General features: G+C 42.5%; 9 protein-coding genes across 15 annotated transcripts in view; 6 read left to right on the forward strand and 3 right to left on the reverse strand.

Moving 5' to 3' along the window:
• Nucleotides 1-8365: 8365 nt before the first annotated feature.
• noto (notochord homeobox) lies at nt 8366-9568 on the forward strand. The gene is given in 5 exon segments (XM_035167532.2): nt 8366-8402; nt 8405-8456; nt 8502-8962; nt 9069-9256; nt 9368-9568. Coding segments are annotated over 5 exon segments (939 nt in total).
• A 9170-nt stretch (nt 9569-18738) lies between these two features.
• On the forward strand, nt 18739-25231 carry emx1 (empty spiracles homeobox 1). The gene is made up of 3 exons (XM_035167530.2): nt 18739-19279; nt 21249-21433; nt 24442-25231. The coding sequence occupies exons 1-3, from the start codon at nt 18925-18927 to the stop codon at nt 24607-24609; spliced, it is 708 nt and encodes a 235-aa protein (XP_035023421.1). The 5' UTR covers nt 18739-18924; the 3' UTR covers nt 24610-25231.
• Nucleotides 25232-28970: 3739 nt separating this feature from the next.
• On the reverse strand, nt 28971-45543 carry sfxn5a (sideroflexin 5a). 3 transcript variants are annotated; one of them, XM_047341691.1, is made up of 14 exons: nt 44605-45543; nt 42236-42304; nt 41442-41519; nt 41220-41246; nt 40279-40333; nt 39763-39788; nt 39531-39584; nt 38538-38594; nt 38375-38440; nt 36920-37010; nt 34171-34286; nt 33927-34012; nt 30423-30540; nt 28971-29129 (listed from the first exon to the last, which is right to left on the reverse strand). In XM_047341691.1, exons 1-14 carry the CDS (start codon nt 44683-44685, stop codon nt 29052-29054), a joined length of 1002 nt encoding a protein of 333 aa, XP_047197647.1. In that variant the 5' UTR covers nt 44686-45543; the 3' UTR covers nt 28971-29051. The 3 variants fall into 3 exon arrangements, with proteins under 3 accessions (XP_047197647.1, XP_035023417.2, XP_035023419.2); XM_035167526.2 differs by lacking the exon at nt 44605-45543 and adding an exon at nt 43977-44162; XM_035167528.2 differs by lacking the exon at nt 42236-42304 and having other exon boundaries at nt 44605-45541.
• A 2613-nt stretch (nt 45544-48156) lies between these two features.
• rab11fip5a (RAB11 family interacting protein 5a (class I)) lies at nt 48157-72628 on the reverse strand. Of its 3 annotated transcripts, none has more exons than XM_035167523.2 (6): nt 71882-72628; nt 59731-60236; nt 57923-58451; nt 53188-55503; nt 51584-51740; nt 48157-50685 (listed from the first exon to the last, which is right to left on the reverse strand). In XM_035167523.2, the coding sequence occupies exons 1-6, from the start codon at nt 72256-72258 to the stop codon at nt 50428-50430; spliced, it is 4143 nt and encodes a 1380-aa protein (XP_035023414.2). In that variant the 5' UTR covers nt 72259-72628; the 3' UTR covers nt 48157-50427. The 3 variants fall into 3 exon arrangements, with proteins under 3 accessions (XP_035023414.2, XP_035023415.2, XP_035023416.2); XM_035167524.2 differs by having other exon boundaries at nt 53188-55242; nt 71882-72627; XM_035167525.2 differs by lacking the exon at nt 71882-72628 and adding an exon at nt 69885-70031.
• A 23605-nt stretch (nt 72629-96233) lies between these two features.
• On the forward strand, nt 96234-98103 carry LOC124852615 (G-protein coupled receptor 151). The gene has a single exon (XM_047341730.1). The coding sequence runs from the start codon at nt 96617-96619 to the stop codon at nt 97751-97753; it is 1137 nt and encodes a 378-aa protein (XP_047197686.1). The 5' UTR covers nt 96234-96616; the 3' UTR covers nt 97754-98103.
• Nucleotides 98104-106480: 8377 nt separating this feature from the next.
• Nucleotides 106481-114129, forward strand: mavs (mitochondrial antiviral signaling protein). The gene is made up of 5 exons (XM_035168285.2): nt 106481-106579; nt 108851-108973; nt 109502-109676; nt 110086-111014; nt 111969-114129. Exons 2-5 carry the CDS (start codon nt 108851-108853, stop codon nt 112680-112682), a joined length of 1941 nt encoding a protein of 646 aa, XP_035024176.1. The 5' UTR covers nt 106481-106579; the 3' UTR covers nt 112683-114129.
• Nucleotides 114130-114619: 490 nt separating this feature from the next.
• Nucleotides 114620-120480, forward strand: pank2 (pantothenate kinase 2). Of its 2 annotated transcripts, none has more exons than XM_035168333.2 (7): nt 114620-115000; nt 115477-115829; nt 116287-116540; nt 117728-117871; nt 118112-118235; nt 118767-118892; nt 118996-120480. In XM_035168333.2, exons 1-7 carry the CDS (start codon nt 114787-114789, stop codon nt 119044-119046), a joined length of 1266 nt encoding a protein of 421 aa, XP_035024224.1. In that variant the 5' UTR covers nt 114620-114786; the 3' UTR covers nt 119047-120480. The 2 variants fall into 2 exon arrangements, with proteins under 2 accessions (XP_035024224.1, XP_035024223.1); XM_035168332.2 differs by having other exon boundaries at nt 114621-115000; nt 117728-117904.
• Nucleotides 120481-121272: 792 nt separating this feature from the next.
• Nucleotides 121273-140677, forward strand: loxl3b (lysyl oxidase-like 3b). 2 transcript variants are annotated; one of them, XM_035168192.2, is made up of 16 exons: nt 121273-121523; nt 125391-125738; nt 126408-126571; nt 127712-127929; nt 129387-129452; nt 131208-131264; nt 132169-132376; nt 132541-132721; nt 134857-135011; nt 135630-135800; nt 137097-137256; nt 137784-138027; nt 138129-138244; nt 138448-138584; nt 139243-139354; nt 139441-140677. In XM_035168192.2, exons 2-16 carry the CDS (start codon nt 125399-125401, stop codon nt 139512-139514), a joined length of 2403 nt encoding a protein of 800 aa, XP_035024083.1. In that variant the 5' UTR covers nt 121273-121523; nt 125391-125398; the 3' UTR covers nt 139515-140677. The 2 variants fall into 2 exon arrangements, with proteins under 2 accessions (XP_035024083.1, XP_035024084.1); XM_035168193.2 differs by lacking the exons at nt 129387-129452; nt 131208-131264 and having other exon boundaries at nt 121274-121523.
• A 1706-nt stretch (nt 140678-142383) lies between these two features.
• mrps26 (mitochondrial ribosomal protein S26) overlaps nt 142384-143339 on the reverse strand; it is a 2116-nt gene continuing 1160 nt past the window's right edge. Inside the window, exons 2-4 of the mRNA XM_035168857.2 lie at nt 143281-143339; nt 143056-143179; nt 142384-142969 (exon numbers count right to left, since the gene is read on the reverse strand). The exon at nt 143281-143339 is cut by the window's right edge and continues 88 nt beyond it. Coding sequence (XP_035024748.2) covers nt 142838-142969; nt 143056-143179; nt 143281-143339 — 315 coding nt within the window. The 3' untranslated portion in view covers nt 142384-142837. The remainder of the gene's footprint in view (nt 142970-143055; nt 143180-143280) is intronic.

The following is a 143339-nucleotide window of genomic DNA, read 5'->3' on the forward strand; positions in this document are numbered from 1 at the left end:
CAGGACAGAATGAAGTAGTCTTCGTCCTTCTAAACCTGAGTGAAACATGTGTAAATATCATTGACAGTGATTCACAGACATTTACATTTACAATATTTAATGAGAGAAATTATAAACTATTCCACTACTACTCTGGCATCAGCAGTGGGAATCGTCAGTGGTGCTACTGTTGTCATAATAATGGAAGCTAATCAGGCCCACGTGTCACTGTTTAAACCACAATCCAATTTATAGTCAGTCATTCATTTTCTATTTTTAATGAGCATTTTGTTAAAACACACATCTCATAATAATAATAATTATACATTTTCAAATCAAAGTTGTAAATGGACTATGGTTAAAGTTGATTTTCGAGATTAAAGTAGGATTTAGGTTTTAGGTCTTCTTATTAATAACAACAATAATAATAACCCAAGTTGAATACAGGAAGCAACGAGTCTCAGATCTTTACTTTTATTTGTGTCAACCCTAAATAATAATTGTTATAATAGAATATATTTCTGTTATAATATAATTATAGTGATTTGAATCAACTGAAAAGTACAGTGTCTCTGGAACGAGATGTAAGAGCCTGTTCAGAGTGTCTCTACTTCTCTCCTCCACCAGATGTCACCAGATGTTCAGCAGATGTGGCCTGTACCTGTCCGTGTGTGTGTGGTCCTGTTTGAAGTGCTCATTCTGCTCCTGTAAAAACACTAAATTAGCCGCTGTGTCCTTCACTCTTTGCATAAGTTAAAAGCCGGGGAAGTGAAGTGTAATGGGCTGTCTGCTCCAATAATTGTTCCCGACACTCTGAGTCCATCGCCAGCTCACAAAGTCAGCTCATCTGTCTTTGTTTGGCTTTTCTCCACGGAGACAGACGCTTTGATCTGCTGTCCTCTGCTCTGATTGTCCCCTGCTCATCTCTGAAGTTGCACGGACACACACCGATGGACGACAGCCGAGGTGGGGCGGCTGCGGACCTCATCACTGCAGACAGACGGGGGGGACGCTGAGAAGCAGGCCTCGAAAACAACTGACGGAAAAATCACACTTAAAGAAAAGTGTCTGATGAAACGTGGCAAAGAAATTCAAAACACATTCATACAACCTCTTTCTGCATTGACGTCAAATTCAAAGGTGTCGGAGAAATATGTCATAAATGGGTCTAATGCCAAATCAGAGTGGTGAGACAGAAATCATGGGATTAGTTGACAATTATATATTAAATATATAAGATCTTTTTACAGTGAGTCACTGGTGAAAGGCTCAAACAGAAAAACAGCCTCAGACACAAGAGAGTAACAGGATCCAACATGAAGTCTCATATCCACATGTGACCACAACAAGGGCAGCACATCCTCGCCCCCTCTATTTAATCTCTGTGAAAAGACAGGAACGTATGTGCAATTTATTGTTAATGTCACTGTAGGTGACGACCTGCACCGCAGCCAGCACACGATCACTTTGACGTCTTCTTTGCACCACAATTCTTAATGCTGTTCAAATATATAATAAGTTAGTATTATTGTGTACTTCTCATTGCTTTTGATGCCTATCTGCCCGCAGCACCGTTCAAAAAGATTTAAAGTAGATGTTGAACATACGTACTTTTTATAACAATTAATTTTGAGTGATTTTGATTTGTTGTGGGATGAGGCGTTGACTGCAGGTCCGTCATCACTTTCCTATGAAAGGCCTGTGGAGGTGAGGGGAGGGGGGGGAGTGTGGCAGTAATATAAGCAAACAGAGAATGTGAAGAGAGGAAATGGCCTGTGCTCATAATGACGGCCCGGGAGCAGCGGTGCATTCAGCTCGCAGCGCCGGGGTGCTCGGACGCTTTCTGTGTCTCCTTTCAATGCAGCTCGGCCCCTGCTAGTGGCGCTTTATAGACAAGCCCTGACACCCACAGGAAGTGTAAACAGAGGTCAAGTGTTAAAGTCCAACCCGCCAATTCTCACCTCCATTAAACAGAGGGGGGGGTCTCCACCATAAGAGCCCTCAGAGCACCTGGGAAGTGGCTCCTCTAAAGCACTGGAGTGATTGGTTTCATGAAGCAGCTTCACAGATCAGCGGAGGTGTGAAAAGTCCACATGTAATTTGCATTTTATACAAATATCCCCAAAAAATCTATAAAATAAAGAAGAAAATGTCAAATTTTAAGAACTTGATATCGACCTTAGGAGAAAGAATAAACTTTCAGTAAAGTCTGAAACAAGTGATGTGAAATCCCTCCGAAGGTTCCAGTTGACCTTTGACTCCTTTGTGGGAACTGTCGGGTTTCTCTATGAATTTTAACGTCTTGACCTTCTTATGTTTGGATTTGGCCCCTCAAAACTGAACTGAGCTGAAAACCTGTTATTATAACACAATACAATAATTCAGGTGGGGAAGTTGACTCGTGTAAACCACCAGACTAACCCATGTGTGGATGTAACAGGCACCACAGTTGTATTAGACTTGGCAAGGTTTCCACACTGTCCAACTGTCCAACTGTCCAACAGGGGACATCTTTACGCCACATGGGTCTTCAACCGTCTGGGAGCTATCGTCCTCTTGTCTTTTCTATCCTTATATTTTTGCTTTCCAGAACCTGACCTACTTATTGATATAGAACCCTTCCTTGGGTTATGAACACTTCAAAACCATTTGCCTGAGAGAAATCATCCAAATGAAAAATGAAACAAGCGTGTGTTCAGATAAATACATCAGTGTCTCTGCAAACTGCAAAAAGGTCAGCATACGTAATTATTAACCTGGGCAAAGACACGACTACTCCTCTACACCAGTTTAAAAATAATGCATCCAATATAATATAATATATATAATCCTCCTTTGATTGCAAAAACGACTCAGGTGTCCGGAGAGGTGATGGTTGTAAGTCAGCACGAGAGGAGGAGTTGTACGAGCACATTGTGGAGTGAAAAACACAAATGAGCCGTTATTACAAATCTAATTACTGACGCCTTTCGACACCAACTGCCCCCCCGCCCCCCCGCCCCCCCATTACTCCATTAACTGTTTAATGTATAACACGTTTGCCAATATCACACTATCACTACGCACAGTCAAACTCCAGATACCCCAAAAAATATTTAGCTTTCAGTGACAAAAACATTATTATTCTGTTGATCGACTATGATCCAGTTAAAGTGGTGAATCAGGTTTAAACTCTGCACAGCCCAATCATGTGAAGGCCTGTGTGTGTGTGTGTGTGTGTGTAGTGTCAGACAGGCCCAATACACACACGCTCCGTTCCCAGGACAGGACGGTCATGTCCGTCAGCAGATACTGTTCAGGGGGAAAGTTAATCCCTCATTAAGTTGTTAATGACACGGACGCTCAGTTCTGAGTGGAAGGAGTTTCCTCCGGGCCCGAGGGCCGAGCAGCTCGTACAGTAGCACTTCACAGCACTGGTGTCGATGCTAATGGGGGCGAAGCTGGAGGCTCCTCCGTCCTGCCACACATGCAAATGAAAAACACACAGAATCTGCATAGTGACTTCGCGGAAAGAAGCAGTTTCCAAAGCTGGAGTTGGTCCGTTCATTTCACATTTCAGATGTTGAGCTGATGAGATTCGTTGAGCTGCACTAAAGGGTTGAAGTCCTGGAGCCGGTGACAGGATAGAAAGCTGATAGAAGTCTTTGTCCTGCAAACACATTCAGTCACAGTCGATCATTCATAAAGTGTTGAATATGAATTCAGAGGGATGTTAAGAGAGCTGTAGACTGAAGGCCTGAACTCTGTGTCAATCACATGTGACCGAATATCAATAATATTAACTTGAATTTATAATGTCCCTTTCCAGGCCACATTATAAAGTCAGGAAGACAAAGACTGTGCTAAATAAATGTAAAGTAAAACTAACTAAAAACATGAACAATGATACTTACACACAGTATATAGAAGAAATCAATCTTACTTTTCTTTCTGCAAGTTCAGTTTTGTCCAAGGGTCCAAAGGTCTTTGTTTTAAAACGCTTTGAACACATTCACAACCTCCTCAGCTTCAGTCAGATCTAAGGACTTCATTTATTTCAATTTAAGACTTTGTTCTTTTTGGGCCTAATGAGACCCACACTTGGTCTCAGCTATGTAAAAAAACACAATTAGACCTCAAAACACCAGATGACATTATCATTACAATGATGAGCAGTGAAAGACTTGAAGGACTTAACTATAAAGACATGTCCCTTAACTCAGACATGTCCACATAAGGACTAGAGAATTGGTTTGTTTTGACAAGTCCATGTCTTGTCCTTGGACTTGAAAGTATAATACATGACAGCAATGAGTTTTATAAATGATTTGATATCACTCATTTAACTCTGGGGTGTTTTAATTAAATTATCCCATTTTGTGTTTCCGAGGTAAAATAAACGTGAGAAATACAATGAGTTTTATTATTGTCTCAGTGGTAACATCTAAATCTACATTATTCTGATATAAACAGGCAAAAGTAGACTTTCAAAAACAATTTTTAATGATTTGTTGAAATTAATAATATATACTGTATATATATATGTATTTCGTACACAATTAGAAATTGTACATTTCATGGTAATGCATAATGTAGCAGCAAAGCTAAGGACACAAACAAAATGTGTTTTGATTCAACATCTCCAATGAAAACTTTGTCCTTGCTGATAGATTTTCAGAAGCTTAATTGTCAGGTCTCAATATCAGCCGGTTCCTCCAGACTCACATGTTTTAAGAAGTTTGTCCCTGAGATTTATCGACATCTGACTCAGACTCTCTGGCAAGTTGCAGCAGATTTTACAGACGTGAAAACATCTTAAGAGAAACAATATTCTGATACAGTCTGAGAACTCTACGGGGGGCTGAATTTAACTTTCCTTTATTTTAATGTCAACGAGAAAGAAGGAAAAGCTCATTCAAATCTGTGAGCGTTCTCTTTCTAACTTTGTCTAATTCAGCGCCGGATCCGGTCGGATGAGAATCCTCACGATGCCGAGCAGAGACCCAACCACACGACTATCATCCTGCGGCAGAGCCCGGATGTGTATTAGAGCCAGACGGAGCGTACCTGCCCGTTCACTGGACTCCCATTCATAGTCAAGGTGAGGGCCAAGGCCCCACAGGTCCTGGTAATGACCCCTCAGTCCCAGCAGCCGGGTGGTGGAGGCAGGCCGTCCTGGATTGTTCTGTGAATAGCTTCATAAAGTCATTAGCGATGGATGTGCGTGGACAGGAAAGGCCTGAGATTACAGTGGCTGTTAAATGTGTCGGGCAGGTGAGAAAACGATCCCCTTTCACCTCAGTAATAATAATGATGACGGTGTTTCTTCATGCTTTTGTTTCATTCAATCACGTGTGAACTGAAGGTGAGAGGGAGCTGAGGGTCCCTCCGTCTCCTGGTGAACAGAAATAACAGGAATATTTACAGCATCTGTTGATTTTCAACCTTTTTTTTTTGTACCCTGTTACGATTGGCTTCTTTTTAAAGACGGAGTAAAGCCAACAAGGCTTTTCTACCTGTAATATTTTGGAATATAATATATTGCCTGGGAAATAAATTGCTATAAATTCAACAAAAATGTTTATAAATTGCTCTGAAACACCCGTTTATGTCCGGGGACAGATGTCAACTTTGTGTTTGTCTCCTCAGATGTTCACAGATGCTGAATTGGTCAGAGAGAAATAGACGTTTAGATTATTTTCCAACTTGTGGAATGAGACAAACTTATCTGCTCATATGAGGCAAAGATACATTTGAGCAAAAGTGGACAAAGTTTGTCCTCTTCAATTGCACCAATGTGCTTACAAGCCTGTATTTGGATCTTTAGAATTAAGACACTGGTAATTTGTGGAAGATTGTAACTCATTTGAAGTTTGAGGACAATTTTTATATATACACTTTATAAATTATATATTCAGAAAGAAATATCGTTGTGGTTGTCGTGTAAATGTTCATTCAACTCAGCAATATATGAAGTATTTTTTCAATTCATCAATATGATCCGCTGATAAAATATGGAACACAGGCAACTAAATTCAGGAGCCGTCCTGCATTACAAGTATTTTAAGTGTTAAATGCACTTTGCTGATTAAGATTTTTGGACTTTCGTGGAAGTCGAATCCTAAAAAACAGGACGGGCGACAGAGTTTTTTCCACATTTCAGTCGTTCTACTTCTCCAAATGACTTTATCACAAGAGTGAAACTTCAGACATGTAATTAAATCTGTTAAATGTAAAGATATTGGATCATAAGAGGTGTGGTCCTGGACAGTTTAGTTCAATGAAGAAGCTGTTTTAGACGCAAACCTATTGTTTTATATACATGCCAGAGAAAGAGCAACCATCTTGGTGTGAGCATGCCACCGACCCACAGATACTGAATGAATGACTAAAGTGCTGATGGGGAGTTTCAAACCTTTGGTGAGAGCCTCATTTGGGAACGATGGCCCATAGAGCTAATAGAGCTCAGCCCTTCTGTCCTCTCGGGCCATGACTATGAATGTGAAGAGGACTCTACTGGGGACAATGGGCAGTGTATTCCTTGTCTGGCTTCAATACACATGGGGGACACATGCTGCAGCAGCTCGGTCATTAGAGGACACAGAGTTTCCATCCCGGTATAAAGTCAGTGGATTTCACCTGCGCAGGCAGAAGAACGGAGGAGAAATCAGATGAAAACACCAATAAGTGCCCCCCTCACTTGGAGTGAAGATTAAAGTTAAAACTAATGATGAATTTCAGTATTGAGTCATGGTTTAGTCTGTAAAATGCCCCAAAAAGTGGGGAAATGAGCAACACACAACAAAATGCTAAGTTTACCGCAATAAAACGAGAAAAATAAAGAAATACTCAGCAAACAGGACCCTGGGTCTGAAGCTGGTTATCATCAAGTTCTTAATCCACTTTCTTTCAATTGATCAATTGCAGAATCTCACCACTGGATTATTATCATATTTAATCTCAAAGGCCTGGAGGTACAAATCAAATCTCCCCTGTTTTCATCACTTATTTCAACCTGTTGCTGCACTTTAATGATCGGACCTGTAGATGCCCCAGTAACTCGATGATGGTGAGGAGTTCGTGAGTGAACGTGAATTAAACGACTTGTCAGGACAGAGGTTTTCTGCGGTGCTCGCTAGTAAACACCGGGGCCTGGGGTGGGTGGTCCGGGGGGTGGAGGCATCAGAAGGAGCCTCCTCATTGTGGAGAGAGAGTCTGTGTTTGCCTCCTTCATTAGACATTCTAGTGTCAGCGAGGGAGAATAAATAAAGCGCACGGAGGTCAAAGGCAGCGAGCGTTTCGCCTCGGTGTTTAAATGTGTTTTAACAGTTACTTAAGGCGCTGGCGACGCTCTCGGGCCACTTCCAAATGATGGAAATGAGCCTGGAAAGTTTGCAGAGCTGGCAATAATCCGAGTTGAAAGAGGGAATGTCTTTGTCCTCGGGTAGTGTAAGAAAGCAAATCACCTCCTTCAAAGACGCCGCACTGCGCTTCATCCTCAGACCTCTGAGGAAGAGTAGTGGGATCTAATCGGGACTGTGCGTAAAAGCGCAGTGGGCCCGTGGACTTTGAGCCAAACGAGGCAGCATTCGGATATTTTGTGTCGAAACACAATAAATAAATCCACTCTCTAGGTTTAAAGCTTTAGGGCAACTTGGATTGTTTTAGGGATCAAGCCTTTCCCAGTCAGAGTGGCCTCCATCAAAGGCCGGGGTGGATCAACATGTGGATTAACGCAGTGAGTGAGATTAGTGGAGTTGCAGTTTGCTAAAAAAAAAAAACCCAGCTGCACCACTCTGTCACCACACCCGAGTCGCCGAATTTGACGCCTCCATTACGCGGGGCCACTTACTCAATTCTAAGAGCGACACCACTGCTGTTAAAAGGCACACTTTGGAAATAGAGCACATTCATTTTATACAGGAGAAAGATTATGGACTGTTTACATAGGGGGGATTCTTGATTTGCAGCTACTTGAGACAAATCCTCGAATCACCTAAAGCTGAAAGAGAACTGAGTTTAAAAAATGCGTCAAAGGGTTTGGAGCAAAAAAAAGAAAAGAAGGATGAGTAAATCAAATCAATTAAATCAACACAGTGGGTTCTCTGTAGATTGTACAACTTTAAGTCGGTTTCCAATTGTGCAGCGACTTGCTACGCTGCTTAAAGCATCTGTCGGGCAGCCAGGACTTAAAAGGCTCCAAATAAGATGATTTGGAAACATCAAGGCTTTCCCAGCGGTAATGATTACATTTGGACTTAAGATCCATGCAAGAATTTGTAGCCCAGTAAATCTCTCTGACTTTCCTGCCCCCACCACTCTTCAAAAGCCTTGTCATTCAAAGGGTTAGGATGTTTGACAATCCCAGCTTGTATTACTCCACCAATTAATTGGATACGTTGTCGGGATGTTCGTTTCTCTCATCTGCTACTTAGAAAGACAAAGGCTCGATGGGGGGCTGTTGACACCTCTGTGTCCGGGTGGAGTATAAATCTCGGGTCTCTGGGGAGGAGCAGCATTCACTCTCTCGCTGGACCTTGGAGCAACAACACGTTTTTCTTCAAAGATCTTCGAGATCTTCTTTTTCCACTTTGAAAACTACCTTCAGGCAGAATGCAGGTGCCGAACAGACCAGTCGGAGTTTATGGATACCCTCTGCGTAATTACGCACCAGCTTCGCTGTATCCGCAGTACCAGGAGAGCCAGCGCGGGTACTCAACGAAGCCTCCCAGTGGAAAATCTTTCACCATCGAGGCTTTGCTCGCCAAACCAGTGGACAAGACCAGCGACCGGGCGAGTCCTACTCAATGCGGAGTGAAATATCAGCCAGCGACTCCAGTCCTGCCTCTCACAGGACACGTAGGCTTACCCATAGCACCGGCACCTTACGTCTACTCGCCAAACATGTTGCACTCCGCTGTTCACACGCAGCCTGGATATTCAATCTACTGCTGCCCTCCTTTCACCTACCAGTCAACGTGTCGTGGAGCCTTTTACGCACAAGGTAAGTTGAGTGATTGTGAATCATTGGAACCAAAAAAAGTAAATTTGGCCCCAAGTTTGAACTTTGCGTGACAGTTTGATTCTAACGTGTCACCTCTGCTCCACAGCTTCAATGTCCAAAGTCAACGGCGGGCTGCACTCCTTCAAAACCAAAGGTGGGAAATCGAAGAGGATGCGCACCAGCTTCACCAGCGAGCAGCTGTCCCGGCTGGAGAAGGAGTTCGCACGGCAGCAGTACATGGTGGGATCCGAGAGGTTCCTCCTGGCCTCCGCTCTGCAGCTCACAGAAGCTCAGGTAAGAAAACATACCAACTAGAAAAACCTGGCTGAATCAAACCCTGCAACACTTTGACATCTTAAAGAAAACCCAGTGTTTCTAACGTGCGCCGTTATCCTCTGTCTCCAGGTCAAAGTCTGGTTCCAGAACCGACGCATCAAGTGGCGCAAACAGAGTCTGGAGCAGCAGCAGGCCAAGCTCGCCAAGCTGGGCCTGGCTGCCCCGCCGAAGAGCCCCGGGTCTCAGGGACACGGGGACGAAGGAGACGAGGAGTTCTCCGACTCAGACGTGGACATTGACGTGTCTGATGACTCCACTGATCATTGTTAACCTACTGGACCGAAGAAAAAGACTCTGTATATACTGAGAGAGGAGGCCCCATGTCCCAACGTGATTATTTAATAGATGTATAGCTATATATTTAATTGTTTTCTTACATTAATTGCTCTTGGACGAGTCTGATGTTTGTACATTTGAATGAAATACTCAGAAATATATTTTATGACACTACTGGCAACTTTGTCCTGTTCTTTGCTTCTCACATGCAGCCACAAGGAGAAATCTGCTCTCATTGTTTTAACACACGAAACATAACACAATTTTAAAAAGCTCTTCTTTTAAAAATTCAGCGAAGAGATAAACTCACCAGATTGATCTGAAGTGCAGGATTCAGGAGCAGGAGCAAAATCTGATAAAAGAAAACTGTGTCACGAATCAGATTAGCTCAGTTTTTGAGTGTTAGAAGCTCGATAAATCAAAACTAAAGACATTAATCGTAAAGTCTCACCCACTTAGTTGTGTTATATATTTTATATATTTTCCGAAGCTGTATTTTCAGCACTGATTGTGGCTTATTTTGAAATTTTTTGACAAAACATGGGGATTTTAAATGTAATTTTGATGGATGTTATTAAAGAGAGACAGTAAAATATTAGAGGCATATTTTCTCATGTTTTGTCCACTTGGCAGAATTCACAGATCAAGTTAGCCGACACCATCTTAATTCAATCAAGACGTTGGCAATTTGAACAGTTGGATCAGTTAAATTATCGACTTATAATGACAGAATGTTTTTGTGTTTGTCAATCTGCACTATAAAGTTCCCGGAAACCAGTTTATATAAAAAGAAACTCTGCCCCCGTCTCTAAAACATCCCCATAAAAGTCATCATCGTGCCCCTTTGACCTTTTCTTATTGCTCCTCAGTCCGCGCCCAGTTTAAAGAAGATGGAGACATTTCCTCCCAGGTTTGATGTGACGTTAAGTCAGGGACAAACCCGGGTTCCCCTCGGATTCAAGCAAAGCAAATAAATAACCAGCTCGGGGATTAGCTGGGATATCTGTGACCCGGGGGCGGTGGGGGTCAGTCCGTCGCTGGGGCCGCAGAGCTGGCTCCCAGTGCTCTAATCTGTTTAAACGGTTCATACGCCCGTTCTCACTGCATCTCCACGGACAGGTCTCCCACATGCCGTCCCCCTGTCGGCAGGTGTCCTGTCCCTGCCCTATTCAGACGGGACTCATGCTGTCAGCTGAAGCTCGGCTGGCAGACACGAGGGATAAAACAGGACAGAGGACGGGGATGTCATCCGTCAGAGCAGCTAATTGGGGGGGGGGGACACAGGCTTCCGTTGCTTTAATCCTAAAATCTTTTAGCACCAGGTTTTTACAATAAAAATTGTATTAGTAAATATACGGTCGCGTACTTTTATCTCCCAGCAAATTAAAAGAAAAATGTATGGAATAATCAAGAGGGAAGTGAAGATGTATCGCAGGATTTCCAAAGATTTTCAAGCAAAAGAGAAACTTTAGATTTCTAATATGTAGATTTATATCTCGTGTCAATTTTCTTTTGACGATTCACGACCATTATCTGAAATTAGCCGACCCACAGGTTGACTTCTCCTTGTGTTAACTCATCAAACCACATCACAAGCTTCCTTTAAAACCGACCACAGACTGTAAATACGACGACGTGTTTCCACTTCCTTCTACAATCCAGAAATGAAGCCAACACAAACGGCCAATCACGAGTCAGTCTCAGCTGTCAATCATGACGTTTCATTCTGTTTCATCACATCAAATGACAAATTACAAACCAAACTTATCAGATATCAGAAAATACATGAATCAGCACCTAAAACTGCTCAGCCTCCATCCAGCAAACCAAAAAGAAGAAGAAGCTCAGCCGAGAGCCGTCAGACGGAGACGACGCTGGTCAGAGAATCAAAGAGAGAAGTTTAATAAACAGTAACAGAGTGGATCTGTGTCTCCTGTCCCCCCGCCTGCCTGCTCTCCTCTGGTGCCCCTGCTCCGCCTGATTGGGGCTGAAGCGCCACTGAAGGAGCAGAATTTGTGTAAAAACCCCGGAGAGCCGTTTCTGATGTGATCAGCCGGGAATCAGGGCTCCCCCCCCTTCTTCTCCTCTCTCCACAGCCCAACGTAATCCCATTGAGGGGCAGAAAGAAGCAGCCAGAGGCCTGGGAAAGAGTCCCGCTGAGGGAGGAGGTGGGGGTCACAGGGCTCATCATCCCAATTAGCACAGGGCACCTTAACGGCTGGAAACAAGACGACGCTGGCCGGGTTTCTAAAGACTCCGAACTGAAGCTTCTGATGAAACTGTTACATGTTCATCCGTCTCCTGGCTCATCTCGTTTTTGCTTTTTTGCACTTTACACATTTTCGTCTTGGTGACAGAAATGAGGCCTATTTTCTGTCGTGCATTGTTTAGTTAGATAACTGTGTCTCTCCCTTCCCGTCTTGTTCTGTGTTTTCTGAAGGTGAAACTATTCGTTAATTAGTCAAAAAATCATTCAGCAGCAATTATCATGAATCAATTTGTCGTTCAGGTTATTTTCTAAAGTGAAAAAGGTGAAATAATAACTGTTTTTTTAAGCTTCTATGAAATGAGGATTCTCACCTTTGTTTGCCTTTTATGAAAGTAAACCTGATCATTTGGGGATTAGAAGACAAAATAAACAATCGGTCATTTGGGATTCTGTAAAGTTTACATTTTTTTTTTCAATTTACTAACATTTTATAAACCAAAGTATGAAAATCATTAACTGCCATGAACATTTTTGCTGCAGCCCTGATGTGTATTTGTCGTCTCCAGCATTTTGTACCCTGATCTGCAGAGTCAACAGAAACCGTCAAATGGCTTTTGTTTTGATGTGAAGTGAGACTTAACAATCACAGTAAATGCTCACATATGTTATTAGGACACAAAACCTGACGATGTCTTGACTTTAAACAACGTAGATATCAATATTCAACGTGAGACAACTTCTCTCATTGACTGGATTCTGGAGAAAAGAACCAAACGTCCACCTCTGTCATTCCAGAGCGGCTTAAAGTGAAATATGAATGTAAAGTGTTGGGTCTGTTGATGTTTATTTTCATACGGGGACAAATAAATGATCAATATATCGTCAATGTTTGCTTTAAAAATGATTTAAGCTGTGGAACACTCATTTAAATGCTTCGGTTTGATGAGGATTTGACGATAAATCCCCGTTAACAAGCAAAACTTTGTCTTGATATTCCAATAATTACTTTGAGACTACATTTAAATATCTACAACTCATTACCACTGCATGGTCGAGTTTATTTGTATTTCTCTGGATTTCACAGCCTGTGGTCACATGACTCAGCTCAGGGTCAGATTGTGATGCAGCTCTGTGAAGGTGTGAAAGTTCTCATGGAGCAATAACCTGCAGCTCCAATGGCGACAGTGCACTTCATTTGATCAACGTGCATTTTAGGGTGGGCGATTGTAAAATTAGCATTTTATTTGTAGAGGCCGAGGCCACTCGACTCCATCTAATAGTCATTAGCTTTCATTACAAGCGTTTGAAGTGGGAGCTGCTCTTTGTCTCGCGGTGAAAGGAGCGCGTTGGAGACGCACAATGACTTCAGACACGGTCCATGCCGACCAGAGGAGCCGTCGTGAAGCTGGAGAACAGACCTCACCCAGGAAGTAGGAGTTCCTGTTCACATTAGAGGCAGAGGGAGAACAACGCGGAGGATCTCGGAGCCACATTGAACGGAGACAGGACGCCAGGAACCCGCTGGTGGCCAAATTACGCGCAATTTATCCACCGTGCGTATTTTACGCGCTAAACATCCCATGGATGAAACGGAAAATGGTGGAACACATTATCATCATTTCTATCTAGGGATCATTCTCAGTTGTAAATACATTTAACTATGATTTTTTTTATCAAACTAAATCTTCTTTTTGTCAAACATATGAACGTATATCGCTAAAATGTGGGTCACACATCGTTCACATCTCTGTGAACTCTTCTACTATTCTCTATCTGAGGACTACAGTTGTAAATACACTTATAAATGATTTTATATCTCAATCATACATCTCTCTATATCGCCTAAATGTTCTCATGCCACTTACATGGAACATGATTTATGTCATTTGGCTGTGATAGTTTTGGAATATGTATCACAGAGGCTCAGGTTTACTCCATGAGTGTTAAAAAAATCAACTCTGGATCTATAGAACAGTGGATAATGTTAATAATAATAATATTAAAATATGTTTTCCTTGGGCTGATTTTTTTGTGTTAATCCAGGTTTTATAAAGTGTGGGGTGTTTGTTTATGCTGACGAGGCAGGCCGCTGGAGGAGCGGGGTCCGTGCAGGTGGCTAAACGACACCACTTCTCACGCAGGTGGCACAAACTCAGCGACGTGCTACTCTTCCCATCTCGTTATAATGGGGTGAAATTTGAAGTGGCACAGATTAGCTTGAACACACAAAGCTAATGCGAAACAAAACGGCCAATTAGTTTATTAATGAAGGTGGAAGGTGCGAGGGAAACGTCTGAGATGGTCTGTGAGTCTGAGTTTAATCCACATCATGGAGTCAGGACACAGAGACACTGCTGAGTTGGACCTGGGAGGAAGTACATTTAAAGAACCAGCATTTAAGTCTCATTTTCAATGGATCATTGCCCAATAATGTATCATATACTGTGTAAACTGTGGTAAATAATAACCATGTTCCATAAATATCTCATTGAGCTATTTGAAATCCAGAAATGTCTTCTGTTGCAATGAGAAATGATTTTTTGGGAAGTTTTGTTATTAACCAAATAAAATACAAATGCTGAGATGCTTTCAGGTAATTTAGAGGAAGATCTGCTTTTTCATTTCTGCAGCGCTTCATTTGAATTTACAGCTGGGTTGTAGTATTTTGATGAGTTTGACTGTGGGGTCGATGCCCGACTGGAGAAGATTCTGCCTGAACATGAGTGAATATATATATATTTATTTCTTTATTTATGCAGAAACGTTCTCGTTATTAATGTGCTGTAATGGCCATTGAGCAAAACTTTTAATCATATTGGTTTTTATTAAATTTAACATTGGGTTTTGGGATTTGTTATTTTAGTATTTTTTAAGAGCTCAGAATTAATTATGGTCGTCTGGGTGAAGGCGTCCGATGTTAATAATAAAACAATAATAACCTGAACTTATAAAGCGACTTTCAGGGACCGGGTTCATCACCATCGATGTTCCAGTATCATAGAACAAGTGGATATGACAGTGAAAGATGAAAGTTTCTTAATGTTCCATTGTACAAAAGGACAGTTTTTTTTTTTTTTTTTTTAAGGTTTCAGGGTTTAAGGTTGTGTTTGGACTCTGGAAGTTTGTTGTAAATTTTTCTAACAATATCTAATCAGTGAAATAATAAAGTCTGAATCTCTCTCCTCCCTCATCGCATCCACAGAGGGCAAAGTTTCCCATTGACCTCCACAGCAAAAAAGCCTCTGAACACGTTCCAGCTCAGTGCAGCCGCTAGGTGGCAGCATTGGCATAGACACAGCACGAGTGTGATGTATGATTCTGTGGGGTTTTGTCTCTTTTACAGGAGGAAACCACAGAAATGATTTCTTTCACTTTCTAACACCTTGACTCTACTGTTGCACACAGTTTGATCCCGGTTCAGTGTTTGCACAGCAGGTGTTGAAAGAGTTTCTTGCACAGTCACATGCAGGGAACAATATTCACATCATCTGCATCTCATCTCAAACCTGTAACACTTTGCTCAGACAACAACTCCTGATCTCAGCAAAATATTAACGCCCACCACGTCTGTTAGAGGAGATTTAACGTGTCACAGAGGACGTTAAGGTCATATCGTCCATTGAGTCTAAAATATAAGAGCCTGTGTTGTTGTTAAATTAGAGCAATTAGGGCTTCGACTGTATTTGTGTTCATCAGTCAACGTGCCACCACAGGGACACACCGAGTCCACTAGAGGGCAGCACACTGGTCCCTCTGTCGAACACGGAGTCTGTGGAGGTTTGACGTTTTTTTTTAAACAAAACATCTGTTGGAATATTTTCTTTGGATTTGAGTTATTTTAAAGCAGCTGTTCAAAACAAACAGAGACCTGCTCATATATGTATTTGTACATATATATAGTTTTGTATTATATCTGGACCCTGTGTCTGAAATATAAATGTAATTATGATATATTTACTAGAGTAATGTCTGGATATATTTTCACTGTGGCTGAACAGTTTGGCCAAAGTTGACTTTATTCACGTTTGTCAGGAAGTTTGGTTAAAACTTGCATGTGCATGAGCTCAGTTCACGTTGTTTTTTTAAAAAGAGACCCATGTGCTGACTGAGTTTTAAACTTCTCTAAATCTATTTATACATTACTTTTCTTGACAAAGTTACACAGTGTTAGAAAGATGGGAAACTTGGACTCGCCGGAAGGTCAAATAAAGTAAATAAACATCTTATATAAGTGAAAAGTTAACATGTTCAGTTTGTTGCTCCTGCTTCATTCGTCAAGTTTAATGACTGGTTTGGCTTTCTGACATATTGCAAATCCTCAGCAGTTTGCTGGAGTTACTGGTTTGAAACGAGTTAAAACTACAAGCTTTTAAAATATATTCGTCACATAGAAAGATCAGCTCTCTACTGCTATTGTGAAACTACTCTGAAGTTTTCCCTCTGCTGCACCTTAAGCCTCATTCCTGTTAAATATTGAATATTCTCTCCTTCAGTTGACTTGATTGGACAATGTGTAACCCGCGTGACCAGTGAACCCAGAATCCCTGATTGAAGCAAAGCTACAATTATAAAATCTGATTACATCTATGATGTGAACATACAGGAAATAAAATCAGCAGAAACCACATTCAAACAACGTCTATTTTACTTCTGTGTCACATCTGTAATTGTCCAACACGAGCAGGACGAAGGTCACAGCTCCAGCTCCGCGTCCCAGTGTAATTAAAATAATAGTTTCACAATAAAAGTGATTTCCTCCGCAGACTATGACGCACGGTTGAGTTCCTCTGCGCTCAGACTCTCCTCTGCAGCCGCGGGGGTAAAAAAAAACCAACAGTCGGTTCAGCGGAACAGCGACAAAGCGACTGTGTCCTGCTTTGTTTGTGTTAATGCGCAGCGGTTGGATCATCTATTAACCAGCAGCGATCAGGGTCAGCGCGCACAGGCCCGCACGGTTTCATCATTAAACCCAAAGCAGCAGCACAGTTCCTCTCAGAGTTCCTCTCTGCTGCTGCTGAACTGAGAGGGGGCGTCAGGAACATAATATGAAACAAGGTTTAGACATGAAATCACAAAATAAAGAAGTGTGTGACAAGAGTCCAGGAAGAGGCGGCCGGGTTAATCCTGGTTTTACGCACGAAAATGTTAGTTGGTTATTCCCCCGATTTCATGTCTAAACTTCGTAACTGTTGTTCGTAAATGGTCTTTATTTCAGTTAAAACATCTTCATTTCAAACTGAATGTGTAGTTTAAATAAAGAGACGTGCGAAATACAGTCAAAGAGCCATATTCAAACCTTCGTGGTTCCACTCGACACAAACAAGGATTCAATAGGAGTGAAATTATTTATTGGCCTGTTACACTCAACGTGTTGCGTTTTTATGAGCCAAACAGAAGCAAAAAGAAATATTTCCAGGTAAACAGTGTTGAGGAATTCAGTTCTCAGGTCCACCCAGAAAACAAATGTAGATATGTATCTGCTCACACACACACACACACACACGGTCCATGATGTTGAAAGAGATTCAACTGGATAAGAAATAAATCTGTATAAATGCTCTTTTTGGGGATATAAAGCTACTCACAGGAAGCCACCGCCGTCTTTAGGAGCCTTTAGCTCTAAACGACTAATCAACAACTTGTTTTACCTCATAATTTCCATCGGTAATGATTTTCTAATGCAACCGGCGAGCAAACGAGGGTATTAGGAGGTAAATGATTCACCGGCTGCAGCCGCAGAGGGACGAAGTCAACGTGCACGTTCACACCAGGAGGTTTCCTGCTGCAACGGGCAGATTAAACTCAACTAACTTTATTAGAAACATTATCTTTGTTTTGCTCAATTCGTGGGGAAAATAAAACACATTTTGAATAAATAAACTTGACTAAATGATAAGTAAACATGGAAACTGACACCAAAAAGACAGATTTTTATTCAAATTAATTAGATTATATGGGATTCGTTGCAGAATGTATTTTAAATTGCAACGTTAAATAATTAGGGCATATTTATCATTATTATTATTATTATCAGTAGTATTAGTAGTATGCTAATATTGGTATTATTATTAGTAGCCTGTTATTATTATGATGATAACATATTCATTCTTATTTGAGGGGCAGGTTACAGACTCCTAAATTAAACACCAAGACAAATTATTGAAAAAAAAATTTTTTTCTACGTTTCCCTTTAAACCAAACTATCACTGTATAAAAGTGTGAGAAATATAAAAAATCAAAAATAAGAATTCTACTGTTCTAAAGGCCCCAAATAGGTCCTGCTGCAGTTCTAGATCTGATTCAGCAGAAATAAGGAGGTTGCTCAGATATGTCTGAAACATCTACAAAGACATAAATAACACCAAACACTGTATTTTGGCTGAAATACAAACAAATGGATAGAAAAACTAATCAAGTTTCAGGTCAAATCCATCTGTATCTTTCCTCCATTTCAAGTTTCAATGCACGATTCAAGTAAATAAAGGCTTTATTCATTATTGGCGAAAAGAAGCAGCTGTATACTTGTATAATGGGGGGGGGGCCTAAGTGCTACACGGCCACTACAGGGTGAACAAGAAGAATCCCATTTCTCTCCACGAGTCATTTTCTTGCGCAAGATTCATTTGTTGTGGCTCCAAACATCGACACCGCAGCAGAAAACGCCTCCGACACAATAAGTGGAACTTTCTCACCCCCAGCGGCGGATTGTTCCCCCTCAGAAACCCAGACATTAGGGCCGAGCGCGGACTCGCAATGAGCCATTAATTGGAGCACACATGTTTTCCCAGCGTGCCCCAGTAACTAAGCTGCCCTTTCTGCGTGTGATCCGAGGAGCGCGCACTTGCGGAGACCTATTGGCAGCTGCTCTGCTCCAATCAGCTCTCCGCCTGCGCTGCGTCAGGATCCATGGAAGCTCCCGGGCGCGTTTCCTCGGTGCGCACTTGTGCACAGAAACGCTCCGAGTGCGCACAGCCTCCATGGATCAGGGCAATTTGCAGCACTGTTGAGTTCTGCAGCAGCTTCTCCACCGGAGCAGCACCTCCACACACCGGCCGTGCGCATCATGCATCACTGACACCGGAGCCACAAGAGGAAGGAGCACCGATTATCTCTCTTTTCTAGTTTCCATTTCTCTCGAGACATGATGTTTTCTTCTGCGGGGAAGCGCTGCTTCACGATAGAGTCTCTGGTGGCCAAGGAGCATCCTCTCGCGGCCGAGGAGCCCATCCGTCCCACGGCTTTGAGTTACTCCAACCCGGCGACAGACGCCTTAATGAACGGGTACCAGGCTCCTCCACCGGCGGCCAGGTCCCTGTACCACAGCCCGGACCTGGTGTTCCCGGATGCGGTGAACCACCCCTCCCTCACCGTGTCCCCCCACCAGCTCGGGGGCCCCCACCTCCAGCATCCGCACTTCTTCGGGACGCAACACCGGGACCCGCTCAACTTCTACCCCTGGGTCCTACGGAACAGGTTCTTCGGACACAGGTTTCAGGGTAAGCGTGGTGGACATTTAAATATAATTCACTAAAAGACGAGACTCCTGGAAAACTGAATTTATCCCTGAAAGGTCACCTTAAAAACTGTAAGTGTGTGGATTCATAATAATAATACAACTCTATTTACAGAAGTGCTTCACAAACATAGATATCTAGTTAAAAGCCATATTAACTTTTCATAATTCATAAAGTAAGCCCAAGTCTTTGTATTTTCAAAATAAGAACTTTTAGATAACGTTTAAAATATTTCTTGGTTGAACAGTAAATTGCAGCCACAGATAATATAGAATAGGTGGTTTATATATATGTAAATGATAAGTAAATATAAAGGCTAAGTATACATATACATATATATATATACAGTATAAATAAAGGATATAAGGTCTGGCTGCAGGATGCTCTCACATTCCCACTCTCAGCTCCTCAGGAAACCTCAGCAGCGCCAGATAAGCGCGGATGTTGATTTTCTTTTTTTCGTCCCTCACACATGAAAACTCGCCTCAGGTCAAACCACAGTTTCTTTGCCGTGTTATCGCAGAACAACATCCACACAGATAAAACCCCACGAGGATCGTTTCAACAGAACGAGAATAAGAAAGGATGGAGAGAAACTAATATCAGGAATCGAATCTGCAGTGATTAACACCAGAACAACCTCAGCGCCATTATTAACCAGTAGAAACATCTCATACAAACTGCACTTTATTTCCAGAAAATGCATTTTTTTATAATAAAGACGATGCCAACGATGTAAATCTATAACGTGTCCGTAAATTATCAGAATAAACCATTAGACTATATTTACAAATTTGAAGTTGGATGTAATTACAATATTAGTTTACTGATTAACATCCCAAGATGATTCGCAATAATTATAAATTATATTTAAAAAAATATATTTTAATAATATAATAAACGTGGCGTTCTCGAATCTTCACCTTCTCTCTAATATAAAAAGGTTTTAAATGGTATTAAATTCCATTTAATATGAAATGTGTTTGATAGATTTTCAAATTAATTACAGAGAATATTTGAGATGATTTGTTAAATATTTTCACTAAAACATTTTCCTCCTAAACTAAACTCAATGTCTCCGAATGCGTTAAAACGTGCGGGTCAGCTCGTTGTGCGTGAAAGGCTTTGAAATACGCGGGTTTACATGAAAAGATGAACGCTGGAAAATATTTCAGTATTTTTCAGACATTTTCACCATTTCTATATCTTTTCATAATCGGTGTGAAATGGGAAGTTAATTATTAATTTTGGTAATTTCGGTAGAGATATTTCGCTGCTGCACGTTGTTTAATATAGGAGACATTTTAGGAACATATCAAAATACCTATTTTAATATTCATGTACATATTATTATGATTATTATTAATAATGTAAATTATGATGAATGTTATTATTACCTGGTTTATCTTTAATATTGTGCACATAACTGCATGTCAAGTTTCCCACCTGCAGGATAATAAACGTCTGAACAGTACAAATATTTTATGTCTGATAAAGGGCATCATTATGTACTACAATACCATGTCATTTTACTTGTACAAATATAATATTATAACCATACTATTAATACAACTAATTTGTTTAATTTGCCTTGGAATTAGAAACAGAACAGAACAAATATAAATGGCATCATTATTTACAACTATACCAGGTCATTTTACTAATGCTACTTATAATAATAATAATAATAATAACAATTATTATAATTACTATTATGACCTTTTCTTTCCATTATCCTGGTATAATAACAGCTTCACTCATTTATTAGTTTTTAAACTCAGAGTAGAACTATTAAAAGTCTGATTAAGTCCATAAGAGACAAAGTGCACAGTGTCCACTCTGATTCATGTTTGATTAATGTTTGATTCATGTTTGATTCATGTCTGATTCATGCTGTTGTTGGTGCTGTGTTGTCACCTCCTCCCCCTGATGTGGCTGTTCTGTCCTCCAGGTAACGAGGTGTCCCAGGACAGTCTCCTGCTCCACGGTCCCTTCGCCCGGAAGCCCAAACGCATCCGCACGGCCTTCTCCCCGTCCCAGCTGCTGCGGCTGGAAAGAGCCTTCGAGAAGAACCACTATGTGGTGGGAGCCGAGAGGAAGCAGCTGGCCAACAGCCTGAGTCTGTCTGAAACACAGGTGAGTCTCTGGACATGTTGTTCTTTAACTCAACAGACCATCGCAGGCTCGTGACGTCCCAGTTCACTCCTGGTGACTGGTGAGGGTCTTACTTGGTTTTATTGATGGTTTTACAAGCTCTAGGTTTTCTGTTATGTGATGTATTCCTGTTATTTAAAGTTTGTAGCTTTTTTCTTCTTCTTTCTTTTTGCGAGGCTGCAAAACAAATCTCCCCCTCAGGGACAACAAAGGTGAAGTTGAAGGCTAGTTAGCATCTTCTCACTTCAACGTCAAATCTCACTGGCTCTTACTAACTGTTAAGAGTTTAAAAGTTGTCTCGCGGCTCCATTACTGACAAGTTCTGTCTTTAACTCAGTTATTTCAGAGAGTTTGTTCACGGTAGTCTCAAATGTCGCAATAACACAACAACTAAAAGCGTAAACTATTAGTCTGATAAAAACAAAAGTGGCGGGAATATTAACGCTTTGAGAAAAATTAGCTTAATATTTCAACAATTTACTCATCGTCAAAGGACCATAAGAGTTATGCTGAAAGTAAATAAGGGGTGGAAATGGAAATAATAGATAGTTCATAATTTCAACTATCTATAATATTTTGAGTTTAAATAGTTTCTGTTGATGTTCATCAAGCAAAATGGAAACATCCTTAAAATAATGAAGCTAAAATCTTCTGTAAAAGGATAATAATCATAAAAAATAAAATTATGGTAACTGTGATCATCAAATTACTTCAAAATATAGAAAGCTGATTATTAGTACTGATAACATATGTGTGACCGGTTTTCAATTCTTACTTAAACGAGAGCGATTTAAATTTATAATATTAAAACAATCATTAATTACAAATAAGGAATCAACTGAATACTTTTGCTCTAATATTAATATTCAGTCTGTTACAATGATAATAAAAGAACATTTTTAAATTACCTGTAGAGGTACCTGCATATCTTGCAGTGTTATTTATCAGACCCACAGTTTGCAGCACAGTACTTTAAAGATACATTAAATATTCTCTTCCTCTCCCCAAACACAGCTCAGTGAGTGAAGTGTCTTGAAGGTGTTCAATCCCTGCTATAGGACGAAGTGTAAATATTATTGATGCTCAAGTTTAATGAGGCCACATTATCTGGGTATCAATTAGGCCTAATGGGCAATAAAACGAGAGGTTTCCCCGACTCAGCAACATGGAGCAATGCAGCTTCAGGTTCTGTGTCAGTCAGTGACGCACAAGCTCAACTGGATATTAACTCGCACAAAGTTATCGCAACAAAACTGCAATGAGTAAAAGAGACCACACAAATATAGATGACCGTGTAGGTGTGACCTGGTCAGTTGTGAGACGATCCCCGTCACACACACAGTCTCCATCAGCTGGTAAAGAAACGGTGAAGAATGCAGCCACGTCAACACAGAGGAGGATCAGTTCAATTCCAAACGGGGATCAAACTCCGCTCCACCTCTGCGGAGGATCGGTTATTAGCCCTCAGGCACTTGGGAAAGTAACTATCAATTTATTTCCCATAACAAAAAGAACAGCTCCTGGCGTCTGTACATCAGGGCTCTTCAGGAGTAAACATGCTTCTGGCCGGGTGAAGCTTCCCCGAGGCCTGAGAGAGAGAGCGGCACCAGCGTGGAAGAAGCTGATCGGACGAAGCCCGGTGCTCGTTGCTATTTAAAAAAAAAAAAATCTATCCTGACAAATATAAGTTACTCAGCCGGGGCTCGTGTTCCAAGGTCACAGCGGCAACATGAGCCCGTCAGGACGCTGCTCAGCTCGGTGACCTTTTACCGTAACGCAATTTTCACTCGTGAATTCCACGAGAGGTTAACACTTAAGATTTAAATAGCAGTTTATGAGCTTTTTGCATCCTGCAGGGGAACACGATGAAGAAGGAGAAAATGATAAAAGGCATAAATGAGGGAAGGAGCAGCGAGGGAGGAAAAAGGTTGTGTGGAATTGTTTAAAAGAAAAAGGTCAAGTTTAATGGGGGTAAATGTTATCAAATGTTCGAGCAAATGATAATTATATACATTCTTAAAATATTTTTGTACAAATGACATTATCATTTTGTTTAGATTTTAAAGAGTCTGCCATGTACCGACAGATATTGTTTAATTTGTCCGAGAAGGAAAATCACAGATAGTTGAAAAAAATAAGATACTTTATTGATTAGGTGAAAGAAAGAAATGTAGTCGGCAGCTGTTTTGATAAAAGATTCATCGTTAATCGTTTTTCAAGAAAAAAATACCAAAGATTTTCTTGTTCCAGGTTCTCGAATATGATGATTTGCTGTTTTTCTCTATGTTTAATAACATTGTTTAGAATATTGATCAGAGGGAAAACCTCCCTTCTACATTTGGAGACAACAGGTTTTTAGTTTTGTGCTGTTCTGCAATTCTCTTACATTTAGTCAAAGAAATTAAATCAGTTCATTGTCAGACTTTAATAAATTCAATTTAAACTCAATATGCACAGCACCGAATCACAACATGCATCATCTCAAGGCACTTTACATTCTAAAGTCCGGACCTTTAAACCCTGAATGGCATTAGAGTGCATAGCATCATTAAATTCAAATCAAGCTGCACACGCTCACAGATGTCACGACAAATATGATTGATCTCTTTCACCAATCAATCCCTGGGAAAACAGTGATAATGTCAAACAATGCTAAAAAGCTCCTGGATCCTCCCCCTGACCCGGATTTGCACCAACAATCAAATGGGGTTCGTCCCTGACCCGTACGACATCGCTCCGTCGGTTTTGGGGTAATCCGTCAAGTAGTTTTTGCTTACACACAAACAAACAAACCAACAAACAAACAAACAAGCAAACAAACAAACAGGGGTGTAAACACAACCTTCTTGGCGGAGGTCCGAGGCCCTGGAACCAAAACACAGTTTATGCTACACCCGTGTGAGAAGTCAAAATGTCCCCCTTGTCGGATGATTTTTTTTTTGAGTTGCATCTGGTGAATTAACAGCGTGCGTCGCTCTTCCTCCGTCCAGGTGAAGGTGTGGTTCCAGAACAGACGGACCAAGTACAAGCGACAGAAGCTGGAGGAGGAGGGACCAGACAGCCAGCAGAAGAAGAAGGGAAACCACCACATCAACAGATGGCGCATCGCCACCAAGCAGGCCAGCTCCGAGGACATTGACGTGACCTCAGAGGACTAAAACCCTCTGTCCAACGACGCTGCCCCGAACCCTGCGTCCCCTTCTGACGCACCAGAGGACCAACACTATTTATTATGTAATATTATTAAGTATAATTAGACACATTAGAGAACGACACACCCGCACACACACGGACTAAACATCTCTTCTGTGAGATGCTGTAATCTGTGACACTGGGAAAAGCATCATATTTAAAGACTGGACGAGGAGAGATTCTTCCATCGTTTCGAGAAACAACGTCAACCTCTATCATAGTGTTTTGTTTTGTTTTTTTTTAAATTGTACATAGGCCACGTTTAAAAAGGTTGTTTCTGAAAGAGGCTATTTGTTTCATTAAAGCTGTTTCTACCACCTGCTTAGGTCATTAACACCTCATTGCTCACGCCACCTGTGCACCATGTTCATTCAAACATGTTCCCCAAGTGACAAATAACGTGTTGTCGCACACTTCTACTCCACGAGTCGGAGGACAGGCCACGGGAACAAGGACAGGAAATGAAGCATGTGTCAAAAGAAAAGCACCAACTCTGTCTCTGCGTGATTTGTTTTTGTGACTTGAGAGTCATTCCAGCGATTCGCGGCCAGCTGTGCATGACTCTGGGACAGATGAGAAGCCTCTGGAGTCAGGGGGCGAGTCGTGCCATATAATAAAAGCAAGTTCACAGCCATGTGCTTCGTCTGCCGTGCCACATTTGTCACCGACGGATGACATCTCCACGAGTTGAATGTCTGAAGGTTTCATTACTTTTCAAGCAGAAAGTGCAACTACAAAAATTATGCTTTAGAAATAAAAAAACATTTCTCTGATGGGAACAAAGGTCTGCAGGTTTTCATTCCAACCAGCTGCAGGTTCCACTCATGAGTTGCTCCTCGCTGGCTGAAGTTGCATGTGCAAATCAGTGTGAAACATGCTGCTGTAGTGTTTGATTGGAAGGACAAACCTGCAGATGCTCCGGGCTACGAGCTCCAAGAGGAGGTCAATGAGGGATTTTCCATGTTCAGGGAGTTCGGTGACGCAAAACTAGAGCTGAACAATCCCTCCATCCAAGAAAATGTGAAAACCAAAAGAGACGTAGGAACAATTTGAAGAGTACGACCCCTCAGGAGGGTTTCTCCTTGTGTTGGGAACCAGTGATTGAGGCTGAGGTGTCAGGAATGCTGCAGGACGGTTGCACAGGTGTCAGGTGTTTTACTTATCAGCCGGTATTTCCTCTGAATTCCTGCAGAAGGGAGGAGGGGGGGGGAATTCATGTCCATCCAAAGGGCCCAACTTCGGAAAAAAAAGAGGAGAAGTAGTTGTTGTTGTGTGGCGGCCCTTTCACTAACTGCCTCAGTAATAATCACCTGTCAGGAGGAACGGAAGGAATCTCCTCCTAATGACCCCGAGTCTTTAGAGCTGAGCCCTGACCCTGATGTTTTGAAAGTTAAGAGGCAGAGAGACGATGCTGCAGTGGTCTCACCTGAAGCCGCACACAATACGTCAGACATCTGCAGTTGCAAGAGGGGCCACAGGCCTTGTTTTGAGTTTCCAGGACATCCTATACTCACTGCAGGTGCAAATACACAGCGGAGGGACATTCAGCATTCCTTATTGTGCAAATAAACATCACTAGCAGCTCATTGTGACCCCAAAAGGCCTGAAACCGTCTCCTTGACTTGACGAACACGTGAGGCCAATCGCATCTCGGGCAGTTTAGGTAAAAGGTCCGCACGACTAACGAGAGCTGCGCCCCCTCGGTCGTCTGTTAGGAAAACAGTTAATTGGAAAAATCCTGCCCGTCTCCCTAAACACCGTGTCTCCCGTCGCCTGAGTCAGCAGAGAGGAGGATTCAGGACGAGAGCGGGAATCCGCCGTGAACAACAAGAGTCTCTGTGGAGGGAGCGGCGCGGCGTGAAGGTGGGGGAAGGAGCCGACAGATCCCCGCTGCTGCTGCAGAGGTGTCGGGGAAGTCACGTGAAACACAAAGACTGGTTTCATCTCTGTTGTTTGGTTTGGTTGTTTTTCTGTAAGAAGACAGAAGCCTTTCGGTTTCCTCAAATAACAGGACAAGTGCGTTTCAGGGCTGGTTATAAAAAAAATAAGCTTGTTGAGTGATAAATCATGCAGTGAGGTCACAGTTGTCACACACACACGTTGCTTCAGTTACTGTAAGGAGGAGTAAACACTCTGAATTACAAATGACAGACTAATTACTGACTGACAGACTCGTTTATAATCATTCTGGAAATGACAAAACACGGCTCATTGCTAAAATTAACTAGTTTGAGATATTTACACACAATTCACAGCAATTAAAGTAGTTTCCTGCAGATCAGGGGAGATTTATTATGCCAAAAAAAAATTAAGTTATACAGAATTAAAAAATGTCTCTAGTGTTGTTTTGTTCAAAGGTTGCAACAAAAAGACACAAACGAGACAAACGTAACTTAAAACATGCACAAATCACCTTTTTCAGCTTATGTCGGAAAAATGGTTTGTTATTCCTGAGCCCACTTTTATTTGTGTGTGTGTGTGTGTGTGTGTGTGTGTGTGTGTGTGTGTGTGTGATGGTTTCTCTCTGTTTTCTTTTGTCTTACTTTTTATGTTATCGGTGGGAAATGCACTTTGATTACAAACATGGCACAAAAGCATTATTGGGAAGGGGGCTCTGTTTGAGGGGGGGGGGGGCATCATCTCCGTTCAACTGTTTAATACTTTTTTGACCTTGAATTAAATTATTCAATAACATGTCTATTACTATTTCAAAACTTATCATTGTAAAATTACCATTCTTTGCACAAAAAAAAACCCTGAGCTAGTTTGAATTATTATTGGAATATGTGAGACTAAACGTTGAAACATAGCGAGGGAACATTTTAAGTTTAAAACTGCTCATAACTGATACCACAGAAAAATATAAAAAAATATTTTTATTGATAATAATGCATCAATAATCACCGGTTTGCTTTGTGAACAGTGTTTAGTTGTTATTTGTCTCACCTGAGTCACGCGCCAGCAGCTTCCAGCCTACATGTGCTTTCTTGTTGAGATCGCAGCCTAGCGTGCTGCGTTCCCCCGGCAACTGTGCAAACATACTAATCACACAGATCCCGACAACAGATACTCCAGGACAAGAACGTTTATATAGACAAAAGTACAGACACACAAAAGGCAGAGCAGCGGGGTTTTTTTTTTAAAGACAACGATTTCAAACATTTCTAAAGCAAATCTTCTTTTTGACTTTACGACATCCTCATGATGCATTTGTGTGCACACAGTATTCAAAGGGCAAAGTACTGACCTCTTCAGAACTGCTTTCCATGTGCGACAATAATAACGTTTTAATCTTTAGTGTCTTTTAGTCGTTATTTCAATAAAGTGTCTTTGAGTTCCTCAAAAAGCGCCAGACAAATACAATTTATCATCATAATTATCAAGATAAAAATGTGTGTAAGTGCACTTTAACACGTTTTACTGCACAAGAGCAACAGAGCCACGTGATTTCAGTTAGAAGAAGCTAAAGCAAATACTGGGATTTGAAGTCACCTAAAAAAAGTCACATTATAATTGGAGGATTTAATACAGTTCCTAAGTTCACAATTTGCTGTATAAACTTTTTTTTTTGAAATCATAGAACAGTGACAACTACATTGTTACCTGACATCTGACAAAACTAGTTAAACCATTAAAACCGTTTTCCAGCATTTGATTCAGGATCAGTCCTGGAAGTTAAGTTTCTATTGCTGACTTTGCTTTAAGTTTACTTCTTCCTGATGCAACAGTTTTACTTCGCTCAGGCGTCTCAAAATGTTTCCTGTGAAACAATCTGAGAGGTGAAAATCATTCTCTGACATGTTACATGTAGTCTGACACATATGAGGTCACAAGGAGACCGAGTTTCTTCACGTTAACAGGTCCGGAGCCAAAAAACTGATAAGAAGCCCTGAATTCTAAAGAGTTCACAAAAATACATTCATGTCATTTACCCTTATTTCAGTCACACTGTTTATACACAACCCAAACCACAATTACAATAAATTAGACTTTTCCCATCTCCCGTTTTAATCCACCTACTTCCCGTGTTTGTTCAAATGAATCTGTACTTAGTAACGAGAAAGAGAGAAAGACAAAACAGAGCCAGTTCACTGAACTATCCAGCTTCCCTCCAGCTGATCAAACAACACGATGAGCACACGTCGTCCATAAACATGTTCAGAGCCTCACTTCTATTATTTTCTTTGGCAAGTGTCCATGTTGGAACTTTCTGAGGTGTCATGACTTTCAATAATCACAATTCGTCATCACGTTACTTCTCGGTTAACAAACACTATCTTGCCGTAAATAACACGGGTGAACTTCTGCTCCCGTGGAAACGTGTTTTTTACCGTCCTCCGTTCACCGGCAGCTTGAACAATGCTGAGCAGCGGCGGGTTGTCGTGATGTGTCGGGCCGCAGAGATCACTCACAGGCCTTTATTGTATGTCACCATCGGACCATCTGTTGCCATGGCGATCTCCGGCTCTAACCGAGTCACGCTGATCTGCGGGAATCAAGCCGAACAAAAAGGTCAACGGCGCAAGAGGAAATGTTTGGCACACGACTGTCAGATATGACAAGTTCACGGTTACGATACGTCCACAGTCGTCTATATGAGCGGCGGCGTAAAGATCTGAAACAGTTTCATTCGTAACTAAAGACTTGAAATGTTCTGTGTTTACTGCTAATGTGCAAAGAGAGACAATTTGGCAGATTACAGTCTAATTTGAGGTTTTGAAGCTCCTAATATTTGAACCAGAGACAGATGGCTGTTGGAGTTGTCGGCAGAATCCTAATCAGACATCTTGGTAGGTGTGAAATGGGGAAGTGGGACAAATTGAGTAGGCAGGGGGTCCAGGGGAGCGGGGCATTCATGTTGCTTTTTGGGGAGTTCATTTTTTTCTATCCTCGCGAAAGTGCAAAAAAAGGGACTTGAGAGAAAAACAGGCCCCTCCGTGTTGGTGGCACATATGTCTGAAGTTTTTTGCCATATGGCTGTCTGAGCTATTTCCAGCGGTAATTAAATCCTAAACATTTTAAAGCCAGAGCTGCTTGGCTTGTGTCGGCAAGTGATTTGGCAGAGGGGAGACAAAGAGAGAGAGAGAGAGACGGAGGAGAAAAACAATATCGTGCCGCAGCCAGTTAATGAGAAGAGCGACGCAGCCGAGCGAGGCTAAAGTCAGAGCTCAGCCTGGGAGCCTGGACGGCATCGGAAGGCAGGAGAGACGGAGGGCAGATCACAACAGAGCAGGTTACGTCTCAGAGGGCTACGCCTCATTAGGAGGGAGCCGCCGTAAGGCTCGATGGGAAACGTTTAAGAGGTCAGGAGAGTCAATCAGTCACTGAAACCAGAGTCGTGGCAGATCTGAGGCCAAGAATCATCATTTAAAGAGGTAAAGAGAAGAATGAAGAAAAGGAGCGCGGCATATGAGAAGATAAGACGTTAAATAATGATTTAATCTGACTGTTTTTACTCTGAGCATCAGGGAGGTAAAACACACAGGCTCTAAATGTGGTGGAAATACAAGACATCTGATATCAGGCCTGTTGTGTTGGTCATGAAACTTGCTGATTGTAAAAGTATCACAGAACAAACTAATTATTTAATATCAGCAGGAACAGAGACTTTATCAAAATAAATGATGAACAATAAATAGAATCCAGACATTTGATTGTTGCCCCGCAGAAGCTCCAAAGGTCCCTTAACACCAAAATATGAATAATAACAATCTCTCCTTATTAAATAATGTTGTGTTGGACCGAAGAGGACAGATGTTTTTCTTAAAGGACGACGTACCTGGGACATCTGCGGGAAGAGGCTGATGGCGAGCGGCAGAGCCAGGCCAAAGGCGGCGAGACACACCAGACTGTGGACGGGCAGGACGAGCCTCCGCTGCCTCTGCAGGAGAGGAAGCCTGGTGGGACACAGACGACGGAGACACACGTTCACGTCACCCACTTTACAGATACACACACATTTCAATACACTGTCCACTCAAACGTCACAGGACCTACAGCGTTAGCAGTTAGCATAGCGCCAGTCATCAGGGAAAATAACCATCTGCAGAGAAAACAACCAATTCAAACAATAATAAAAGAGTGACCGCGGGCAACTCAACCAATTAGGTAGGAATAACAAATATGTGCAAATAAGTTCAGACCAAATGGATGAATATCAAACCTTCACGACAAATAAAAGTCACGAATGTTTGCAGCTAAAGGTCTTAAACCCACAGTCTGAAATGAGGTAGATAATCGTTTAATAATAAAGATGCAGAGGGACTGATGCAGTCCTTGTACATCTGTAAGTTCTCAAAATTTGAAAATGATATAAAACACAAAATGGCTATAACACGACAGATTTAACAGCATCTCTTTATGAACTTTAAGCTCTTTAAGCTCGCAGCTTACGATCTGCAGGTCTGATATTTTTCCTAAAGATCTCTCAGCGTTATTTCTTGAGAAATTCACAAAAATATCAAAAAACAATGTTAAAGAAAGTGGGGGAAAAAAATCCTTGCATCTGACCCCTTCATGAAATCTACATAAAAGTGTATCGGTTTCTTCCTTTGCTCGCATCCCATCCTTCCACCAGGTTTCAAGAACACTGGTTCAGTAGTTTTTGCATTATCCCTTTTAACAGACGATTAAAACAACCACACACTGAACTGTTCCCTAAATAACACTGGATGTGTTCCCAGGAAAGACTTTAGAGAATTTTCACCAATTTTCATTTGGTAAAATAACCCTTTTATCTGTATGGTGCTTCAATCACAAACTCCCTTTCCAAATTGCAAGAAATGTGTTTCCTCTGTTAAGCGACGGGGTTTTAAGTGCGTTTTTACGTTTTGCCCGACATCTCCAGAAATACATTTTCTGTTCTCAGCCCGTGTTCCTCCTCCCTCCTCGCTGCCCTTCGTAGGATAATCCCCTCTTCAGTGTGTGGGACAGCGAACGCAGCAGGAGCTTGAGAACGAGCCGCTCCGTCTCTCCTCCACCAGCGACGCCTCTCCCCCTAACGAGGAGAGCTACTGCCTAATGAGGGAGCTCATTAACACATATGGCTGCCATGGTTTAATTAGGCTACACACACACACATTTACACACACACACACACACACACACACACACACACACACACACACACACACACACACACACACACACACACACACACACACACACACACACACACACACACACACACACACACACACACACACACTTTAGGGAACTGGATTAGAGAGAGAAGAGGCAGGTTGTGAGATATGTGAGAAGGTTTGGGCACAAGTGCGAGTTTGAAAAGCTTCAAATCAGGTGAAAATTTTGAGTTGATCTCAAATTAATGATAATTTCATGCAATACTGACTGAATTCACGTGATCTGAATAACATGGGCTGAGGTCTTACTCAGGTTTAACTGTTTACATGCACCAGGAAGAAGCCTGGAGCTTCACCGGTGACGGGTGTTGTCTCAAAGATGGAAACAACAACGTGCCAGTGAATAAAAACCACCATCATGACCTGATAACAGCAGCAGTTGCAGTTCTACTTGCAGAAGTTTGTTTTTTCTGACCAAAACATCTACGAGAAAAACAGAATAGCACCTGTGCCAAGGCCCAAATCAAGAAACCATCTCAGATATCAGTCGCCTGCATATGATCAATGAATTACTTCTTGGGAAATTGGTGAAAATGTAAAAAAACACACCCTATATCGCAATGTAAGTAAATCCTTTGTCTGGATCTGGAAAACAGGGGGAAAAAAGGTGTATTGTGTACATGTGAATTATTTTTAAGAGTCAAGAAACTACACATCCCATAAACCATTGCGGATGATCCATTTCTGACAACTTCCAGCGCTTCTTCTTGAATTTAACCTTTTCCACCGCATCACTAAAAGGTAAGAAATCCTGGGCGCTCTGTGGTAAACGTAACGAAACGCTGAACCATCCGATCGTAGCTGGCGTGATTTCCGCGATCGTGGCAAACATTTCCATGGAAAACAGCGAGCCTCACCGATCAGAGACGTTACGTGATATCACGCCGACTGTGGAGCAAATATCACTGTTTGGTAGTTTGTGGTGAGTCTACCTCGGATGGTTATAATATTATGGCTGGTAATCAAAATGTCTGTTCAGAAAACGAATGGGATTTCCACTTGTGGAACCAGGCTGTTGAGCTAAATGCTTGTTAATCCACTTGTGGGCCTGCAGCCTCTCACAGCTGCTGAAGCACATAAAGGACAGAACCTGCTCTCAGCGGTGTCATCGATCATTGGGGGGCCGCCCGGGGACCCGGCGCTCTCCCCTTGTTCTCGCTCTATTGAGAGCCAGTGAAGGCGAGCTGACATGGAGGATAACTCAGCACTACTCACCTGCAACCAAAGTCAACCTCACACCCCCATGCCTCCCTCCCTCCCCAGCCAGGAATCCCAAACACACCTGGGCAGCTGGCCGGAGCCGCCGGAGCCCGCGTACTCGAGCAGTCGGGACAAGTGCAGTGGGGGGTTCACAAAGATGGCCGCATTCCTCGGCACGCTGCAGGCACGGCGAGGCCCTCGATCCCAGGGCGTCCACGTGAACACATGGCATCATTAAGAGATCATTACAGTCGCATCGCACAGCGCTGAATCTCGGTGGTGGAGAGGGATCAGCGAGCGCGTGGGTCAATCAAACCGCAGCAGCTCTGAGGACAAAGCGATCTGCGAAGCTGAGATACTTTTTCCATTGTCAATTGTCGTTCAGGACTCATGTGCATGTGGGAATTCATCTGATTATTATATGAGAACGCCACTTTAATTATGCCATTAAAGCCATTATTAACCTTTTAAAATAAAAAAGCGACTTTATAAAGTTGATAACAGACTTCTTGCTGACAAGAAACTGTGGATTAAAGCAAATTTTGCAACACAGGATGGGAAAAGAAATTCATCAGCGCACAGACAACTGCCAAGGCCCAACAGCCCCACAGCAATTAAACAGAACAGCTCAATCAAGCCACATCAAATTACACACGTTCATAGAGATCAGTCCCTTAAATATCAAGATCCATGAATTATTCTCTGGCAATGTTAAAGAAATGTTTCTGTCGACGATTGATGGCCGTGTTCCGGCATGAAATCAAGTTTGCCTGCACAACAACAGGAAAATGTCCTGAAGGTTCAACCGAGAGACCTGACGTTCAAATTCATCTGCAGAAAGCTCAGAGTTTTTCTGAGGCCCCTTATCGTCAAAAACCCTCGAATCTCGAAACTCTTCCAACGTTTGAATGATAAATATCAAGTGATGAAGCGTTTCTTACTTTTCCAGCATTGACATGATCAGTGGAGGGAGCAGCAGGATGGGCATGGGCAGCACCACTCGGGTCAGGGCCGTCTCCATAAGGGCCTGTTGTAAAAAAAAAAATCATAAAGCAACATGTTTAAACAAGTCCTACTTAGGTGTGAACTTCATACCTTGTCATTTACACTGTTGTATTTACCAACATGAGAGTGTTAATCACAGGATAATTTTACACCAGATATTTAGAGAGTAAATCAACCCACATGCTTGGCAGCTACTCGGGATGTTCCCACCACGTTCCCCTCGTCGTCGAGCACGCTGATGCCCTCCGACAGCTCCGAGTGCCTCATGAGCACCACGTTACAGACGTTTGCACTCGCTGCAGAGACGTGAGAACGTTTTTTAAAAAAGGAGCAAAGTGAAACGCACGTATTCAGTAGTTTCACCAATGAGCATATTGTCTTTTCACCCTCCAGGTCGGGTGCAAGACAAGCAGGCAACTGGAGATGCGTACTGTGGAGGGTATTTAAAGATTCACCAGACTGACTGAACTGGAGTTTTATGGAAGGATAGAGGATGTATCATTAAATAACTATACAAAGATCACAACGATATTTTCAGTTGACAAAATAATCATTTCATAACCATGAGATAATGGGTTTGACGGCTTATATGAAGAATGTGTGTCGCACGTGACAGAACCCATTCAGTTTTTGCCCTGGATCCAAACAAGGGAGCGGATCCAGAAACCTTTCATCACACTGAGGAAATATTTTATAACATATTTTCACCAATGTCACAGGAAACAACTCATGGATCTTGATGAAGGGATTCAGGGATATTTCGGGGGACTGGTAAATAAAAATCTGGATCTATCTGATGATTTTCAGCTGCTGTCTGGAAATAAATTTTGTTCTGGGTCCCGCAATTGTTTTATCACTTTCTTTAACATTGTGTCTGCAAAACACTGAACCTGTTTTTCCTCTACTCACAGAAAATGTCTAAATATTGTACATCACAGTCATTTTGTGTCGTTCTTCACAAACCAACCAAGCGTCACGTCGGCTGAGACTCAAATCAGCGACGGACAACGTAACCAAGGTGACTGACGGAGCAACAAACAGCAGCGCCGCTCCCCTGGGATTTATTCACGGGAGCCAAAATGAACACAAATGTATGTTAATATAGATGATCCTTTCTCCTTGACTCTAATAGGAATAAGAAAAACTCATTTTAGAGTTTAATGTTGGCGCCGCGAGCCTTTTTAATTTAAGACAACAGCGTTCAGACTTATCTTGACTAAGAGCTGCAGGCTGCAGGTCGCTTTGTGAAGCGAATTCAATTGACTGAGCAAATCGCTCTTTTTACCTACAAGGGTTTTTTTTTGTACAATTAATAGAGGGACAGATAGTAGAATTATGGAAAGGAAAAACAAATACCACAATAAAACAGGTGAAAAATGTAAAAACCTGTTTGTAATTTAATTATTAAAGGCATCAAAGTAATTATAAAACTGAAGTGATTAAGTCTGTGCAGCTAAATGCTGAAATATGTGGATTTAATTTGTAATTATTTGAAATAATTACATTTCTGTATATTCCAACTGTCACCTAATACCTGGTTGTACACTCACGGAAATCCAAGAACTTTTCACATAATTACTTCCTAAATATCACAAATAATGACGAATAATTTCAGAAGACAAGCAATTAATTGTCCCCATAAATTTATGGCAGCGCGGCTTTTCCTCCCGTTAAGGTCTTCATCATCTAATTGAATGACAGGCCGCTGCTTGATTAGGTTATTACAAATAAATCTAGCCTTAAGTAAGCAAACATAATCAAGCGGGTGAAAATTCAAACAGCACTTTGCTTTCACTCGCTTCAATTAGCCGTTTTAATTACCTTTTATATGGGGCTACCACAACAACGGCAGCAACAACAATGAACAAACAGAAATCAGGTAAATGAGGCCTTGACATAGACGCCACTTTAGGGGTAATTATCCAATTTGTTTGCGGCAGCAGAGTTCTAACAAGCAGCCAATTACCAGGCAAAGGCTGCACTGTAGAAACCTGTTGATTTAATTAGAAGAACCGCCATGGTAAGGAAGGGGGGCAGGCAAACAATTTAATTATGAGCCAGCAGCCTGGGGCATTCTGGGACACGGGTCTATACCCCTGGGTGCGACTGTGTGTTTGCGAGAGAGCGACATGAGGATCAGCTTTGTGGCTCCACACACGTCTGAAAGACTGAGCTCCCAGAACGAGTCGGAGGAAAACGGACGGAGGAGCAGAGCGAAACAAGCGGCTCAGCCACAGAGATTAATAAAGATCAGAGCAGGTATAGAAGTACACACTACATTTGTAATATATGAATTTCTTTTAATTTTGTGCATCATGACGAGAATAAGCGCTACGGGAGAAAATAGGTGTCAAAACATCCAATTTAATTAAAATTCAAATCAGTGTTTGATCAGCTGTCAATCAAATAACAAACTATACCAAACCTACTGGAGAAATTAACACAAATCTCAGTGTGATAAGAAGTACCTAAAATGACGGAAATCATCTTTGCGAAAATTTAATTTAACGTGTATTTCGACATTTTTGTTTGGTCCATGTCCCATCCCCGAACATGGAGGAGGTGGGGTTTATGACATATACTACAGCCAGCCACCAGGGGGGCTTTGGCTTCACTTTAGGGAGCTGTCATGTCGTCCATCTTTATTTATGAACGATGACACTGACAGTCATCTAGTGCAAACATTAAATAACATTAAGACTTAAGACTTTTCTAACACGTTGCATTACTGACAATATTGCTTAATACATACAAAATGAGATGTTAACACTTAACAGCTCACATGCTAATTTACATACGAATATTTGCAGCCACTGATCCTCCTACTTTGATCCGTTAGTTCAACACTAGAGCAAATCCACAGGTTTGAACTGACAACATTATTCAGTGTTGAACTGGTGCAGTGTTTCATGGAGCTTTTTGAACTCACCCACTGCTGGGAAGGGGATGAGCCTCTGCACCAAAAGCCTGGTTGTTGGGCTGAAGCCATTTGCTTTCTGGAGTAACACGTTCAACCCAACCTTAAAAAAAAAAAACGCACACAAGTTGCAGACGAATCACAAATTCAAAAACAAAGGTTTCCCACGTTTGATCATATTTTGAAACCATGAAATCTGTTTTTTTTAGCTCAGACGAGCAGGGAAATAAAAGTGTGAGTGTCACAAACGGGAGAAACTGACCATAATGTGTGTTTCTGTGCATAAACAATTAAATGAGTGACTTCCCCCGTGTATTACCACTAAGGGCTGCGATCGAGGTGCAACGCGTCTTTAATAAAACACCAACTGCAGCCTGCAGCTCTCCGCAGCATGGCAGGGGTCCGTCACCGGAGCGGACGTTTAATTGGAGAGCTCCTGGCCCCCTCCTGGTTTGTCGTTCCGCCCTCCAGACACCCCACGTTTTTTTTTCCTCCTTTCTTTCCTCCGGCTATTTCCATTGTCAGGCCTGAGAGCAGCAGCCGGATCAGCCCCCGGCCGGACCAGTAATTGGCTCGGTTTGAGCCCCATGTCAGGCAAGTGTGTGAAGGTGTATTATGCTATTTAAACACGAGTCTTTAATGGAAAAAAGGTCAGAAAATTGTGATATCAACTGGTATTTTCACGACAGGTTGATTCAACGTCTTTAAATTTCTCCCTTTGTCTGTCAAAATAATTGAAGACATCTGAGTTTTTTAACCAAAATAAAGTATTTATAGAAATCCAGATTAATAACATTCAGGAAATGTTGGGAGCAACAATACAATAATAATAATAATAATAATAATAATAACTTAGTTAGAAAGGTTAGAAAGTGCAATACAAATGACCATGCATATAAGTACTAATAGATTATACATGCATATAAAAACAGAATATGGCTTAATTTATAATAATAATATTTATAGAGCACTTTTCAACACAAAGTAGAAGTACAAGTATGTAAGTACAATATTATTATTACAAACAATAATAATGTACTTCCCTCTGAATTTAAACATTTGTTTTCTTGTTCAGCATTTTGTACTTAGTGTTAAAAAGTGATCTATAAATGTTATTATTATTATAAATTAACCAATAAGTGTATATGTAGGTATAATCTATTAGTATTTTTGAATAATAATAATAATAATAATTAGAATATTGATCAATATTACAGAATAATAATAAGAACCTGGCAGCCCAAGTTAATTCAGGAATATGCCTTCCGGAAAAACTATGATTTTAGCAGAGACTTAAAAGAAGAATCACTCAATCAATCAATGGATGGATAGATATCGTGTCCATACAGATTTACACGGACACAGATATGACATATTGGTCGACCCCAGCTTTAAAAGATGGACCAGTTGACACAATGGATCAGTAGGTGACTCAGCTGCTGCTGTGTGACGTCACATTGAACTCACAGCGATGGAGACGGCGCTCGTCACGGCTCCCAGGTATCCCTGCACGAACTTGGACGCTGGAGCCGGCTGAAGTGAGAGTGTAAAACAATGTGACAGCAGTTAACGGGGCTCAGCCTCATTCACCCGTTCATACACATGGGATCTGTCCAGGAGTTGTCGTCACCTTGGAGGCGTTGCGGTTGCAGAAGTTCACGCAGGCGTTGTGACTCTGGTTTAACGACTGTGGAAAAGAAGGGAGAGTCAACAGAGGATAAACTTCTCGTGCGCTGATGAAGTTATTAATGTCTATGATGACAGGTGCTACGTCCAGCTTCTTATGTCAGATCACAGGTCGTGTCTTCGTATAATGAGTTGAACATTCTGGATCTTAGGTAAACACACGTCTTCATTACGAGCTTTAATCGCAAGGATCCCTCGAGGGAGTGGAACCACTGAAAGCTGCAGGAGAAGCTGATAGTTGAGCCTTTTTGTGTTAAATCACAGAAATCTAGACAATGACTTCTTCATCTCACACCTGCAGTATAGCGATCAGTTTCTTTACATCAAAACCAGATTTGTGACATTTGATTATCCTTAAAAATGTGTTTAGAGGAAACTGCCAACAAGATATGACATAAACACACCTTTTAACGAATGTGTTAAACTTACAAAATTGTCAAGTGGATCTAACGCGGATGTTATTATTTTATCAAAGCTGACGAATCGCTTCATATTGTGGTACGATATCGTCTGAAAGCTAATTTTGTGGCTTTTGTTTTCACGCTGGCATCTTACTGTCGTATGTTTGTTTTTCTCAAACTGTCACTTCACTGCTTTCAGAGCGTGTTGGCACCGGGCGGGTGTTGAAAACTGTCTGGCTGACAAACACTGGAAGATTTACAGGAACATATTGTCCCGATGACTAAATACGTTTAATTCAATCGAGTTAAAGACATTTTCTTTATAATATCACCAGTGCACTGCCCGTTGCAATGCTCAATGCTACCGAGGCTACATTCATCCTACCTGGTTTATCTGCAATGAAGATTTTATAGTCAATGATTTTGCCTGTTTACTCTAATGTTAGTAATATTTAACGTAATGATTTTGCCACAGACAGACAGACGGAGGTTTGTGGAATCAGTAGGTGGACGCTGGTCAAGACCGAAGTGTTTACCTGCCAGAAGATAGTTGATGCCAATGTTTGATTTGGGAGAAGGAGGCCAACAACCTGCACAAAGAAAAAATAGTACACTTAGATTAAAAGAAAAATATACATAAATATATATATATATATATATATATTCAGATTCATGTCAGTGTACAATATGTAGCAGTGGGATAAACTTCTTCACAGCCTTATTTTGGTGAAGTTACAATAGATATGAAGATGAACAAAGAAGTCTTACCACTGGGGTGCCGAATGGAATGTAACCTATTAAAAGAGAGCGAGTGTCATCATTGTTTGCTTTGAGGTCATTCTGCTCATTTATGATTTGTAATATTTCTAATCTTTGTAAAGAGATTTTCCTATAAATGACTTTAACATTTAGAAACACATCAGTTCCGTTTCTCTTCGCTAAGTCTGCGATGTTGAGGTCTGACAGATTTTGCGGCCACGTACGATCCGTGTTGCACATATAGAACTCCATGTCGGCCGTAACAAGTTAATCGCTCCTGTCTATGACGGTGAGACTTTGAGACCGGACCAAAATGATCGTGTTTGCTTGCTTATTCAGAACTTCTCCGTCACCGTGGGAGAGGGATTTTAATCAGCGCCCTGCTGAGTTTGACCTTTTACAGGCCAGAGACAACCTGAAGAGCCCCGTGGAGATGTGACAGTTCCCAGGGTGAACGACACCTCCACGTTGGACCATATAACAAGGCCCCGCTTCGCCCAGGGCTTCCACACCGAGCTACTGTACCAGACATCCGAAAGGGCATGAGGATCTTCTCCCCGGTGTCAGGGTGGATGATGGCCTGTAATAAGCACATAATGATCAGAGTCAGACGATAACGAGTGCAGGATGATTTGGGTTAGTTAAGTTCAAACAGACTAAGAAGAAGAGCTTTGATGTTGGGCTAAAAGCTGATGGGAGTTTTACGTGTTCTTCAAAACTAAATAATAAGATCTATGTGAAGTTAAAGTGGATTGTTTCAGGTTCCTGAAAATGTGTATGTGCACTGGGACTTTGTTTTTTTTTTGCTGTGTTGATTTAAGTCAATCATAGACTGAATATAAAGATTCAAAAATTAGGCTACACTTTATAACTATATCACTAGAGATGTATTTAATACACCATGAGGAGAAAATGATCACTGAGATTTGAGTGTTTTCTAAATGTGAATAAAAAAAAAGTTTAAATTGTTCATCACATGAACATATTAAAGCTGTGGATCAATTCTAGAAAGGTTAAAAAAGGTTCAATATCATACAAGTACTAATAATGTTTTTTTTGATCATAAACATCAGATTGATCACACATGTAATTATGATATTATTGTCTGTCGATATGTTATTGAATAGAATCTTCTGTTGCTTTGACTCCTGCAGTTCATTCACTTGCAGAAATCTTCTCATGCTGCTAATTGGCACTGGGGTCAAATCGACTCTTCTGCTTTACTGTTGGATTTGTTTTTGTTCTTGCTTCATCATTTCAGTAATTTTTCAAATCAGCGTCTCCATGTTTCACTCTGCTGCATGTTTGCTGTATAAACAGGTCACCGTTGAGATGAGGTGAAAGGAGCGCTGTCAGATTTGTTTGCTCGTTCACTGACACTTCAGATCACTATCTTCCCCCCGTCTGCTTGCTGTGGCAGCTTGTGTTTGTCAGTGACTGAGAGGGAAAGTGATCAAACATCTTACCTGCTTTACTTTCTGGGCTTTCCAAAGCTGAAGAGATACAGAAAAACATTGTAAAGAAATTAAAAACATATCTAAAAGCATTTATTGGTCTATTTAAGAAGAAACTTGTAAACTGCTCTGAAGTCATAGAGAGGGTATTCATTTGGTGGAGAGATCCTTTCTTTTCTGACTCGTCAACTAACTTAGACCACAAAGACTCGAGTCAAGATTGTGAGTCTTTACCTGAGCGTCAGTCACTCCGGGAGGCAGAGTTCCTTGTTTGAAACGATCAAGCAGCGCCACACACTCCTGTAGTCGTCTCTGAATTGACCCAAAAAACAAAAGATAGTGTAAAAAATGAAGTCAGGACAGTTTCTCCTTCTGATTTTTTACCGAGCTCAGATGACAACTTCCTGGTATTCTCTGCTGTTTATGCTGCACAGCTCAACTTGCAGTAATTGCGCTTCACTAAAACTTTCATGCTGATTTCCAGTCGACAAATGAGTTTGCTAAAAGGTAATGAGCGGCTTTCTGTGGCGTTATCATTGTCTAATGTTGAGCTGAATACAAGGTCATGTGGCCCAATTTGCTCTAATGAGCTTGTGTGTGTGTGTGTGTGAGATCGTTTGCTAAATCACATCCATCCCTGTTCCCCTCTCGTCATTAGGGGCAAGTTGAGGCTACGCCTGGCCCAGTAGGGTGCAAGGTGTGTGTGTGTGTGTGTCTGTGTGTGAGCGTGTGTGCGTGTACACTCTCTCCACCCATCACAGCTGCCCCACTTGTCCACACCTCATCACATCCTCGGAGCTACTCCCACTATTACTGTCACCAAGGAGCCTGCTAACGGCTTCATTACCCAGAGATCCACAGCGCTGAAGACTCTGTGAGCAAAATTATCACAACACAGCCGAGCCCGGGGGGGAAACGTCAGGATGTGCAGAGCCGCACGGCGTTTAGAGAGAGAACGGCCTGAAAACCAGAAAACATGGGCAGAAAACACAACCCCCTGGGCAGAGGGGATGAATGAGTCTGTGTACCTCGGTCACAAACAGGGTGCTGGGGTCTATCACATCCAGGAAGTGTCTGAAGCGACCAAAAAACGTGTTCTAAAAAGAAACAGAAAGCACACGACGGTGACAAAGAAACCTTGAAAAACACACATCACCAGCGAGACAGGAGTCACGAGACGCATTAGGTCGTCTTAAAAAATTTCAATTTCAACGAGTAATCACAGGAATATCTGAGCTGGGATGGAAAAGTTCAGAGAATCTAACAATAATAAGATAAGAAAGTGAATGAGACTGTGGATTGTTGGGTCGGGAGCGAGGCAGATTTCAGCTGATCCCACAGCTGTTTCCACGCACCAGGTGGAGCCTCCTCATTAATCCTCCGGCTAACTGTTCCTTATCTTCTAAAGGAGCCAAATCGACTCGCACCATTTGCAATTACTTCCTATGATGACTGCACCACAAACACCTTCCCGTCATTTATTCATTACCGAGCATAAGGAATAATTAATAATAATTTGGAAATACAGCAGCGCACCACTCAGCCTTGAGAGGCCCCCCCCCAACTCCAGTTTAATTACACTAACTGTTAATTTGGATGAAAATCTGCTCTGTGACTCAAGGCAGCGTCTTGTTATTTCCTGAACATATGGATGGAAGGAATAGTTTTACACATCTGTTAAATTATATTTCTCAGTTTGAAAAATGTAAATAAAGATGGACGACGCGACAGCTCCACAAAAAGTGAAGCCAAAGCTTTTCGACTGCAGTAAAGGTCACGAACCTCATCCATGTTAGTGGATGGAACATGAGAAAAAACTAAAAAGGTTTTTTCCAAAGATGGTTTCTGTCATTATCGGTAGTTCTTACCACACTCATGTTCGTTCAAGTGTTTGCATTTCTGATAATGATTAGTTATTCGATGATATAAAAACAGGGTGAAACGTAATGATTGACGGCTGACTTCATTTTTGTTCCACAGGAGGAAGTGGAGACGTGTCGTCCCTCCTTATTTAAAGAGGGTAAATTTCTACAGTTTTTATACATTAGTGTTGTAGAACATTGGCAGGAGCCAAAAGGTTATTTGAGCCTTTTGTATGAATTACATTCAACAACTTGAACTTTAAACTCATTCACTCAGGTTCATGAACTTTCATGTCCAAACAGATCGAGAAGCTTAAAACACACAGAAAAGCAACATTTCTACAGTTTTAAAATGTGTTATTTACGAACAAAGTATCGATTGTTTAACTGTAACAATGCATCTTATTATTTTACGTTGGTTTGTTTAATTGTAACAATGTCTCTTCTTCTTTTCTTAACAAACTCTTTCTATGTATAATCATGGAACCAACCATAGTAAAGCTAATGTTGACTTACGGAGTGTAGACTGTTTATAAAAGTTTCTCACCTGAACTACGTTGTTAGACACACACACAGACAGTGAGACATAGAGACACACAGAGTGAGACAGACAGTGAGACATAGAGACACACAGAGTGAGACAGACAGTGAGACATAGAGACACACAGAGTGAGACAGATAGATACTTTATTGTCTGTCATTGTTGACAGAAATTCTCCTTTTGAAAGGGTTCAACAATAACTCATTTCAAATGGAGAACACACAGTACATAGTTGAAAACAACATGACATGATTACATTTAAAACCGTAGCACACGTTAAACTCCTGCGGGTGAAACAGTCAGTTGAGACACACGAGTTCACTTCCTGGTTTGAGACGTGACACGAGTTAGAAACTAAACTGGTACCTGGTTGAAACGAGACTTGCCGAACTGGAAGCTCTGGTGTGCGGACATTTTCTTCAGCGTCTGTGTCTCAAAAGCAAAAACAATACAAAATCCCTCCAACACCTGAGACTGGAACCCGACGATCAGCTGTTATCCACGACCGCGTTGCATGAAGGGTAATGTAGTTTTCACGTGCTTCTCACGCAGGACGGGAAGTGGTGAAGAGAACTACACTTCCCAGGAGAACACGCGGTGTTTTCAAGCCCTTTTTTAAAGAGGAAACGCGTCCGTGCTGTGCAGCCGAAGCCTGATTTAAAACTAATAAAACAACAAACTGGAAAAAGGCATTTCCTGTTTAAAAAATGCCACGTGAATGCTCATTCAAAGAATGTCAAAGTACAGAATTTGTGATGTCATCACCCTCAAAGCCGCCCATATTCGCCTATTATCAATCCCAAACTATTTATTTACAAAGTATTTCTAAAACCACCAGTCGTTTAAAAAAAGGGAAATATGTCCTGAACTCTCTAATTTATTTTCTTAACTCCTCATACCTTTATAATATTAAGGAAAAGCACAAACTGTGGGAGGAACTTCACCTTTTCGCTGATACACCTTCTGCGGTACGTTAATCAGCGATTGTGTGTACCGTAGTTGCCCCAGTAGTTGTCGTTGGTGCTGATGTCATCAAACTCCCGACACCATTTCGGCCTTTGGTAGCGTGTCTCATCTATTGCTGTATCGTGACCTTTTCCTAGATGGACCAGGCGAGGGTTGCACTTTGGGAAACGCAGCATCAACAGCTGCGTTCCTAAGTGGACCAGTTCCACCATGGTCAGTATTGATGCTAAGTTCATCAAACTCCCAACACCTTCGTGACTTTTTGTAGCGTGTCTCATCTATTGCTGTATCGTCCTCTCTTGGCCTTTTTCTAGATGGATCAGGAAACACAGCATCAACAGCTGCATCACTGAGTGGACCATTTCCACCATTGTCGGTATTGATGCTGCTGTAATCGAACCCACGACACCGTCTTGACTTTTTGTAGGGTCTCTGTTCTTCTGCTGTGTCAGCCTCTCTTGGCCTTTTTCTAGATGGATCAGGTGGGGGCTCCTCCTCTTCAGGAAACACAGCATCAACAGCTGCATCACTGAGTGGACCATTTCCACCATTGTCGGTATTGATGCTGCTGTCATCGAACCCACGACACCGTCTTGACTTTTTGTAGGGTCTCTGTTCTTCTGCTGTGTCAGCCTCTCTTGGCCTTTTTCTAGATGGACTGGGCAGGGGCTCCTCCTCTTTGGGAAGCACAGAATCAACAGCTGCATCACTGAGTGGACCATATTCACAAATGTCAATATTACGGTCACTGGCGTCGCTGTCATAACCGTCAGAGTCGTCACTGTCAGGGTCAGTGTCATCAAATTCATCCCACCATCTGAATTCATTTTCCCGTTCATCCTCCTCTTGTAATCTTCTGCTGGATTCTTCAGGCAGGTGGTATTCAACCTCAACACCAACATCAGGAGCTACAACCTCTACACTGTCATTACCGTCCCCCAGATGTGGAAGGTCTACAGACGGGTGTGGGCTGCCATCAATATAATCCATTCTTATACTGCGGCCATCTAAAGATGATCTTATGCCACGTATCAGAGCAATAATCTGAACTTCATCATCAGCTCGTGGCATATGTCTGCTTAGATGAAGTTCAATCGTCCCAACTGCATATAAGAGAGAGAAATATATTACTTTTACCATTGATAAGATTAATCTGTAAATAAGTCATCCTTTAATAGCTTTTGGAAAGACTGTACATCAGAGTGATCCATGTCAAATAATGATCAAAGTACTTACCGTTTACAATGTTGCTGTGTAGTCCGTCTCCTTGTTCCATTTTGACTCTAATATTGTGGAAAATTCTCTGAAAACTGTTTAAATTCCAAGTTCAAACTGTACGTGGGTTTATATAGACTTCTGACGTCTTCTTCTTCTTTGTTTGGTTCATTGCCAGGTGTCCTGTTCGGTTTACTGGCGGTAGGCAACCAACGGTCAAGGTACATTACCACTGTTCCTCTGATGGAACCTCTTTGATGTCCTTATCCTTATGATGTAATGTCACATCGACACTATGATACATAGCGTTCCAGAGGAACTTCAAAGGTACATTTGAAAGCATATTTTCTTTCCATTGCTTATGTAACAATGAGATAGTTGTTTTTTTATTAATGCCGGCAATGCACCTCGACATTGGTTGCCATCCGCTAATAAACCGAACAAAGAAGAAAAAGATTTTCTATTTGTTTATATATTTTTTAAAACTAATTCTATAAAAAGAGCAAGATGAACATCGAGTTGATCCTAACCAAAGGATACCATCAAAGCATCATCAACATCTAAGTGGCTAATCTCAAATCCTGGCATACTTTGATAAGTCTGGCATATTTAAGTGAGAGATCTGTTCCATGACTCTGGCTTAAACTAATTTCTGCTCAGTAACCATGGTAACTTATGCTTCAAAGCTAGCCGGCTCTTAACAAGGATAACGCCCAATTCATGCTTCTGCGTTGAAGCTACACCGTAGCCACGCGTGTAGGCGAAGCATGGGCCCCGAGCGTACATAGCTGTGCGTAGGTGTGTGTTGCTATGTTGGTGTTGAGTGTCTTGTGGTTTCTGGTCTGCAAATTTACAAATTCTCTAGTGTCTCTGTTTACTTAAGATCAACGGCGGTTGTGTTACTAAGGGGATCGCATCGGAGCTTGACCAACACGTAAAAACAAGTCTCTAGAACAGCTTTCTAGATCTAGAAGTAGAAGAAACGATCATGTTACTCCTGTCTTAGCTTCTCTTCATTGGCTCCATGTGAAATTCAGAATGGGATTCAAGATCCTGCTCCTGATTTGAAAAGTGTGAGTATTAATACTTCTTCTTTGTTTGAACGCCAAGGTGCATTAACGCCATCTACTGTGTTGGTGCACCGTTCCTGGAGGCACCGCAATACCAGGTCGATGCCTCGAGTGGAGCAAGCCCCCTATTCCATTCCCTTATTCCGTCTCCCCATGGTGGTTGGGTTCTTCTTCTTCTTTGGTCCGTTTATTGTTGGTTGGCCACCAACGTCAAGGTGCACCACCCAAACCACCGCCATTTACTTCCAAGCCCTTCTCATTACTTCACACCCCTGTGGCTTTAAAGAGGATAACATAGCCCCCTAGTGGTGGCTTTAATATTTTTTTTCTGTATTTATTGCCATGCATGCAGGAGTTTGTATAAAATGTTATTGTTTTTGTTTAGTATTGAAAATGCCTATGGATAAATCATCATAAAAAAATAAAAAATCAGTATTCATTAGTGTGTGTGTGTGTGTGTGTGGGGGAAGTTAATAAAAGATCCATTCCTTTTATATTTTAATACAACACAAACGTTAATGTCTTTGATTCTCTATGCACTGGAACTGCTGTTTATTTAATCACTATTCTTTTAATCTAACTTAATTTGTTTATTTCTATCTTTTTGTTTCAACCCCCTTTTACAGAACATTTCCTTTACCCCTCTTATGTGCATGCGAGCGTTCATATACAATGTTTTCTTTATTGAAAATGCCCATGGATATAAATCATAATAATAAAAAAAAAAATCTGTATTCACTTCTGCAGGGGGTGGACAGAAAATAAACAGTGCACATTACATTTCAGTACAACAACATTAATACATGCGATGAATCAACATCATCTCTCCTCAGTAAAGAACTGATTAATAACTGCAGCATTGGTCAGTTCTTCCTGTGACAGCTCAGGTGTCCGAGGCGTCACTGTTAGTGGGGGTGTATCACTTTAAATAACATGTGGTGGACTATTTATACCAGTTTAACTAAGATGAGTTAGATCAAGCATTTCCACCGTGGAGGAGGGAGGGAAAAGGACAATTAATTAAATATTTCTTAAAGGTTCAGTGTGTAGGATTTAGTGACATCAAGTGGTGACGTTGTGTGTTGCAGGTTAAAAAGTCTGTAACAAAAAGTAATTTGTTTTAGATTATAGACCTATATTCCAAAGACTGATATAAAAAATACGTGAAAGTGGATGCATGTTTATTTAAAATATATAAATGTTTTGTTCATGTGTTTAAGTGAAATGGAAGCAGTTGCAAACTTGAAAACACACACAACAAGACACCACCGAAGAAAGATGCACAACCAAACATATAGTGAGCAAGAAACACAAAATATTCTTTATTAAATATACAAAATTTGTGAAACAGAATTGCATCACGAGTTGTAAACTTTCCAATCTTACATACTACCTTACGCACATTCCACTGGCTACACAATCAAGGACAAGGTACAATCAGTTTAAATAAAAACCTTTCTCAAAATGGAAGACGTGGGAGAGGACTGCGCTTCGTAAGTGCCGAGTCACATTGAATATGTCTCTACAGTCGTCTACGCACTTGGTATTGCCGTCGCATAGCGAGAACTGACATGGAAAGACGGTGATGGGCGAGTTTGTAACGCTTCAAGCTCACTGGCTAGTCGTTGTCGTGGTGTCAAAGGCCGAGTGCTAAAATCACAGAGCGATTAGAAAGTGCAGTACGGTGTAAAGTAGATCTAACTATACCGACATAAGACAGACAGGTACAGAAGAGTCATGTTCTGATGGTTGAATAGTGCAAGAACATCCACGAATGCTGTTAAAAGTGGCATCATATCAGAATATCAGAATACTTCATGGTGTATCAATCTGCTCCATGGATTAAGTTTCAAGGCTTTTTTTTGGCATGTCACAGGAAATCACTGTTACGCTCAGTTTCTACTGGTATGCATACAATTTGTTTTTGTGCAGTGATCCAAACAATATCATAACAAAGCATCAGAAGAAGTAAAAAAACAAAAAAGAAAATTCAGTGAACAGATGGCTTTTCTTTTTCAAAACCTGCCCCGAGCCCCGACGAGCAAAATGAAGTGCTTGATTTTTAATGAGCATCAAAACAAAGCAAAAAATAAGGCAGCGTTTGGCATATATGCTGTAACATGTGGTATATATCCCTTTATAAACACCTGAAAGCTGTAGCGCTATGCGTGCCTGAGGCGAAGCGGATGTGACACACAGACACGGGGGGAGTGGGAATCAAGTACCAGCACATCGGAGTCGTGTCGACCACATGGGCAGAAGGCAGAAGCATGAGATCCGAGGAGCTGCGGTGACACTGAGTGATGCCGTCTTCGCTTGATAACACCGTGAGCCGTGCGACAGTCAGTTTAGCTTATGTGGCTGAGCATTATGGGTAATTTCAAGAGGGAAAAACAAGCATAAACACCACTTATCCTGCGTAGGAAAGGAAAACCATTCACCTGGTGGCTAAGAACACTTTTGAACATTCGTACGCTACAATCGCCTCCCCGTAAACGTGCGGGTGGCGAGGCCGAGCTCTCACGCCGCTCATTTGGTTTGGTCAGAGCACTCGATGCATCTGAATAGAGTCGATCCATAACAACGTATATCTGCAAAAAGGGTCGTGATCAGAAACACACGGATGGTTTGTCACGTTTTGACCCATTAAATAGAAACTGTGCATCAGGGAGATGATTCTCTAAATCACGACAAGAGATATTATGAGACTATTTATTAATATTTGGGAATTATTAAATAAAATAGTTGTGGGTTTTCAATAGTTTTTTAAAAAACATTTTAAAGACTGAATTAAACAATGAATCACTCTCAGCTCGACTCTCCGTCCTTAGGCAGCTACTGACTCGACTTCATTTCAGTTAAGCAAGAAAAACCACTTGCGGATATTTGAAACTTATGGCGCTAATTATTTCTTTACTTATTTATAAGTTTGTCAGAGGTGTGTTAATCATATCTGCGAAGAAAAATAGGCAAAAGCTGAGAAGATGTGACCTGTTATAGATTCTCTTCTCGAGCTGGTTTCAAGTCTCCACACCCGGATTTTCAAGCTGCACTGAAATAAACGGAAACCAATGTCTGCCTCAAAGAAACTGGAACTGATGCATCAATCTGGATTTAATGGTCTTCGTGAGATATCGGTTGCTTACACGTTGTTATGGACTGAAACCTCTGCAGTTCCTCTCTCTTGTGATAAGGTGATAGAAGTGAGACGTGAGGTGAAAAGGAGGAATCCGTGTTTCAACAGTCGGGACCCTCAGAACCCAAGAAGAACCCGGTCCTTAGACCCGCCCACTCCTCTGTGAGCGTAAAAAAAACCAACGCGCCGTGTGAACCTGAAAACAACCTGAGGACCCGCTACATTCAGAACCGCCCCAGCCACCTTCAGACGAGGATGTTTCAGCGCAGTAACGCACGCCGGCCCGAACTCGTGGCCTCGACATCTCTCGGTGCCTAAATATTGGTATCAAAAAGGACAGCGTAGCAGTGAAAAGACTAAAGAGCTGTTGTGGAGGTTAAGAGTGAACAGATGAGGATCGGACTGCAAACCACCCACCCCCCCGCCTTCGTCACTTGAGCTTGGAGCGCACTTGCAGGAGCGTGGGCTTCTGCTCCATGATGCTCACCAGCAGCGTGTCGATGTAGTCCTCCAGATCTCGGACCTGCGGCTTCAGCCTCCTCAGCTCCACCTCCCGCTTGGCCAGCAGGACCCGCTGACGCTCGAACTCCGCCCCCTGCCGCCGCAGATCCGCCTCCCGCTGCCCCAGCAGGGCGACCAGTTCGCTGTGGGTCAGGTGGTAGTACGAGCCCGCCCCCTCCGTCAGAGACTGAGCCGGAGAGAGTGAAAGAGAGAAGCAGCGGAGGATAAGAGCGGTGTGAGGGTTATGTTTCCACCCCCGTGTCCATTTGGTTCTTGTTTGTTTATATTTGTCAGCAGGATTACGCAAAACCTACTGAACAGATTTCCACAAAACTTGGTTAAAGGATCGAGAAAGAAGAAAGAATCTGGACAAAGGGGCAGAATGCAACATTTTTTATGTATTTAAATTTAATCAATATTTAAATTTTCTGTTAAATTCAATGAAGATTAAATTGAAATTAATCAACGGGATCTGTGTTTTCTGTGCCAACAGAATAATGTGTTTCGCTCAGTGATGGAACGTTCTTAGTTTTCATTTATCAATCTGTAAGTTATGAAAGTATAGAGCCTCATAACAGAAATGTATGGTTCATTTAACTCTAATAGATTATCTGTGTAAATACATTTAAGTCACTAATCCCATTATGTCAGGTTTACCCTCCTCTGTTTTAAAGCAGGTAGAAATTATTAATCTATTTAAGTGTTATTGTTCAAATGATTATTATTATTGTTGTTCTGTTATTATTATCATCTTCTGATTTATACATTTTGAATTATTGTATTTACTTTATTTTCACATATTTTTTGAACCACCTTTTCTATTTTATATTCTTACCTATATTCTTTATTCTTGTTTTTTGTTAATGTCTGTTTGTATTTCTGTTCTCGGCTGAAACGATTCAATCGAAACCAAATGTCCTCTCCCGGATAAATGACCTTTTTATCTGATTGAGCTTTTCAGAAATCATATAAATCTAAACATACTGATTTCTAACGCTTAAAATGCAAATCAAACATAATAAATACAGAATTTCTTCTATTTTTCTCCTTGTATTCAATTGATTAATATGACAGATGTACTGCACCTTCCTCCTGTCCGTCTCCGTCTCGCTGATCTGGCTGCTCCTCCCTGGGTGGATGGTGGACTTGAGCTTCTCCAGGCCGGTGGCCAGCACTGACCGGCCCTCAGTCCGCTTCTCCTCAGCCAGCAAGGCAGTGGTCAGGGGCCTCACTGGGTGGGGGCTGGACGGGACAACAGCCAGAAATGCATACAGTTCATACAGTCAGGTATTACACGTGATACAGCAGCGACACCTTTGTTATACGGGCGACTTTTAAGTGATGTAAGGAACCCGGTCTGGTCACCACACTGCAGGTCTTTGGTTATTTTTATCTGCGTGTGACAGATTGACTACAACTTTTTTCTGGAGCTTTTGACCATTTCTCACGGCCTCAAGATGATTAAAATGGAAATTAATTTAAAAAATAAGATGACAAAAGCAATCAAGAACGATATTTCTATTACATCTTTTTCTGAGATGGATCAAATGTCTTTTTTTTTTTACGAAAGACTTCTTAGATCTAAGAATCCTTCAAATCAAATAATGTGAAATTGAAGACATCACTCTTTAGTTAAACTACACTTCAGAGTGAGTCTTCATGTCGAGACTGACGCCACAGCTTTGCTTTATTTTGCAGGGGTTCAGAAGTTAACAAGGTTAAAAACTGAGCTTTTATTCTGAAAATCACAGAGAACACAACCTTGATTTCCTTTGGGAAGCGTCACAACATTGACTTCAACTTAAATCTCTCTTCAGCAAATGAATTTGTCTCTTCTGAAACATTTTACATGGGTTAAAACAGGCCGCCGTCTTACTATTTAAGTTCAGGTCAGCATGAGGGACGTTCTCAAACTACAACATTACAATAACACAGGAAAAACATCTTCCTGTGTCGGTGACCTACATTTGGAAGGAACCTTATTTAACTTCATGCCACGACAGCCCTGGTATTAAATTTACAGGTTCCATCGTTATCTTATCGCAGGCTGTTCTGTAGACCTGCAGCGTGACACCAGACATGGATGCAGGTTAGACAGGGTGAGAGTCCTCGCTACAGGAAACGCTGGTGAAAATTGAAATTAAATGAGCTCAAAACTGAAAGACTTAATTGCATGCGTCGGTGCAATCAAACAAGGAGAAGTGTGTTAAATGTGTTATTACCCCGAGGTGAAAAGGAAATGCTATCAGTGACACAACAACACCTTGTTTGCCTCGAATCGAGCCTGGTTTCCTGGTGGAGGTTTTGGCAAATGAGTGTGTCTGCCGGCCCTGTGGGGAGGTGTGTGTGTGTGTGTGTGTGTGTGTGTGTGTGTGTGTGTGTGTGTGGAGGAAGGAATCAGGGCAAAATAATAACTGCTAATTGGCCTGAGGCTCCTTTTCCCCTCTTGTTACCACACACAAGACACCTGCAGAGGAGTCCTGTTAACACCAGTGTGTGTGTGTGTGTGTGGGAGAGTGATGACAAAGACAAGGTCACACCACAAAAGGAGAAACCCCTCGAGAGCTGGCGACTCAGAAGAAAAGCCGGCAGAAGCGGAGCGGCAGAAGAAGATTGACGAAGACAACAGGATAGAAATTTCTGGAAGCTGGATCCCCTCCACCTTCTCACGGAGCATGTGCAACCTCACCTGTTCTGCTGACTGGCTGCCTGCTGCTGCTGCTGCTCCTGCGTCTCCTCGGGCTCTGGCACAGCAGCTTGTGCCGTGCTGGGTGGTGACCCCGCCAAAGCGCTGGCAAGGGGAGGGAAGGAGCGGAGCACTAGAGAGGAGCTACTAAGAGTTATAGAGGGAGCTAAGGAGGTCAGAGAGGGGAGAGCGAGGTCTGGTTGAACCGACGAGGACTCCTGTATCGCACCGGGATCGCTCCCGAAGGAGGGCAGGAGGAGTTCGTCGAAGCCGGGCGTCAGGGTTCCCTCGGAGTGGGAGCGGTGTAGCGCAGCAGACTGGGCCTGAGGGTATCTTGAGAACTCGTCATCGAAAACGGCGTTCTGGTTTTCCTCACCGAGCCTCTTTGGACCGCAGCTCTCCTCAGAGTCGTTAAGTGCTGCAGGAAGAACTTCGAGACCAAAATCATCCCCTATCATGAAATTTGTCTTGTCATTGTATTCTTCAAATCTGTTGGTTTGGTTGATTTCTCTGTTCGATGACGTGGACGCACTGGTGGACTTTTCTAGGCCCAAAGCACCGTCAGCAGTTGTCTGAATGTCGCTCAGCTCACCGCAGAGCGTTGAGTTTGCAGAAAGCGGCGTCTCGTCGAGCTCCGAGACGCTGGAGGATGGGTGAGACGCACAAGTCTGGTAATCCTGCGAGTCGGTGCTGACATAAAGGCTTTGGAGGAAGCTGCTGGAGCTCTGATCAGACACCTGAGTGTGCAACAGTGTGCTGTCGAAGTCCAGGCTGGGTCTGGTTTCACCGAAAGCCCCAAATGACACCGGACTAGACCGGCTCGCCTCCTGTCGTCCTAAACTGGTGTCCAACAAACGCTGCTTCAGATCAGGGGAGGAGGTCAGGACGTACAACGATGGGAGCTTGGAGGAGAATTCGTCATCTGGAGTCACAAGAATGTTCACATCTGTATTGTTGTTTCCAGAACTATCATTAAACTCCTCAGAGAAATCCCAAATAAGGTTTTTGAACACATCAGACTGTGAAGAGACGTTGGATTCTAGTTGTACTTCAGAGAGGTTCGGCAACAACTCCGGGACCTCAGGCTCCTGATGTGGAATCACCGGGGACTGTGGTGCCTCTGAATTGTCAGGACCTCCATCCCCATCCTGCTGCTGAATAACAGTCTGCTGGGCGACATCAAACACCGTCCAATCATTTGACCTGTCGGTGATGTCATCTTCAGATTCTGAGGGCTTTGGGTTTTCAGACACAGCGGCGTCAGGACGTTGAATGTGGCTCTCAAAGTTCCGTGCCTCAGATTCCTCGGAGGAGGACGCAGAAAGTTTATCGTCATAAGAAGAAAGACAGGAGTGGACCTCGTCCTCGACCGAGCTGCCGAGACCTGATGAAGCAGGATCCGGGGAGCTGCTGATGAGCTGTGTGGATGAAGTGTTACAGGGGGTCTGGTGCATGTTAGTGTTAGTGGTACTGTTAGCTTGATTAGTTTCCGTGCAAGCGTCAAGCTTTGATAAATCAGGAGGAGGATTGAAAGTTGTGTTGTCGCTTTCAGAGTGTATCTGTTCTGGGATTGTTTCAAGGAATTGTGCAAATTTGTCAGTGGCTTCTTGAGCGTCCCACGGGTCTTCTCTGCAGGGTTGATGATGTAGTGCGTCATTTTCACTAGTGTTCCGATCCGTTATGGGCAGTAGAGTTCCTTTATTATTGCAGTTTTCCAGCGGATGGTCACTGGGCGTGTTCTGCTGTGTTTTGCAATCTGTGCTCAGGTCCTCTGGAGACTGCAGCCTGCCAGCTGCAAACGCTTCAAAAGATTCGTCCCACTCTGAATCTGGCTCCAGCTGCCCAGCGGACATTAAAGCGTTGGACAACTCCTTGCTCAAAGGTTTCTCTCCTTCCGTGGGAGCAAGAGGAAGGAGACCTTTCTCAACTTCGGCCCTCCGGTCACTCGTTGCAACATCGGTGCCAACGACGGAGTCCTCTGTGGCTGGGTTGTCGTGGGTCACAGTGTGGTTGTGGTCACTCGCCTGCGGAAAGAGCTGAGCTATGGGGGGCCGGGAGCTGGAGAGATAGGGCAGAGGAGGCAATGGGGGTGTTGGGGGCAGAGTGGTTAGCAAGTCGTCATAGAAAGGGTTGTGCTGGAGGACAGAGAAGAAAGGGTTGCAGGGGGACAGGGGAGGTGGTGAGGTCTGCGAGCGGCAGAAGGGGTTAGTGTGATGCAGCGGAGAAACCAGAGCGGTAAGATCGACAGGGGGACCCGAGGGGGGGTGACTAGAGGGGAGGGGATCATTGTTGGGGTCTAGTTTAGGTGACACCACCAGGCTGTGAAAGGAAACGCACAAAGTCCTCTGGATTAGTGAGGATTGCTCATGCGACCGTACGTCTGCAGGAGGTTTTCTGTCTCATTTCACATCTTTATCCTGTATTCTCACAGACTGCCTGTCTATATAAACAGTTTAGAGCCCGACCAATAGGGATTGCTTTGGGCCAATACCTCGATATATATTCCTATGATCACAAAGAAATGTAACTGAGGCTTGATATATTACAGTTGAACCATAAACTTAAATACAACCAAAGAGAACAGACAAAATATTTTAAAAGTAAAATATGAATACTCAGTAGAGCACATATCTCTCAGAACAGTCCTCTTATGAAGTCACATTTAAATTCACTAGATCCAGATTTTTATTTGAATCAACACCAAATCACACACAATCCTCATAGATGTTAGAAAGATGATCAAGATCCATGAATTATTCTCTGAGGAATCAACAAAAATGTCAAAGAAATATATATTTGGATTCTTTGCTGTTTTCGTGTGAATCTGTTCCGTAGATTTTGGCCGACAAACAAACAAACAAACAAACAAACAAACAAACAAACAAACAGGGGTGAAAACATAACCTCGTTGGCTGAGATAATAAATGCACTTTGTCTTTTCTACATCGTTTATTCTGTAAAATAAAATGTTCATATCAACAAACACAAAGCTGATATATCTGTGAAAGGCTCATATTGGTATATTATCGACCAACTGATACATTGGTCGGGTTCTAAAACAGTTTTGACCCCAATTTTAAATCTAAAACCAGCTGTCAGAGCAACTGGAAACATTTTATAAATCACATAAAGTCCTCATCTGTAACTGTATTAGTTTTTAAAATGCCTCATACTTCTTTTTGCACATTTACGCACCTAAAACACGTATTTCTGTGCCTCACCTGTGTTTTCACTGATATTTTGCAGGAGCTGCAGCTGAGTGTAGTGATTACTTTGTGCTGCCGCTGCCAACTTGGCACTTCTCCCCCTCCGAGGATCCGAGCGTGTGGTTGTGTAAGCGATGAAAACGTAAAGTTACAGCGCCGGCAGAAAGGTATTGAGTGTACTATGGTCCAGAATAGCTGACCTCGCTTCGAGCAGCAGGCGCTTATCAGACCTTTATTCTGCTGCGGATGGAAATATTATGACTCTGTGATTTTTTTTTTCTTGTCTTGGTTCAATGAACTGATAAAAAAATTTGCAAATAATTGTTAGTAAGTGTTTTTGGAGACCTGGTATTAAAGATTTGATTTATATTAGATACCAACACAAAGAACGTACGGAGCAGCAGTGTGGAAACACACACACACACACACACACACACACACACACACACACACACACACACACACACACACACACACACACACACACACACACACACACACACACACACACACACACACACACACACACACACACACCACCCCCAAGAGACCAATACTCCAGCCCACATCCTCATCTTTCCGATGAAACTGAAATTCTCTCTGAACCGTGTTACAGCGTTTGCGACGCTTCAAGCTTGATGGAGCTAATTTCTCGAGAGCAGCGCCCTCCTCCATCTGCATTGCAGATACCTGCTGTAACCAGAGACCGGGGGGGGGGGGCGAGGACGGACGTGCACAGAGCTGGAGGCAGCGTCTCGCCGCCATGCTGGCACGCAGGAAGTGAAAAGTAAACAACCACCATGATACGTGTTCGACGTAATGACACGATGGGTGTGGAGTTTGAAACTGAACCCTCAGGGAGCAGAGGACGTTTTAAGAATTTACGTCTTTAAGTTTTATCAGAAAACACAACTTTACTTTCTCCTTTGCGCTGAGATACTTTTCCTTTAAATTAACAAAATAGCTGCTAGTTTCTGAGATTTAATGATGTTGGTTGGTTGGTTTCCCTGTTTTCAGTTCTTATGCTAAGCTAGGCTAACCATGGATATAAAGATGGACGACGCGACAGCTCCCCAAAACTCCCCTGGTGGCTGGCTGCAGTACAGGTCATAAACCCTTCTAAAACTCCATGTTAGCAGATGGGACATGAAGCAAACTGAAAAGTCAAAGTTAACATCGGATAGTTCATCGTCAACTCGAGTAAAGTTGTGTTTAGACGTTTGCTGCGAATGTGTCAGCCTGCACATCAAACACATTCCTTCACGGCACACCCACATTTTCTACCAGAACACAACTCAAGTAGAACAGATCACGTGCGATCAGACCCGAGTGGTTGAGCGGAGATGCAGAGAACTCCAACCAGTGCAGGTTCAAACTCTCGACAGGCTCATGAGCGCGTTAGCTGCTTTTCACCAAATTGATTTCATTCATATTTATGAATGAAATAAAAGATAATCCATCACCTGTTGGATGCTGTAACAAATGATCAGTGTGTCATTAGTTTGTCTCTGTGATCACAGTGTGTATCTCACCTTGGTTTGCAGTGCGAGTCCTTAGATCCGAACCAGCCCTTGTGTTTCTCCGCAGTGGCAGCGGGGGCCCCCTCCGACCCGTCCTTGGACTGACTCGGCCCTTTCCTCCTCTGCTTCTTCCCCTGGCTTTCTGACAGAGCCGCCCGGCCCAAACGCTCCTCTTCTTCCTCGTCACCCTGCATGGGCCCGCTTTGCTCCAAAGCCGCCGCTATGGCTGCTTTTTCCTCCTCGCCGGGTTTGTCAAAGGACCAGCGGCGCCCGTCGCCCGCGGGAGCTTTGTGAGGGTCGGCGGACGCCTGCGGGCTGAGGTTCTGTAGCGACACCGACACGGGCAAAGACTTCTGCAACAGTCCCAGGCCTAAAGAGTGGACGGGTTTTCCTGAGCCTGGGTCCAGGGGCTGGACTTTGTAAGCATGGCTTCCGTTAACGCACACAGTAAGCTGAGGCACTACTATGGTGATCTCACCGGCCTCGTCACCGGAGTCACATTTGAGCGAGGACGACTTGGGCGACGCGTCTTCCGTGTGCTCTGCAAAATGAGAAACGGAGATAGTGGGAAAATGGATGCAGGTAATCAATGGCTTTGCTAAATTAAATTTACAGGCAGCTTAGTCGGGTGATAAAACCTGGTAATGGCTTTGACTTCAAAGCTCTTCACAGCAGGGCGGTTCAGTATCTCTGGATTAATTCACCTCCGAGTGATTACTCAGTTCTAGTATAATGGGAACTGTTGCTCTGTGCTTCACTGTGCAGAGTCTCTCTCTCTCTCTCTCTCTCTCTCTCTCTCTCTCTCTCTCTCTCTAACTCTCTAACTCTGCAATCGGGCGATTTAACAAAGTAGACGACACTCAGAGGAGCTCGAACCTCCGTAAAATCCACACGGCTGTCAAAACACGGCAGCTCCACACGGAGTATTTTCACTCACATTTAATTAAGTCTTTGTGGGTCTGTTGTGAAGTGGAGACGCACACGTTCCCCCAATTCATTCTCACTATAGCAACACTGTGGTCGAACGGCTGGATGATACGGACACAGTATTTTATATTAAACGTTTTAACCAATGTTGCTGATTATATTTCTTTCGTTTTGATCACTGTTCTTTTAATCTCCAATTTTTCCCTCTGTGAAGCTTTTTGTTCAGGAAAGAATATTATTATTATTATTAAAATGTCAACCTAATAAATGAGCTCAAACAGAATCTGATAAAAAAAAAAAAAAATCCTCAGACGTTGCATGAATTGTTGAGCTAATGTGATAAGTAAATAAAGAAGTGGTGGAAATGAAACCCACTCGAAGCGTTGTTAAGAAAATATAATTAAAGTGGATTATTTGTGGCCTCTTCCTGTTTCACACTCACTATTCCTGTTGCACGTACAAACCGACAACTTTCCGTTTCACCGAAGTGTTATGCAAGTTCTTATATAGATTGAATGAGTGAGATCTGCTCACCACTGAAAAGCTGAAGCTGCAGTATCCGGCTCTTTGTACAACAGAGATTAAGATCTCTTTTGGTTTTTGGACTGTTGGTCGATTATCAAAACAATAAATCAGCAGATTAGAACTGAAACCAATCGTTGAGTTGTTGATTATCAGTTGATCAGTTCACCGCTTGCTGCTTCTCATATATCTTTTAATGTTTTTCTTTGTCATAAATTGATTGAAAACTGACTTTTAATATATTTGAGTGTTGCAAAAATACAACTTCAGGCTCTCTGAAACTTTAATGGGCGATCTTGGAGTGTGACACTGAAACCTGCCATTGGACTGAATGTGAATGGAAACCTGGTCTCTCCTCTGGGGATTCTCACCTGGGGAGTTGTCTGCCGTCAGGTTGCTGCTGCTGGGCGAGTTGGAGAGGTCAGAAACCACCACACTGATGCCCGCTGTGGGACTGAGGCTCCCGCCCCGCGACGACTCGCTGCTCTCGGAGCCGAGAGATGTGCTGGAGCGAGTGTCCGACGACTTCCTCAGCTTCCCTCTGAGGAAGAAGGTCCTCATCTTGCTCCGCCGGGCCTCTCCCCCCTCGTCGTCCTCGTAGTCCTCCTCGCCGCCTCCATCGCTCGGCAGCCGGGTCCGCACCCGATCCAGGGACCCGTTTCCACCTGGCACGACGGCCGAGGAGGAGTCTTCCTCACTGGATCTCCTCTTCCCCCTCATGCGTTCTTTGAGCTTGTTGAAGGTGGAGGTGCCTTTGTCCTTCATGACGAGGTCGTACATGCTGGCGGTCAGGTTGTTTCTGGTGAACTGGACGCTGACTTGAATGTCTCCTCGTTCCTTCTCCTTCTTCCCGGTTTTGGAGTTGAGTCTGTACCACCTGCAACAGAAAACATTTAAATGGTCTTGAATGTTTCCCTGTAGTCATCTAGCAAGTCGATATAATTAATCAGCAGCAATTCTGATTATTGATTCACTGTATGAGTCATTTATCAAGTAAAATGCTGAGTGATTTCTGGTTTCAGCTTCTGAAACATGAGGATTTGATTCTTTCCTCTGTTTCTATCTTTGTAAAGCTGATATCTTGATATCAAGTGTTTATCCTTCTCTGCTCATAAAAAGGACTTTAATAACCACAACTTTCTCTCTTTAAACTTAAAATAAATTATATATTAAATATATATTTTTTCCCCATAGACAACATGACTCAACAGGTGGAGCTCTTCTCCAGCTTCTTATATGAAAGATGAACAACTAAAAATAGAAAATCTGTAGTTCTTAAAAGTTAAAAAAATTAAAGCCTATATACATAAAAACTAAGAAACATCCAACATCCCTAAGAAATCTGACAGGACGATCAGCAGTTGAAATCAATTAATTGCTGGATTATTTTGTATAAATTCAAAAAACTATGGCTCCAGCCTCCATCTTTTGTTCTCCACCATAATGACAAAGCATTTTTAAATTCAGCACCACCTCTGCTTTGTGAGTGACTTCTTCTCCATGGCAACTGCTGTCGAGGATCATGGGTAATGTAGTGTTCAGACTTTATCAGAGTCAAAGCTCAAATAATATTAAAAAAAAAGTGATCATGACGTGTTATTAAACAAGAAGATCCAGTGTTTCTGATTGAATGAATCTTTAAATGAAAATAATTGGAGACACCTGCAATAGGAACACACACACACACACACAACACGAGTCATGAGTTAGTTCGGCATTAAGTAACGTGAATGATTGTAATTATGAAATGGGCTAAAATGTCTGCGTGTGTGTGTGTGTGTGTGTGTGTGTGTGTGTGTGTGTGTGTGTGTGTGTGTGTGGTGTGTGTGTGTGTGTGTGTGTGCGTCCTACTAACGGCACACAGCTGTGTGTGGTCAAACATCCCACAATGCCTTGGGGAGGCCTCTTGTTCTTTTAAATCAGACCGCGTTAAACAAGAACAAAGAAGTAAAACAATGGTCATCTCTGGTTTGACGGTGCGTGTCCTACATAGCTACAACAACAGACCCTCGGTAAAAAACAGATTCTGCCCCTGCTCTAAATTCCTTTACTGGACGGGCACAGAGCAGCAGTTCTTAGAAACCCTGCTCACGCTGCGAGGAACAATGACACCATGACACCTCCCTGTGACTCATGGGAAAGTCTCATCTGGTCTGTTGTGACTGGTTTTAAAAGAAAAAAGAGGAAAATTCCACCCCCCCCCCAGCGAATACATGTTTCTGACACTTGGTGCCAACGGGGGGTTTTGCTCTGCAGCGAGGGCGACAAACCGAGAGCTGCTTTTATTTTTTCACTTCCTGTGCTGCCGGGCTATTTTCAAATCGCACCTCGACCACAGAGACTCCGAGTTCCTGCATCGAGAGGCTGACAAATACCTGCAACCAGATTCACAATCGTTCTCTGGTATGGTGCAAGTTTATATACCCTAGTTCCATAATAGTATATAACTACAATGGAGCCAGAGTTATATAAGCGCATACCTCCACCAAGGCTGCGCCAAATTCCACACACTCAAAGATATCAGTTCCCTAAATGTGTATTATTTGTTTGTCCTTAATGATATTAAGTGCAATCACAGGTCATTTTGTAATCACAGTGTGTGTTGGGGGAAACTCTGAACTATATACAGCTTTAATGCATAAATATAAAACAGGATGTCAGAGATATAAGTGTGTGTGTGGGGGGGTAACACCTCAGGAATGACTACAATATCCTGTTCTGTCGAGTCAACAAGAAAACCTAAATGTCATGTTGTGGGACGTCAAATGTGCGACTGCGAAATGTTCCAAGAACAGAGGTTAGAAAGTAAAAGCAGAAGAAATGAAAGCTCCCACGTGAAAGAAAACTGAGTAAAGAGCTGTGACTATGTGATTCCACGACATGAATCCAGTCTGCAGTTGAAGTTATGATAAAATCCCTAAAATCCACATTACAGGTTTATTTCTTATACAGTTTTCCTGCTGCATAAAGAGTGAAACAACGTTTTTACAACCCTGAGCAGAGATTACTGCTAAAGGTTTGTTCTTCTTTTATAGGAACTTACAGACATTTTCGGAATATTTGAGGTTCCAGGCAGATTTAGACTTTGTTATGACAGAATAAATGATACGTTACACTTGTAGCTTACTTTTGGATGTAAAGGAACGAGGCAAGGATGGTTTAAAAACAAGAAAGAGATTTGAGTCAAACCCAAAAGCCTCCTAGTCACATACAAAATCAGTGGCTTTGTTTCCAGGTCCTTTTTGGTTTTGTTTGAACACAAAGGAAAAGAGACAAGAAAACTCTCTGCTCCAGTAAAAACACTGGTATAAGTGTAGGTTGTCGTATAATCAGCGTCATCCAGCCGCCGACCTCGAGTTCAGCCCTGAAAAACACGGTGACACCCAGGAAACTACGCGGCCGTGGAAAAACAATTAGCAAAACAAACGCCAGAACTTCCAGAGCGACTCAGGAATAACAAGCAGGTGGAGCCGCAGGACGGAGGAGAGGAATGCTGCTGCTGCTTTTTACAGCTGCACGGGAACAAAACATCACGTCACATAAACACACGTTAAGAAACCCACTTGTCATTTATACGCGTCAAAAAAGGGAAACGAGAGGAGGAGCGACACTCCCATGTGGATACAAGCAGTGGAAAAGTTTTTGTATTTGTTAAACTTGACAGAGGCTTAGTATTAATCCAGATGAGTTTTTTTACATTTCGTCAAATCAAATCCTGGAACCAGATTATCAAGCAATGAGTAAGCAAAGTAAATTCCTGAGCTTTAAACCGGTTTGTTCTCTTCTTTTCTTTTAAATCTGAAGCAGCACAGATTTGTTTGTTTGGTGTCGGCTCTTGCTCCTGCGACTACGCTTGTATTCGCTTGCCTCAGACGCCGGTTAGGTGTGGACTCGAGTTTCACACCGATGCTCCAACAATAGTATCAGTCCTCCTCCTGACCGGGCGGCCAACTCCCTGCCTCCGAGGTGGGGCTCACATTCCAAACACAGGACCAGGGGAGCTGTGCGAGGCGTTCCGCTGCAAACGTCGAGCTGCTACTACAGCCGCCATCATTGATTCCACCGTGCACACATTGAAATTTACGGCAACTATTCTTAGTCTGAGAAGTCCTAGAAGAACTCGCACAAACTATTTGCATTTATGCTTTAAAGTTTTTATATTTAATTCGACCCACGCAGGCTGAATAACAGGAGGAAATGATTTGCTTCTGCTGACTCGTACAATTCCATTTACTATTTTTCAATCAGCCACAAACTGTCTTTTGTTTGTGAAGACGATGCAAAGGTCTATTTATACACGTGCACCTGGGCTTGTGGGTCACGTGATGCATGAACAAGCCTGCGTGCTCGGGCAGAACAGTCGGTCACAGAAGAGGAGCCAGTTTCCCAAATGCATCATCCCACACAGACGCCTGCACAACTTCCACCAGGCTGTTGACCTGGCACTGTGAAGCATGATGGGTAATAAACAACAACCTGCAAATGTTCAAACAGATTTTTCTTTTTAATTTGTCAGTACGAGTATTTTCTTTTTGTATGCACAATCCCCGTCCAGAGCTGCAGAGCATGACAGGATATCTGCTTCCCCATCTTGCAAAAACAGGAAATCACAACCCTCCACCCCGTCCCAGCGTGACACCATCTCCTCGTCTCGGGCCTGCTCACTGACCCACTGAGGAGTAGAGAGCAGGTTTTGCTTTTCCTCTTCCTCTTCCAGCTGCCATCTTAGTCTTCAGCTTGCAAAGTATACGTCTTCTGTGGAGCAAGTAGATTGCTAGAGAAACAGGACGGGACTGAAATTACGAGACAAGTAGGCTATCAGCTTATTTTATCCAGCGTGTGCTCGGCCTCAGTGGGGATCTGGGAGCCTGGGTGGCATCAGATCCAGACAAAAGAGGCTCTCTGAAGTAAAAGCGGTGCCAAGGGCAAAGGATCTGTGTCAGCTGAGGAATTCAGGGCTTTATTCACCGAATATGTTGGAATTTCAGGTTTGATTGCTCTGAGATACACTCTCCTTCAGCAGAGGAGTCAAAGGGCTCAAGGTGTCACTGCAAAATCTGAGTCAACCACAAATGTGTGAGGTGAGGTGTCGCCATCTTGGACAGCTACTTCCGGTTTTGATTATTACGCAAGTTCGCAAATCCTTGAATATTGTAGGATGTAGAGGATGTCATGTAAATAAGCAGATGACGGAGTCTACAGGGGAAATGTCCATCTCGTGCCAAGTTTGAAATTATCATCATGCAGGAAGATTGACAGGGTTCAGCGGGTTTCTACAAGGTACATTTTAAGATCTTTGTTAAGTGCAACAAATTTGAAGGAATATCAGAGTCCCGGAAATGATTTACACTTCCCCATGATCGAAGATAAATTGAAGTAGTCAAGTAGAGAACAACCCCTCGAGACGCTACTGCCAGAGACAGTTGGTGTCCATCTTCTTTCAGTTGTCAGTTCCAAGTTGGTCTTATTTTTACAGCGTTTAAATATCTGCGTCACTGAGAAAGTTTAAATCTATGCATGCCACTTTTAAGAGCCTGGATGAGATCCCCAGTTCCTTATATCACTTACAAAACTCTATCATCAACGACTATTCATCAGACTTATAAACACAGTCTCCGTCTGTGGTCACAACAGAAATCTGAGATGTGGAGGAAAGTTCTGAAGCTTCGAACCAGGTTAGAAAGTTGTATCTTTGTCCAAAGTGAGTCCCCAACAGACATTAGACCTTTGATGACTATAAAGTTTTATTCTGTCTGCCAATTAAACAAGCTGACTCAGCAGAAATGTTAGCAGCAAAGTCCAAATAAACCCAACGGTGCTGGACGAACTGTAAAGGCTGCGGCTGACGGGCGGCCAAAGACGCTCGGCGACTCGGCGCAGAAACGCTGTGTCAGAAAAGATGCAAGGCGGGTAATCGGCGCCCCTTGATTTGAGCTTCATTTGACACTTCCTGTTACATGTCTCTCAGAGAATTAGGCCAGCGAACCCTCCAGGAGCACTGTGGGTAACGGCGTGGCCTGGATTCCTGCCTCCTCAGCAGAAGTAGCAGACAGGCTGCGAGTCCCAGAGCACATTCCACATCTGGACTCGATGAGCTCAGACCTCAGCGTTAACTTCCCCTCGTGATAACAACCCAGCATTGTGTCCTTAAACCACACGTCAGGGACCGAGTGACAGAAAGACTGGAAATGTTTAAATTAAGTCATTAGCTGCGTTTCAATTTAAATCCATGTTATAGTTTGAGTACGGGGACATCGAGTGTCACATGTTGGACACTTCTCCCACTCAACAGCTGCCATCTTGGCTCAGTGGCAAAAGAGAATATTTTCAAATTTGCGAAAACGGATATTGAGGGAAGGAGAACACGACAGAGAGCACACGATAGCAAAACATGAACTTCTAAGTGAGGTGAGCAGCCGGCAGATATTTTAGCTATCGTCATTTCCGATGAGTGCACATTGGCCATGTTCTTTGGGACCGCACCACCCTCTTAGTATTGGAATTCGTGCACTACGTTGGTGAGTAGAATCCGTACAACATGAAGCCGACAAATATATCTGATTTGAGACACAGAAATAGTGTCCACCTGTCCATTCTCTACAGCACTTATCCTTTGAGGGTCGTCAGCTGGATATAACAGTGCCAATTAGCGATCACCAATTAGATGGGCGGGACTGGGATCGAACCACCAACCCTCTGGTTAGAGGACGACCCGCTCTATCTCCTGAGCCACAGCCGGCAACCGCACCTTCAACATTCCAACCTGTGGCCGACTCCAAGAACTAATGCTGCAATTTAAATAGTTTGCTGAACATTTGCTGACGTGTTTCCTTGAGATCACAAAACAATTATTTCCCGATGACTGAATGAGAAAACTTTGGGATGTTATGTCGGAATCTCAGGATAGTTACTCTGTCAACGTATTAATGAGATTATTTTTGCCCACAATATACCTGACACATCTCCTTTATAAATCATTTCATCTGTTAATGATATGTTGTTGGAAACCTAGTGTTAAAATCCACTGAATACAAACGGGTGTTTTGTGTTATGCAACAGTGAAATGAGTCATTGGGCAAAAAGCAGATCACCAGAAACAGACGCAGGTGCTGCACCTGCAGAAGCATCCGGAGAACAATACATAATAAAGGATAATGCGTTTGGACGTCACACTTATTATCTTGTTCACGGCCAATTTCTGCGTCACAGAGTTCAGTGAACATTGTGTTTAAATGCTTCATCAACAAATTCAGGCCGTGTAACACCTATAATGTAGATCTGTGTGAGAATGCTCCAGCGCTAAATCTCTACACTAACACCTTCAAGAAAGTTATAACTTCTATTTCATTATTTTTGAGGTAAAATAAACCAACAGGAAATAAAACAAAACATACAATGCAGAACAGCCTGTTTCATCTTTCTTCATGTACGACTCCAAGCTTCTTTTATAAAGAGAACTTGTATCTGATTCATTGAGTTTCACTTCACAGGTTTTATCCTTTAAATGACCTTGGGATCACATCTGATTTGCACTAAATCTAGAGGAAACCAAAGCTGCTTTCAGACGAGCACTGAACTGCTCCTCAGTGTTTTCTCCGGAGCAGGTGCATGTGTGAACGCAAAACGTCAGAGTGAGACGCTCAGCAGGTTCTAAGAAAACCTCCTGCTGAGTTGTGCATGTGTGAAAAGTGAACTCTGGGTAAACTCAGTAGCCAATTCTACGGATTTTACAGGTCATGTCTGAAAACAGCTTCATTTTGACTCTAGTTGCCATCATTGCTTTACACTTGCTGCTTTGCTCACATTAGCATGTTGGCTAGTTGGCTAAAGGTGCTTTGACGACCTGCAGGAACAAAAACAAGCCACAGTGACCTAGATTTATCCGTCTGGTTGTTCTGGTCTGATGAACAAATCTGCATCTCCTCGTCTTCACTGCACAAAACCTCCAAACAGCAGCCGTACATGTATTTGATGGTGGATGACTCGTCAGGTCGTACAGTTATGTAATCTAAAATGTCCATTAGACTGTATTCTCTCTTGGCTGCAGCGACTGAGTCTGTCGGCTCATAGCAGAGGATTTTTCTGGATGTACATCACACACACACACACACACACACACACACACACACACACACACACACACACACACACACACACACACACACACACACACACACACACACACACACACACACACACACACACACACACACACACACACACACACACACACACACACACACACGTTCTGCCTCACTCAGCAGATGGAGGTTCAGTATCACTCAGAGCCTAGAACAACATCAGACATTGGCTTTCTACAGTGACACATGGAAAGCGTCCTCGGGTCTCTCGAAAGCCTCTGTATAAATTCAAGTTATTATTATCATAGACAGACAATATGACTACAGGACAACTAGACAGGAGCAGTTTTAAAATGCAGCATCTAAATCGTAATGTAACCACGGACTATCCAATATGTGATAAATCCCTGATCTGCAACTAAAAGCCGGGGAAAAAAAATTGATTATGAAGGAAACTGTGTTTGACAAAGTACAAAACTCAAGAAGATTTATATTTAGAGAGTAAAATGTGTTGCTTGCGAAGATCTGGTGACGTTTGGCAGTTGCCCCCCCCCACCCCACCCCCCAGACCCTTTTGGGGAATTCACTCAACGCCCACCTTTACAGGAATCTGCTCTACTCTGAAAGCTTCACATGCAAAACCATCTCGGCCACTGCTTCCTCTCGTGCCGCCCGTCTGAGGCCGAGCTATTTCAACTTTAACTTCATTACATGCACCAATTGCTGATTAAGATCAGACGTGTTGAGGCATGTTTTGAATAGCGCAGTCATGTGGATGTTTTCCTGTTCTGACCACTTAGGTGTGAAGAAACTGTGCCCGCATTATATGTTCATCATAGTTTGTTCATTACATTAAATATTATAGCATCAAATTAAATTTACAGGATGCAGCAAAGCTTCATCATAAGAAAGTAAAACCAGTTTGTCATTTTTGTTGGATAAAGGATTTAAATGATGAATCCAAATTGGTTCTGTTGATAAACAATATATCGACAAATCATTTTCTGCAACGCTCAGAGGAAACGAGTCACAAATCTGAAGTCGTGAAGCTCGTAACTTTGTGTTCGAGTCCCAAACTGATCATTTTGTTCCTTTCAATCCTTGTGGAGCTATTATGAAGCATAAACCACATCCACATCGAACCTCCTCCTTCATTCCCACTGACTGTGACGGGAACACGCTGATTCAGAAGTACACTGTTTGAAAACTGATGAATCCTGGAGAGAATAAAATAAGTCAGAGGTTCAGGAGAGAAGGAGCCACTTCAACCTGAAACGTCTCCATTTGCTGAAATATACGACCCCGAGCACTACATCACCCTGAAGCCTCCACCTCCTCTAAAGGGGCTTTATAAATATTACAAACTGTAAAGTGACAGAGTATTGGCAGAACCAACGGAGACACCTCGGCCCTCGGCCTCTGCAAGAAGAAACGTAACGCTGAAAAACCCAGTGATGGCATTTTATTGTGCTTTTGAAAAGACAGATCACAGCAGTCATCTGTAAATGTATCCTGACTTTGTGTTGAGGTGAATCCTCATTAAAAGCTGCTGTATTGTCATTCCTCCACCTGAGCCGTGCACTGACTGCTTGCTGTGTTTGTTTTCATTATCAGATTTGACTGCCGCCATTCATCCCCACGCAAATAAAGCTCACCTTCAGCAAACAGCTGTGAAGAAAGCACTTTAAATTGATGCATTCTGTAAAAACCCGCCAACGTGATAAACCACAAACGTAACACAAATCTGCAGCTTTCAATGTAATAATCCTACAAACGTAATATATTTCTCACAAAGGTAATAGCAGTAGCTTTACGTGTTCCTGTCTAACCCAGGTGGCAAGTCCGTTCTCACACTTTAGTCCGTTCTCACACTTTATGACTCTTCTATAATTGTCCCACTGTCACACTGTGTATTTGTGGGAAGTCATCTAATGTCAAACTTCTCCTTTAGCACCAAGCAGCAAGAAGACAGGATGCTTTTTTTTTAAGGGTTGAAATATGTGAACAATGAGTATTGCCTAAAGGGAAATAAAGACACACCGGTACTGGTTGGCAAATAAAAAATGTGCCAGTTTGAGCCCTTGCAGACATATTGGACGTTTGCCACATGACACATTTAAGTTTGCCAATATGAAAACTTCTTTTACAGAATAAACAATTAATTCAGGTGCTAGATATTTGATTGTATTTGTGTTTTCTTTTTATATTGTAGTTATTTATACTGAAGTTTAACTGTAAAACACTAGGAATCTTAGGAACTTGATAGATCGCCAGCTGAAATGTTTTACTCCCCAATATTTGCCTCGACATCCGTCTCCTAAGATCCATATCGTTCAGGCTCCAGTTGGAAGTGTTCAGCCCGGTTTCATTGAAAACCACCACGTGGCGACCATGACTGTACCAAAGCACCAAACTGCTGACACATCAACATCACAGAGTCTAACCTTCAAGCAGAGCGGCTGCGACAGTGACCGACGGGAGAAGACTGGTTCCCCTTTCATCTCGTGTTCACGGGCCCGTCTGAGTGAAAGCTCAGTCGGGTCGGGTGCTAGTCGCGTCTGTCAAGTGCCGTAGAAGGACACAGACACCACGAGAGGGGGAGAGGAACCTTTGTGTTGATCTGTGCTGACAGGATGTCATGAAGGAGGAGGGTGTTGTAAAGAACCAACATTTAGGTCCTGGTTGTGGCAATGACACCTTACAAGATTATGTCTTAAGCTCCAGTGGTTTCATTCATGGTTTAATTGTTTGTCAGCAGGATTACACAATAACTACTTTACAGATTTTCACGAAACTTGGTGGAAGGTGGTCAGAGAGAGAACCTATCTTTCTACATCCAAGATGGCTGCACGTACGGACGCCTCGCTGTACTACGTCGTACTGTGTACTGTGTTTTGAGTACTTATTATGCTGCATACTTATATGTTCTGTTTTTTGGGTACTTGTATGTCCTGTCTACTTATATGTTTACACCGGGGATCAGAGAGAAACAGCATTTCAATCCCGTCTACGTCCTGCACATTTGACATTTGACTGTGTCCTTTGACTTTGACTTTGACTTTGACTATTACATCTTTAACATTGTGAGGTGGGTGTTTTTGGCATTTTCACCAAATTTCAAGGATATAATTCATGAATCTTGATGAAACTTTAAATCAGGGGAGAAAATCCACACTACTATGTTTTCTTTTGAACACGAATCAACTCTGCAGTTTTAGAGCTGCTAAAACTGAGAAGTTTGGAAAACGCTGCTGGCCCCGTTTTAGTTTGAAAACTCTTTTAGTCTGGACGAGCAGAAACAGAGTCGTTTGGAAACCATGAGACAACCACTTGGTGATTGGGTCTTTTTCGGCCTTCGCTGATTTGTCAGGCTCATATCACATGACCCCCCCCCCCCCTTCTGGAAGAAAACAGCCAGCCCCTACCCCCCCGGTGTAAAACACAACGTAACAATAATCAATTACCAATGTCACTGATCCTGATGTCTTTGCTAACAGCTGTTGTGCAGTTTTCATGCACAGGAGACAAACTATTGTTCGAGCAATTCCTGTTTCCACATGCGAAGTGTACGTGAGTGCACCGGGCATGGAGCCCATCAGTGTGTGCACGCTAGGAGTGTCAATCTGGTTCATCTGCATTTCAACCACAGTTGGTCAAGTGTCAGGAGCTCAGAGGATCATACACTAAAATAGTAATACTAATTAAATAAGCAGGAAGTCGGATCTCTCCACTGAAAACAAGAAATACACTTAAGACGAGATGTTAAAAGGAATTTTGGGAAATCTGTAGGATATTACAAAAGTTTAAACTAAAGTAGCAGCATCCAAAAGCTGCATAGTTTATCACTTATTGGTCCCAAATAATAGTGGAACTGTTTAGGCTGCGTACAAACTTCACGTCTCTTCTGCACGTCCACGCCTGTGGTGCGGTTGTTGGGCTACTGTGCAAAAAAAACAACATGTTATTCTAAAAATACCCTGGAGCTTAGAGATCATGAAACTGTTAGATAATCCCAGAGAATTGGGACAGGCCATTAATCCAAACCCGGCTCTACGTCACGCCTCGACCACTGGGAGAACAAGATTTTGAGAAGCCACAACAAAACAACCAGCCTGGTGTGGGAGGTGGGGATGGGATGGGATGGGATGGGGGGCCTGCAGCCTTACTGGGATGTGTTATGGTCAGAGTTTAGTTTGGTATTTCGGTGGGAGGAGGGAGGGTGTGTCTGCAGGGCCCTGATGCAGCACCACAGATCTGACAGCTGTGTTTATGTCTGGGAACAAACTGGGAAGCAAACTACACAACACAGGCAGACACACAGGAGGTAGAAGGAGGCAGATGAGGCTCGTGCATGCAGCTGCAACCACATCTGCAGGTTGACACCACACACACACACACACACACACACATACATATGACGTGCACAGTCAGATGAACTCACTGGTTTTTCACCCATCTGCTCTGGTTGAACACCTCATCCAGTTGAACCACAGCCTGGCCCAGGAACACGTCCAGCCCGATGAGCGCCCGGTGCATGACGGTGAGGACCAGCTCGCTGCCCCCGGCCGGGTACCCGCTCCGCCCGCCGCCCTGCAGCACGCCGGGCTGCAGCTCGAAGGAGCACTCCTCCCTCCACTCCGGCTCGGTGGTCTTCTCCACCACGCCGGTCGAGTACTTCTCCTTGCCCAGCTGGATGATGGCGTACACGTCGCTGGTGCCGTGCTTGCCCTTGCCCCGCAAGCCCCTGCCCCTGAGCACCGTCACCTGGACGTGCGTCGGTACCCATGTCTGCTCGTCCTCCACGGTTAGCGAGGACATGTCTGCAGCCGCCTCCAGACGCACCGAGCGAGCTGCCGCGCTCCCCGAGGCCACCGGGGGAGAGGGGGGGTGCCGCTTCCTCCGGTTTGTGCGCTGTCACGTCAGCTCCGGGCTCGGCGGGCGCTGCCGCATTATGGCCGTCTGCTGTGTCCGGTTGTCTGCGGGGGGAAGTTGCCGCGGTTGCCCGGCTGGTTCCGCGCCCTCGCTGCTCTGCTCTGCGGTAGCGGCAGCGTCGGTCCCCGCACGGCGCGTCTCTGGCTGCCTTCCCCCGCCGCACGGGCCTCTCTGCGGGCAGCGACGTCACGCCTCCACCCTCCTTCTCCTGCAGGAAGTTCAACACATGGCCGCGCGTGCACACGGCTCCGTGCACGCCTCTGCTGGAATGTGGGCTGAAGCGAAGTGTCTGTCAAACATCGGATTCGGCTCCGATACACAAGTTAAAGTGCGAGGTTCGGTTCAAACTGGATGGAACGAGGGAGAATTATCCATCATTCAAACTTTATTCATGTTGCACCTTTCAAACTGATCCAGTTCAAAGTACTTCAATAAGTTCAGAAAGCAAATCATACCTTGTTAAAGATGTCAAAGTAAAAGATGAAGAATAAGAAGAATGAAATCATAGAATAGCATCACAATCCAATCATCTTATAGTTGCCCGGTGAGTTGTTTTATTGACACAAACAAATACAAACATGTGGGTCCAAACAATAAAAGCATTCATATACACAACAAACTTTTCAAAGATATTCAAAGGTCAAATAATCACAATTCTCTGATCGATGGTCACTTTTCTCACTGGATGGTCCAAAACCTGATGTTGACAAGATCCAGGTAATGACCATCGGCCCCTTGGTTCTCTACCCCGACCTCTATATCCAGTCTATGATCCCAACCCACTGGACCCACGTGAGCCAAAGGTGGCCCGAACATTTGTTTTGTCATATTTTGGATATATTTGCTGATTGGACAACATAAGAAGACCAGAAAACCTCAGTGTCAGCTTTTACAAAGACCTCACCTGAAGTCACCAGGGTTTTCTGCAGCTGCTTTTTGAATCCATAAGAAACCTAGAGATTGTAATTCATGCCTCCATCTTCTCTCGTTTGGATCATTGCATTTCCTTTGAGCTTCTCTTCGTGGCTTCCAATACATTTTAGAACTGGTTTTAAGATTTTGTTGTTGACTTTTTGAGCTTTGATGCCCTATGTGTGCCCGTTCGTGGCCTGAGGCCTTTTTCTGTCAGGGCTCCCACTCCCTGAGGAAAGGGAGAAAGCCCCCGACCGAACCGGAATTTGAACCAGCAACCTTCTTGCTGTGAGGCGACAAGTCTTTCTGTGTGGAGTTTGCATGTCCTCCCCGTGTCTACGTAGGTTTCCTAGTGTCCAGCTTCCTCGGACATTACAAAAACATGCAGATTGGAGTTAGGCTCATTGGTAAATGGATGAGTGGTTGTTTGTGCGTGTGCGTTGGGCCTGTGATACACTGGTGACCAGGGAGTAGCCCACCTTTCGCCCAGTGTCAGCTGGGATTGGCTCCAGCCCCCCCGACCCTTAAAGGATTCACGGTACAGACAGTGGAAGGATATATGGACTACGTGGTGGCATATAAAGAAGAATCTGTGACACATATCATGAAAACCACTGGCGCCATTTCCTTCGTCAGCACCGTGGGCAGGATTTTCCGAAAGCCTGAAAGGTCACGAGGTCGACCATAAGTGTGATTGATAAACATCCTGTTGATGCCTTCACGCGGTGGTTTCCCGATAAGCGTCTGTTGGAGGTTTCCAGAGCGTGACAGTCAAACATCCCGACCACAGATCATCACAACTCGTTTGTAGAATCAACTTTTCCACCTTCATGCAAAGAGCCAGATGAAGTTAAGTGTTCTGCCTCACGTCGGCTGCATGTGTCCGTTCAGGTTTTCACGTCCTGTGTCGAGCTGCGTGCGGGTTTTAATGCCGGCTAAGTGTTTTATATTCTGGTTCCCTCCCCACTCAGACCCAGCTTCTCTCTCTCTGCAGCTGTCATTGGGAGGAAGACAGAATTTATTCCCAGTTGATTCGTCTGCCTCAGTTTCTCTGAACTCACTTGACCTGCTGCTGAGAAAAGGCCTCATGTGACCCGGGGAGCGTGTGAGGTTATATCTGCCTGAGGGTGACTGATGGGGGGGCTGTAAATTTGTATTTATCCTATTTAGCCAGGGTTAGGGTTAGAAACAGTTTTCTACTTGCTCGTGCAATCATCCTGTGCCACTTCACTTTATTACATTTCTATATAAACCATTACAGTGACAGGTGTTTATAATGTACTGTACATACTCAGCATTTTTGATTTAATGTTTTATTTTTATTCTATTGCCTTTTCCTTTATATTTTTATTCTCTTGTCTACCCCAGTGTGTGGATCAATAAAGTTGTATCTTATCTTATCTTATCTTAAAGCACAACGACAGACTAAAGCACAGAATTGACTCAATAAATTGCAAAAATCAAAACATCATTAGAAAAAAAACAACTGCAATAGAATAAATAAATAAAAAAGATGTGACAAATAAATGTAGTTAGTTGCGTGATAAGAAGATAGGTTAGCTTAGCTTAGCATAAAGACTGAAAACAAGGGGATACAGCTAGCCTGGTGCGTCTGACGCAGTGAAGCCTACTGAATAAAACACTAATAACATTCAAAGGCTTCATACAGGACTCAGTAGATTCAAGCAGGTGTAGCAGATGCATCTGAAACTCAAAGACTCATCGGAGTTTGTTAAAAGGTCTGAAGCCGGTTGCTCGTCACCAGATTTGCTCAAACATTCGGTTTCTGCCGCCCTCATATGAAATATCACTCTATGAGCCAAATTGTGTCCACGGGAGAAACCTCTTTCCTTCTCAGGGGGGGGATTTCCTTGTGGGTATTTTGACACGAGCACTTGAGATTTTCCACTCAGGTAAAGACCGACTAAACAGACGGGCTCTGAAGTGGCAAACATGGAGCGGGGGGGGGGGAGGCATCGGGCGGGGGGGCCACTTAACAGATCTCTGTGTCCGTGACATTTGAAGAAGATAAAACAGCAGCCGTGTTTCTCTGGCTGAATTATCCCCTTCTTTTTAAAAACCCATTGAAGCTCCGTCCTGCTTTACTCTCACTCCAGACATTTTACCATCAGAGAGAGATTGCTGAACCAGACCAGACGAATCTTTTTCAATTTTTCAACATCGTGCTATTAACATTCTGACCCCCGCACAGCCAGGTTATCACGTCTTTTTACGAAAATCAATTTGCCCGTTGTGGTCACATTATTTCAGACACCAGGAATCCGTCCGCACTGTTTTAATAACAAAGTCAACATTAGCGGCGGCGGTAATGAAGGCCTGAGAATAAATGAGTTTTTCGGAGCAGCGACGAATGCAGGTTTTTCTGAGTGAAAAAAAAAGCGTTTGACCTTTTCCACCGGAGAGAAATCAAACGTGCAGAGTAGAAACGTGACGATAAACGCTGCAGCCTGAGTTGTGTGGAATTTCTGCGAGTTGGAAGAAGCCGCTTATACAAGATATTGTTTAGCTTTGCCAAGTTTGAGTTTTGGCTGAAGAGAGAGCTGATTTTGGCAGAAGAAGAAGAAGAAGAAGAAGAAGAAGAAGAAGAAGAAGAAGGTTTGGTTGGTAGAAGTCCAGATTTCTGAAACTTGCATCAGGAATCATTCTATAGATAAATGTTATGTTTGCTCTGAATAATGATTCATCACATTACATTAAATACTTCTTAAAGCAAATCCGGTCTGTGTCTGGAGTGTGTGATTGTCGTAACTAAGCATCTGACCTCAGAACGACTTCAATTACACCATCTAAATCCTCGGGGTATCTACGCAAATGAAAACACAGTGATGTACGTGCAGGAATGAGCAACACACACATGAATTATGAGGTTAACACTTGAATAAAACTCAGAAGCATCGTCTTGTTTTCTCTGTTTTTATTCTTCACGGGTTGAATTCTCATTTCAACACAAATCAACCATAAACATTTTTCTTAATTACTGTATTTTCAATGAGGTGCTTTCATTTCAAATAGTTCTACTTCACTAAATGTATTAGATTTAAAGTTACTTTAATATATAAACACTGAAATCAGTGGTGGGATGTAACAGAGTACATTTACTTCATTACTCTATATTTTTTTATGTGTCTTTACTTTACTTAAGTAGATTTATTTTTAGTTACTTTTCATGTATATCAGCAAATATCTGTACTTTCGACACTTGCCTTGAAAAAGGGCTGTAACCGATTCTGTTATTCTTTCATATTTTGTAAATAATTGATCTTATATTTTGTCTATTTTTTATCTTATAGTTTCTACATATTGTTTAGCGTGTTATGTTCCTTGCTGTTGTAAAAACTATACTATCGTTACTTTAACTTACATTTCCAAACGGCTGCCACCACTGCATATAATGAACTTATAAAATACTGTTAAAGGTCAAATACTCCAACAATGTAAACAGTTAAATTGTCCAATAATAATACAATAAAATAAAAATGTAACACTCACACTACTATACAACTATATGTTAAAGAAAATACCCACATACTTTCCTTCTACTACTGAAGTACTTCTGGGTTTAACTCTGGTTTTACAGAAACCAGCTGAAGCCTACAGCGCCCCCTGCTGGGCATCACTCAGAGCAGCAGTCCTCCTCTGAGGAGGAGACTCCTTCAGATTTTGTCCAGTGAAGCTGATTCACTTAACGACTGATGATTCATTTCCTGCCGATCGATTTGTCATCGTTGTTCTCGTCACGTCACAGCTGTCGACGAAACGTTCTCCACCGGTGTCGTCTTTGTTTCAAAGGTCGAGAATAAACTTTCAAACTCCGACTCCTGCAGAAGATCATGTGATATGACCCCAAGCTCCAGAACAGCCACTAAAGGACCTCGTGAATAGATCCATTTTCACTCCACGACTTCAAATCCAATATTATTTCCCAAACGCAACACAGACCTAAAGGAGGTTTTAACACGCTGCACATCTTCTAATCACACCGGACACAAAACCTGTTCCAGAGCCATAAAGGCGTCTAACAGGCTCTAAACGAGGGCCTGAAACGTTTAGCAGTATTTTTTGACAAACTAATCTGTCTAATTAAGACATTATCTCCGCCAATCAGAGAGACGACAGGGAGATTTCCACGCAAAGCCCCGTGGGGGGATCAGCTCGGAGCTTAGGGCCTCATCAAAGAGAGATTCCTCAGATATTCCTCAGTCTATTCTGGAGCTGTCAATCATCCCCTCATCAGGCCCGAGGACTCACATCGGACCCGGACGCCGACAGCTGTTACATAACCGCCGCTAATCCACATGTAAGATGGAGCGCTGTGATTGAACACACAAATAAACACACACACTATATGAGTAGATATGAGGGGCCAGCAGCTGCCCCTCACACACACACACACACACACACACACACACACACACACACACACACACACACACACACACACACACACACACACACAGTTTGGTGGAGCCAAGAGAAACAGATAGACGATGCTGGAGATGGATTCGGTTCAAGCATCAGAGTGCAAATGGCCCACTTAGAGTTTAAACTGGGTAATTAGAAACCATAATCAGGGCTCACCTCCTCAGCCCAGATGAATGTAATGAAATGCTCGTGTACCGAAGTCGCACCGACGCACATTCACAGCTGTCGTTGGTCCACCTCACAGCAACACAGACGTTTCAACTACACAACACACACACGTTACTTAAGTTCGCTCAACTTAAAGTTTAGAAGTTGTGTCAGAACGTTTCATCACTTTGATTTGAAAAACATTTGATTCATTTGTGTGGTAAAAACTCAGTTTGACTCAACAGCAACCGATTCTATTCAAAGACGATGTATTAATTCACAGGTTTTTGGTTTTTACACCACTGCCTCTTTTTTTTCATTTGATTGACTTTAATTTGACTCCATTGATTTTAAGCTATTTTGAATAAAGTGTTTAACAGCTCAACTGCATCCTGAGCTTTTTTCAGACGTGAACTCTGGATGTTTTTTGGTAAATTGGTTGCAGACATTTTCCAGAGTTTGTCGTTCACACATGAAAAAAACGTCCAGAACATGTGGGGGCGACTGGAAGCAGGAGGCAGAACGTAAAGTTTAGATTCTGAGGTTTTGCATCTCGTTGTTTTACAAAGTCTTCTTCAGCGTCTCTCACGTGTGTCGGCTCCTCGTTTTCACCCTGAGATACGAATAATTCTTTCAGTCTTTTCAGTTTAGTCTCCATCTTGTATTAGAAACATCATCAACTCCCTAAATCTGGAGAAATGTCCTGAGCAGCTGACTCTCTGACATTTGCGGTGAACAATACAGGTTATTTATTTCTAGTTGATGAGGAAAGGAACGAGTCAGATGTAAATATTGACCGTTAATGTAAATGATAAATGTTGAAAACAGGAAATTGGAATAAACCGTATGAAACCTTTGGGAGATATATTCTGTGGCGCTGCTACACAGAGAGGTTTTCCAGTTACCTGCCATCTGTGGGATAAAGTCAGTACAAACCAATATCAGTGTCCAGCCATACATATGTCTGCTTGTCCTATAATGCTACTGGTGAGCAGCAGCTGCGACTGGGCAGGGAATACCGGTGATACTGGGATTTATGAAGATCCAAATATTTAGACTGTGTGGAGATCAGGTGTCGGCTGGAGACGAGATTCCATAATGAGTCTTTATCTGGACGGAGCTAAAGCAGATAAAATTCAGTATGTCGGGTTTTCAGGTCAGTTTTCAGGTCCACACAGGTGTATTTTGTTCACGAAAGAACTGCATCCTTCCCATTAAAAAGATATTTTACAGATCACGTTAAACGACATCACAAACTTCAAGCTTCAAAATGCTACAAGTTGTCATTTTTGTAACATCTGTGACACCAACTCTTAACGTCCTGATTAATTATTTGAACAAAATCAGGATTATTTAATCAACTCGGGACACTGGAGTGATTTTAACCTATTGTTCACCAGCAGGTAAAACCGCTGTGAGACATAAAAATCCTCTCTATATAGTTTTATATAATTACACTAATTATTGTATCCACTACTCGAGGTTTCCTGGTGGTTTTCCTCACTAGCATGAGGCTGTGTTTATCTGCAGGGACGACTCGTGCAGTTAATGTAAATGATAAGATCCACATCTGTGTTTCTTTGTCTGAAGGTGGACGAGTGTTATCCGGACTAAACAGCACACAACATTAATTCAGTGCCAGGAGCCAGGCGGGCCACACAGCAGCAGCATCAGACCCCCGGCTGCACCACAGTCTGCTGCTGCCTTCACGTGCACTCGGCCAATTATCCACCAAACCACTGATCGTAGCTACGACAGGAAAATGCTGCTTATAACCTACATTATTGCATTTGTACAACATTAAATCAGTCTGCATTGATAAAGTGATTTTACTTTAAGTTTGTTGTTATGCAATTAGCCTTCATTGACTTTTCACAGGTGGACTCACGTTTAATGTTTAATTCTACATAACATAAAAAATTGGAGTTTAAAAATAAAACAACAGAAGTTTGAATCTTTTAATGTTCATGGGATATGACACATGAATGTGTCTAAACTTTATAGTTCGCAAAAATAAGAAATCATATAGGTGTCGGGTGTGGACGGAAAAGAGTGAGACGTCTGATTGCACATTTTTATTTGAGAGGTTTTATTGGTTTTAAATTGTCTCTAATGACGATGCCGTCACAGACAGTCCCTCCTGTCTGTGGTGTTGAGCAGACAGACAGACAGACAGACAGTCCCTCCTGTCTGTGGTGTTGAGCAGACAGACTGACAGACAGACAGTCCCTCCTGTCTGTGGTGTTGAGCAGACAGACAGACAGACAGACAGTCCCTCCTGTCTGTGGTGTTGAGCCGACAGACAGACAGTCCATCCTGTCTGTGGTGTTGAGCAGACAGACAGACAGACAGTCCATCCTGTCTGTGGTGTTGAGCAGACAGACAGACAGACAGACAGTCCCTCCTGTCTGTGGTGTTGAGCAGACAGACAGACAGACAGTCCCTCCTGTCTGTGGTGTTGAGCAGACAGACAGACAGACAGACAGACAGACAGACAGACAGACAGACAGACAGACAGTCCCTCCTGTCTGTGGTGCTGAGCAGAACAGCAGACAGACAGACAGACAGACAGACAGACAGACAGACAGTCCCTCCTGTCTGTGGTGCTGAGCAGACAGACAGACAGACAGTCCCTCGCAGCTGTCAGATGTGTGTGTGTGTGTGTGTTTGTCTTTGCGGTGTTAGTTTACCATGAGCTCTCTCTCTCTCTCTTTGTGACACTGAACCAGGACTTAGTGTCTTTGTCAGCTTTATATTTTCATTATCTGCTAAACTGCAGCTGAGGGACATGTGGGAAACTGGTGACCTCAGCAGCTGTCAATCACCAGGAGACACTGAATATTCATACACGTCCTCTACCTGCCGCTACGTCGAAAATATAAACATGTTCAATCTGATGTCACTCGTTTATTCATCCCAGAATCAGGAGCTGCAGCTTTCTTGTTTATCTGAAGATTTAAATCTAGATGTGTTTTTAAAAATCAATGTGTTGAGTGTAAATAACTTTGTATTTAACGCCATCTGTTGGTGATGAATTCAATTCAAACATCGATAGATAGATAGATAGATAGATAGATAGAAAGATAGATAGATAGATAGATAGATAGATAGATAGATAGATAGATAGATAGATAGATAAGATAGATAGATAGATAGATAGATAGATAGATAGATGGATAGATAGAAGGATAGATACATGAATGGATAGAAGGATAGAAGGATAGATAGATAGATAAAAGGATAGATAGATAGAAGGATAAATATATAGATAAAAGGATAGAAGGATAAATAGATAAAAGGATAGAAGGATAGATAAAGGATGATAGATAGATAAAAGGATAGATAGATAGATAGAAGGATAGATAGATAGATAAAAGGATAGATAGATAGAAGGATAAATATATAGATAAAAGGATAGAAGGATAGATAGAAGGATAGATAGATAGATAAAAGGATAGATAGATAGATAGAAGGATAGATAGAAGGATAGATAGATAGATAGAAGGATAGATAGATAGATAAAAGGATAGATAGATAGAAGGATAAATATATAGATAAAAGGATAGAAGGATAGATAGAAGGATAGATAGATAGATAAAAGGATAGATAGATGATAGAAGGATAGATAGAAGGATAGAGAGATAGATAACAGGATAGATAGATAGATAGAAGGATAGATAGATAGATAGAAGGATAAATAGATAGATAGAAGGATAGATAGATAGATAGATAGATAGATAGATAGATAGATAGATAGATAGATAGATAGATAGATAGATAGATAGATAGATAGATAGATAGATAGATAGATAGATAGATAGATAGATAGATAGATAGATAGATAGATAGATAGATAGTGGATAATCAATATTGTAAAAAAAATATATCAAAGACATAAAGCCTCCAATCTTTCCATATAAAACTTTTTAATTGACGTGTGAATCACTGATCCGCCTATAAAAACGCAGTAGAAGTCATGATGGCGCCGCCCTGTGGAGAGATGGCCTCACAGCATCTGGTCCAGTTGCAGCTCTGTCTCCAAACAAGCAGCTGATCTCAGACTCTTCTCTCCTGTGAACATTCGCTGAGTCCAACTGTCACTTTACGTCTTCTTCTTCTTCCCGACATCTGCTTGAGACGATGCTTCACTAGTGGAGGGAAAGCTTCTTGTTTTCCTCTTCATCACATTAATACAAAAACAGCCTCTCCCCCCCCAGAGGAGGTCCGCCAAAAAAGGTGAACATTGACCCAGGTCCCATTTCGGGCCTCCCACTCGTCCTCATGGATCACTGACCCGTCCAGCATCGAGCCTGTGACAGCATCAGCTCGACAACATCGACCTGTCAGGATCCCTTTAAACCCTTGAGCTCTTACAGCTTTTCAGGCTCAGATGCAAATACAGTGAATTTGGACTCATGCTGGTGGAAGCAGACTTTCACTTTTGTCCTGCAGAGACTCATCTTAACATCGTAAAATACTTAGAATATCATAAGAATAAGTAATGTGTCTTAGGGGACTTATTTCTATTGTGCGATACTGTGCAGATCCAAATATAAATCTGCATCTGGCAGATTTAAATGTAGTTTTACAGCAGCTGTATGGTAACAAATACAGTTTATAACAGTTTATATGTATCTTTAATAGTTTTCTAGACTTTGTCCAAAAGAACATGGCAGATTTCGTGAGGAATTTCAGGGACTGTGGTTGCAAGTCTTGTGTTTCTCTTCTTTTTCTTATGTCCCACATCGTGTCTTCTACGAGTCTTTACTCCTCGAAAACAATTTAATCTGCTCGTGTGACACAGAACGTGCACGTGAGTGACAGAAACAGTGATTTGCAAGCAGACGTCAGCAGCTCTCGGACCAACCATCACCTCAGCAGCAGCAGCCAGCACGGATCAGAGCGGAGGGAAACAAAGAGGAGAAGAAAGGAAGCCCTCTCCTCTCCTGCTGTCTGCTCGTCTGTGGTGAATATTAAGTGACGGCCGGATGATTTGTCCTTGTGTTTGTCCTCCTCTGATACTTCCTCTCTGGGCGTCACATCCCCCATGAAGAGGCTAATCTGCTCCCAGCAGGGGGGGGGGGGCTCCTCCCAGTGAAGAGCCCAGAAGACAAACACACACACACACTCAGACATACGAGCCATTGTCTCCGAGTCAATACAGACCAGAATCACAGTTCTCACAGTGTGATGAATCCACCAGGTCAAGACACCGAGGACTTCCAGGGAGATGTGGAGACATTTTCAAATAGTTTGTGATGATATTTTGTGCTGAATGTCGATTTATTTCATCCGCAGCCGGAAATCTCAGAGGATAAAAGCAAACTTACCAAATTGTACATATTTATGTGGCCACACGGTGACACCAGGTTTGACCTTTTAACCTTTTAACAACAACTGAAACGCACAGTGAAGATTCTCTTAAATTTAACAGTTTTTTTGTTGAGGAAAAGCCCAAAACATCTCTTCACTGTCTTTCGAGTCAAATCCCTAAATGATCATCACGAGATTATCTTGATCTCATATGAATCTAAATGGATCCAGAGATGTAAACACATAGAGGCTGGAAAAATGGCGGCTGAAGATGATGAAGTTTCAAACCTTTACTCCTAGAAATGACTTTTGCACACGACTAAACTGCAACAGATAAGAAAATAAAAATAATGAATTGGTTTAAAAGAATAAATCTGTCACATATGAGGCTGAAAGACTGAATTTATTATAAATAAAGTGAATTTCTGTGACCAGTTTTGTGTTTTATTCTTTCATTCATTCTGTTATGACTTAATATTTAGATTCTCTGTTATTGTTTTGTGGTTTTATTTGCTTTATTTGTGGTATCGCTTTTATTAGATTTCTGTTTGTTATTTAGTGTCACAGAGCAAAACTAATAAACGCAGAAGGATGAGAACATGTCATATATTGAATGCGTTCACAGATACACTTAACAGCATCAAGGACACTCACGACAAAGGTTTGGATCAGCATCTGTTCTGGATTTGTTCTGGATCATCCCTTCGTTTTCAGGTTGTATTAACATGTGGGATGTATTTGATCAGTTAAGTCTCTGCTCATCAACGTGCGTCTAGAAGAAGTGATGTGATTCTTACACAGAGAGAGAGAGAGAAGCTGTTACGGAGCCCGAGCAGCCTCCCTGCAGTCTTTAAGGGATTGAGCTAATACAGTGGAACAAAAGAGAGAAGCAGATCTAAAGTGGGGCGAGCAGGGCGACTGTTTGATGTCCCCGGGGAACTCAGAAATCATGTAAGCCCCCTGTAATTTACTGTTTGGGGTTGCCCGGGTAGGGTTAATTCCCATGAGGACCTTCTCCCAGTGTTTTTTATAAAGTCAGGATTTGTAAAGCTGCTCTCGTTGACCCCCTGCAGGTCATGAGGGCAGAGGAGCAGCGTGACCTCCTCAGGATGGAGTGTGTGTCTGAGAGAAATGTCTGGAGAACAGGGAACCACGTCACATATGAGGAGGAGGAATAACAATCTGCTCAGTGTCTGCAGCAAAATCTTTAAAACGAGAACATGTGCCTCACGTGAAATGTTTACCTTGAAAGGTTTGTTCTTTTAAATTATCTTCACCTGCAGGTTTGTGTCATAAAGGAAAAATCCTTAGTTATTCATTTTTGAAAAAGCAGCAAAGCCGGTTCAGTGAAGAGGCAGACGTGGCTCGTCAGGGCAAACACATAGCGCCACCTACAGACACTTTCACGAAGAGGCAAATCAAGACGTCACGGTTCTGTCAGAGCTGTTTCAGAGACAGATGATCTGTGTGGGACTAAAACGCCACAAACAGGAAACACTTCACATCCAAGAAATTACACATAAACCACATGAATTTGTCATTTTAGTGATCGAGCAATGTGGAGCCTACTTTTCTAAACTGAGCTCAGAGGATCTTTCTCCAGAACTAATTTGGCATTCGAAAGAAGAATTTCACAAAACTTTGGAATCAAGGAAACAAGATGAACAATGAAGTTGAAACACACGTGATCAATAAGCAGGAAATGGATATGAAACATGAACACTTGAGCAAAGATCAGAGTGATAAAATCCACCTAAAATCATTTGAAGGATAAAAATGTGTGTACGTTGACTTTATAGTTTGGTCCATGTTCCATTTGCGAACATGGAGGACGTAGGGTTTGTAACCTATACTGCAGCCAACCACTAGGGGGCGATCAAGATGCTTTGGCCCCCACTTTTAGGAGAACAATCACGTCGTCCATTTAGGAAACGACCGATATATTTACGATAGAATATCACATTAGACCTCTGTTAATTACCAGGAGTGGAAATACCTTTATTTCTTTATTTCCTGGGAGTCAACAACAACAACATCATTTATTGAATTGAACAACGGAGAAAAACTGCAGCGCATCGATTTGAAGCTTCGTCGTTCTTCAGTCTGCGTGTAAAGATTTTCTTTCACCGCCTCATCAGAAAAACATTATAAACCAAATGTTTGTGTTGTTTTTTCGTACACGTCACTTCACATATAAAATAAAAAAAACCTCATCCTCAGGTTTACTTCCCATGATCCTTCACTGCAGGCCCCCCACCCGTCTGTCTCCAGCCCTGACTTTGAGGCGCTCGCCCCCAAACGTGCCCGAGGCGTCCCGGCGGTTCTTAGCCGTCACGGTCAACTCGTGGCGGCCGCGGGAGAAAAGAAGAAGGTCAGGATTACGAAGGTGTGTGTTTGCTCTCGGAGGCCCAGCGCGACCTTCAACCTGCCCTCCAAACCGACACACTGACCGCTGCTATTGATGCACTCGCCGGGGGACAATGTCAAATCCCTGTTTTATCTCCATCGTGGGAGCGTGAGACGTTGATTCTGTCTCATTAGCATCAGCAAACAGGAGCATTTGGTCCAGTTCAACCTGGACTGTTGCACTTGTGCACAGCGAAGAGGCTCAGTGGCTTGTGTGTTTGTTTTTGGAATAACAGATGTAAAACCTGTGACCCGTCGGCTTTATCTGATCAAGTGAGCGTCGTGAATATCATTACACAATGAATAAAAACTAATCTTTCATGATCTCGACTTTAACCTTTAAAGCAGCTAAAGTAACAGATTGATTTTCTTGCATTTGTTCAATTCTACGTCGTTGACATCAGATGATTTATAAAAATATTCTTACGGTTAAATATGAGACGAAAAAAACAATATTTAAAAGATATAAATACATGAAAACATAAAAACTTTTCTCCATTTGAAAACTGATTTATCTTAATACTGTTCTCTGTGTTTTATGACTTTTTATATTTCAATGTATTTTTTATTTATTCAACAGGTTGTTCCATCACTGTTTTCTGCCTGAAATATCAAACGTGTAGAAAAACACAGAAACAAAACAGATATTTAGACATATGTATATACTACTACTACTATACTAATAATAATAATAATAATAATAATAATAATAATAATAATAATAATAATAACTAAAACCGAACATTAGAATCATCTTAGGAGACACAAACATGGATCAATACAACAAATGTACCCCAAGAATAAACCCTTAGACTATATATATATATATATATATATATTTATACACTATATAAACATCTTTATATACAGTCTACAATGTAATCCTGAACCACACTGGGGATTAAATAATCATAATAATCCCAGTTTTACCAGACATGTGCTTCTGAGAGGAGAAGTGAAAATAAATATTTCAAAACCTCAGTTAATATTCTGAACGATATAAAACAGTGTCACATGTTCTGCAGAGTTCATGACTTCATAACCTTAAACATTTTTTATGCCACTTATGTCTCACTTGGCTTCATTGAATAAATAATATTAATAATCAATAATCAAAAGAATTGGTGAAACCTCTCATTCTGACTGATTTATTTAATATCCAATCTGATAAATGAGGATTTGGAAATATCTGAATTACCTATTTTTCTTTTGCACAACAATTAAACATCTCCAGGACGAAGTCTGAGAACATGAACGCTGATTCAAAGCACATTATTATATTCATATTATAATTTTATAGCAGCTCAAAATAAGGTTTCAATGTTTTAATCGCGAGAGTCGTTCATGTAAAACTCATTAACTGATTGTTTTTAATTGATTCCAGATCAGTTAGAACCTCAACCTCACTGAGCCGCACCTGGAGCTGATGTCATGACCACACACACGCAACACACACACACACACACACACACAAACACACACACACTGTCGTTGTTTTACTCACACCAGTGTAATTATGACATCATTAGACAACATATAAATGCACAGGGCGGTTTTAGGTGCAGATGCGTTTCTGAAAGTGTGATTTGTTCTGTTGACAGAGTGAGATGAAGCCGCGGGCCCACGGGGGGGGGGCGATGGCGTCCGAGCCGTGCTGCAGTCACAGGGAGGACGTGAGGCCTGAGACCGCTGAGCAGACACAGACGCCTCTAATCTGCCCACGAGATGGACCCGGATCTGAATCTCCTGCAGTGGCCAGTGTCAAAGCCAAAGGCGTTTGTCCGTGTGCATTCATTGACAGGATCTCTGAGGTTTGTTTGTCAACACCACTCGTATGGCTTTGTTAATCCCATCCCCCACCCCACACACACACACACACACCACACACACACACACACACACACACACACACACACACACCCTCTCCTCTCCCCGCCGCCTGTCCACTGATTGATAATTGATCCCTCGTTCAAACAGCCTCTTCGGGGGCCACAGTTGCCTCTGAATGCCAAACGAGTCATCCGGCCTCGTCCTGCCACAGCCGCCTAATCCCATAAACGAATGGGAATGAGTGTCGTCCTCTGCTGATGTCGACCGCTCACTCTGCCGTTTACTCTCAGATTGTTTGCTGATGAGGCCCCCGGCAGCGGACAGGGTCACTGCTGCCTGAGTCAGAGGGAGAAGAGGAAAAGATGGAGGTCTTCAATGCAAAACACAACAATAGGAGGCGACAGCTGCGGCTCATAGTTACGTCATTTGGTTGTGTTGCTCTTTCACGGTGAGAAACACGCAGCGTGGATTCCACTTGGTCCCTCAGAAACTCGAATGCTTTGTTGTGAAAGCTGCTCCAGAGTCGTCCCCACTCACCAAACTGGTGGCTATTACCCATGATCCTCTGCTTCCGGATCCAGAAGAGCTGCAGCTGTAACAAATCCATCAAACTGTTGTTTAGAATTCTTCATATTTTAAAGGTTTCCAGCTGAATATCGGAGATAAACTCTGTTCTTTAAAGACTTCGAGGTCTTTTTAACTGATCTACATTCTTCGGCATTTTCAGGAACTTTTCCAGACGGGCCCTGGGTAAAATGTCCGAATGAGTCTATGGGAGAATCGAGAGTAAGCGTGTTGATAACGTTTCCAACACTTGAAGGACGCCAAACTGGAAAATTACAAACATCTCAATATGAAAATAATCGTGGAAGACGTCAAATAAAGCTTTTACACCAAAATTAGCGAGTAAACACAGGTTATTCTCAAATGCAGGTAAAAGGCGATTCACCTCCCCACACATTGCCAGTAGAGAAGTTTCAGTTTTTCTATTTTCAGGTATAAAGAAATTGATAATTGAAACACAAAACACACAAATGTAATTGTGTCAGTGTTCGTTTTCTGTAAAAATGACCAAAAACAAATCACTTATTGCAGCTTTAAATAGAAACTATGCAGCGTTTAAACCCCGCAGAAGGAAACGAAGCTAGAAAACAGGAGAAAACGTTTTTATAAACACATTACGTGTGTATTTACGTGTCGCAGAGGACTTAATGCTCAGCAGTTCGTCCTCCTGCCGCCGTTAAACTTCCTCCCGTGCCTTCACTTTGAAGAGGATAGGTCAGCGAGTGATCAGTCCAGGCCCAGAGCGACACCGCTTTATTTGAAAGGCGCGACACAGAGGGTGACATTTAACTTGTTATTATTTCCCCGCGGAAGATTGGTGATAAATTGTCCATTATTTTTCCTTAAAAGTGAAAGATAAGAACACAGTCATTTGCCCTAAAGCCCGAGCGCCAAAACTATGCAAAATGACAGCCAATTATCTGGGCCTAGTTTGGGATAATGACTTTACAATGAATCTTTTGATTGAAATGTAACTGGCTTGGCCCTGGGCAAAGTGCAGGGGGAGGAAATGAATAGAAAAGTTACAGAAACATCGAGCACTATATAACTGTGTTCATCTCTTGCCCCCCCCCCCTCTCTCTCTCTCTCCACTCCTCTTTAGAAAACAGCTATAGGAGAAAGACAGAGATATGCATATATTGATGAAAAAATTATTAAGTCGCAGAGCGCTCGCAGCAAACATAAATTAGCATATTCAGGGTAAATATGCAGACTATTTACGATAATAAGACCGGATTATTCAATTCAATGAATGTTAAATAGATGAGGAAATGGTATGTCTCTTATCTAGTCAAAGCTTCTATTCATTTTAATCGCTTCCCAATTGAACTCTTCATTTTATTCTCTCCGAGTTATTGTTCCCATTCCAGCCGGCGATGGCACCTATGGGTCCTGGGAGATTTCCGCCGGTCACGTGGTTTAAGTGGCGTTCACCTTATTCTCGGCGGAAATGGAGAAAGTCGACGTCACCCCGAGGCCAGCATCGCGATAAGCCCCTTTTCATTATGCACAGGGGCCGATGGAGAACAAGATTAGCGGGGCCTTGTGTGCATAAAGGCGAGAACATACAAGTCATCTAGATTAAATAGAAAACAGCCTTTTTTTTCCCCCCCTCAGCACAGGCACATAAACAAAACACATTTGGTTTCTTATTGTGTGCATTAAAACTGAAACTTTAATCAGTTTGACCGCGTGTGTGTGTGTGTGTGTGTGTGTGTGTGTGTGTGTGTGTGTGTGTGTGTGTGTGTGTGTGTGTCCACAAACAGACACAGAGACGGCCGCTGCTTTTCTTCTCTTTCACACAGTTTCTTAAAATACCATGAAAGACACATTTGTACTAATTATATTTAATTATTTTTCAGCCGACGTGTGGATCAGATTTAACGTGTCAGCGTCTCCAGATCTTTGTGCCGACGTTAAATGTAATTTAGTTCAGTCACACTCGCTAAAGTGATTCAAGCGATACACAGAATACTTTAAAATCAGGTACATACACACGTATTTTAAACAGATATTGTCGTGGAATATTTACAGCTGTGGGTTAATACACATCTGGTGCTGTAGTGAGTGTTTAGGGTCACAGGGGGCTCATGTTCGTACGGCATGTCGTGAAAGACGTTTTTTGATTTATTGACAATAAGAAAGATTAAGTTGATCAACGTTTTATCCTCCTTTCTACCACAAACAAAAAGTAATTTCTACATAAACACTGATTATTTTTCTTCGTGCAGTTGGAGCCATGAAACTCTTACATGTGTTTCTACGCTCGAGCGGCTCTATAGTTTAATTGCAGAGGCTTAATTAGGACTAGTAATGACGGCAAATAGCTCTGGCCTCTGATTGGTTGAATGTGCAACAAGCTGCCAGTTGAGATGAATGTTTATGACACTAAATCCTTAGACTCTGAAGCTTCAGTATTTATTTTCAGAAATGAAAGAACCAGACGGAGTCACACCGACACATGGTGGAGCTTTTTAGGATTTTATCAGACGGACGTTAGGAAGGAAATCAACTTCTTGAGACGTGGAGAATGTGACTGTGGGTAATTCAAGATCATTTACGAGTGCATATCACACGATAAAGTAAACGGCTGAACAAAGTGTAAAAATATGCAACATATAACTTCACATTCAACTTAAAAACATGGATGACACATGGGACCTTTCTAGTCTTATCGACCACTCAAAGCATTTCACAGTACAAGCTACATTCACCTATTTACACAAATGCAACGCTACAATATATTTGGACTTTTTTGTATCACACACTGTCAGAAGTCAGGAGCAATGTTTAGCATCTTGCTCAACGACACTTCGGCACACTGACGGGATCGAACCACTGACCGTCTGGTTACTGGACGACCCCGGCCTTTGCCTCCTCAGCAACAGCAATGCCAACAAACTACCAGCAGCCGTAAGTGGCAAAGATAAAGATATGAATACTGCGAGTAAGTACGGGAGAACTGTACGTCAGATTAAATCTCAGATCTGTGTTGTTAAACAGAGACACCGTCCTCCTCCTGTTTATTATTCACCTTGTTCTTTGTGGTCTGTAGTCAAAACACAATCTCTTCATAATACTTTTGTAAACTACATTTTTCCTATTGAATCCACTTCAGTGCAGTAAACTGGTTCCGGTCAATCCTCGGTTTCAATACAACTCAAATTCTTGCTGATTTCACTTTGTGTCAAGCGACTGTTTTCAAATCGACTTGTGAGTGAACGTCTCCATCTAGTGGCTGAGAGGCGGAAATGCTTTGGGCCTCAGTCACACAAAACGTCATGTGTCGCCTTCTACTGGTGAGATGTTGGTACTGCCACAACATCCTCTTTAACAAGAGGTGAGATGCTGTGGATTTTGTTAAGTGTTGTTTCTAAAGCAAAGAAAGAAACTTTGAAACTCAAACACTAGATTAATCTAAGTTTTAATTACCTGAATAATAGTAAAAACGATCTAATCATACAAAGAAAAAGCTTATTTACCAGCAGATCACACATCATATTGTGGGTTATATGTCGGTTCATAATTTAGTTTTTGCATTGTTGTGTAATATTGCTCAAATTGTCATATTGTGGGATTAAGAAGAAGATGTTTTGACGGTAAAAATAGAAAATCAGACGCCTGTAAGTGAATCCAAACATCGACCTTTTACATGCTGCTGTGTATCGTGTTTTTTTTCACGTCATGGCAAAATTTGAAATGATGAAATATTCAGAGGAAAGAGCTGCGGCGGTGGGATGCTGTGGTGAAGGGTTTCCGTCACATGGTGGCGCTCTTCTATCAGTAGCTCTATAGATCAGGTCTGAAGCCCAGTGAACCTCTCAGTGTCCTGACTGTCACGACCTGTCACCGCAAAATCCTCCATTATAAAATCAACTCATTTACCAGCATCTTAAAAGTCTCTGCTGTGATTCTTTACCTTTTATTATGGAAATCAAACATTATTTTTATGTAATATTTGAACTCTCCATGAGCAGAAATGTTCCTTTCTCAGTGTTGTATTATTATTTATTAATGTCGCTCTAATGACTTTACTTCTGTAATGTAAAAATACGAAATAGTCCCTGTTTTGTCTGTGTTATGTTGTTATTTATTATTATATTTGGCTATTACAACAATATTTTAACGTCCAGTTCGACTTACACCTGTGATATAGATTTATTTTATATTTTCACACAACACACTGGCCCAAGATGAGATGATCCAAAGACTTTTTTCATTTATACGATTTCTTATTGTTTAATTGTGAAGGGGAGTTTAACTCATTCAATTAATTGAACTGTTCCAAATATCTGAGGTGATTTAAACCCATCACATAATATACGACTGATGTAATAATCTTTATGTGTTAAATATTATTCAGAAGAGCAACTAAAGAAATGAAATAAATCTCAAGTGAAGCAAAACACAACAAGAATAAAATATGAAAGTAGCATCATCTGTCGTCTGTGTTTGTGAAATTATTCACATTACCTCGGATATTTTTGGAAAAATAGCTGGATTCCTTGTGTTTGCAGCTAAACAAGCTTTTATTAAATGTGACGTGTAATAAGCCGTCACTGTCCGAGCCTGGATCAGTGATGACAGCAGGCGGCAGGAAGGCACAGCGGGCTGCACCACAGAGCTTCATCTGCATAAAAAAGCAGCGTTACACCAGTAATCATTAAATAGCTGGAATGAAATTCATTAAAACCAATAACCTATAATCTATAAGCGTTGATATCACATTCCCAGTCACTTGTCTTTGTTTATTTCTTTGTTTTTGTGATTAAAGAGGGAAAAAATAAAAGCCTTCGTATTTACCAGCTCCCTCCCAGACACACACACACACACACACACACACACACACACACTGTATAAGGAAAAAAAAAAGGCCTGACATTAATTATTTGCTATTCTGCAGGCGGGAGTCTGCCCTTTTGCTGAAGGGACTCATTTATCCCTTTGCGTGATGCCTGAATCAAATGAACACAAACAATGATGAAGATAATAATGTTTCCCTGCAGCTCATCACGAACCAACAACACATTCATTCGCACACGCAGGGAAATTAAAACCGTCGAGGAGGTGAAATTCATCTCGAGCGCGACGGGACCGTCACGAGCAGCTTTGCAAGTCAAGTGGTCTCCATCCACAGGTTGTCGTGGCAACTGTCAATCTCGTCAACTATAGGAGCGGCTCGACGCGGGCGGAAGTCACTCTCCATTTGGCGGGCGGGCGGGCAGGGGGGGGGGGACTTGAAAGGAGTCACTTTCCATGTGAAGGCCGGGTCGCCACATCAACAGCAAATTGCTAATCGCTTCTCCACTTGTGAGAAATAACATCAATATGGAGAAGCTGGTGATCTATGTCGGCGGTTACCTGGGGAAACCTCGTCCCTTTGTCAACTTTGATCTCTGTGAACGACGCTTATTACAAAAAGCAGCGTTTGCTTTTCTTTGATTCTGTAAAAGCTTTTCCGCATCAAGGGATTCGAGACGGACATTTGTCCTGGCAAGCTCGGCTTCTAAGGCCAGACGTCCCCGTGGTTAGAAAACTACTTCTGCTTTGTTTCTACTCCGGGACGTCTCCAAAGGGAACATTACTGGAGCTCATTTAGTCTTTGGGTTTTTGTTTGTGTACTAAACCTCCCCCGTCCCTTCTCTCCATCTTTCTTTACTGCTACTCTGTGCGTCGCTGGCTCGGCAGAAGCCTTCGGGGGACTATGAGGGATCTAACTCTCACACAATACTGATGCAGTGTAGACCGGAGTGGCTGGTGGAGGCAGAGAGGAAAAAAGAAAATCATACGGACATTTGCACTTGTGTCTCAGCTGGTCTGGGTTGAAAGAGCCCCAGGATTTCAGACCGCTTCATCCTCAGAAAACCCCGGCTGAGAAACGGTTCGGGTTCAAGACGACTCGTGGTAGAAAATAACATTAAAGCAGCTTTTAGAGGTAAATAGAGCTCGGGATTGACAGAATGAAAACACCTCAGGAGGACGAGGCCTTCTTCAAGTCATGTTCGCTCCCCCTCACATGAATACAGAGTTTCTCAATGCACAGTTATTCATTTCATTCATTCAAAGAGTTCACAGCCATGTTAGCAGCTCAAAATTGTATTTTTGTTGATTCCAAGGAAGTGTTGTCCTCATCTTTTTAGATTTAAGTTCTGTGTTAGACACAATAAATCATGTTAATTAGAGTCTGACACATTTATAGCCTCACTACAGGTAAACCTCTGTAAAGTGACTGGAACCAAACTTACAACAACAACAACAACGACAACATTGTGCGATGAAGCATTAATTTAGCAGAGCTCGTGTATTGATCAATTTACCTTCAACGATATTGTTTGGATTGTTATAAAATGTTAACCAGACGTTTGTGGTCCCCAGAGGATCAACCCTTCAGACTGTGATCAAACCTTTGAATAGCACCATCATCAGGCCGGAGTTTCTAATTGACCAACACTTGGTCTAATTGACTTTCTGATCAGCCTCAGATACAGTTTACCTCACAGTGCATTATAGTTTACAGTTTGTACTTTTTTGTTTTTGATATATTATGATGCAACATGCAGGTCTCGTCAGGTTAGAACCCTATAAGTCAAAAGTACATCTCTGTGAAAGGAACTGCGGATTTTTAGTGTTGTGTTCATGTTGCACTGATCGTTTTCCTGTAGGGAAATCAGAGGGAACTGCTTGTATTCTTAGCCGTGCACAGTCCACAACACATCAATTATCCCTGATTGCTGCACGCTGCGAGGGCAGCACCCCTGCTTGTGCTTTCATCCCTCTAAATACCACCGGAGTCTTTTTCTACCTCTGAAATCACACCGTCGTATCTCTTCATTCATTAGATCTGGAGCTCCAGAGTCACTTTAAACCCACTCTATCCGTCCGTATCTCTCGCTACTTCACGACGCCTCACATCTCCCTAACCCCATACTGCGATGGTGGTACCGGTCTCCTAGCAACCAACCCTCTTGGAGGAGGTGACAACATTTGCATTGCCACCACCGCCACCTCCACCCCCTCCCTCCCCTTCACCATCCGGATGCTCTTCAAGTCAAGTAAACACTCTTGGCTCTGCGGTGCAGTCGGCACTCCGGCATCAGGGTCACGGCTTCGGCCTGATAAGTGGCGTGAAATGAAGTCTTGTTTTGTTTGTTCACATTTGAATAAATGAACTGCTTTGTGAATACGCCCAGTAAAACAAGACACAATACGATTAATTCAAGTTTATTTGTGGCCCAATATGTTATTTCCCAAATACAGAACTTGTTAAATAAACATGTGATACACCAATTCATGGGTCCATGCTACAAAACATTTATTTTGGGTGTTTCTTTCTAATGAGGCAATTTTTATAAAGTTTATAAATTGTAACTAATGGTTTAATTGACGGTGAATCAATCATTTACCAATACTATCATGCATGATCCTGATTACATCAAGAGGATCAGGATCAGGCCCGATCAGATCGCCTTACATCTCTACTTACTGTTTGCTAATAAATCAGCTGTAAACTACATCTTATCTCCTTATCTCATTAATAAATGCTCACTGTTTTTTTTTAACTTTCAAATAAAGTCTCAAGTTGAATAATGATAAATAGTGAAACATAATTGTTGCAGATGCACAAAGAAGGGGCACGAAAAAGTCAATAAACAGACTCCAGTTATATAAACCTACTTAAGTAGCTATGATGTGCTTCTGGTCGTACAAGTCAAGCTGTAGAAGCAACAAAAAAACCTGCATGCAGTGAATTAAGAAACTTACTCACTTTGAATGTACTTCAAAACACTTTTAAAACTTGAATACACTATAAAAGTGCAATGTGGTACCTGAGATACTAAGTTGGACCCTCTGTGGATCCACTTGTTGTCCTAGTTGTTGTGTAAAAGATACACAAACAATTAAGGAGATTAAAACTTGGGTTTGACAAAATTCAAGATGTTTTTAAACATTTCTGTCAGTATGCATCAATTACAACCATACTTATTATTTTTTATATCATTTTTGCAAGTATAAATAGATTAAGGATGAAATTAAGGCTCATTAATAATCAGTTAGTAAATGGTTTCTGTCCCCATTGAGCAGTTGCATGCCTTCCAGCCACACTCCAGTTCTTGCAGCCTGGTGTGATTATTATTTAAACATTGCATATGGCGGCACCACGCGCCATCTGTTGCGGGTTTTTCCATATTGAAGTCAGTGTTTTCTCGATCTAAAGAGAGGACTAAAAGAAAAGAAGCGTCAGAAACCTCCCGTCCCCTCTGACACGACACAGCAGCAGCCCCCGATTCCCTCTGAGCTGCTGAATGTAAATCACATCACGCTGCGCTCACATTTGGGCTGGCTGCAGCCTGGAGCCATGCACACTGACAACATGACGTGAGTGGTTGACGATGCTAAATGGCAGCACTTGAAATAGCCTACCTGCCGGTCTGCGCACACACTTGCTGATACGATCGCGACCCCATTAGCTGCGTTTCAGCACCGAGACGCGCTGGACAGCTCCTCTGTCGTTTTTCCTTGACACAAGAAAAAAACAAAAACAAAAAGTGGAACAAAGACAAACAACAGACTTTTTCATTTGATTTGATCACAACATTTTTTCACTTCGAGGAGTTGGAACTTTTCAGACATGGATTCTAATCGACCAGCGAACGTCTCCTCTTTTGATTTCGTTGGAGGAGTGCAACTTCTCCAGGGGGAGGACACCAGAACAGCCATGCCGGTGATCCTGATCGGGATCTGTGTGTCCGGGGCTGTTGGGAATCTGCTCGTGTTGCTGATTTTCATCCGAGACTTCAGGAACGGAAGAGGCTCCGAGGTGAAGGCGCTCCTCGCCTCCCTGGCCTCCACGGACCTGGTGATCCTGCTGCTGTGCGCCCCGGTGCGCGCCGTCACCTACTACAAGCAGACCTGGACCCTGGGGAGCTTCGTGTGCAGCACCGCCGACTGGTTCCAGCACTCGTGCGTGGTCGCCAAAACTTTAATCCTCGCGGTCTCCACCAGAGCCAAGCACACGCTGGTCCCCTGCGCCGCCACGGGGCCCCTGCACAGCCCGACCTGGATCCACGGAGCCCTGGCGTTTATCTGGATTGTGGCCATGATGCTTCCGATTCCGCAGATGCTCTTTGCGTCTTTGCAGCCGTATGGCCGCGACACCATCTGCGTCTCCGAAACTCCAGCGTGCGCGTCTGACTTCATGAGTTTGTTCTATAAGATTTACCCAACGGCGACCTTCTTGGTGCCGGTCATCTTTACGCTCGCCTACTACACCAAAACTCTGCACGCTGCGGTGAACCACGCACCCAGCCCGCAGCAGCAGAGCAAGGTCACCCTGGTTTTACTGTGTCTAAGCGGCGCACTCGGGCTCATGCTGCTGCCGGAGTGGGGGACATTCACCTGGATGAGGCTCGGCTACAACAAACCTCCTGTGGGTTTGATCATCTTTGCGCAAGTGCTCCTTTACGCATGCAGCTCCGTCTCTCCGGTGATCCTAATGACCATGTACGACGATGTGCGCCAAGGATTGATCACCATCTGGTTCGTCGCCACCTGCAGAAGCTCCAGGAACATCCCCAGGATCAACAAGTGTCCCAAAACGGAGGGGAACGGAGCGGAGGTGGGAGCCAACGCCGTCGCCAACGCGGTCCCCGGCGAGCAGGACAAGACCTTCCCGGACGTGGAGCACTTTTGGACGGGGCGCAGGAATACGCACGTCGAGGAGGAGCAGGACCCGGTCCCGTGGGAGAGAGAGGAGAAGATGCTGTAGAGAATCAGACGTGAAAGTGTCTTTTGTTAGAAGACTTCAACTTCTCAGCCGGTTTCTAGTTTGTTGACCCACAGTGCAGACCCTCGTTGAAAGGCTGTAGTGGCCAGTTTGCTGTCGTGAGATTGATTAGATGTAAAAATGAACTTGTACACTCTCGTGTTTTGATGTTACAGATGTTTCTACTGTAGAGAATCTACTTTGAATATTTGCACTGTCGTAGATCACCTTTATTAGAGGTTTGTACAGAGATGAATCAAATGTAAATATCCAGGACACTCGAGCACCAGAGGGTTTGTTGTGATTGTGTATGTGTGATGCATAACGTGGATATTAAACCATTCTCAAATAAGGACTGCTCTGCTCTTCTAGTTTTTTCAAAAGCTTTAAAAACACTAGCTTAATCAGGGATAAAACACGAACATCAAATCTCTCCATTTAATTCAGGAGGCTGTGATATGACAGACGACGTGTACACAGAGATCGTTTCACTGTATTAAATTCACGACTAATCCAGCTGCACATTTCAGGTCAAGTCAATCATCATATTTCGGTGGAAAGCAGCAACACTCAGGAAGTCACGGTGCAAAATCAGGTCAATGTTTCTCACTCCATTCTCCTGCAGTCTGAATAAAACACCTCACTGCAGAGTCACTTTAGGTGCACGGTGTTATAGCATCTTTACATTTTAATCTGAGAGTTTACTTAAAGCAACCTAAAATCCTTCGTGAAATTTTTCACAAGTAAAACTACAAAAGCATTAACATGAAAATATACTTTAAGTACCAAAAGTAGAAGTACTCATAATGCAGAATGGGCCATTCCAGAGTGACAGATATCATATAATTAGATTTTAATTATTGATGCATTACATCACTTTAATGATGCAGCTGCTAAAGGGCTAAAGTACCTCACAACTATAAATTATTTATAACTGACTGTAATGTAGTTGTTAACAGATGTAATGGCATTCTTGTGTGTTTTTCCAATTAAATACTTATTTTGTATTTATTACTTTATAAATATCTGCCTTTCATTACATTGTCCTTTAATATCTTTGTATTCAGATTCCATATTTGTGCACAGAAACAGTTTAAACAATTACATCCACAAATGTACTGGTTGTGTTATTTATGAAGTAATGTGATGTAAAGTTTATATTGCTCATAAATGATCCAAATTAAATGTTGCATGTAAATTAATAAACACTTACATGTAATTATAACAACCTTAGGATGTGTTATAAACAATCTATCACATGTCAAATGGATTCAATTAAAGGTTAAATAAAGGTAAAGCTTTCCTAACAAATATAAAAGTACAATTAAAGTAATAAAAACCTCTCTGAGTCATTATTAGAACGTTTGATAATTTTGTATCCTTAAATAACTAAAGCAGCTTATTGACATTTTAAACAGTGGAAATGATGAACTGCATTTTGGGTAGATACATAAAAAAACAGTGATAATATTTCTCAGATCAGAAACAGCCGTGTCTGAGCAGATGGTCGGACGCATCACCACCTCCAACGCTGCCACCGCCACCGTCGTGTCACATGACCTGCGTTTGCCGTCTAACCTTTCAGTGGTCGTGAAAAGAAACCAGCTTTTAGTCGTCTGTGTGTTTACCAGTAAAGCGGCGGCCGCCCGTGGCTCAGACACCCCGGCAGATTTGACATTTTAGAGAAAAGAAAGGTTACAGGTTGAAGAGGAAAAAACACGAGCCTCCAAAGCTCTTCAGTACGATTGTGCTCCTGCACATAATTTATTCATTGACAATAAACCATGTTTCCACACGTCTGCCCTTGAGTCACTTGGTTTTTCATTGACTGCGTTTCCAGAGTTCTTCATTAAAGGCGGATGTGACGCAGCCTCACTCAGACCATTCACTTGACAAATCCACCAAATTAATTATCACACATTTGCTGCCCTCCATGTTCTCTCCTAAATTAATTAAAGATAGAGACGGTGTCCTGCTGTCGACAACGTGCTGACGACCTTTCAGAGAACAAACACAACCTGAGAGACATGAAGTCAACGACGCTGAGGGACGGACAGAAGTGAAAATATCAACCGACTCACTCTGTAGATAGATTACTACAAACCTGTTAAAGCAGCGGCCTGTTTTTTATAACTTCATGAGATGAGATGAGATGAGATGAGATGAGATGAGATGAGATGTGATGAGATGAGATGAGATGAGATGAGATGAGATGAGAAGAGAAGAGATGAGAGAAGAGAAGAGAGGAGATGAGAAGAGAGGAGATGAGAAGAGAAGAGAAGAAGAGAAGAGAAGAGAAGAGAAGAGATGAGAAGAGAGAGGAGATGAGATGAGATGAGATGAGATGAGAAGAGAAGAGAAGAGATGAGATGAGAAGAGAAGAGAAGAGAAGAGAAGAGATGAGAAGAGAGAAGAGATGAGATGAGATGAGATGAGATGAGATGAGAAGAGAAGAGAAGAGAAGAGAAGAGAAGAGAAGAGAAGAGAAGAGATGAGAAGAGAAGAAAAGAGAGGAGATGAGAAGAGAGGAGATGAGATGAGAAGAGATGAGATGAGATGAGATGAGATGAGATGAGATGAGATGAGATGAGATGAGATGAGATGAGATGAGATGAGACAATCAATCAATCACATTTTATTTGTATAGCCCATATTCACAAATCACAGATGAGATGAGATGAGATGAGAAAAAATGAGAAGAGAAGAGAAGAGAAGAGAAGAGAAGAGAAGAGAAGAGAAGAGAAGAGAAGAGATGAACAGTGATACACAGCAGATATAGTTTCATATGAAAAAGAACAAGACTAGTTTGAATGGAATACAAAAATATAGTTCATAGAGATAAGATAAGTAACCCTGACAGTCAAATACCCACAAAACTACTGATATAATCAAAATAAAACCCAAAGGCTTAGAGAAAAGTCTTGTTTTCATCTGTCAATTCCAGCAACTGCGAGGGTAAAAGCAGCTTCGCCAGCTTTTGACTTAATCCTTGAAAGGACAGTGTCAAAAGGACGTGTCAGACTCCGGCTAATAATATCCAGGCCGTTTACAGCTTTATAGACAGGCAGGAGAAATGTAGAATTCAATGATGAGCTCAGTCGAAGCTCAGGAACCTGCAGGAAAAAGATCAAGATTCTCAAACCGATTCTTAAGTTGGTTTATTCTGGAGATACAACTCGATTCTTGAGTTTAGATAGATAGATAGATAGATAGATAGATAGATAGATAGATAGATAGATAGATAGATAGATAGATAGATAGATAGATAGATAGATAGATAGATAGATAGATAGATAGATAGATAGATAGAAGGATAGATAGATAGAAGGATAGATAGAAGGATAGATAGATAGATAAAAGGATAGATAAAAGGATAGAAGGATAGATAGAAGGATAGATAGAAGGATAGATAGAAGGATAGATATATAGATATGAGGAAAGATAGATATATAGACGGATAGATAAATAGATAAAAGGACAGATAGATAGATAGAAGGATAGATAGAAGGATACATAGATAGATAAAAGGATAGATAGATAGATAGAAGGATAGATAGAAGGATATATAGATAGATAAAAGGATAGATAGATATATAGAAGGATAGATAGATATATAGAAGGATACATAGATAGATAAAAGGATAGATAGATAGATAGAAGGATAGATAGAAGGATAGATAGATAGATAAAAGGATAGATAGATAGATAGATAGAAGGATAGATAGAAGGATAGATAGATAGATAGAAGGATAGATAGATAGATAGAAGGATAAATAGATAGATAGAAGGATAGATAGATAGATAGATAGATAGATAGATAGATAGATAGATAGATAGATAGATAGATAGATAGATAGATAGATAGATAGATAGATAGATAGATAGATAGATAGATAGATAGATAGATAGATAGATAGATAGATAGATAGATAGATAGATAGATAGAAGGATAGATATATAGATAGAAGGATATATAGATAGATAGAAGGATAGATAGAAGGATAGATAGATAGATAGATAGATAAAAGGATAGATAGATAAACAGACAGATAGAAAGACAGACAGACAGACAGACAGACAGACAGACAGACAGATAGATGCCTGCACTTCGAGGTTAAAACCGTAGTAGAGATGTGACCTTTGACCCCGGTGGTGTGTGAACTATCCAGGACCCTGATCATTCACACTTTCAGAACAGTCGACACAGGGTGAGGTCGAGGTCGAGACAGTTTTTCATCACCCAGAGCGATGTGTGACAAGTCAGCCGTCTCCTCACAGAAAGACTGAGGCTGAGTTTGAAAGAAAACACCCTGACTGTCTCATAAAAGATCTGCCTGAGTGTTTTCTCTCTCCTGTATTGAACTAAATGCTTCAGGGAGGTTGAGAGAATGTAAAATTGCAGAGAACAGAGCTCCATGTTGCCTACAGAGCTTCAAGCTGTTTCTGAGGAGGCCGAATTACTATATAGAAATAATTTATCATGCAGCTTGAACACGATTACAATGAAGTTGCTTGCTACATTTGAAGAAAAAATTGTTAAAAGATATCATGTTGAAACTAAAATGACGAACATATATTCAAATCAAGGACATTTATAGCACTGAATCTTATGTAACAGCAAACCGAGGCCTTTAGATAGTCGAGGGGGTTTAGTTGCTCAGCTGAGAACAGGATCCTTCTTCAGTCCTTCGATGTTGGTCGATTTAAAAACATCCCTGAGGACGACAGGATGTGTGAATTGGGTCAATTACAGAAAGAGAGGCTGAGCATGAATCACAGTTTCCTCTGTAATGTGTCTTATTATGAAAATCTTTATTATTTGAAATGAAATGAAAGCAGAAATTGTTCTAGCACACTGATGATGACAGATGGGAATGGTTGTTTAATTTGAATTCTTATAAGTTGGTTATCTTTTTTCTAAATCTTGGAAAAAACGTCAGGATTTGATTATTGATGTTATCGATGATGCTACTCTGGTTTCTTTCTTTCTCTTTTTGTTCTTTGTTCTAAATGATGGAATTATCATGTTCTCAGAGTTTGTGGTAATATCCACGATAACCGTGTTGTTCAATGGAGCCGTGATGCTTCGTACATTCTGCTTCACTGGGTCACATAAACATAATTCTGGCATAAAAGTGCCCAGGCTGCCCTGAAGCGGATAAACTCTGTGCCACTTCCACTCTCCATGTCTGCTCCACAGAAGAGGAAGAGCTCCCTTCATCATAGTCAGACATGTCAATGAAAGCCGTCTCATCCATCATTCATGCAGCTAGGGAGCGTTTTCATACGTTGCTTCACCGTCTCTCCGCTAAAGACTGAACTGACGAACTTTAACCGCTCTGAACTCTGACAGCTCGCGAGCGGCTCGTGAGATTAGAAAGTCAGCGTCCATTAGCAGGAAGCGAAAGAGGGAAGAACAAGGTGTGATTTGATGGCTGAGGTGGTTTTAAAAGAAAAAGAGAAAAATCACTTCTTTTCACCCTGCAAGCTCCAGCTCCTGTCGCCGCAGACGATAGGAGGACGTCAACCACACAAAGCTGATCCACTAGTAAAGCCTGAGATAGAACACGTCTGTGGCCCCCACATGAGACCTTGCAGGGAATTTATTTTTCAACATGAGTGCTCCGTGGTTGCAAAGCTAAAGGGCTGTGAAAAGAGTCCGGTCCTGCTCTTTTACTGAGATGCACATGATGTTTTTTCTCCCCACTCAACCATGATGGGCTGTTGCCGCTGCCTCGGGCTCTGTGTGTCCTCCTTCCTGCTCAGGAGTGTTTGCCCTGCAAGATGTGAAAGGTTTCAGTCAAACAGGATTTACTGAGGGTTTTCAGACTCTGTTCTGAGCTGCATGGAGAGAGTGGCAGCGGGGGGTTTATCGCATAAAGATGGTTTAGTTCAACATCCATTGTCAGATTTTTTTTAGTTTCTGCACTCAGATTTTTGTTTTGCTTGAAGTGAAGAAGTAAACCCCGGCTTCATCTGTCATCCGAGCCGGGGAAATCCAGTCTGCTCAGGTGTACAGCTGCATGTTCAGGTGTTTTTCATCACTATCAGAGAAAATACAAGAAATAAAGGATAACAAATCACAGCTATGTTCAAACGAATGTAGCGAGTCAGAGCCCAGAGATATGTTTCTCACATATCCCACATATCTCTGGGCTCTGACTCTCTACATTCGTTCGAACATAGCTGTGATTCGTTAGTTTCGAACATAGATTCTCCAAAAGCGAAGCCAAAGCCTCTTGACCGCCCCCTGGTGGCTGGCTGCAGTATGTCAAAAAAACGCACCTCACCTAAGCTACAACGTCAAAGTACACGTCGATTACATTTTTCTCAAAGATGGCTTCTGTCACTTTAGGTTGTTCTTATCACACAGACGCAAGTTCAAGTATTGATTGTTTCTAGTAAGTTTGGTTTTAATTCGTCATTTAATGCTATAAAAACAGGATGAAACGTCCTGATTCGTCAAGCATTTTTATAGGAGGGACCTTGATATCGCAGCTACGCACAATGATTCTGATTCTGATGTCTACTACGCAGACAGTTTGGAGCTGGGGTGAAAGCACCTTGATCTTTAGTCCCATAAAGCTTCAAAAATACCTGTGTCCTTGCAATTGTTTAGGACAGTTTGTCTCTATAACTTCCTGGAAGACGTTGATGTCTTGAAATGTCATGAGATCTATGAGAGACAGAGATGTTTTCCTTCAGGAAGCTCACACAACACATATAATTCAATAAACGATAGAGTGTTTACCTGAGCATCGAAGCGGAACATCTTTAATCCCCGTTTAACAGAACTGCAGTATAATGAACCGACATCCTGCCCAATGCCATTATCCTTCCCATAATCCTCCAGTAATTCACTGGGGTCCTGTTCATGTTGGTAACTCGCTGCTGGTAAAACAAAGATGAGCATTAAATGAGATCCCTGTCATGCAAAGACACGTCTCCTCTTAATGCAGAGTCGTGCTCACTTCAGTCGGAACAGCTGAGGGAAATATTCACGTTTTAACTGTATATTTCATACTTTTATTTTGTACAGCAGACGCCTCCTGATCCAGTGTGTGAGTGAGTGGCGCCATCTTGTGGTTTAAAATGAGTTTAGGCCAGGATTGTAATTGGACTCGGTCATATAACTGCTTTAAAACTGTATCTTACTCATAATCCAAAGTCGCATAACTATCATGTTTTTTTTATTATTCAGCACGTATTGGGAGAATGCAGACTCAGCTACCTCAGCTATTATTTTATCCGTTTACACTCTTTAATTTCCCTGCAGGGATCAATAAAATCCATTTTATCTTGTGTGGAAACTCTTCAGTTATCAAGCTTTAAAGATATACGACAGTAACGATGGTCATGTGTTCAAATAACATGACGCCTGCATGACACTCACACAGAGAACATAAAACAAACATTTATGAAACATAAAAATGACGACACTGCAGGAACAACTGTTTTTTGTGTGTCTGTTGTCATGCGATTGTGATTTTAACCTTCGCTCTTTTTAGTATTAGCATATTCCTGCACCAGGGAAAACCCGCTCCGTGGGTTTGAATCCCTGTCTGTGGCCTTTCTGTACGGTTTACATGTTACATGTATGTTTGCTTTTTCCCTGCAGGGTAACTGAGCTGAGTTTAGGTTGATTGACACTCTGAGGACGTGAGGGTGAATATTTAGTCTCTTTGAGACTCTGGTGACCTGCACAGGTTGTACGTAGACTATACATAAACAGGTTGTACATAGACTATATATAAACTCATTGGATGTACTAGTAATTTAGTTATATATTTTATATGCATAGATAAGATGGTCCTCTCTCTCCATCCCTCTCTCTTTATCTCTGTCTCCCCCCCTCTCTCTCTCTCTCCACACCCCCCTCTCTCTCTGTCTCTCTCCCCCTTCTCTCTCTCTCTCTCTCTCTCTCCCCTCTACCCTCTCTCTCTCTCTCTCTCTCTCTCTCTCCCCTCTACCCCCTCTCTCTCTCTCTCTCTCTCCCTTCTCTCTCTCTCTCCCTCTACCCCCTCTCTCTCTCTCTCTCTCTCTCTCTCCCCCTCTACCCCCTCTCTCTCTCTGTCTCTCTCCCCCTTCTCTCTCTCTCTCTCTCTCCCCCTCTACCCTCTCTCTCTCTCTCTCTCTCTGTCTCTCTCCCCCTTCTCTCTCTCTCTCTCTCTCCCCCTCTACCCCCTAACTCTCTCTCTCTCCCCCTCTCTCCCCCTAACTCTCTCTCTCTCCCCCTCTACCCCCTCTCTCTCTCTCTCTCTCCCCTCTCTCCCCCTAACTCTCTCTCTCTCCCTCTCTCCCTCTCCACCCCCTTTCTCCTTCTCTCTCCCTCTCTCTCTCTCTGTCTCTACCTCCCCCTCTCTCTTTCTCTCACCCCCAACTGTCTCTCTCTCTCTCTCCCCCTCTCTCTCCCTCGCTCCCCCTTCTCTCTCTCTCTCTCTCTCTCTCTCTCTCTCCCTCTCTCTCCCTCTCTCCCCCTCTCTCCCCCTTCTCCCCCTCCACCCCCTCTTTCCCTCTGGTTATTTCTCTCTCCCTGGGATTAGGATCAGGATTAGAGACAGATGTAAACCTAAATCTAATTCCGGTGTCATCCATCACATCGGAGGAAGAGGTCACAGCTAGGGTCGGGATTAACAGAGAGCCACGCCCCCCGCCCTCGGCCCCTAGCGTGATTCCCATTGGTCCGAGCCTTGAGTGACAGCGGCCTGGTCCAATAGGAAGTCGGAACGGGGCTGTTGGCCGGGCGCAGATGTGAGAGCAGGTTCCAGTCGGAGCAGGAACAGCAGCTGAGAGGAAGTCACGACCTGCGGAGGCAGAGAAACACGAGAGGTAAAGTTACACGACAAGAAACAAACCTTCTTTGAGTTTATCGGGACTTATCACTCACGTTTTGACCGAATGTGCGAGTTGTTTTTCGGCATTGGAGTCAGGAAACAGCGGTGACATGAGCTAACGCGTGTCGTATCTATTACTGTGTAAAACTAGCTTGTACACAACTTTTAGCTAATAATCCATATTACTGGTGATGTTCACAGCATGTTGTATTGATCACAGGCAGTTGTGAGTCTCTTGTGTGTTGATGCAGCCTCACTAACATTCTTAGTCAGTTAATCTTTGTTAAAAAATAAGCTTTCCGGGTATTTTTCACCTATATTTTAATTATCTACAGGCAGGTTATAGTCCCTGTGGTGTTATTTAAGCCTTTCTAACCTTTTCAGTCACTTAAATTGTATTTATATTTATTTACAGGCAACTATGAGACTATTAGCCTCTGTTGTTTATGTGTAGCTTGTTATTTATAATCCTCTCCATGTCTTGTCACTCATAAATATGCATGAAAACTTTCCTCATGGTATTACGCACATGTATAAATGTCTGGTTGACCTACTGAGCTTTTTTTTGGGGGGGGGGGGATTGGTTAAAAATAAGATTAAAGGGATTATTATTAGATTTTGAGTTAATGCTTGAAATTGAACCTTTTGGAAAGCCAAGGACACCGGCACTGGGACCGTCCTGTCGGGCCTGTTTTAGAGGTCATTCCTTTGGCTCGGCTCCGTATAATGTGCCCTTGTGTCAAGTTGTTTATTTTCCTCCCTCCCTCCCTCCTCTCACGCCTCCTCTCTTGTCTTGTTAATCTGCCGTCTCTCATCGCTTTACACTCAGATGCAGGCTTGAGAATAATACACTTTTCCCATTCCTGCACAGGCCAGGACCCACTGCAGCGTCTCTACCTTGCAGACTGTGCGTGTGTCAGGTAGACCATGGCCTCTGTGGGCTAATGATACCGCGAGGAAGACTTTGCTCTTTGGCTACAGCCTCTTGACTTTTATTCCATTCTGTCAGACGGTGGCTGCTGCTCCTGCTGCTGTCGCACACATGCAAAGTTAACTTGACCTGTTTGACGCGGCCGCTGGTGTGAAAAACGTTTCCCGTGACTGAACCTGACATCAGATTACTTACCCAGACTGTTTGGGTACAAACAAAGTGAAGGTTTTAAGGTGTATTCAATACAAAGGAAGTACACCCATGCTTTCTCATTGACCCAGAGAGGCAACTGTGATGAGTATCTTCTGGTGAACTGGATAACCTCTAAGTTTCAAGAGTTCCAGACGTCTTAAGGTGAAGGACCACAGCAAACATGGGAGCGAAATGCCGTACTCCACAGATCAGGATGCAGGTCAGAGGTCACATTTAAAAACATCTTATTGAAGGTCGGCCGAGGCGAATAGAGACGAGCAATACAAGTTACCATTTTATAAAGTCATCCAATAATGAAGGCATATTATACAAAACTTAATACATGTCTGAATAGGGATTGTCAAGTGTCACATGATATATTCTTGTGCAATACTTTCCCAAAGAAAGACCGTCTGTCTCGGAGCTGAAAGACACCTGTGTTATGCCTATTTAGTTCCTTTGTATCTTTACGTCCTTGGTTGTTATGACAACAGCTGTTTCTTCTCGTCTTCCCGGGCGTCCTTGAGACAGACAATGATCTGTTGCTTTTTAGTGCCCTGCTTGTAAGTGACCGGTGGAAACACTGCCAAACAGAAAATGAAAGATTCCTTCACAGGCACAGGAACGTGTGGGTGTGTGACGTTTGAGACGTCGCTCGTTTAAGGCTCAGATATTAAAGGTGGAGGTGGAGGTGATTAATCAGTGACAAGTCCGAGCCTGTTCAGCTGCAACCTTGAAAAGTAGGAGTGTTTCTCTCCCCTTTAAAAAAAGAGTCAAGAAAAGGGTTGTGGCTGTGCAAAGAGCCACAGCCCTACTTTCAACTGAAATGCAAGTGAAACATTTTAATTTTTCAACTGATCTTTACTTTCACTTTCAGTTTCATTTTCATAGTCGCTAGATTAAAAATCCCCTCGTTATGTCTGCGTTCATTGCAGACAACAAAGGTCCGGTTTCCTTATTGTGTTTTTCAGATACTTTCACATCTCTCAAGTTGAAGGAGAAGCATAGAGATCGAGAGTTTGAACAAGGGGCCTTTCCCACTGATGCATTTAAATGTAGAGTGTCTTGAAATACCCCTTTTGGAAAAACCTTTTTGGAAGTCTTCAGTATCTCTGTGTTTTTGTTCACACTCTCCTTTCACAGATGTCGTTTGCCAGTGACAAACTCTACAATGGATATCTGCGGCGGAGAATGCCAGCCATTGTAAGCAAGGTGAAAGTGAGAGAAGTAATCATCCATCTGCCGTGCTTGACCACTCACGACAGGGTAGGTTTCATTAGGACGTGTAAGGATTAGGATTTAAGGTTGTTTAAATCATGTTGAAATAGCACAATGCATTTGTACTAGTTTTCCAAAGGTTTTTTAACTGTGTCAAGTGTCTTTCAGCATTAGTAGAAGCGCAATATACAGTATATAATATGTATTATTATCATCATTATTATTATTATTACAATTATGGTGCCAATTCTTGAGTATGTCAAATGTTGCCTAAAAACGAGATATCACTCATGAGCTTTGCATAAATCAAATTCACATTTCCAAATGATTTAATTAGGGAACAATCTGATCAAAGAATTCATAAACAAGGCAAACAAATCTGATTGGATCCTGTCTTGATACAAACATTACAGTTGGTACAAGTGTCAAGTCAAATTATTGTTTAACAGGATATTGACATTTGGATTAAATTACAACTGCTAAAACAACCAGTACATTTTAAACTTGAAAGTCATCAGTTATCCATTACTGCTCTGATATGGTGTTTGTGTTTTTTTTTTGTAAATGTAATTATAGGAAAACATAGAAGCAAAAAGAGAGACTAATGGGAATTATGATGGCATGGTGCTGCTTCTGGACTGTCTGAAGAGGAGAGAGAACTGGCCCGAGCAGTTTATCGAAGCACTGGAAGCGTGTGAGCAGACAACAATAGCAGCTGAGATCCGAGCTGAGTACGACGCTCTGAGAGGCAGTAAGTCAGCTAATTCATTTCAATCATTCAATCTTTTCATTTTCATTATTTGTATTAATTATGTGATATAAGAAATTAAATTTAATGAGTTTGATTGGTTTGCCGTTGAAACCACAGTTTAAATTCAACCATCTAACAAACTGTAGGAAAGTGCGTTCCTCTACGAAGGCACACCCCTCAACAGACAGTTCAAAATAAATAAATAACAGTGGAGGGAGAACAGCTGGGTATTTAAGAAATCACAAGAAAGATGCATTCAGCTTTTTAATTTCATTTGTCAAAACACAATTGTCTGTAGCATCTGTCTGAGTGTGAGAGCTCAAAGTTTCGGATTTCAGGATTTCTCTGAGCTTTAGTCATGTGCGAACGTAACTGGTTTAAATGAAACACATTGTTTGCTTTGCCCTAGATTCCAACCCCAGCTCCCCTTCATCAACTGTAATCAGGGCACACGTCCATCCAGCACCATCTGCCAGTCATCTGCCCATTCCAGAGAGCGGCGGTGCTGCTGCTGCTTCTCCGCCAGCTGAAGCATCAGTTCCTCCAGAGCCAGCTGCTCAGGCCTCGCCCCCGCTGGAAACCCCCGTGCAACCAGAAGCCCAGAGCTCAGCCGCCGAGCAGGCCAGCTTACCAGAGGCTGTTCCACCACCCGAGCCTGTCCCTGAGCCTCCACAGGCTACTCAGATTGAAGTGGTACCCCCTCCGACAACACCTCCTCCCTCCCCTGTGACCCCACACACTCCGGCCAGCACACCCCCGAGACAGGTTAATGCTCACCAGGAGCCAGAGGAAAACTCTGAGTCAGACATCCAGGATATCTCTAATGGTGACTGCGTGATTCCTGATCAACTGAGCGCACGAGAGGGTGAGGTTGTCGTCGACTCTGAGGTGACTCCTCCCCCATGTGAGTTGGACACTCAGGTCCAACCGGATCCTCTCCAAACAACAGCAACCACAGAAGTGGCCAGCACACCACCGGAGGAAGTTAATGCTTACCAGGAGCCAGAGGAAAACTCTGAGTCAGACATCCAGGATATCTCTGGTGATAACGTTGTGATTCCTGATCAAGTGAGCGAGGAAAAGAGCGAGGTTTTAGTCAACTCTGTGGTGTCGCCGTGTGAGACGGACACTGATCCTGATCCTCTCCGAACAACAGCAGCCTCAGAGGTCAGTCCACCTCAGAGTCCAACTCAGGCAAACTCGGACGTAACCGACGGATCCTCTTTCCCCATACTGACCCCAGTGAAGCATCCAGTACAGGACACCACCCTCCCTGAGGATAAAATACCTGCTGAGTTCCTGGAGCCTAAAGAGACGTCTGAGCCTCCGATTACACAGGTGAATATTACATTATGATTTTCAATCTACATTATAATGAACAATATAAAGATGAATTATGTTTTATAAAGTTATTAATTTAAAATGGGAAGCTGCCGCACACTGTCAGTTGCTGCTTCTCACTTTATTAACACTATTTAAAGACTTTAGTGCAGTTGAATGCAGTTGTAACCTTTTTACACTTATTTATAACTTATTGTCTTGTCTAGTTCTTCTTTTTCCATTTCCTAAAATATTCATTACATGACCAACATACTGAAAAGTCTTGCCCTTGCAACACATTGCATTCTGCTGTATTGTAATTCTGCTATAATTGCTGTTTCCTGCTTCTCTCCCATTGACGTCTTTGTTAATTAACCTTAACGTTAATCCATTGTTTTACTGGGAAATTCATGTATGGAACAATAGAAACCACTAAACAGTAACAGCACCAACAAAACTGTATGGTAGTTGAATTTTTTAATTTCATTACTATTATTGTTTTTTAAATATTAGTTTCCCCTCAATAACTAAATAACAATATAAATATTTACTGTAAACACCTCCCTCTACACACAGCCCTGCAATATCTCCTGTTGTTGTAAAGCTTTCAACTTTCATTTAATTGGGTTGAGTAGTTAACTATTTGATGCTTCGTCACAAACACTGTGAGGGGAAACAGCAGAAATAAAGAGGTAGTGATACAAAGAAATATACCAGGATGCTGTGTGCACATATTAGATTTTTGCACCATAGCAGCTTGTTGTCAACACTGTGTCAATACTCCTGTGTGTTGCTGTGAATGTCTTATTCAGAAGGCAGCGTTTTCTCCCCACACGGGATTAAAATCGATCAGAACGTGGCCTTAGATTGTTTTATTCGTATTCAAAGTTTTTTCTATTGTTTCATCGGCCTTCCTTCATATATACAGGCACAGAATATATAACAAATCATCAACCTCCATGTCTCCTGCAGGTTGTTGAAAGCAGCCCACAGACAGAAACAGCACCGACAGCCTCCCCCTTGCCTGGCGCCGACGGGATGGACGCCTCCAGCTTTTATGACGACGCTTTGTGTATGAGCAAGCCTGACCCTCTCATCAGCTTCCAACCAGAAGATAACAACAGTCCTACTCTCCCTGCATTCAACCCACCAGAAGAGCCGTACTCTGGTGAAAGTGAGCGTCTGGAAATAAGCGGTGCTGCACCGGATGATGTTACAGTTTCTGCATGCTCTGCTATCACCTCCATCACCACTGTCTCCGGGCTGCCATGCCAGGAGAACGGCATTGCATTTAACCACGATGAACTGGGGGAGAACCACTACGAATCTCCTTGTCAGAGTCTGGAAAATCAGGAGGTGCAGGTGAATGTGGTGCACGTATCTGAGGAGCCGTCCATCCTCAACCTGGATGGTCAAATCCCAGCACCGCAAGCTCACCTCATCAATGGAGAAGCAGCCAGAGAGATCACTCCTTCCCCACCGTCCACCACCACTGATGAGAACCCCACCTCTGATAAGAGCTACCTCCCCCCTGAGCCTGCTGAGATCACACCAGAGCCAAAAACACTGCCTGGCTCAGAGGAGGAGTCGGCCCCTCGCACCTTGCCATCTAATAGGAAGTACATTCTGACTGCGGCAGGAGTGGGCGCCTGTGCACTGCTGATGGCGTGGAAGTTTAAGAATTAAGAGGATTTAATACCTTTAAAGGGAGAAGATTAGGCTTTAAGTACAAGAGGATCTTAAGGGTATGGTGCCTTATTGTAGTCACTGGACCTGGATGGCGTGAGGCAGCTGTATCATAATTATCTATAGTAATAATAGCTGCTAGACAGTTCAAATACAAGCATATTGGAGTGAGTTTAGTTGGAGACTCTCAATTGGCTGTATTTGTGGGCATGTGTGATACGCTGGCGACCTGCCAAGGGTGTTCCCCGCCTCTCACCCAGTGTCAGCTGGGATTGGCTCTATCCCCAGTGCCCCCAATGACCCTCAAAGAATAAGTGGTATAGATAGTGCATAGATATTTGGTTTGTAGTCTGAGAGTGTGTATTAATGACAAAAATGTTTGTATGTTCATTTGTCTGATAAGCACTTTGAAGAAAAAGGCTGTTGTTGTTCCTCCAGTGACGATTAGTGCATCAAACACTGAGGTTTTACTGAATGTGGACTGTGGATGAAAGAATACCATCATCACACACATTGTTCCTGCTGATATGTGGGACATGGGATGAAAGTGAAGGCTTGTGCACTGTTTGTATTTATTTGTACATATATAGATATATATAAACATTATATGAAAAGTATATATTTTAAGAATTAATAATGATGAATTGATAACATTCCAAAGCGCTCGTAATGTCTCAGATACTCCGCACCCAAAGAGTCATTCAGCCAAACACTTAGTAGTCATTCATCACATATTCATTCATTCATTCATTCATCACATATTTTGCATATTTATCCAGTTCATAGTCTAGACCAGTGGTTTTCCAACTCTCTTTAAAACAATGACACTTTTTCAGTCATGGCACTGTACCCCAGTTTCTGTCTGAGACAGCAAGTGTGTTGTGTTAGCTGTTTAATGTATAACTGGGTTTTTAAATGGATATTTTTGGACTAATGTATTTTGTGAAGCATTTATCATTATTATTTAGTTTTAATGTTTTAAAATTTAATATATAATGTACTACATTGCATTGGTTCTATTAGAATAAGACATCTAAATGAAAATTCTAATATCTTGCTGCATGCATGGCAGGTCCTTTAGCAGCCACTGGTCTAGACAGCATCCTGTACTGTGATATCATCCGCTGTAAATGTTTGAGATGACATTTAGTTTTTCTCCTTTGAATAGAAACAGGTTTATGTCATGTTCTGTGAGCTGAGATAGTTTATTGTAAAAAGCTCCATTGATACAAGAAATATTAGGAAAAAAAGAAGCCTAATCTAAAGGTTTTTGCAAATTTTAAGAGGTTTTTTTGAGCTGCAGAGATGTAGATGAAATTAAATGTTGGTATTGTGCAAATGTAACGTGTAAATTGTGAGCTCAGATTTAGTTTAATCAAAATTTATTTGAACTGTTTCTGGCTATACACTTCTGCAATCACTGCAATAAACTTGAACATATAAAGAATATAGACATCCCCTTATTGAACGTGCATGTTGAATTCATTTCTGAGAAACACAAGTTAATGTTGACTCTGTACAAAGTATAAACTGAATTGTCTTCACAGAAAAGGGGGAAATCTCTGATGGTTGATGTTTAAAAGAGAACAAACGGAGAACAAACTTACATATATTAAAACAAAACCTGCAACAGAGAATTAGATCAACTATGACTAAGACTATTCCAGATGTTGACATATTTGATTATTCATATTGTTATGCATTTCTTGAGCCATTTTCTGTGTTGTTCCTGGACTCTCAGACACAAGCAGTGATTTATAAAGGGCTCAATGCTGTGCATGTTTAAAATGTGTTGAATCAGACGAATAAAAGGGAAAATCTTTAAAATCTTAACACACATAGAGGTGAATAATCTTCTATAATCAGCTGTTTTAAAGGGAAATGTGACGTCAGACATGCCTTGTTGACTGACTGACTCTCGCTGTGATTGGCCGCGGCTCCTCTCAATCAGCGGTTAGCCCCGCCTCCTGCCAGCTTCCCTCTGCCGCTGTGACGTTGGAGCCACTTTAGCTAATTAGCTCCGTGTTTACCCGCAAATCATCGACCTTAATGGGCTTTAATTTACCACGTTTACCGGCGTGCATGTAGCGGACCGCTCCTCCCAATGGCGCACAACGGCCTCCAGCGGGACGACGCGACCGTCGACGGGGACGAGACGCCCACGAAGCAGCCGCGCTCCGGCGCAGAGATGCCCGGTGACCTCCGGGACGAGGCCGGCAGCTCTGCCGCCGCGGCCGCCGGCAGAGCCTCCTCCGACCGCAGGACCTCCAACTCGACCGCGAGGCGTCGGAGCGACTCGGTGAAGAAAACAAGGCCGCGTAGGTGTTCCCGTCGCTGCAGCCCCGGGCTCCGTGTATCTGCTGGGGAGGGCACCGTTGCGTGTAGACATGAGAGGAACTCGGTGAAATTATAGACTTGAAAAGAAAACGATGCCATTAACGATATGATTTATTTATTATAAATCAGATGAGGACCGTATAATGTGCTGGGGTGAGGCTATAACGGTGTGAAATGGATGTTAGCATTGGTATTACAGTGTAATAGAGGGAGCTGGGGTGTCAGGAAATAGCCAGGACCTACATTGCAACAAGATGGCGTTCGTGGTACACACTGTACTGATGCTGCTGTTGTCTGAATGTGGGCCATCACCTCCACGTCTCCCCACTGTCATTACCCAGACATAACATGAGCATCTAGACATGAAAGATGGGATTTAAGATGATTTATATTGAGACAAAATGATGGTGAATGTGTGAAATATCATCGTTGCACGTGTTATCTCTCGTTATTGCAGCATTTCCCTGGTTTGGGATGGACATCGGCGGCACTCTGGTGAAGCTGGTGTACTTCGAGCCCAAGGACATCACAGCAGAGGAGGAGCAGGAGGAGGTGGAGAATCTGAAGAGCATCCGCCGCTACCTCACCTCCAACACCGCCTACGGGAAGACAGGCATCAGGGACGTGCACCTGGAGCTGCAGGACCTCACGCTGTGCGGCAGGACGGGCAACCTGCACTTCATCCGCTTCCCCACGCACGACCTGCCGGCCTTCCTGCAGATGGGCCGCAACAAGCACTTCTCCAGCCTCCACACCACGCTGTGCGCCACCGGAGGGGGGGCGTACAAGTTCGAGTCCGATTTCCGCACGGTGGGTTTTGCGGATGTCGACGCTTCTCGTTCGCTGTCACAGGCGGGACAGTGAGGATGGGGGGACGGGCGGCAGGGGACAGACACAACACATTCACACCTGAAACCTACAATCACAGATGACACAACACTAATAGTGGATTTCAGGACTTCAGATTTCTCTGGGGCTCATATTTCTAGATTAAGAAAATTGAGATCACACTGAGGGATGTACAATCACCTCTGAATTTAATAAAAGAAAAGAGGCAGTATAAGCTGATGTATACATTTTAATCACATGGGCTTAGACATGATATCTTTTTCTTTGTAGTGAGCCTAACTCTGATAGAATTGTAATAAAGGTTCCTGTTTTTACATCTCTCTCCTCCCCCAGTTTCCTTCCTCTGTGTTCTCCTGACCACATCCCCTCTGTGATGTTATCCATGTTCTCTCTTTATGTCAACATGACAAAAAAAAAGATGGCGGACCTGAAGCTTCACAAGCTGGATGAGCTGGACTGTTTAATTCGGGGGGTGTTGTACATCGACTCGGTGGTGTCCAGCGGCCCCTCTGAGTGCTACTACTTTGAAAACCCCACAGACCCAGATCACTGCGTCCAGAAGCCCTACACACTGGAAAACCCTTATCCACTGCTGCTGGTCAACATCGGGTCCGGGGTCAGCATCCTGGCCGTCTACTCGGAGAACAACTACAAACGAGTCACAGGGACCAGGTAATTATCGGGGATGGAGATTGTCTGTCATTTTACATTTCATATAGGTTCGTGGGAAAGAAGACATTCACCATTGGCTGTTGAGTTCAGAGGTTCACAGCAACGTTCTCCGTGAAAAAGCTCTCGCGGGGTTAGAATTGACTTGAATGTAATTAAATTGTTTAAATTCAATGTAAATTCCTCAAAGAAATGAAATTAAGCAACTAGCCGGTGATCATAGTGGAGTGTTCAGAAGTAAAAAAGTCACAGGGAGAGCAAGAAAACAGGGATTGGTCAAAGTTGGTCAAATCCTCTGGGGAAACAGCTGAAACCGGAAAGTGAAATGATTTGAAAACTTATTTCAGTGTTGAATCAGATATCATCAAAGATCACTGATCACAAAAAGCAGAAAGTAGAAAGTATTTTTCTAATGAAAGAACAGAGTAAAGGTCTGAGATTATATCTGTGTACAGCAGTTTTCACATGAGGAAAAGTTAAAATACTACATTAGAGTTTTTAATTCACTTTGAATGGAGGTGAGGTTATATTCTTCAGATCTATAATTAGTGAATTGAGGATATATTAGTTTGCACTGTTTGCCACTGGCCCCAGATGTGAGCAGAGAAACAGAGCAGAGGCAGGAAAGTGCAACCTGACACTAGACAAACACACACACACACACACACACACACACACACACACACACACACACATCAGGCTGAAGGGATCCGGGGATTTGCAGGAGGGTGAAGTGGGTGTGGCCTGTTTGGCGACGTCTGCCCTCCGTGTCTCCCTGGTGCCTCGGTGTGAAAAGTAGCAGCATTTTTCTTTGCTGTCAGCTACAAAACCACTTCCTTCACCAACTGTTTGCTCGGGAGTCGAAGAAAAAATGGTCCTTTGTTCGTTTCAATTTTGAATTCCGCAGCTTGGCTGTCGTTTTTTTTTTGCCCTCCTCCTGCTTTCTCCACCGGTTTGTTTTCACGTGTGGTTTCTCTGTCTGGACGGTTTCGACTTCCCTTGACACAATGGACCTTTTGTCTTTAGTTCGGTGAAGGATAAACGACACAAGCACATTTGAATTGAGTCTGTAGAACGTGCGTCTTTGTCCCCGACTCTTAAACTCCAAGTGAGAAGTTGTTTTTTAAGTTTGATGGATTGTCCATTTCAGCTGTTTTAATAGTTCATGTATCATCTGTGTGTATTTACAGCCTCGGCGGTGGGACCTTCCTGGGCCTGTGCTGCCTGCTAACCGAGTGCTCTAGTTTCGAGGAAGCCCTGGAAATGGCTTCTCAGGGGGAGAGTACCCGTGTGGACAAGCTGGTTCGGGACATCTATGGAGGAGACTATGAGAGGTTTGGACTGCCAGGCTGGGCTGTAGCCTCAAGGTGCGGTTTACAGCAGCGCATTTTTTAATTCACACTGTCCCAGCCTTAATGAAGCCAGGATCCAGGACTGAGCTAAATTTACACGGCTTGATTTTCCAGAGGGAAAACGTGAGGCCTCGATTTCAGTTTGCTGCTTTTTGGGGAAAGACCTAGATACATTTTAAGACGTCCTGTTCATCTTATATGTCTCCTGTTCTGATTTGATAGTTTTGGCAACATGATGTCCAAAGAGAAGAGGGAGTCGGTGTCCAAAGCGGATCTGGCCAGAGCAACGCTGGTCACCATCACCAATAACATCGGCTCCATCACCAGGATGTGTGCCCTCAATGAGGTTAGTCCCAGTATCTTCAACTGAATCCACGTCACCTTAACCAGTCGGCAAAACTGGCTCCAGGAGCAAATAGATGCAGCAAAGACGGGAGAACTAAACTGAACTTTGTAGCATAATTTTCCATAAATCTGCTACGAAGGTTATTGTGGTGTCACGTGAATGGTTTCTCGTTTGTTTGGTGTTTGTATCAAAGTCAGAATTTGGGTTTCGTGTCAACATTGCTGTTATAACAGGATTTTGAAACTCCTCTTTGCGTTCAGCCTCTTTACGGTGCTGCCTTGTGACGTCTTGATCAAGCAGCATTGTACAGGGCTATGAAGGCGTGGAGGGAGTAAACTGCGTCATCAACAAGTCCTTCAGAGCCCAGAGCAGGAAGGAGAGAAAAATCTAAAAAGTCAGCAATATCGGATGAGATGTGTTTTTTAATTTAAGCTAAATTGCAGGTTTCAAATTAATCTGTTGTCAGGTTATAAACAGATTATAAATTTTCCTTTCACGCTGATAATTTTTACTCCCATTCTCTTTCTTTAGAACATTGAGAGAGTGGTGTTTGTTGGGAACTTCCTCAGAGTTAACACCCTCTCGATGAAGTTACTGGCCTACGCTATGGACTACTGGTCCAAGGGCCAGCTCAAAGCTCTCTTCCTGCGCCATGAGGTGAGCAGCTCTCCTTCCCGTTTCCCTTTGGAGACCAGAGTTGTGGTTCCTCGCTGTGATGCGCTCAATGACTTCTCACTTCTTTTCTTGTGTTTGTTTTCAGGGTTACTTCGGAGCAGTTGGAGCCCTGTTGGAGCTTCTGCATCCGTCCTAATCCGTCCAAACCACATCCAAAGACGCACTTGTCAATCTGCTGCAAAGACCGTTAGCACTTTAGGTCGTTCAGAATCACTTCCCCCGGTTGGATGTCAGCCACGAGCCGGTGACTGGTACATTTCGCCTGTGGCTGACAAGCTGTCGTGTCACGTTCTCAGAAATTAAACTGGTGACAATGACGTCTAAATTTGGACACGCCTCTGCTGCTGTGATCAGTTTTCTTGCCCTGGTCACGGTTGCATGCAGCTAAGTTAGGTCAGTATGTTGTTGTCGTTGCAGAAATGAGCTAAGTTTGGTTTGAAACATCTCAAGGAAACTCACCACCGCTGCCTGAAATAATGTTGGTCATTATGTAGTGTTGTTCCTGGACGGCAGTTACCCGTCAGTGGGTATCAGGCCCCGGGCTAATTGACCCTATTCTGACTACTGTAATGTGGTTATAATGTGAGAGTGTGTGGGTGTTACGATGCAAAGATAATCAAAGTCTTTACACTAGAAAAGCATGAATAATACTAATCATTGATTTATCTTCGGAACTTTATTTATTCATTTTTTAGTTTATAAAATGTCCAGAAATATTTTTAAAAAAAACATTTCAGAGCCAAAGATGACTTCATTTAAAATGTTTGTTTTTGTTCTAACCCCCAAAATGAGTTTACTATCATTAACGACAAAGACAACCAGGAAATCTTCATTTTGAAGAAGCACCATCTTTAATTTTTTGATTAATTGTTTCCTTGTATCTACTTGAATGATTTGAAGAATTGTCTTTGTTCAATGCTAAAAATCTAAATAACTGGTTCGGCCATTCACTTCAGTTACTGTAATTATCAGTGTGACTCCATCCACACGTGTGGATCTGCTGAAGTGCACTTGAGCCACTGAGGAGTCGTAAATCTGCATAATTGACTTCATTGAGATTTAAAATTAGTCACTGAATATTCCCCAGATTCAGGAAAAGCATTATTTGAATCCAGAAACTCGATGCATTCCTCCGATGGAGATTTAAAAACCCTGCGTCTCCAAACCAGTTCAGTGTGTGTGTGGCTTGTTCAGTACGTATTTCAATTCTGCTGTTTTTGAATTTATTGTTGGTTTTGTTCAATCGATCTTCCAGAAGCTTTGGTTTTGAAGTGGCACATAACGAAGATGAGTCCACTCTAATGTCACCTGTCACTCAGTCATCGGTTCCTGATGGATTACAGGGACCAGAGAGAAACTTTGTTCAGTGCAACTCGTTTAAAGCTTATTTGAAAGAAAGTGCCTGTTTTTCATTTGTTGAGAAATGTGATTTTAACACGAGACACTGATTTGTCGTTGTCACGGTTTCCCTCTTTTTCTGTTTATACGTTGCAAAGAAAACTTTGTACTTTTTGTCACAGATTTTCAAATTTGTTTTTGAAGGTTCTATTAAATATGAGCTTTTCATATCTTTGTGTCTCCTGGTGTTTCTAATGTCATTAAATATGCAAAGATGGAACAAGTACTCGCATCCTTCACCTAAAAACACGATTGTCACACCGCATTGAAAATGTTACTGAAGTCAAAGTTTGTAGGGATATTCAGAAAAATATATTCTGAGCTACGATAAATCTGATAGATATTCTTATGAATTAAAGTATGAGCAGCATTTTACTGCTTGATTATCATTTTCATTATGGATTCATCTACAGATTCAATTTTTGAGTAATTAAAAACATTGAGAAAAGACCAAACCACCTTCACATTGACTGTATTGGACAGATGTAGAAAATACAATACTGACAGTAGGAAAGATTTAGAAGAAAGAACTATAAATGGTTTTGTTGCACCTGAAACAATTAGTAATATGATAATCAAAGTAATTTATCAATACATTAATACCCTTGCACTCAAATAGCCCGTGCTTGTGCTCTGATTTGCTCAGAGTGCACATTGTACTCAGATGTTTTCTTAATAGATTTCTTAAGCTCCAGCTTCAGCTCCTCTTGTTGCGATTTTGAGTGACAACATTACAAATCCCTCAACAATATATCTGCTCTCAAACTGAAAGACCAAATCCTTCGATAAATAAACTCATTCAACACCAGTTGTGAATCTCTGGCAGACGCCGCTGGGTCAGGTACGTGTGCTGAAGTTCTTTCGGCCCTTATGCATTTGCCTGTTACAAAACCTTGCATGAAAGGGTCAGTGTCTTTCCAAGGAATAGATCCAGCCCCCTGCTGCAGCCTCCTCCTCCTCACTGAGGGCTGTACAGCTGGCAATTTACAGACAGTAACACTGGAAGGAGTAATTGGCTGCTGGCTGCACCGCAAACTGGACCCGTGTGTGATCGAGGAGATGAAATAACAAAAGTGTCAGGATTGTTATCCTCGTTTTTTTTCCTTCTGTCTTTTGGGGGGTTTTCGGTTTGTGACCGTCGGGATCAAACCTTTGAGAGTCAGCTCCTCTCTCTCCACTGGAACCACTGTAACCTCCTCACACTGGAAATATAAGGTAAAGCTGATCAGTTCTTGTTTACACCAAGTTTTTATTGTTCATCAGAATGAAAACTGGACACGTGAGTCAGATTCAAGAGTTTTACAAAAAGTTATTTCGTTGTACTTACAAACCACATTTAAAAAAGGAATATCTTAACTTTATTAAGCAGCCTTGTGCTGTAAAGTCTCTGTAAAGTCTCCATTTCTTCATGCTTATAATATCCATACAATATCCATACGTGTGAAAGAGTCCAAGTTTCAGGATGCGTGACATTCAAATATGTGAGGAATGTAACAACAGGAAAACCTGATAAATAAACAGAGTCTGAAGTGTTGGTAGAACATCTGCTGGGACTCATTTAAATGGTGCAACTTTCTAAATAAGCTTAAATGAGTATTGTATTTATTAATAGATAATATATTATTTGTCACAGTTTTATAGATCAGTAAGATATTAATAAGAACAATGTTTGGGTTGCCAGGTTGTGAAAGTCCCTTTGATGGTGTTCAGGGCTTCAACTATTATTTTCATATTATCATTTAAGTCATCAATAATTTAATATCTACAATCCATGATAACATCTTAAAATGTTTTTCCACTTGTCTGATCTTTTGCCTTAAAGATATTCAGATGATTTATGACAAACAAAAGAATCAATGACTGAAACGATTCTTCAATTATCAAAATGATTTCTGTGTTGATCGACTAATTGATTGAGCAACAACGGTTCTCATGGCAACAGTATCTTGAAACGATGAGGTCAATATTCGTGTTCGTTTATAAAAAGTTCTCCAAGTTGCAGTTACAGATGTTAATCAATGGATTTTGGTCCAGATGCTGTGCAGATGTTTTCCAGGCAGTAAGTGTTTTTTCTAGGTCACTTCAAAAGCTGAAAAGAAAAAGTGTCGCACGGGAAGATGAGCAACCGAAGAACAACAGAGAAGTTGTTTTAATTAAAAGCTTATCAGGAATCTGAGTCTGGAAAACATTCCATCCCAGTGATTTGTTCCCATAGAGAGTGAAGCAGAGACCCAACAACTCTCCTTCCCCACAACTCATTCAGCAACTCTGTGCTTTCACTTCAGCCAGATTCACTTTTCTCTTTTCCTGTAGAACCTCTGCATGGAGCTGAATCATTCTGCGTTCACGTTTAATCCTGTTTTCTCCTTCATCCGTTACGTCCAAAGTTTCAACCAAACTCCCTCTGGAGCTCAGGCAGCTTTCCCCAGCGGTTTATTTCAGTCGGCTGAGCCACAGACCTCTGGCAGTGATTAGCAGCCAGATTGAGTGTGTGTTTTGTGTGTTCTGGTGGGAGTGCGTACATGCAGCGTCTCAGGAAAAGACTTTGTGACCGACTGCTCTGTGTGTGGAAGCGAGGGGAGCTGCAGCCTGGTTGACTTGAGCCTTTCACGTGACCTGATCCATGAGCACATTGGAATGGAGGGTCCCAGCTGCGGTGAGGGGGGGGAACTGTTTGCAGAGTGTAAGAGAGACAAGGTCGGGTTAGACTGGACGATAACTTTGCATTGAAGTCAAACACAGTGTTTCATAATGTGATGGAGGATCCTTGTAACAAAAGTTGCAGAATCACTACTAGTTCATAAATAATGAGACCTAAAGGATTTTATTCCCCGAGCTCTGGAAACATTGAAACGTTGCTGCAATTAAGTCCGATGGGGAAAAACACACAGCCACAAGATCTGGCTAAACTGTTTACGGCGAATCCAAAAGTACAGCCTTAAATGTGGGTAATGATATAATAGTGTTGTCTGGGCAGGAAAGCAGTAAAAGGGTAAAGACAGCAGGTGAACTTTGCAGCAGGATGTCGATCTGTTAACTGTGAAATGTTAAATCTGGCCTCCTGCAAAGGTTGGTGAAGTCCCCACATTTCCCAGAATATAATTTATTGATGTGTGAACGCTGATGGAACATGTCTGTGTTTTTACATCCTCGTCCATCGTCTCCTGGCCTGTGTCTTAGCAGACATTAGAAAATCCCTGGTGATGTCATGTGTCTAGTTTAACGAGCTGCTTGAAGGGAAAAGAAAAACTATGCACCACCAAGTCATCGTATTTATTTAATGCATATTTATCTATTTTAAGAGTGAGTGGCTGAAGGGATGTTTCATTTCTGCTTTTTGAGAGTTTCTGGAAAGATTAGTTATTTGTAGAGAAGCTACACGTGAACAAATGAACAGAAATCTCCAACAGGCTGGGAACCAGTATCACCAGAAGACTAAACCCAGTTTAATCTTTGCAGAGACTGGCAGTAGAATGTATTTTTAGCCTAGTAGCACAAACTAAGGTCACTCCCAGTAAAGAGGCAGCCAAGAATGTTTCCCAGAATATTTAAGATGATAATAAAGGGCTCGTCTTTACCTCTAATGACAAAATAACGTTTAAATAACGAGACAACAGCAAAGTTCAGACTTTGAGGTGTGAAAGGTTTGTAGACTTTGTGGAACCGGGAACAGGAACGGCAGACGTGCACCACGTAAATGTCATGGACGCAGTTTGATTCTTTCTGCCATCTTTGTTCTGAGCTCTTCTTCGAACACCAAAGTAAAGACTAAATCAATCTTTTAAAGTTTAAGAAATAAAAGACGTTTGTAGGACTACGTGGCTTCAGGTCCGACGTGGAGGCTCCTCCCCTGCAGACTGAACAGTGGGAACGTGTGGGGCCGTCCATTCACTGGACTCAGCCTCAGACATGAGTTTGGAAAAGGTACCTGAAGCTTGTGGTTCCTGCACAAACACATCACACTACTGTATGTGTGTCTCTGGAGGGACACCTCCCCCCCCCCACTGGCTGAAAGCTAAGGAGTGTCGCTGTCACGTTATCAATAGCAGGCCTATGTTGGTTTTCTAGAGTCGTACGGGAAGGTTTAAGAGAGAAGAGTTGACATTTTGTAGGGAAAAGGCAGCTCGTTGTATTGAGATATATGAAGGAGTGGCACCGTGATGGTGACAAACAGGAAGCTGCAGACAAACTGCTGTTGATCTCATCAACGTAAACACGGTCGCCCGATAGCGTGGTCGTTAGAATCCCTGTTCTTCCTCAGAGTCGAGTAGACACTGAGCAGATGGTTTGAATCAAAGTGTTGGAGCGACTCTCCACTCACATGAATCCTCCCTCCGTCCGCAAATCAGGTGGAAATATAAGGATCCTTTGCACATTGTGAGTAATGTTCTGTCTGTGACTGGTCAGAATCCACATCGACAGGAAGAACATCATATTTTTCTGGTCCAAAATAAATCAGAGGTGTGTTTTTAGAAATGATGAAGGTCAAAATGTCAAAATGAAAGTAAAAAAAGTCTAAAATAAAGCCCGAATGTTGAGAGTCAAAGTCAAAAGGTTGAGAATGAGAATGGGAATAATGTTGAAAACATGTTTCAACGTTATTGATTGAGGTCAAACTTCCTCAGAGGAAGATTTATTAATAAAGTGCGGAGAGTAAAGTTTAACTGTCGAGCGACTGAGCTGTTTGAGCTGCCAGTGTTCCATCTGTCCAATCTGCTGTTTCTCCTTCTGAACAGTTTTCAGCAGATTCTCCTCAAAGACCGAACACGTCGCCGTGTGTTGATAATAAAAGAGAAAGAATTTCCTCGTTGCTATAAATGATTAAGATAAGATAAGAACCATATCACCAGTTCATCTCCACAAGGCGTTTTGACCCGGAAGTCCAATGTGCTGACTTTAGTTGTGCAATATATTCTGAAAAGTTCAAAGTTTATTCTTGCTGTGCAAAATAAATACACCGATATTGACTTCTCACAAAATGTGATGGGCCCAGTATTTAGTTCTTTGATTCACAGAAAACCTGTTTTCTTCATTTTGGGATGTGACCTCAGACTCATCTTTTGTCTTTTGTCTTTTCTTCAGCTGAAGTAATGGAGAAGTCAAGACGGGGACAACAGTTAGCCCTCAGCCTCCTGTTCGGGCTGTTGTTACCGAGCTGTGTGACCCAGACGACGCCGTCAAATGCAGCCACGACGGCGGCGGCGACACCCTCTCGGACCCCCCCGCCTCAGACAGAGCGGCTGAAGGTCCGACTGACTGGATACCCCCGAAAACACAACGAGGGCCGCGTGGAGCTCTTCTACAAGGGGGAGTGGGGAACCATCTGTGATGACGACTTCTCAATAACTAACGCCAACGTGCTCTGCCGCCAGCTGGGCTTCGTGTCCGCCACAGGATGGACACACAGCGCCAAGTACGGCAAGGGCCAAGGTACAAATCCACTCAGACGCTTCCTGAGATCCAGTGTCTGGTTTAACACACGACAGTCGGCCATGTGGATATTTTATTGTTCCGAGCTCAAAATGACATGAATATTCACACAGGGATTCAGAGGACAGACGATAAAAGACAAAAGTTATTGAACAGATCCAGTTTCTATTGAGATTTCAGCAGTTTTAGCCTCCATACAATAAGAGTATAGTTCAGAATCAGAAAGGGGGGGGGGAAAGAGAAGTGACAGAGGGAGACAGAGGATTCGTGTTACAGGAAGATAATGATAAAAACATGACGGTGCCTTCACACGATGGACGAGCAGCACAGTCTCCAGACCTGAACCCCGTCGACCTGGGATGAACTGGACTGGAGGTGCAAGTGAAGGAACCTGCTGGTGCAACACATTAATGAGAACTATTCTTTATAAAGTTTAGTCCTATTCTTTGACAGGATAAGATTAAGAAGTTTCAGTGTATTCGAGAGATTTAAACGCCCTTCAAAACCTAAATAACATCGTAAATATCACATATGAAACCCTCGTGTTTATTAAGAATAAATCCAAACTTCACCTTATTCAGACTTGACTAAATTCAGCTGCACCAGTGTAACAAGCAGCCGAGTGTGCTGATGACTTTCCACAGGCCTGACAGTTTGCTGCCTGTACAGGGAAAATCTGGCTGGACAACGTGCTGTGTAACGGGGGGGAGAGGAGCATCGAGAACTGCAAGTCCCGCGGCTGGGGCAACAGCGACTGCACCCACGACGAGGACGCTGGGGTCGTGTGCAAGGACGAGAGGATTCCCGGCTTTTTGGACTCGAATGTCATCGATGTAAGTCTCTGAAATAGATTTAACGAGATTTTTTATTTTATTTTTGTGTGGAGAGTTCATTAAAACACAGTTAGAAACCCATTAACTTTGCATGGTAACAGTCTCGCTGCTCCGCCGCCTATAGACGCCTGCAGTATTTTAACCCACATGGACGACATTTAAACATTTTAAAGGCTCCATGTGTAGCTGCCTCACACATGGAGCTCATAAACTCTGCTCTGCACCATGTGGCTGAACCTCTCCCGAGCATCTGCCTCTCTCAGTAAAACCCAACAGGCGTCGGGAGCAGAGCAGCATCCGGCTGACGGACTCGAACGTGCACTGAACTCCGGAGAACCTCCTGACACCTTCTCCAGAGTATGTGTCAAGAAGTGAGAGGCTCCGGACTTTCTGCCGATATTCTCCATCCCAACTCGACAGTAAAACTCAGCAGAAAGTCCTCAGGATTAACTGTGAGCGAGAGATTGTGTTAATCCAACTCACAACCAGAGAAATCTTACACATGGGAAACAGAATAATTTAGCAAACTAATCTCTTTAATGAGGCAAATCTTAAAGGCAGTATGAAATAGAATATACATTTTCCCAGTTTAATCCTGTGTCCCTGCGTTAATTGTTCATCGTATCTTTTCTCTTAACCCTAACCCTGTAAATCGCTTTAATGACTCATCCTGAACTCAGGGGCCTTCTCGGATTTTTGACTCCCCCGCTTTGACAAGGTGAACAAGGTCAGACTGGAGACTCGTCTGCCCAGACGGATGACTGGATGATGAGTCACTGCTATGTAGCAGGATGTGATGTAAGAAAGGTTCATAAGAGACTTGAGACTTTCTGCCCCAGATGTGGATCCAGACTTCGATCTGTGCAGCCAGGACTCTTCTTCTTCTTCTCCTTAATAAATCACAATGAGAGTGAGTCAGTGCAAAGCTGGAGATCAGAGTTTGTCACGTATACCACTTGTTATAAGGGTTGGACCTGAAATGACTCACTGTGTCTGTTCCTCTCATTCAAAGGTGTTGTGTTAAGAAATGTGCACGTGTGAGAGTGTGTCTGTGTGTTCGTCAGTGTGAATATCAAGAAAACAAATCGTATGACTTTCTGCAAATAAAAATACATTTTATATGAATTATGACTCCCACAGAGCCAGGTGGACGAGAACAAAGTGGAGGAGGTTCGACTCCGGCCCGTCGTCGCCACCGCCAAAAAGAAGGTGCCGACCACAGAGGGTGTGGTGGAGGTGAAATACAAAGACGGCTGGGCCCAGATCTGCGACCTGGGATGGACGATCAAAAACACCCGGGTGGTCTGCGGCATGCTGGGATTCCCACACGAGAGGAAAGTCAACAAGAACTTCTACAAGTGAGTGAATCGAGTCTGGTGTGGAATCGTGAGGTTAAAGCGACAACTGAGCAGAAGGTTAACAGCAAACTTGTGTTTCGTACGTTACTCACTGTCGCCGTGTGTTGTATTTAAAGAACGCAATGAGTTCTATGGTGCGCCCCCTAGTGGAATACTCAAGTAACACCACACAGCAATTACAAGATGCTTCTGAACATACGAATGTGCGGCGAAACAGCGAATGTGTCTCTAACTTTCCTCTCAGCAAGACTACAGATATGTATTTATCCATCAGGAGGAAATTCCTGAACTTTAAGATCCTTCTTTTGTCCCATTTTCAGCTTTTTAAAGTTGGAGAAAGTTTTTTACTCATGACCATAATGGGAATTAGGCCTCTGAGCGAAGCAGGAGCAATTTTCTTGTCCACTCAGGCTGAGATGTTAGAGACTCAGTCGTCGTTCTCGTCTGCAAAGCAAAGCGGAAACAATTTGACTGAACCACAGAGAGTGAACTTTGTTTGTTAAAGAGCGAACTTTGTTGGACCTGATGTTCACAGTGATGGTGTGTGTGGTCTCTCTCGTCTGTCTGCCAGAGCTGCAGCTCTACAGCAGAGCACACAGGAAGCTGAAATGTTTGGACGAGCCTCTGCTCTGTTTTTGTTTTTCCTTTGGATCAACGGACCCCGGTCGGGTCAAATATTTCATGTTCTGTGCTTCTGTTTGGGAATTTGAGGAGTGATTATCAACCTCCTGCAGAGAAGGAACAGTATGAACGCGTTTATGGTTTATACTCCGCAGGGCTCTGTTTGTACAGAGGCACTCAAATATGTTTTATTGGTGAAATAAAGTTAAATATTAAGCTGCTTCCAACTTTTCAAATGTGAGGGTTTTTCAGTTTTTTTTTATCATTCTGGATTTTTTTGGTTGTAAAATGAACGATATTTGAAGACAAGACCTCGGTTTTCAGTTCTTTGAGATTTTAAGCTGCCATTTATTTTATTGATGAATCATTAATCATTTGGTTTGTTGAATGTTACAGAAATAGAATAAAAGTTCTCATCACAATTTACTAAAAACTAAGGTCAAATATTTGTCATTCGAAAAACCAGCAGCAAATACTCACGGATGAAAAGTTGGAACGAAGTTGTTTCAGCCCTAAATTTAAATAAAGATTAGTTCCAGCCCCGAAAATGTGCAAATATATGAGAAGAAACACATTTTTTCAACAAATTGAGAATTTTCTGAATAGCTAGAATAGTTATGTAATCGTGATCATACAACGGTGACATAGAGTCTGTCACATAATACACGGAAAACCTGTGGAATGTCAAAAATGTTATTCCCCACTGACCCTCCGCTGCTTAAAGAAGTGGGTGTGTGCATGTGTGTGTGCAGCCAGTATAAGTGTGTGTGTGTGTGTGTGTGTTTGCATGCAGTCTCTCTCCTGTATGATGGAATTTGGCTGTCTCACTGTTGCAGACATCTGAAAAAGCAGGCAGCTGAGAAGGTCTCCAGGTCAAAGGTTAATGTCTCGGCCGGTGGAAGGTACTGAGTCACGGGAGAACCCACCGTCCTGCGCCGGCAGCTCTGTCGCTCTGACAGTGGGTTTCCTGTCGGAGTAGGAATTAGCCATGTAGCTCCTGTGTCTGTGTAGTCGACTCCTCCCCCTCTCTCTGATAGCGTGCTACTATGATGTGCAGCATGTGAATGGGTCGTGTGATTAGATTTGATCCTGTAACCGAAGGTCGTCTGGTGTAGAGGGTTAGCTTTCTGTTCATTTCTGGTTTGTCTTTCAGATGTCTTCTCTGCCATGGTTCAGATTGTACAAACTGACGCCTCCAGCTCCCAGATCTCCTGCACAGACCATTTGAAATCAAAAAATAAATAAATTACCAAAGACAAATTAGTTTGAAGGGATGAGGTGTTTTCAATCTGCACCATGTCAGCGACTGGGACTTGTGTTGTTTTTTTTTTGTCCTTTTACTCTAACACAACATCTGAAAATCCCATTCCTCAGCATGGTTCGCTTTTTGGAGGTGGCAGGTTACTTTTAATCCTCGGTTCTTCAACTGAAATAGTCATTGGCCTCGTAAACCTCAACAAGAACTGAACTGTGTCGGTAAAAAATAACTCCCAGTGTTTGTTTTGGCCGGCTCAGAGTGCCAGGCGGGTGGAGCTTGCTACGTGGACTGAAAGTATCAGGAGGTCGATCCTTTACACGTTTTAGATTTTTGATATTTATCACGTAGCATCAATAATGAAGCAGAAATCTGAATAAATTCATTCAGTGCTCAACCACTAGCTTTGTTTCTGTATGTGAACCATAATGAAAATCTGCATCTGATGTATTAAAACAAGATAATGATCATTTGCATATTCTAACTGATTCAGATATGGACCAGAGTAAGTTTTTGATGAAGGAAAAAACTACGATTCTTATTTTGGCCTTGTGCTCGTGAAGTTGAAGAACAAACAAAAAGCAGAAACCATACATCGGCCTGACTCAATGTGGTAACCTGAGATTCACGTTGTGTGATCAGTCCGACACAGTTTCTACTAACAAACATGTCACGTGTCACTTTCTAACCTGTCATGCACTATATGGCCAAAGGTTTATGGACACACTATCTTATTTGACCCATTTACAATTCATCCTAAAGGTTTGGACGTGTGGGACGAGTTGCTCCACACCAACCTCCTAACGAAACAAGTCCTCAGTAACATGAACACGTGGACATAAGTTTTCCGTTTGGTCCGTGTCCCATCTAATAACATGGAGGAGATGAAGGATACTGCAGCCACCCACCAGGGGGCAATCAAGAGGCTTCACTTCTGGGGAGTTGTCACGTCGTCCATCTTTGTATACGATCTGTTTGAAATGCAAAAAAATATATATAAGCAGCATATTGTTTAAAATATCATTGTGATATTTCCATTAATTGCAGCTGAGGTGTTTTGTCAAAAGTACACGTGAGTATTTAGACGAGTGTGTCCACATACTTTCGGCCATGCAGTGTTCATGTGTATGTACAATAGAAACAATGAATGTCAAAGTTTTTAATAATGTTATTTTTTACTCGTGTGTTTAAAAAGGATGTGTCACTTTCAACAAACGTGCAACTTTAACTGAAAACGACAATTTCATTTGACAACAACCGTGTTGAAGGAGACGCATCCTTACGCACAGCGTGACCTCAGCTTTTAACTGTGCGTCATCATATAACCTTTGTTACTCAGATTTTGTGTGTGGCCTGGTTGTCTTCCCCTGACTGAGCCGTCTAACCCGTGTTTACCTTGCAGGCAGACATCCACAGCTAAAGCTAACGCTAAGTCTAAACAGAGCAGCCCTGGCAAAAGGTAAACTGAGGTTAAACCAGTGGGATTCAAGCTGCGTGAAAAGACCCAAACACATGCTGCTCACAGACAACACACATTCAAACTGACGAGAAAGGATTAGCAGCGTTAAAAAATGTCTAATTATCGTAACCACATCCATCCCCTCCGGCGCCAACACCTGCCGTGCACATGTGGCTGCCGAGGGAGCGGTTCCAGAACAAAAGCCTGCAGAAGCTGGTAGAATGTTTAGAGTCGAGTCTCAATTTCTGTATGAAATTCAGGGAAAACAAACATTTTATTGGTTTCCCTGCGCAGAGTTATATCCCCGACTGAAGTAATGTGATATAAATGTTAATTTAGATTAGAGATGCTCTCATCTAACTCTCAGCAAGAAAGAAAATAAGTTTATTATCCACAAAATAACATTTAGTGAATGGGTTTCCGAGTAAAATCTATTTCTTTTGATTTCTTATTTTACTGGACAAGTTTTTACTTTTTGGTTTCCAAGATACGATAAAACGAAGGCCCCTAAAAACTGTTTTTATTTTGTGGAACGTGGTTTTATAATTTAGTATCTGGGATAGTTTGTATGTAGCTAATACTACTGTGTGTGTGTGTGTGTGTGTGTGTGTGTGTGTGTGTGTGTGTGTGTGTGTGTGTGTGTGTGTGTGTGTGTGTGTGTGTGTGTGTGTGTGTGTGTGTGTGTGTGTGTTGTTATGGCCCTCGTTTGGGATGCAAGTCAGTTTTTCTGTGTAGATCAGGAGGATTGTGTATCTTTGGTTTCATTCATTCGTTCACGTGTTCATTCATTTTAAAATAATTTTTGTGTTTCTTGTGAATACATTTTGAGGCCTTTAAATTTCTTAAACATAACTGAGGGATTCATCCATTCACTCAATATTAAAGTTGTCTCTTCCCCCTGCAGGTTGTATCTGGAGCGTCAGAAGAGCTACTTCCACCTCCACTCTGTGGCGTGCACAGGCACTGAGGTCCACCTGGCAGCCTGCCCCCTGGAGTTCAACAAGCCAAACGCCACGTTTCCCTGCGCGGGCGGCATGGCGGCTGTCGTCAGCTGCATGCCGGGGCTGCTGTTCACGCAAAACAACAACTTGAAAAAGAAACTTAAACGTTCGGTAAAGTCGTTTTTTTTTAACTTTGCCCTTTGGCTTGAACCCTAATTGTAGATAATCGAAAAACACGAGATCATTCCACGTTGACCACAGCAGCACAAAACTTAATTTTTATGTTTTTTGTGTAAATTAAGTTTCTTTATTTTTAAGTCTGTTTGGTTTTGCAGAGCAACGTGAGGCTGAAGGGAGGAGCCAAGGTGGGCGAGGGCCGCGTGGAGGTGTTGAAGGACAACGAGTGGGGGAGCGTGTGCGACGACCGCTGGAACCTGCTGTCGGCGAGCGTCGTGTGCAGGGAGCTCGGCTTCGGGAGCGCCAAGGAGGCTCTGACCGGAGCCCGCATGGGACAAGGTCAGAAATATAACAAACAACCACGAGATCTTGGGTTTGAGCCGAAGCAAACAGTCGTTGAATAATATAATCACGATAATTAAGAGAAGGTGATTACATAATACAAGCCAGTCTGTATAAAGTACTGTTAGGATTTGTTCAGAATATGCGTTTAGGTTTTTTAAGACGATTCTCATCTTGGACGACATGACTCCCAGAAGTGAAGCCAAATCATCTTGACTGCCCCCTTGTGGCTGGCGGCAGTATAGGTCATGAACCCCACTCCTCCATGGTAGTGGAGAGGACTTAGACCGAACTAAAAAGTAAACTTTAAATGTTTCTCAAAGATGGTTTCCGTCGTTTTGTCGTTCTTATCACACTTGTGTTTGTTCAAGTGGGAATTTTTCTAGCAAGTTTTGGTTTTAATTAGATATTTGATGCCATAAAAACAGCGTGAAACATCATGATTGACAGCTGAGACTGATCCACGATTAGTCGAGCACATGTATGGGCGGGACCTTCATCTATCTTTCCCCTGAGGCTGTTTGAGTTGAGGGACGTCTGTATAAGTGTCTTCACAGAGGTCCTCAGTCGTCACCTCTGTATCTCTCAGGTCATCTCTTCTCCTCCCCAGGGAACCGATCTCCCTCTGCTCCTCAACAGCTCCACATTCCGACATATTTTCCTCATTAGGAGCTTTTTCAATAAGCGGAGGAATGCTGTGAAAGAAAGACAGAAAATAAACTGTGAGAAGAGTTTTTTTTTCTTTCTGACCCAAACTGCAAAACGTGAGCCAGGACTCAGGAAAAAGTGCTAAAGGCCGTTTATTGTGAGAGATTTGCAGATGGGCTTTTGGTTTTCAGGCCGTTTTGGCTGCGGCACTGGAAAAGACAGAGTTACTCCACCAACACAAAAATCTCAGTCTGTCATTTCCATTCATTCAGGGCATCGCTCTGCTGCAGCTCATTCACTTCACAGCTATTTACTATGAGACTCAGAGACTCCTACGTGTCAGGCAAGGAGAACCGTCTACCGCCATCTGTCTTTAACATTATAAACAACGTAAAGGGTGATTTTAGTTGTTCATAAATTCTGAGTGTAATTTATCAGACACACTCCTCAGCTCAAATCGTCACTTCTACTCTAAACTCACACTTTTCATATTCATTACCTCGGTACCTAGTTTGTTTGTTTGTGAACAAGAAAACACTGATTTCACAGGAAATGTGTGTGTGTGTGTGTGTGTGTGTGTGTGTGTGTGTGTGTGTGTGTGTGTGTGTGTGTGTGTGTGTGTGTGTGTGTGTGTGTGTCTCAGTGATTCAAGAACATGGAGGTGTAATTGGTATTCAGGTATTTAACCATCCTCAGATTCCACCAGTGCAGAAACAAGCAAGTCTTTTGAAGGGCAGCAGGGTGGGGCTGTCTGCTCGGGTGTGTGTGTGTGTGTGTGTGTGTGTGGTGTGTGTGTGTGTGTGTGTGTGTGTGTGTGTGTGTGTGTGTGTGTGTGTGTGTGTGTGTGTGTGTGTGTGTGTGTGTGTGTGTGTGTGTGTGTACATTATGATTTCCACCTCAGAGGAAGTTGGCTGAGAATCTGTCCCTGGTCACAGAATCTCTTTGAGTCAGCAGCAAACCAGCTCCGTGTCTCACTTGGACGTCAAACCACTACCTGGATGGTTTAGTCCAAGAAATGTTCCTGAACGTCACTGGAGTCGGAAACATGCGCCGCTGAAGGAATTCCTTTCATAGAAAATGAAAAAAGAAAATTACTTCAAACGATCAGCTCATGGTGCGTTCAGGGAGTTTCCAGAGTGAAGGTGAAGCTAACACACCTCAACTTAAAGCCGGGGGTTAGTGTCAAGAGTCACTTCACAGAAAGTGTTGAAGCTAAGTTCAATCAGGGGAGATTTCAGCTGAAGAATGAAGAAATAAATGGAGAATGTTCGGGATCTGAATGAGATGATGAGTGGACTCAGTGGCGTTTGGGACATGGGATTAAATACGTGTTTAACTTCTTCAACTGATGCCCCAGTTAATGCTAATCCGTCCAATTGTTTTTTTGCGTAATCGTGCTAACTAACAAACACAACCTCCTTGTCAGAAGTGTTTTCACCTCTGGGCAACTGCTTTAATCTGTCTTTCATCCTACATCTGTCCAGGGATTGGTCCGATCTACATGAACGAGGTGAAGTGCCTCGGCCAGGAGAAGTCCATCTGGAACTGCCCCTTTAAAAACATCTCCTCCGACGACTGTAAACACATGGAGGACGCCGGCGTCCGCTGCAACATCCCCTACATGGGCCTGGAGAACTCGGTCAGAGCTGAACCTCCGTCACACACATCGTAGAACTGTCACGCTCACTTAAACAAAGTCATTTACATTTTTTAGACAATTATTATACAGTTTTTAGCGAAATGAAATTGATTATTTGATCAAATTGTGCTGAATAAGTTAACTGCATCAGAAAGGACTTGAATAATGGCTCAGTTGATATTGTTTTATTGTGCTGTACCATCATTTTAACCTTTTCTGATCTAAACTATGTTTTTCCTAACATAAGATTTAGAGCTAATCCCAGAAATCTCACATTTTAACTCTAACCTTGTTTGCCGCTGTCACAAAGAACTGAAATGTCATTTTCCTCTCATCTTAAGTTTCAAGTTTAATATTTGTACGTATTGAATTAGTGGAATTGCTTGAAACCAGGTGAAACCAAAATGTATTGTTTGAAAAATACAGTCCTTGAATTTTTCTGCAAACATTCACTCTTTTCTGACAGTGACATTTCCCTTCACGAGTATAATCTGGTTGTACAGTTTGTTTTATAACCAGATTATACTCGTCCATGTCTCCTGTAGATACACACAGAGCCCAGCTCTTGTGTATCCACGCTCCGCTCTGTGGTTCCTAACACTCCTTGGCCAACCACAGATCCGGCTCACGGGGGGACGGACCCGTCACGAGGGCCGTGTGGAGGTGCTGAGCCCGGACTCCAACGGGACGCAGAGTTGGGGTCTGATCTGCGGAGAGAGCTGGAGCACCAGGGAGGCCACGGTGGCGTGCAGGCAGCTGGGCCTGGGCTACGCCAACCAGGGCCTGCAAGTAGGTCGCTCACAGCACGAGGGCAACTTGACATATGCAAATATGATATACTGTCATTGACACCCAGTGGATCCCATCGTTCCATTACAGAAAACCACTTCTTGTCACTCAATGAGCTGCTCAAACAACTAATTGCTGTTGTGCATGTTCAGAACATACTTGGACATCCATGCAACATATGACAGTGCATCATAGTTTCCATATGGAGTAGACGCTTCTTTCCCTGAATGAAAGAACCAGACCCAGTTCTGGTTTGTTCCATGTGGGCCGAGCAGCCACACATGAAGTTTCTAATCCCACTCAAAGCCACTCGCAGCTAAAACCGAGCGGTGACCTCATCTGGAAGCCACGCTCTCTTTGCCCTCGCCTGTAAAACTTTAACCCAACTGCTACTTTAACGACGTGTTCTCCGCTGTCCGAGGACCCGAGTGTGAACGCAGCCGGTTTTAGCTCAGACAGTTCAGGGGCGGGACAGGAAGTGTTCCCCCTCACTGACTCCCAGCAGGACGTCTCTGCAGGTCCGGATAGTGGGCGGCCGCAGCAGTTATGAGGGCCGGGTGGAGGTTCAGGTTGGGTCCAAGTGGGGCACAGTGTGCAGCACAGGCTGGACCACGAGGGAAGCCATGGTGGTTTGCAGGCAGCTAGGGCTCGGCTACTCCATGCATGCCATCACCGTAAGTAGGACCAGAGAAGTAGAGATGTGATCCACAATGAGAAATATAATGTTCACAGGTTAAATCTCTGTAGATGCATTATGTAGTTTAAAAAAACATCCATGGCGATTGAGGAAAATGAAAAATAAGCAGAATCTTTGTCTTACAAAATGATCTTGTAGGAGCAACTTGATTCAAGTAAGAAACATAAAGCTTGTTTGAAATAATCCAAATATCTTATGGATTTAATGTGCAACTGTGAATGATTTCTGTCAATTTTTACCTTTTGACCTCACATGGCTGTGAAAAGTATAAAAGCAGATGCAACACAACGTCCACATTTACCTCCACACGTAAAAAAATTGACATGATATTTGATGGACACAAAATATACAATCTTATAGTTCTTCACAGAATTATGGAAATATTTTTACAGGATTGTCAAAGCCTCTGAGACACACCCTCGTTTTTAAACACAATTTAAGGAGCCAAAGTGGATATTTAACATTTCAGACAACAAAATACTTTATGTGAAATAATATTTAAAAGTCCAAAGCAACACAAGGTTTTGCATTTTTTTAAAAAAGTGACCTCAGTTTGTGAATGACTGGTTTCTGCTTCTCGTGGTTGAACCCAATCTAAGGAAACCTGGTACTGGGACAGCAGTAACGTGACGGACATGCTGCTGAGCGGCGTGAAGTGCTCCGGGACCGAGATGGCGCTGAGTCAGTGTCAGCATCACAAAACCGTCAGCTGCCAGAAAGCAGCGGCCAAGTTTGCAGCCGGAGTCATCTGCTCTGAGAGTGAGTAAAAAAACTAACAGCAACACTGTGTTTCCGTTTTATTTTCCTTTATTTAAAAAGTCTCATTGAGAGAAACATGTGATTTAAGTCAAATTACAGAACACAAACAATACATTTTATTACTTTATTGTATTTTTTTATAGAAAACAGCTTGAAGCTTTAGAGACCATGCAGCATTATGTGAGAAAAATAATCAAACAATTCAGTTTGTGTGCAGCTCAGATTTATTATTTAAAATTTTACAGTCTTTACAGCTGCACATCCATGAAGCTTAGGACAATGTAGGAGACACAAGCATCAAGTCAAATACCTTCATTAAAAGATTTGTGACATTTGTTCACATTGTCGACATTTTTTAATTCCTTAAAGACAAATTATTGACTTATACGAGCAATCAAAGTAAATATTTAAAAAATCCCAAACAAAAGCAACCAACAACCTGAAATCCAAACTAAGTTATAGTCGAGTTCCACTAAAGTTCTGTACAGGGGCAGATCCTGACAGTATCTCCCCCCCTCTGTGTCCAGCGGCCTCTGACCTGGTCCTGAACGCCCCCGTGGTCCAGCAGTCGGTCTACATCGAGGATCGGCCCCTGCACATGCTCTACTGCGCCGCCGAGGAGGACTGCCTGTCGCAGTCTGCAGCCAAGGCCAACTGGCCGTACGGACACCGGCGGCTGCTCCGCTTCTCCTCCCAGATCCACAACATCGGCCGGGCCGACTTCAAGCCGAAGGCCGGGCGGCACTCGTGGGTCTGGCACGCCTGCCACGGGTAAAGTCTTCATCAGTTAAGAAGTTGAGTTGCTGGAACCATCTCTGGAGGATGGTTTCGACTTATATTAACTTGTTTCCATTTTTCTCTGTGTGTCACAGCCACTACCACAGCATGAATATTTTCACCCACTACGATCTGCTGAACTCCAACGGTACCAAAGTGGCCGAGGGACACAAAGCCAGTTTCTGTCTGGAGGACACGGACTGTCAGGAGAGTGAGTCAAAGCACAGAGCCGCTGTCTGAGTCTCATCCACCTGCTGCCTTTATAGGACTTACATCATTAAAACAACACGATAGCTTCAATTTTATGTTATCTTTAAAGATTCAGCAGGTGTACAGAAAAAACACAGAAAAATAGCATCATCTTTAAAATGTCTTCGATATTGATGAAGGTTGTTGGATCTTTTTTTATCTCAGGTGTTTCTAAAAGATACGAGTGCGCTAACTTTGGCGATCAGGGCATCACTGTGGGCTGCTGGGATTTGTACCGTCACGACATCGACTGCCAGTGGATCGACATCACAGACGTCAAACCTGGAAACTACATCCTGCAGGTGAGCGGGACGGTGCGAGGATCAGAGTGCAGCGAGTTCCACTGGCCACGCGTTTCCTGTCAGGAGCTAAAAACCAGCACGCAGGAAACACAGGAACCAAAACAGCCGTGAAGTTATTTACTCCAAGTGCAACGATGAGGAAACAATGAAGAATTAAAAAAATAATCAAAGTAAATGCAGCAGAAACAGAGATATCGTCTTTTTTATTCTTCTTCTGTATCAAAACCTGGAGCCTACATTTCCCACAATGCCCCTTGACTCAAGTGACATCTTTTAAATAAGTCTCTACAGATTTTATAAAACTTGTTTCGTAGGTGAAGTAGTTCTTCCCATAGACTTGGATAAAAAGGTTTGTGACACCATGACTGTGAAGTGAAGCCAAAACATCTCTATCGCCCCCTGGTGGTTGGCTGCTGTATAGGTCATAGATCCCTCCTTCTCTGTGTCTGTGTGATACACGTCAAATACATTTTTCTCAGAGATGGTATCCGGGATGTTTTGACTTCATTCCTGGAGAAGAAGTAGACGTGTCGTCCATCTTTATTTCCTGACGTCTACACTTCAGAGTTAATCTTAAAAAGCCACGACTGTGCTAATCCATTCTGTGATGGTCCATCCTGTTATTAACTGGGTTGTTTCACGTGTGTCGCCTGCTCAGGTTGTGATCAACCCCAATCAAGAAGTGGCCGAGAGCGACTTCACCAACAACGCCATGAAATGCAACTGCAAATACGACGGCCATCGAATCTGGCTCCACAACTGCCACATCGGTAAACAGTCACAGACACGAAACACGGTCGGATGCTAAATGTGAAAATGTGGCTTCGGTTTAAATCGTGGTTTTTGTTCTGTGCAGGTGACGCGTTCAGCGAAGAGGCAGAGAGGAGGTTCGACAAATACCCGGGAGAGCTGAATAACCAGATTTCTTAAAAACAACCACAATATGAGGATGAATAAATAAAATCACACCTCACTAGCTCGAAAACAAAAGACACCGATTCTTCATTTTCAGGTGCCAAAATGCACCTCCCCGTTTGTCTCAGATTATTTGTAATATGCAGTATTTGCAGTATTTTACTCTGGTGAATGTGTTTTTATACTTGAATATTCAAGTGCTAATGTTTTTGTGTTTTTTCTTTTCTCAGTCTAATGTGAGCAAACGAGATGGAGTCAGATTTTACACGGCCAGTTGTAAAGTCTGCGTGCGACAAATGCACAGCCTTCTTTTGAATGTGTTATGAATGAGGTTGTACTTTGTCATATTTTTTTATAACCAGATTTATTTGACTCAGAACGAGCGGGTTTCAGATTCAGCTGACGTGTGATCATTTCATTGTGTTTAGAGGAAACCAGAACGCCACTCAGTGGAGTTTCCCCTCATGAAACCAGGTTTAAATCCACCAAATCCAGATCTTTATTTACCCCGAACACTCATAGATATCAGTCCCCTGAACACGTCTGATTTTTATCACTAAAATCCATGAATTACCTCCTGAGAAATTCATATAAAAAGGACCAAAAAGGACTCGAAATATTGATGAAGGTGATGATGAATTCCTGGATTTGCCCTTTTGTCCCGATAATAATTAGAAGGGTTCTCTCCTGGGTCCTGCCTCACCCCTCCACAACATTTCATGGAAATCAGTTCTGTAGTTGTTGTGTAATCCTGCAGACCAACAAACAAATAGACAGGAGTGTAAACAAAACCTCCTCTAAGCACCTAGAAGGGCCCTCAGAGAGCAGACACCTCCGCCCGATGTGAAGCACAGATCTGAGGCATGACCAGGAACAGACTCACTGGGGACTTTGACCTGGATCGTTTACTTTGAACTGGAGTGTTAACACGAAGAAGTCACATCAAACCTGCCTCTGCAGCTATTTTATGAATGTATTTATTACCAATATCGAGGTGCTCGTTCGTTTATTGTCAGTTTGCTTCGGAACCGGCTTGTTAGTCCGTGTGTATTTTATAATAGTCGTTTAGAGCCGAGACGTTACTGAACACAAAACTACAATTACCCTGAAGAGCTGCTGTTTGTTTGCTGATGTAATCACACCTGCCGCACCAAATAAAAAGGAGAGGAACAATAATGGTTCTGTGGTCCAGAGACTTATTTGATTAGAAACTCTCAACGGAGGTTTGAAGAAGCTGATCTGTCTGTGAACTGCACGTGTTCACACAGTTTCAACAGAGACTGACTTCATTTAGCTTGAGTCACATTTAAAAGGAAGAACAAAAGTATCTATCATGTTAATAATCATAAGTACAAATTGGGAAATTACCAGTCAACATAAGAATACAACCCTATTGTGGCCTAATATATATTTAATATATCCTGATAGTGAACTTATATTCTCCATCGGGTCCTTTGTTCTAAAATGATTCATCTTACTGAGGCTTAAATGTAAATATGGAGGCTACAAGTGAATTTATACTCAGTAGACTTTCTTTGTGAATTCATTCAAACGTCTGGTGGAGAAAGTAAATGATTTACAGTTCATCCTGAACACTTCACATTAATGACTGAGTCCCGCTCGGCTCAGAGAAATAATAACAGTTCAATACTGAGCGTAGAGTCTGTGACACGGACGAACCTGTGAGAGCTGCTGCCAGTTCTGAGCTGAGAGTTCATCTCAATCCACCGCTAATCCCACTCTTCAGTGCCACGGCCGAGCAATCCCATTAACCCCGGTCAGCAATCACATTAACCGTGTGCACGGCTTGACAGCAAGTCAAGTAGAGCAGCAGTGTTGTCAAGCACCCGTTCTGTACACAAACCAACTACGCTTTAGCTTTTAAGTAATTACTATCTTTCTGTATCACCCCGATTCGTTTAGCCATACAATAACAATAAAATAATACATTTTTAATTTCATTAGTGCATTTGGGTTTATCAAGGCCCCTTTACAGCATTCATAAAACTAAACGCACTGATCAGGGGCTGCATCTAACAATTAATCTGTAGATTATTTAATTATATGTATATATTTTTTTATTTTAATATGATGAATTCCTCACCAAGTATCAGAAAATAATGTAAAACACACCTCAAATGTTTTTTTCAACAGACACTCAACCATTAAAATACCTCTTTTCTAAGAAAACCTTTAAATAAGTGAGAATTTCTTATAGAAATTAAATAATTAATTAAATAGTTGCATAGGGACTCAGTTAATGACCTAATTGCTTCATCTCTTCTCTACACCACCAGTTAACATGTATTATACTGATGAAGAGGAGATGGCGATGAAGAGCAGGTTGGTTAAAGGAGTTTAAAAGGAGATTCAAAGAACGTTGTTCAAACAAGAACAAAATCAGTGTTTTGTGTTATTCTTTCCTCCCTCCATCAGTGTGGGGGTTAAACTTTCACAAATTATTCATCTAAATCCACAAAGTTCAGTTTGAAGATGTGCGAGCTGCGTAGTGAAGCAGGCTGCTCCTGTGTTTACCGCCTCGCTGATCCCTGCCCTCTTCTCACTGAAGCAGGTTATTTCAGCTCTTCACCCCTGAGCACCATCATCTCATCAACCTGCAACCTGGACCCACACAAGAGGATTACACCGCTGCAGCAGCACGTTGTCCCAACATGAGCTGGTTAATACACGAAGAGCCGCGCAGGGCGCCACCTAGAGGCCGGCGGCTCAAAGTGCAACAATAGAGGAAGGGATTGTGACGTCAGAAGAATGTTTAGACATTTTAGTTTTCAAGGAGTTCTTAATGACTTTCAGATGCTGAAATAGAGACAATGGACTAATCTTTATCCTATACTGATAAAAAAATATTGAGTGGAAACCCCAATAGACATGAAGTTACTTTATGTATACATTATATATCATGAACAGACAGTAATGATGAAACAAACATGTTCTGGTGAAGGTACACGACTCAGATAAAGGTTATAAAACAGACGTGTGGAAAGTAAAGGCGATCATCACTCAACAGGAGCTTCCTGTTAAAGTTGGAGATGTCTTCTCCTCCTGTCAGAAGCTAAATCGACTCCAATCTCAAACTTTTCTGATGACGTGACACCTGTCCATCAACCATAACTACTTGAAATCACAATCTAATGCAGATACCTGCTGATGAAAGATTCTGAAATACTGAGTTAACAGGTACAACAGCTTTCTCAGCCCGAATGTTTTTTTTTGTCCGGACAAAATTCACTTCCAGTTGGATTAGACTGAAAATCCCCACATTAGACAGAGCAGGCATCCGTCTGTCGTTTTCTTCTGAGACAGGTTGGTCTGTCGCTTCACTGCAGCACCGTCTGTTTAACAACTCTGCCTTCTTTGTCAATGGCAAAGTTGTAGTTCTTTGGATTATCCAGAGCTTCTTCGATTCGCTGATCCAAGTTCTCCAAGTTGATGAAGTTCTTTGCATCCTCCTGTAAAATGATGAAAGTGTGAGATTGCAAGGTCCCCTGAGGTTTGGACAGAAAAAGAAGCAAAGCAGATCTAAAAGACTTTGTACCTGCAACTGCAGAACCTCCCTCTCTTTTACTTTGATGAATTCTTGGTGTTCTTGTTCCTGCTTCACGGCAGCTTCTAACTTCTTGTGCTCAGCTTCCTCCTTTTCCTTCTGGATCCTCATGACTCTGGAAGATACGGACGACAGGCTGAAGGATCCACATTGTTTTTGGAGAATAACTCCATGAGTCTAAACTGGGTTCATATTCTTTATCATCTTATAACTCACCTGACGTTGAGCAAACGGAGGTTCTCCTGGTTGTTCCAGGCCATGAGGGCGCCATGCTC

The sequence above is a fragment of the Hippoglossus stenolepis genome, chromosome 10, assembly GCF_022539355.2.
Source record: "Hippoglossus stenolepis isolate QCI-W04-F060 chromosome 10, HSTE1.2, whole genome shotgun sequence".
NCBI classification, from domain to species: Eukaryota; Metazoa; Chordata; class Actinopteri; order Pleuronectiformes; family Pleuronectidae; genus Hippoglossus; species Hippoglossus stenolepis.

Coding starts and splice junctions, on each gene's coding strand:
- emx1 (XM_035167530.2), top strand. CDS start 18,925: ATGATGTTTTCTTCTGCGGGGAAGCGCTGCTTCACGATAGAGTCTCTG. Junction 19,280..21,248: donor CTTCGGACACAGGTTTCAGG/GTAAGCGTGGTG, acceptor TCTGTCCTCCAG/GTAACGAGGTGTCCCAGGAC. Junction 21,434..24,441: donor TGAGTCTGTCTGAAACACAG/GTGAGTCTCTGG, acceptor TCCTCCGTCCAG/GTGAAGGTGTGGTTCCAGAA.
- sfxn5a (XM_047341691.1), bottom strand. CDS start 44,685: ATGAGACACGCTACCAAAGGCCGAAATGGTGTCGGGAGTTTGATGACA. Junction 41,520..42,235: donor GCACCCTGTTTGTGACCGAG/GTACACAGACTC, acceptor GGGTCAATTCAG/AGACGACTACAGGAGTGTGT. Junction 34,013..34,170: donor CCCGAGTAGCTGCCAAGCAT/GTGGGTTGATTT, acceptor TTTTTACAACAG/GCCCTTATGGAGACGGCCCT.
- rab11fip5a (XM_035167523.2), bottom strand. CDS start 72,258: ATGTCCTCGCTAACCGTGGAGGACGAGCAGACATGGGTACCGACGCAC. Junction 60,237..71,881: donor AGCAGATGGGTGAAAAACCA/GTGAGTTCATCT, acceptor TTTCTGTTGCAG/GTGGTACAGACTCAACTCCA. Junction 55,504..57,922: donor GACTCGCACTGCAAACCAAG/GTGAGATACACA, acceptor TTCCTTTCACAG/CCTGGTGGTGTCACCTAAAC.
- LOC124852615 (XM_047341730.1), top strand. CDS start 96,617: ATGGATTCTAATCGACCAGCGAACGTCTCCTCTTTTGATTTCGTTGGA.
- mavs (XM_035168285.2), top strand. CDS start 108,851: ATGTCGTTTGCCAGTGACAAACTCTACAATGGATATCTGCGGCGGAGA. Junction 108,974..109,501: donor GCTTGACCACTCACGACAGG/GTAGGTTTCATT, acceptor ATGTAATTATAG/GAAAACATAGAAGCAAAAAG. Junction 109,677..110,085: donor GTACGACGCTCTGAGAGGCA/GTAAGTCAGCTA, acceptor GCTTTGCCCTAG/ATTCCAACCCCAGCTCCCCT.
- pank2 (XM_035168332.2), top strand. CDS start 114,787: ATGGCGCACAACGGCCTCCAGCGGGACGACGCGACCGTCGACGGGGAC. Junction 115,001..115,476: donor GGTGAAGAAAACAAGGCCGC/GTAGGTGTTCCC, acceptor TCGTTATTGCAG/CATTTCCCTGGTTTGGGATG. Junction 118,236..118,766: donor GGATGTGTGCCCTCAATGAG/GTTAGTCCCAGT, acceptor CTCTTTCTTTAG/AACATTGAGAGAGTGGTGTT.
- loxl3b (XM_035168192.2), top strand. CDS start 125,399: ATGGAGAAGTCAAGACGGGGACAACAGTTAGCCCTCAGCCTCCTGTTC. Junction 126,572..127,711: donor TGGACTCGAATGTCATCGAT/GTAAGTCTCTGA, acceptor TGACTCCCACAG/AGCCAGGTGGACGAGAACAA. Junction 132,377..132,540: donor AAAAGAAACTTAAACGTTCG/GTAAAGTCGTTT, acceptor TTGGTTTTGCAG/AGCAACGTGAGGCTGAAGGG.